This window comes from Mustela nigripes, chromosome 14, assembly GCF_022355385.1.
Source record: "Mustela nigripes isolate SB6536 chromosome 14, MUSNIG.SB6536, whole genome shotgun sequence".
In the NCBI taxonomy this organism is placed as follows: Eukaryota; Metazoa; Chordata; class Mammalia; order Carnivora; family Mustelidae; genus Mustela; species Mustela nigripes.
In genome coordinates, this window is record NC_081570.1 from 85,044,383 (window position 1) to 85,188,561 (window position 144,179).

General features: G+C 39.0%; 2 protein-coding genes across 2 annotated transcripts; one reads left to right on the forward strand and one right to left on the reverse strand.

The window, feature by feature from the left end:
* The first annotated feature begins 11,357 nt into the window (after positions 1 to 11,357).
* On the forward strand, positions 11,358 to 62,786 carry PALMD (palmdelphin). The gene is made up of 8 exons (XM_059377289.1): positions 11,358 to 11,815; positions 29,761 to 29,841; positions 35,845 to 35,969; positions 54,842 to 54,956; positions 55,091 to 55,124; positions 55,242 to 55,355; positions 56,864 to 57,955; positions 62,421 to 62,786. The coding sequence occupies exons 1-8, from the start codon at positions 11,771 to 11,773 to the stop codon at positions 62,462 to 62,464; spliced, it is 1,650 nt and encodes a 549-aa protein (XP_059233272.1). The 5' UTR covers positions 11,358 to 11,770; the 3' UTR covers positions 62,465 to 62,786.
* A 17,528-nt stretch (positions 62,787 to 80,314) lies between these two features.
* Positions 80,315 to 127,646, reverse strand: FRRS1 (ferric chelate reductase 1). Its single transcript, XM_059375492.1, has 16 exons — positions 127,614 to 127,646; positions 116,976 to 117,171; positions 115,934 to 116,070; positions 114,765 to 114,859; positions 113,501 to 113,648; positions 108,600 to 108,782; positions 100,150 to 100,248; positions 98,755 to 98,902; positions 90,255 to 90,368; positions 88,569 to 88,681; positions 86,889 to 86,975; positions 84,419 to 84,516; positions 84,107 to 84,165; positions 82,894 to 83,037; positions 81,065 to 81,126; positions 80,315 to 80,983 (listed from the first exon to the last, which is right to left on the reverse strand). Exons 2-16 carry the CDS (start codon positions 117,169 to 117,171, stop codon positions 80,891 to 80,893), a joined length of 1,776 nt encoding a protein of 591 aa, XP_059231475.1. The 5' UTR covers positions 127,614 to 127,646; the 3' UTR covers positions 80,315 to 80,890.
* Between the last annotated feature and the right edge of the window lie 16,533 nt (positions 127,647 to 144,179).

The following is a 144,179-nucleotide window of genomic DNA, read 5'->3' on the forward strand; positions in this document are numbered from 1 at the left end:
AAATAAGTCACAAAGATGGAAAGTACAGCATTGGGAATATAGTCAGTAACATTTTAATAACGTATGGTAGCAGATGGTGACTACGCTGATCGCTGATCGCAGTGAGCGCTGAGTAATGAATAAAACTGAAGAATCACTATGTTGTACATCTGAAATAATGTAACATTATAGGTCAGCCATACTTCAAAGATAAAATTTTTTAAATTAAAAATAAATTAAAAAGAAGGAAACATTCATTTAAATTGTTTTTAAATTTCTCTCCTGGAAATATTTTTATATTAGATTTGAAATTAGATAACATAAAAAAAATATTTTTGTTACTGAGATTTTTTTTCTAAAGAGGCACAATGGGGAACTGATGTGGGTATAAGGTGGCAGCTATCTATCTCTGTCACTATTTGCACAAGACTCAACCTTCAGATTTTGCAGGAAATAAGGACTCAAGAACCTCCAGCTCTAAGGGAATTCCTACAGATCTGTTTGTGGCAACTGTAATTCTTGGAACTTCGTGTTCTCTCGAATTCCCCCTCCACCCACACCACTGCATGACTGCATAATGCAATTCTTTCAGTCTTCGCCCTGGGCACGCATGAAGCAATCTAACTCCTACAGTTAGAATCTCACCAAAAGGAGAGGCAAGGGGAGACAGGAGGATCCAATGATGAAATAAGATAGATTTTTTTCATACGATGCTAAAATGGAGTCAAACTTCCCAATGGAAAATGTTTGGGTTTTTTGGTTTGGTTTTGTTTAGGTTCCTTCTTAGAGATCTCTCTCAGCCATGCAGTAATCACCAGCCCTTACGAAAGCAGGCATTTCTCCAAAGAGAGACCCATTAAATATTTTAGAAGTAAACTTTGAACCGGCATCTTTCAAAACACTTATTTCCAAAAATCTTCGGGCTGGAATTACAATTGTCTGGAATCCAATCTGTCACCGAACAAAACCTCAGAGCCTTCCTTCATACTGAAGTGGTCTGTGGGCAGACAAACTGACAGCTGGCTCATTTCTTGCTTTTCCATGTAAATCCATTTCCACGTAACTGGCTGGTTCCCTAATTTTCAGAGCGATGGCTCTGCCTAGAAGCCAACCTGATTGGATAAGCTTATAGCATATTTCCATAATGACAAAGAATCAGATCAAGTCTTCTAAGATTTCTAGAGTCAGTAATGGAAAGACTGCTGAACAGAGAATGTTACCATTTGAAGAACTGGATTCCTGCCCAAATCAATCGGGCCATCCTTGCCTCAGTTTCCCATGTCGGAAATGAACACATCCGATAGCTTCTTGGTTCACAGAGAAGAATGAGATCTTGGTCTTTCTCCTAAATAAGTCAATTACGATATTGGGTTATATGTGTAGAAAGACACATTTACAAACATGAAAGCACTGAAAGAATTATTAATGTGCCTACAAGATTTAATAGACTTTCTAAGAACTTGGCTTGCACAATAAGATAATTAAGTAATAATAATAATAATAATAATAATAATAATAATAATTAGTTGCTGTTATTACATAGTTATTATGCTCCATAACCAACTTCACCTAAAGATTCACTTAATCTTAATCAAAAAAATCTTATGGAAGGGCGCCTGGGTGGCTCAGTGGGTTAAGCCGCTGCCTTTGGCTCAGGTCATGATCTCAGGGTCCTGGGATCGAGTCCAACATCGGGCTCTCTGCTCAGCAGGGAGCTTGCTTCCTCCCCTCTCTCTCTCTTCCTGCTTCTCTGCCTACTTGTGATCTCTCTCTCTCTCTCTGTCAAATAAATAAATAAATAAAAATCTTTAAAAAAAAAAAATCTTATGGAAACTATTATTACCAGTTTACACCCAAAGAAACAGACTCTCTGAGATATTAAGTGATTTTTCCAAGTTCCTTCACCTAGTAAGTGGAAAGGCTAGACAATAAGACCATGTCTCTCTGATTCCTAAAGCATTTATTCACTTTCTAATGGCAGAGAATTAAGATTCTGATGTATGTGAATTAGTTAAGGATCATTAATAAATATACACTGACAAATTTATTTATAATACATGTATATATATGAATAAGTACGTATAGTCTTTGGACACCACATACCTTTTATAATAAAGGTACAAGTCTGTATATAGATGATTTGTCAAGTATGTCTCTCCATCATCCATTAAGGAATCTGCATCTGAGGGGTTTATTCAGTTTGTCTTTGACTGTCTAGAAAATCAGGAGATGTGATTGCACAATTTGTCTTTTGCTTCCCCACCCCCTACCCTGGCTTGATCTTTGGGTTCACTACCTCCTAACTGTCCAAATATAAAACACACAGCTCAGCTGGCCCCTCTGCTAGAACGACTTGGCTGAACTCTGGCCTGCCCTCTGCCCTGAATGACTTTGGCGACCTAGCACTTTTCACAGAGTGTTTACTTGTCTTCTGTTTACGTCTTTTCCACCAAAAAGAGTTCATTGTCTTATTCATCTGTCTCTAGCACATAGCACGATGTTGATTGCATAGTTGGTTGATGTTTAACCAGAGTGTGATATATGGATAGATGAACAAACATTAAGAACCCAGAATACCCAAGCCTCCAATTAGTAGGGACACTGCTCTACAACTCCATATCCAATTTCCAAATTGCATTCCTGTGATGACCAAATGGTTCTTTGGAACCTTTTAGGGGATACAGGTATTTGAAATCTAAATATTACAACCAGAAATAGTCATGTCTAAACGTGAGAGCCTAGTTGAACGATGAGTCAATGACTTCTTTCTGGGGCAGAGAGCCCCTCAATGATCAGTTTCAACTTCTCTCTTTGCATTTATGACGCCAATACAGATATAAGGGTATTTATTTTGTTATGCCAACAAAAACTGACACTGAAACTTATGGAGGAAGTAAAAAGTAAATGAAAATTTTCAGTGAACTGAAGGAACTCTACTTAATATTTCTTTGTGCAAATCTAGGGCAAAAATTTCCAAGTACTCAAATACTAGAACTTACAATCAGTTACTCTTTAAACTAAAATCCCAAACTAGAAGAGAAAAAGAAAAAACAATTTTTCAAAACAAAAAGCAAAGAAAGTTCAAACTCTTCAAGTTCAAAAAGCAGCTGAGTACACACAGGAGCACCCTGAACCACTTAGACATCCAGTTTCGTATGTGCTAGCATATATTATGGACACTTTCCAAGGTAATTTTGACTTAAGGAACATTTCTAGGTCCAAATATTTTAAACATTCCATTGAATCCACCGGCTAAAAGTGAAAGCATCAAGGGAAGGTATCACAGTGGAACAGCATTTTTTAAAACACCCCAACCTGAAAACAATGCTGAAGGAAGGGCTGCTTCCTTACGCTGCAAACAAAGGACGGAAAGTGAATAAGGCCAGCGGTCCTCACCAAAGGCTCTGACTCAAAACAACATTTAAAGTTCAACCCAAATGATCCTTTTCATCCCCTCTATGGTACACACTGCACAAAGGCATGCGTACCACAAGGTTTATACAGGGGAGTGGTAAATTGGCAGAGAACTCGTTGTGCTGGGGCATCTACAGGCCTTGATCTTGGTGGGATGATAATTACAGACTCTCTAGTCCCTTGTTTTTCTCCCATTTACAGCGATGCTAATACTTTGCATGATACCCATAATTTTCATGTTCGTTTGTACACTGAGGCAGAGAAAAAGAAAAGATCCCCAATACTTAGCCAAATAAACTTCTCAGGTTATGTGCTCATGAGAGGGGAAATAAATGCCAAAACATTCCTTGTGTTGGATGGGAGGTTGGAGGGATTATTTTGCTACATATGTTTGGTGTGTTGATAGGTTATTTTTTATCTATGGCTATCTTTGATAGGCTATTGGGTAACTTGAGGCCATGTTCAGAAAACAGCTGCCTCCTTCATCCACAAAAGTCTAACAATTGGACAGGTTAAATATTCTTTCCACTAAATCAGTTGTTTGAATTCTAGGAGTCTCAACCTGAAAGAGCTGTGTGCTATTCAAAGAGAAGCCAACATGCTATACCACACACTCTTCTACTGCCTGTTAGTAGAATTTTGTTTGCACTGATGTATGTCTGCAAGACTTCACTTACATAAAAGTCATAGTGCATCTTTAGACAAATTCCCAAGGAAAAATGGCTATAGACTGTCCAGTCTTAAAAAATCAATTCCACAAATCATCAAAATTATCAAATTTTCTTGTCACACAGAATGCATTATTCTAGACATGTAATGATATACATGGTTAAACCTCATGCCCTGGGTCTATGACAACTAAGGAAAAATAGAAGTAGGATAATATTGTGGACTGAGATGAAGCTTTGGACCTGGACACTCTTAGAATTAAATCCTGGTTTCACTTCTCCCTGGATACAGAACCCCTTGGTAGGTTATTTAATCTTCTTGAGGGCTGATTTCCAAACCCATTCAGTGGACCAATAAAGCACCTGACACAAACGAACAATCAAATAGCTCATCAAAATCATCATTCAACAATTATTTGTTGGGTGTTCACTAGGCACCAGGACTGTTGTAAGCACTTCAAATACAGATAGAACTTTCACTATCTGTAAGTTACACTCCAGTGAAAGAATACAGGTAATAAACAAACAAAAAAAGTGCAAAATATAGAATTGCAGAAGATGGGGCGCCTGGGTGGCTCAGTGGGTTAAAGCCTCTGCCTTCGGCTCAGGTCATGATCCCAGAATCCTGGGATGGAGCCCTGCATCGGGTTCTCTGCTCCGCAGTGAGCCTGCTTCCTCCTCTCTCTCTCTGCCTGCCTCTCTGCCTACTTGTGAGCTCTCTCTCTGTCAAATAAATAAATAAAATCTTAAAAAAAAAAAAAAAGAATTGCAGAAGATGATAAGGGCTATGGCAACAAAAAGAACGAAGTGAGGGGCATTGGTAAGATCAGAGAGAGGTATAATGTGAGGGAAGCCTCACTGAGAAGGTAATATCTTGGCAAAGACCTGAAAAAAGGGGAGGCAATGATCCATACAGATACCTTGAGTTCCAGGCGGAGGTAACAGCCTAAGACCCTAGGGCAGAAAAGAAGTCTACACTGGAGATTAAATAAATTTAGAGTTCAGCATTAGGATGAGATTAAATGAGATCCCTGGGGAGTGAGTAGAGATTAATGTAAGACAAAAGGGCACCAACAACTGAGCCCTGATACATTCCAATGTCAAGTGGAAAAGAGAAGGAAGGAGCAAAGTAGGCTGAGAGAGAGACGCTGGTGAGGTGAAAGTAAAATCAAGAGACTGGGGTGTCCCAGAGGCCCAGGGAAGATAGGAGGGGAGGAGCAACTCTGTTCCATGTTGTCGATGGTTCGAGTACAATGAGCATCTGTGCTACAGACTGTCTTGAAGCCTAATGCATTTTCTCCACTTGTCCTCTGAACTGTAGAGCTCACATTACCTAACAGACACCAGTATATTGCCAATCCAACTATACAGAGTACTCTACGATGATAATAACTCATGATCAGGAATCTCTTGTAATGTATGCAGTCACCCTATTCACATACCCGTTTGTTACTTGAGGATAGCAGCTAAATCCCATCCAGAGGTCTACCAGAGAAGGAAAGGATGCAAAAAAGCCCATGTTGTCCAGTCATGTGGAAGAGTAAGTGTCAAAGGTAAGAAGAATTGAGATGGCCTGGGGACACCTAGTTTTGGATCAGGTCATGATCTCAGGGTCGTGAGCTCCCTGCTCGGCTGGGAGTCTGCTTGGGATTCTCTCCCTCTGTGCCTCCTCATCTCTCTCTCAAATAAATAAATAACATTTAAAAAGAAAACAGAAGAGAAAGGAAAAGAGAAAAGAAAAAAAATAAAAAAGGAGATGGCCTCGTTAGTACAAATAAATGTGACGGTAAGGAATTTTTTTTCCTTTACGATTCTTTCAGAGACATAGTAGGAAAAAGGAAATTTCCTGTCTTTAGGTCAGTACTGCTTCTGGACTTCAGAAGTCTGAAAAGTCATAAAGAAAGAAAAGAGAAAGAATCAGAGAGAGAGAGAAAAGAGTCAGGAGTGAACACTTACTTTGTTCAAAAAAGTTCTACATTATATGTCGATAAAAAAATTTGTTTACGTTCTAGAAAAGCCTTTTCACATAGACATCCAAGAAATATTTACTTCCTTATTTAGACTTTGGTTCTCTGTGGTTTTCAATCCAAAATCTCTAATCTAAGCTTCCCTTTTGTACTTAATTTGGAACCTACAAATTCTCATTCTTCTCTCCAATTTTACGCTCACTGAAATGTTTTTTGGCTTCCTCCCTTATAAATCATTCTTATTGCTGTCACTTTGGGGTTTTTAAATATTTAAATTAGCATGTTAAGTACCATTCCGCTTACTCTGTCCTATGCCTTGGCTTCTGGATTCAGACCTTCTAAAAGACAAGCAAAAGCCTAGAGACTTTCCTTCTTCAGAACATTGGCAAATTTTTAGTCTCTTTCCACAAGCACTCACATTTCATATCTCCTACCTTCCTACCTAATCTTTCCCTCTTCCTGTATGTTCTAAAGGGTCAACAGCTTTATTTTCCTAAAATATGAATTGGATCTTTCATCAGCCACTGCCCTAGTCCATTTTTCCTGAACATCAAATTCTAGGTATGGACGTATATTTCCATCAATCTTTCTGTCTCATTTCTCCTCTCTCCCAGGTAAGGACATCTCCTTTCTGATCCTCTATCACATTATGTGATAATCTCACCCTTAGAAATGGCTTTTAGGGGGCAGTTGGGTGGGCTCAGTGAGTTTAGCCTCTGCCTTCAGCTCAGGTCATGATCCCAGGATCCTGGGATCGAGCCCCACATCAGACTCTCTGCTTAGCGGGAAGCCTATTTCCCCCCTCCCTCTGCCTGCCTTTCTCCCTACTTGTGATCTCTCCCTCTCTGTCAAATAAATAAATAAAATCTTTTTTTAAAAATGGCTTTTAGGTTCTGCTTTTCCCCTACAGTGGCTTTTCTGCAACATACATTAATCTTTATCTTCTTCAACTCGTTTCACACTTACTGCTTATGCTCCACACTACCATTATTCTATGCTATACTCTCGTGGTTCCAAATAGTCCAATAGTTAGAACTTTGTTTTATCACAATACAATGACAGCTGGTTTACTATTCTTTGTCCCCTAATTTTTTCTAACATGTGTCTTACCTCTCCAATGAGATAGTGAATTCATTTTAAGAAAGGGCACTGTCGGGGCGCCTGGGTGGCTCAGTGGGTTAAGCCTCTGCCTTCAGTTCAGGTCATGATCCAGGGTCCTGGGATCGAGCCCCACATCGGGCTCTCTGCTCAGCAGTGAGCCTGCTTCCTCCTCTCTCTCTGCCTGCCTCTCTGCCTACTTGTAATCTCTGTCTGTCAAATAAATAAATAAAATCTTTTTAAAAAAAAAAAGAAAAGAAAGAAAGAAAGAAAAGAAAAGGGCACTGTCTCAGAATCTGTTATAACTCTTACTTCCTAACACAAGATTGGGTCATTGATTTTAATTTCTAACTCTTGACATCTTCATTTACATTGCTTGGCAAACACCAAAGTCTTTGGTAAAATTCGTTTAACAAGATATCTAGGAGCAGATAAGTTCTACGGATTATGTGTTTTACAGAGACTGAATTTGGTCGTGAGTATTTAGTTAATGTTTAATGAATGCTAGTTCACTAGATTCTGCTCCATTGTGAATTACAGTTCTAGATATTTTGTGATCCAGCTCACTTTCAGAGATGTGACGCATTTTGTAAATCTAGATGAGGCTTCTTTCCTGAACTCCAAACTCATATATCCAGTTTCTCCTCAACATCTCCATGAGGTAACTAATTAACTTGTCCAAAACTGAGCAGTTGGTATCTGCCCTCTCTGTCAGAAGAAAACTATGTCACCACTTCCCTATCTCAGTTGATGGTCAACTCCATTTGCTCAGTCCAAGAGTCATAGAGTTATCATGAATCTTCTCTTTCTCTCAAACTCTGTATCCAATGTCAAGAAATCCTGTTGTTCTACTTTAAAATATATCCGCAGTTCAACCAATTCCCAATAAATACCCTTATTGCTCTCACCTTGGCTCAAGCTGGCATCATTTCCCAACTGGATTACAGCGATAGTGTCCTACCTACTCTCCCTGCTTCCATCCTTGCAAAACAGCTAGGTCACTCCGTTTCTCTGTAAAAAAAATATCTCAAGGGCTCCTCACTCCACACTGAATAAAAACAAAGTCCTTACAGTGTCGCATAAGACCTACGCAGATTGAGACCTTTTACATTTCCAGCCACCTCTGTTACCATTCCCTGCAGCGCTTCCTGTCACACCACAGTGGCCTTGTTCCTAAAATAAGCCAGAGAAAGTCTACCTTGGGGCCTTTGCACAGACTTCCCCTGATATGTTCTTCCCACTTGAATACTTGTGGCTAACTGTTACCCCTTCTTCAAGCATTTATCCAAATGCTCCCTTTTCATTCTAAATTGCAAATTGCAACCTTCCACCAGTTAGCAATCTTTATTCTCTTCCCTTGCTCTCTTTTCTTTCCAATGCATTTATCACTGTGGCTGTCACAGAAATGTGCTGCCCACATATCCAGCTACAGGAACATAACTGATAAAGAGTGCCAGCTGTTGCACCCTGAAATCTATCCCTGCCTTTGCATCAGGACCCTATCTCTCAGGGTCTACTCCCAGCCAGTGGGTGAGTAGGGCAGAAATGCTATAAGCTCATTCCTGACAGACATGGGCCCTCTCTGGTAGCTGACTTTGGCTCCAGGATTTTTTTTAAGTTTTTTTTTCTTTTTCTTTCTTTCTTTCTTTCTTTCTTTCTTTTTTTTTTTTTTAGGGGCACCTGGGTGGCTCAGTTAGCTAAGCATCTGCCTTCAGCTCAGACCATGATTCTAGAATCCTGGGATCAAGTCCTGCTCCTTGCTCAGCTGGAAATCCGCTTTTCCCCCTGCCTGACACTCTGCCTGCTTATGCACTCTCTCTCTCTCCGACAAATAAATAATTAAAATCTTCTTAAAATTTTATTTATTTACTTATGAGAGAGAGAGAGAGGAGAGCACACATGCCATCAGGGGAAGTGATGGAGAAACTCAAGCAGACTGGGCGCTGAGCACAGAGCCTGACACGGGTCTCCATCTCACAACCCTGAGACCATGACCTGAGCTGAAATCAAGAACTGGCCATTTAACGAACTGAGCCACCCAGATGCCTTGGCCGCAGGACTTTCTGATGGCCTTGCCAGTTTGACGAAGCCTGCACTGCAGCTCAGGCAGTTCCCACAGCACTCTCCTTTCTCTTCCTCTCTCCCTCTTTTGAGCCAGACTTGTGACACGGTCTGACCACTCTTTCAGACTCCAGGCTTCCGCCCTCTTTGCCTACCTCCCCAATCTTCTCTCACAGAGTCATTCTCTTAATAAAATCTAGTACTTTCCACCCATCTTGCCGGTTGTTTACTCAGAAGAGTCCAACAGAACCATCTTCTTACCTACTCTGTTTTGCTTGCTTATAATGTTTATCTTTCATTACCTACCAGAAGAGAAGTTCCAGAGAGCAGGAATTTTACTCATCCTTGTATCCCAGACACCTAGCACAGTGTGTGACACATCACAGGTACTCAATAAGTATGTGCAGAATAAATGCATAACAAATGCCTTTAAAATATTAGCAATTAGGAGTATTATCAACTAAATAAATGAATAAACACAGAATGGTACCAACAGTTGTCACAACTCTGCTCCCTCCTAAATTCCCTGGTCTTATTTTATCCAGTCCTCCCCTACACTAGAAGACCTTTGGGTTTTCCCACAGCAGAAATGATATTTGAGCGGTAAATTGTTTTTAGGAAATATCCAGACTAATAATTGGATAACTGCCCATCTGTTCCGGGCTGCAAATAGCAATTCCGGTTGAGATATTCATCACTACTTCTCCCTTGTATTTAATTTCATCCAGGACCTACACAAACAAAGTAAAAAATTCTGAAGGCTTGATTTTTTTTAAGCACAAGTATCCATCCAATAGTCACCAGACTTGGCCCAGGCCTAATCAATTCTCCACTTCTCTAGTTTCCCAAACCATCTCTTTCGAGTATGTATGAACAAGGTCAGGCTACTCTCAAGGATGATTTCAGACTCTTGACACTGATGGGATTCACTCTGCCATTGGGTAGCTCCACATGACAATATGGAAAAATCTTTTCTCTCTAGGGCCACTAAACTACTGTAGAGATTCCCAAGGAGTTCTCCCTAAGGGGTTTGCTTCCAGATGTAAGTGTTCTGGAAGCTAGATGGAAGAGCAGGCTGGGGGTCCAACTCTTTCTCATGAAGACTGATTCAGCCTTCAACCTGTGTCTTCCCTTGCCCCATTTCTTGGGTAGGCCTTGATGAACGGCTCTCATGAAGTCTGTCAGCCAGTCTTGGGTTTGCCATTATTAGCTAGGCAGCAAATTACGGCTCTGAGCCTCGGTTTCCTTGTTTGTAAAGTAAGGATAATAGCATCTATCTCCCAGCACTCTGTATGATATTTAGTATGTGGAGTATTTCTCTATAGAGAGTATTCAACAAAGATTAGCTATTATTATTACGATCAACAATGTGTAGGAAATTAAACCACATGGTCACTGTCTGGCTTGTCTCTTTAACGTGTTCAGCTGAATGTTGATCTGAAGGTGCTTGATAACATCCAAACACAGAACAACAAGGTAGATGGTAATTATGGTTTACTGCACAAAATTTAATCAAAGAAATCAAAGAGGAAAGAAAACAAGATCAATGGTAAAGCTTCCAGCCTCTGCTAAGTGTTTCACTGGGCTTGGCTTTCTTTTTCTAAAGGTCAGGGGAACACCCATATAATGTCAGACCACACGAGTTACAAAATGTCTGGCCACACTTTCAAAGGCTTGCTCCTTTCTCTTGCAGCACTGGTGAGGTCCGAATGGGCACCTTCCTGAAAGCCCAGAGTGTCATTTCTGAATAAGGTCCGAGGAAGAATGGCACCCCGTGGCAATCCAAGACAAGAAATAACCGAGGGTGGTACTGGATGTTTAAATCACACCCAATACTGTTCAGTGGGCCGAGCGTCACCTTAACCCCTTTGATTTCTCCCTGACCTCAAGACTCCAAAATTTGAAAGCAACTGCTTGAGTGGGAGCAGGAGGGAGACGGAAGGGTGACCTGAGGAAAATTTGCCCCCATACTCAGTTCTGAGATAAACACAGAATTTATTATTATTGCCTGAAGCCGGTCAGAGGAAGAAAGGCAAGTGAGTGGCTTGCCCCAGTCAGTCCAGGCGAGGCTCTGTCTCTGCAAACTCGGGAGGAGGGTGCAGGTAAACTTTGGACACACACACACACACACAGACCCACACACACCCAGAGGTGGCCCTGTGTCGCTAGAGCACAGGCCGATGACACCCTCTGCCTCCGGGCTCCCTGGGCCACTCCTGGAAAATAATGAGTTGGGTAAGGAACAGTTAATGAGAAAATGTGCCTTGCTAACTGTGCACATTACAACAAAGAGCTGGCAGCTCCTGAAGGAAAAGGGCTGGTGCGGCTGCCGCTCAGACTTGTCAGTCAGCTCTCGCCAGCAGCCTCAGGGTCTGCCTCCCCAGCACACTCTCATTACATGTGTCTGTCTGGCCGGCTCTGGACATCTGCTCAGAGACGCTCCTGCTGCCTCGGGGGTTCCTGCCTTCCTCCAAGGGGGCCAAGGGCTTTCTCCCTGTCACCCCTCGCCTCTTCCCCAGGAGGCTCCTGCTTTATGGTAGCTTGGGACTTCCTGCCCCCGTCTGCCTGCCCCTGACTTCCAGCATGGAAGAAGCCGAGCTGGTGAAGGAAAGACTTCAGGCCATCACAGTAAGTCTGCGTCCAGCTATCACTCGGGGAGGTGGTTGCTGAGGGGAAGGGCAGACGCGCTGCTGGTGCCCCGGGCCGCCTGAGCTCCGGCCGCTGAGTGGAAAAACAGAACTGTCATCCTTCGTGGACGCGGCTCGGGCGCTCTCTTAACCCCTGTGACCCTCTGTCATTCTTGGGCTTCAGAACCTGCGGGCAGGGCAGTGGTCTCTGTATTTTCGCCCAACTGTGCCGGCCAGCCGTCTTAAAGAGCAATCTGAAGCTTGGGAGGCAGTTCGGTTCACTGTCATGTACCTTCTCAGTACCTTAAAAAGGCAGTTTGTCCAAAAAAAAAAAAGGCAGTTTCTCCTCCAGTGGGTATTTGCCAGACAGGGGATTAAAAAGCAGATCCTCAACTTGGAGACTTTTTTAAAGCAAGGAATACACCCAAAAGTTAAATTCTTTGAAATGGGGGAAAGAGGAAGAATAAAACAAACAACTTGAAACTTTTTATCTGTTATGAGGTAGTATGTTCCAGAGAGCCTAACAGAATCAGAATGAATGTCATTGTACTTAATTAAACTAAGCATTAAACAAGAGAAAAGTAGGTAAAAGCACGTATCAGATTCATTCTTAGAGATCAGTTTTCAGCAGAGTCACAAACTGAGTAAGATCCTGATAAAGGAATGCAATGCGTGCAATGCTGCGGATTTGGAAAATATCTCCTTAATACCGGGAAGGAAAATAGTGTATTTTTTATGTCTGTTCTGGGAAATAATCGAAGCAAGAAATAAACTACTTTCCTTAAGTGACCTGGCTTTTTTTTTTTTTTTTAATTTTCTGAAATCCTGTATTTGGCAGTAACCTGGAAATCTGTGGCACAGTCAGTTACGATTAGCTACAATTTGTGATATAATTTTCTTAAAACTTGGAAATCCAGATCCCAATTTCTCAGCATTTTCTGCCACTGAAATTAGCTGTCAGAAAGAAATGAGTACTTTTTAAAAACTGATGTTAAATCAGGATGGGTAGGAGGATATTATTCTCTGCTCTTCCAGTTCCCAGAGCATAAATAATAAGGCTAATCCAAATTTAGCATTTTTATTAAATGGATACAATGTCTTAGTGTCACCCAAAAATGATTCAAGAAGTTGAAGCATTTTCTCAGCCAATAGTAAGGAACCAGAAGTCCAGACGTCCACCAATAAGGTTGGCGCTTTTCCATAAGACAATGCTTTTGAAATGTCTAGCTTCTAATTAGTACATTTCCCTTTCTTCAGAAAACTTTGCTTTGGAACTATTGTTTGTTTTGTTTTGTTCTTTTTTGTGTGTGTCTTTAAAGTCAGCCACCGTTTCAGCTGTCAGGCTTTAAGGGACAGGAACTGGGCCCTGCTCTGTTGTTTTTGGCATGGGCTTTTTGCATTACAGCTGTTGTCTAAAGGTTACTTTATTACACTGTGTGAGTTGTGTGGGCACCAGCTCAGCCTTTGCTTCTACCTCCCAAATTACTAAACTATATCATGTAGCTGGCGAAATACACAAGCCCGTTGTTCCCCACTTTCCTTCTGGAACTATAGCACAGCCTTATTGAAGCCCACATTCCCTCCAGAGCACCTTTTAACTCCCACTGAAACAGCACGTGGTCTGAAGTTATGACTGCCTCCAGTTATTCAGGAAAACCAGGAATTTGCACTGAGGGTTCCAAATGAAAATAGAGGTAGAACAAGAGGCATCACGCCTTCCAAGCAGGCAAGAGAGTAAGTAGGTTCCTGAGTATACTGGTGTGTACTTTTTCTGATGATTAACACACACGCATACACACACACACACACACACATACACACACACCTACACTTTGAATTGTTCCATTAGCCTGAACTATTCCATTAGAAGGAATTAAGCAAATCTCCAAAGTAAGATCACAAAGTAATTCTACCTTGGACGTAAATTGTTTATATGAAGGTTACGGAGGTTGCGGGGGGCGATTGGAAAAAAAAGTTTTGGGGAATAAATTCATACTAGCCTTCACCTCACCAGGCAAAACTCAGTCCCATTTGTCACAACCTAGAGGGGAAAATAGAGCAGTGGTGTGTCCATGGAAACAACACATCCACCTCCTGCTAGACACCCCGGGACATGCCAGCTTTCCCCACCCTTGTTTTACCAGGAAGCCACCTCAGCACTGCCCCATCCCCCCTGGGAAAATGAAAACATACAGTATCCAGAAAATTCGCTGGGACTGTTTCACTTTAGAAAGTACTTAAAATTTTCGAAATCTCTGACCTAAACTAAAACTCAGACACAGTCTTCTCATTTTAACTGTTTTCTTCCTATTTCCTTTCACTGAAGCAATATGTGTATGCTTAAGAAACAAAATCATAAGACTTTTCCAATGTACGCAAACACAGCAATTCATAGACTTTCTTAGGGAACGGGGGGAAAAAAAAACCTTTTTACATTCTCAGATCTATTTGATTTTTTTTTTAAAGATTTTATTTATTTATTTGACAGAGAGAGATCACAAGTAGGCAGTAGGCAGAGAGGCAGGCAGAGAGAGAGAGAGGAGGAAGCAGGCTTCCCGCTGAGCAGAGAGCCCAATGGGGAGCTCGATCCCAGGACCCTGGGATCATGACCTGAGCCAAAGGCAGAGGCTTAACCCACTGAGCCACCCAGGTGCCCCTCTATTTGATTTTTATATTAAAACTTGTTCCTCCATTTCCTCACTGTGAAACAAGATGCTCTTTACTGTACAATTATTCCACCTGGTTTTGAGTGTCCAAACAGTCATTATTTCCACTGCAAGGAGTTGAAAAACACAAATGTCTATGCCTAGAACTTGACAGAACCAAGTGCCCGCCCGTCCTCTTATTCCTCTAAAAAATAAATAAATAAATAGATAAAGCACAGTAAGTAGGTGGAATGTGGCAGTTAGGTTCTCAGATTGAAAACTAATACTGTAATTGTGTCCTTCACTTCTATCAGTAAACTGAATTTTAGATTGTCAGAAGTCTTCTCAAAAACTCAAAGAGAATAAAGAAAAAATTATGGAAAGTACACAGAAACAATTGTTTAAAAACCAGTATATCAGACTGGGTATGTCAAATATGGATTCTATTTTATACATGTACTCTCACGTTCTTCCTTCATTACTTTGTCCATGTACCAACCCTTCCTTCACTGAATTAATCATCAAAGTATCTCTTAGCCAAAGAGTTCAGTTTTCAGCTGTAACTCAAAAACAGGACTGCTTCAAAGTGATTAGATGAAAAGTTTCTTAAGGCTTTTTTCAAGTTAGTACATATTTTAACAAATAGCCAGTTTTTATACAAAAGAAGAGCTATTGAAGTAGACTAGTAATTTGAATTTCACTTTTAATATCACTGGGATAGATGACGCTGATATTTCCAGCATCCTCAGGAAGAGTGAGATGAAGGACTGACAGTTATCCCAACAGAACTCCTCTCTGGCAGGAAACTTGGCCCACAGTAAAGCCAGTGAAAGACCTAGACCAATTCCTTCCAGAAAAAGAGAGATCCCCTCCCTTAGGAGTAGTAACATTCCATATGTTCTCGACATCCTACTCTGCAAGGAACGCTTTATCTTATCTCCATTCCTACCATGACCTTAGAAAATACAGTTCCTAAATAACATGGGGACACTCACACTGGAAGACTCCTAGACCTTAAACTGGCTAGAGATCATAAAAATAGCAGTTTGGGGGCTGACCCCGGAAGAATTCTGAGAACGAGAATCGATTTTTCCGAGAACAGACCCAGCTGGGGAGTGAAGAGATAAGAATAAAGCGAACGTTTTAATTCTCATCAAGGTTTATCTGTAATTGTTAGGAATGTGTGCTATCAACCCGTCTCCTCATTCCTTTATTCAATTAATGGTGATCGAGCACCTACTATGAGCCAGGCCTTATGTATTTAAAGGAAAGGAAGGGAAATACTACTACCAGGAGTAGGGAGTGGGCTGTGGATCACAGCGACGTTGACAGGACGGGCCTCACAGAGGGGTGACATGTAAGCATAGATGTGGAGGAGGTGAGCTCTGTCACAATTTAGACAACAGAACTAATCACAACAACAAGCACCTGCCTAGAACTGACTCCATTTGGAAGGGAGCCATATAAAGTCCTGACGCTGGAATTTGAGCAACGGAGCCAGATTTGCCGGCCAAAGCCGCTCGTGACGCAAAATAATAAGGAGCTCTCACATTTCCCCAGATCCACTCCCTATTTCTTTCCACTTCTAAGGAATTTTTTCTAGACTTGTAAACGTGGGAACTTGGGTGGTAGAAATTTCCTTGCATAAAACAGAAATCCACCCAATACAAAGACCAACATTAAAACAAGAACACACACACACAGGTTCTAGTTAATTCATTAGCATGCATAGCCTGTCACCAGACACCACACTTCATCCCATTCCTTTTTTGTCGATATCTGGGATCTTCTAGTGTTTAATAAGACAGCTGATGGCCTCAAAGCAGGACCTGCTACATGATTTATGGGGCCAGCACACAAGGAAAATGTGGGGACCCTTGTTCAAAAAGCACTCAAAATATCAACATGGCAACAGCACAGCGTTAAATGAAGTGCTGGGCCCTTCTCAGCATGGTGCCAAGTTACCCCAGAAACCAGCCCTAATTCTACTTCCTGGGCCCGCCATATATATTTCTCCCCCATTCATTCTGCCTGTCAGATAGGAAAGTAAAAAGGAGAGCAAGCCTCCTGGCTCTTTCCTGAAGATAAACCCTTACGTGTGTTTGGATCATTGCCTCATTTAGAGTTCTAAGGACTTCTTAAAATCATAATGGCTAAAAGAACGCAAGAGGCACCGTTGTTCCGAAGTACCTCGTGGTTAAGACAAAGTTACAGGAAGGTCTTCTCATTTGTCTTGGGCATCTAAAGACAGCCCATATCAATGGTACATGGAGACGCAGGAATCTCTTCAGTAAAGAAGTCCAGTGTGAGAATTAGAACAATCAAGCCTCAGCCCAATTTTCCACAGAGCCATACTGAGATTGCATGTTTCTTCCAGAGAGGGAAAGGTTGCTTCAAACAAAATGTGCTGTACCACATTTCTTTGCCAAACATAATAGCCCACCCACAAAGGAGGGCATGTGACGAGGTATAATAATTTCGATAGTTATTAAGGAAACTGCTTTTTGATAACAGGGTGAGGTTTTTCCAGCGTGCTACAGAATGATAATGCTGCTTTGCCAAGACTTCTCCGAACAAGGATCCCCAGGAACCTTCTGCATAGTACTGGATGGTTAAAAAACAAAAGCTGCTTCTTTACAAAACTCGGACTGAAGTAAATCAGAGTCTGAGCTCTGAAGTCTAACTAGAGTATAAACAAGGGTCGCAGGGCTCTGGCTAAAACTCAAACGGGGCTTCCACTCCCTCATCCCCCGTCTCAAATGGCCTAGCTTCTCTAAAAATAAAATATAAATCTTTTAACTTATGTCAGTGACAATGATGTCATTTGGGGAAGAGACTCCCTTAAAATTCATTGCCTCCACAAGTCCCCTCAACAAGAAGCCTGTGGGATGTCTGCTTTCCTAAGGGACCATAGGAGCAGTTTGAGTGAGATCCAAACTTTTTTTTTTAATGTTTTTTACGGGGTTTTTTTTTTACGTTTTTTAATTTTTTTTTTCCATAAAACCCCCAGCGACTGAGAGGACTCAGTCAAGCCCTTAGAGACATGGAACCAGATAATTCTCTGAAGCTCTGAAAAGAACTCAAAACTGGTTCCTGTCCGAAGCACCATGTTTTCCATGTGTAACTGTGTCTGTGATTGACATAGAGGTATAACGTATTCAAATGAGCTACCACTGTTACTCAAAATCCACCTAGGCTCACAGATCTAAAACATAAAGGACATTTCTTAAGTGAAAGAATTACAAGATTAATAATGATAATAACAGCACCTATTGTCACATAGCACCTAGACCTTAAAATATATATATTCTATATATATATAAAACTTTCACATCTGTATCTCATTTGTCCAAATATCCTATGAGTATTTGTGATAGCAGATGTCATCGTTCCCATTTTGTAGGTGGAAAACCTAACACCATGAAAAGCTAAGGGATTCGTTAAATAGCACAAGTTGGGTCAATTCTTCTGCTTGTCACACTCTCTGGCCGCAACATCACAATAAAATTCTAAGAAACCTCAAAACCACAAACCTCACCCCATTTAGAACTTCCTCTGTGGTTCACTCTTAATAGAGTTTGAAGTGGAAGAGAGAGAAGAATCTGTAGAGGTTCTGCTTCACTTAACCGCATTTTCTAACCCAAACCAGTCCTTCAGCCCTTAGAGTCTCCTCTGCTTTCCACAGTCCACAGGGGAGTAGAGGTGCGAAAAGAGAAAGTGATGCCATTTCAGAAGCATTTGTAATTGCTTCGACAGGGCTGGGCTGGCACCATGTCCCAGAGCATCCCATACTCCGAGACTGTGACCTTCCCATCTCACTTCCATTACACAAGGTCTCTTCCCTCCAGCCGAGATTTGCTAAGGCAGGGACATCACTGCATCTCACACAGCTCCCCAGCACTGAGCTCAGCACTAGCTGGAACACACACACACACACACACACACACACCTTGTGAATGAGTAAATGAATGAAGGCCATCAAGCTGAAAATATTTTTTTCACTAAAGCCAACAACAAAGTTCACCATCACCCTTGAGTTTTGGGGGGTTTACCTTGTGTTTGTTCTTTATCCTTGTTTGTTTTGTCACTATTCGTTAGAACAAACAGGAAAGGACAAAGGAATAAATGAGTAGCCCAACTGAGTTTCATTTCGAGATGTGTCAGAGTTTGTTCTCTGGCTAGGAAAGAAGTCTAAAGTTACTGAATAAAATAAGGTTTAGAAAATGCGTGCTTTTTCATTCACCTCATAAGATGTAGTGATAACCACATCCAATGCCCGTGGATAACTTCAGAATGAGGGTGTTTCAGAACTAGGATGCAGAAATAATCATAGAGCCAGGAGAAAACATAGAGATTTCCTGCTCTAGCTGAAGAAAACTTAGAGAAGGTCCATATCCCCATCTTCACGATGCTATGCTCCAAAGATGCTCACCCAGCTTCTCCTTAAATGCTTCCAAAAGTGTGTCCATACCTCACCCAATACCCTCTCCCATTTGAGAACAGCCCTCTGTGTTAAGTTCAGAATCTCGTTTCCTTAAAATCCCACTCACCCACTCACCATGGCTCCAGTCACTGAAGCCATAGGGCTTCATTTTCTTGATTTCGATCATTGCTCATATCACAGGCTCATTCTAGACACTCTGAAATGTCAGTGTCAGCCTTAAAATTGGGTACTCAAAACACTGACCTGTACAGAGTGCTTAGTGCTATACCATCTTGTTTGGGGAGCTATATTTCTAATGACAGGTTTGAGAAAAGGTGTGGTATAAAGAGCATCATCTGGGGCTCCTGGGTGGCTCATGGATTAAGACTCTGCCTTCGGCTCAGGTCATGATCTCAGGGTCCTGGGATCAAGTCCCATATTGGGCTCTCTGCTCAGCAGGGAGCCTGCTTCCCTCTCTCTCTCTCTGTCTGCCTCCCTCTCTGCCTACTTGGGATCTCTCTACTTTTCTGTCAAATAAATAAATAAAATCTTTCAAAAAAATCATCATCTTTGGAGTTATAGAAATTTAGATTCAATACCAGTTTCAACACTGGACCAACCATACCATTTGGGGAAATTAATACACTCTAGTCCTTAGCTTCAGTGTCTGTAAAGTTAAGAATAACCATTAACTTAAAAGCCAGTAGCCAGATACACAATGAATACACAAAAATCAGTAACTTCCTGAAAAACAATTATTCGTCAGAAAATGAAATACAAAAATATCTCATTCCTAATAGCTATAAAATTAAAAAACAACCATTAAAAGCTGAAAAGAATCTTACTTAAGGAATGTGTAAGATTTATACAAAAAAACTTTTATACTCTTATACCCACTATGACAAGGAAATGTGCAGAATTTATATAATGAAACTATTAAACAATATGTGTTTGGGGAGGCACACCATTCCCTAAGGTGAAGCTCAAATACCAAAAATCCGTCATATTTTTCCAAATTTATTTTATGTTTAATGCAATTCCAATCAAAATCCTCAAAGGAAGCATTCTTTTTTTTATAAGACTATATTTATTTGACAGAGAGAGAGATCACAAGTAGACAGAGAGGCAGGCAGAGAGTGAGGGAGAAGCAGACTCCCCACTAAGCAGAGAGCCCAATGCAGGGCTCGATCCCAGGACCCTAAGACCACGACCTGAGCCGAAGGCAGAAGCTTAACCCACTGAGCCACGCAGGCACCCCAAAGGAGGCATTCTTGTTCACTGCTGGTGGCAGCATGAAATTACTAAACAAGACAGTTTGGCAACTGGTAGAAGAAAAGTCAAAAATAATTTTATCCTCTGACCTAGAATTTTATTAACAAGGATCTTATACTAAAGAAAAATAAGAGATGCACTCACAGATGGAGTCCTAAGGTGCTCACGACATAGCAAAGTCATTTCTTTTATTACAAAAGTAGAAGCAAACTCAATGTCTAAAATAGGAATTTAGCTGAGTAAATAGAATGCATATATGTATGTGTGTATACATATATACTATAATATATATGTGTATATTACATATAATGGAATAATATGAAGCCATTAAAAATAATTTAGAATACTATTTAATGACATGACATATCATTGTGTTCATGATTTATTTAAAAAGTTCAGATTACTAAATATGTAAAATACACCTCCAATTTTATGTGAGCTATAATATATCACACAGATATAAATCATATATAAGAGTATTGATCTCTGATTATCTCTGGATAATGATAGTTACTATTAGGAGTAACTTTTAAAATTCTACCAGAATACATGGTTTTTTGGCTTTTTTTTTTTTTTTTGATGGAAAGTAAGGTGGATAGAGTATTGTTTGGGTTTTCAATTTTATTTCTATAGGAATTTTTAAAAATCACTCCAAGTCCAAGTGGAAAAAACCAAAAAACTATTGCTACTAATTAAGACATTTTAGACAAAAGCAATAAAGCTCAAAAACTTGACCAATAAAATGTTAATTTGTCTCATCAACACATTATCTAAATTATGTACTATTAATACCAAACCCAACTATGCAGGTAACCTGGAACCAGACCCTAATATACATACCAAATTAGTAAATGATAAAAATTAACACTTTTTTTTAAAAGTAAATCAATAGGAAAGAATCCTTTGATAGAGCTATAGATCAGCCAAAAATTTGGAAAAAAGAATATTAGGTCCTTGGCAGTTACCATAAATCAAAATAATTCAAAATAATTCAGCTAGATGCAAGAGGCTTTTAAAAAAAATTCTTTAGGAAACTGGAGGAAAATATAGATGGATAATTACTGTATCTCAGACAATAAAGATATTAAAGACATCAAGATAATAGAGTAACATTTTCAGCACTTTTTTTTTAAGATTTTATTTACTTTTTTGCCAGAGAGAAAGCACACACACAAGCAGGGGGAGTGCAGGCAGAGGGAGAAGCATACTCCTTGCCCAGCAGGGAGCCTGATATGGCACTAGATCCCAGGGCTCTGGGATCAGGACCTTAGCCCAAAGCAGACACTTAACCGACTGAGCTACCCAGGCAACTGAACTTTTAATACTTCTAATAACCCAGAAGTAAAATTTAAATGCAATTTAAAAAATTACTTGCAACTAAAATGACAAACAAAAGGTTATTATCCTTAATTCAAAGAGTTCTTACCCATTGATAAGTAAATAATTAATAGGTTTTACAGAAAAAAGGGTAGACATCACAAACAGGCATTTAAAAAATAATTGATACAGATAGCCAAGAAAATTATGAATATTTCCCCACACCAATCTCAGAAATCTCATTAAGACATCAAAATGAGATACTATTTGACCTATGCAAACTGCTAAAAGAACTTTTACTTGCAATATTCGTAATTAGTAAGGGTGAGGTGAAATATAAGTTAAAACTATTTTTCATTGAAGTCTTTTTAACAATCTGTATTAAGAATTTTTAAAACATCCCTATACCTAGGTAACTAACTTCTAGGGATCTATCTTGAGGAAATATTCAGAGAAAAGTGGTTCAAAATTTACATACAAGGAACTTCATCACACAACTACTCATTATAACAAAAGATACAAAGCAGCCTAAGGGGCAGAAAAAAGAGAGAGACTGAGGTGAACCATGAGAGACTATGGACTCTGAAAAACAATCTGAGGGTTTTGAAGGGGCGGGGGTGGGAGGTTGGGGGAACTAGGTGGTGGGTATTAGAGAGGGCACGGATTGCATGGAGCACTGGGTGTGGTGCAAAAACAATGAATACTGTTATGCTGAAAAGAAATTTTTTAAAAAAAAAGATGATGTAAAGAAGAAAGAAAAATAAAATAAATAATCCACTAAAAAAAAAAAGAGAGAGACTGAGCAAATAATGGTATTCTAAATAAAATTTAATATTTTTATTAGTAAAATGTAGTAACATGAGAGACACTCATGACACAATATTAAGTACAAAAAATGGAACACAAACTGTGTATGGGCCCCCTCACGTGGTTTGCACGTATGTGTATGTAAGGGTGCACATCTGTGGTTTGGGTATCCTGAAGAAAGAATGGAATAAAATGCATCAAAATGTGGACAGCAGTTAGTTCTAAAGCCGTGGGAGTACAAGGGATTCTTATATTTTTCTTTAAAGTTGTCTGGATTTTTTTAATCTTCTACAATTAACATATTGTACAAAGTTCCATAGCTTACATTTGTTAAGAATAAAATTAATCATTAATTTAGGTCCAACATCCCTAATAGACAAGATATTTCAAAATCTTGATTTGGTCCTCTTTTATTTCATTGATTCCTAAAACTAGCTGACCGGGAGCAGTTTCTAACAATAAATCTTCCAGCACCCCCTACTTCACCCTCAAAATTCTGAGTCAGAAAGTTACCTCAATACATTTATGTTTGTTGGTTTATTGGATTTAATTTTAGTGTTCTCTCTTCTTAGAGGCATTGGGGTTTTTTTAATGTTAATATAATCACTTTCAACTATATTTTTTTGTTTGAATTTACACAAATTTCTGGAAGAATAAAATAAGAAACTTTGTCCAAAGCCCTGCTAAAACCAAGGTATTGAATTTCCGTACTCTAGATATCATTTATCAATTTCTTCACCTACCTACTGGGGATAAACATGGTTCCTACTTCAAAACATTTGGGGAAGATAAAATAAATTGATTCATTGAAGAGTTTTAAGTAGCTCCTGTCTCATAAAAAGTTATCTGTAAATGTTAGTTATTGTTGTAACCACCATAATCATCATCGGCCCATCTAGAAAAATTAAGCAAAAGAAAGTTTTAAATGCTTCATTTTTAATAATCAAATGTTATCTCTCAGACATTGCTTGTCTAAATACAGCATTGTTTAATAATTCATTCCATGACTTTGCCAGGGATTAACCAGTAAGTTCACGAATCTTTAAATATTCATAATTCCCCCATTGTCCCTCTTCCAAAAATTAGGACATTTGCTACTTTCAGTCTTTGAGACCTCTTCTCCCAAGATTCCAAGGTTACTTGACAGTAATTTTCTGTTATGTTGGGGCACCTGGGTGGCTCAGTCTGCTGAGTATCAGACTTTTGATTTCAGGTCAGGTCATGTTTACAGGGTCATGAGATCAAGCCCCACACTGGGCTCTGTGCTGGGCGTGGAACGTGTTTAAAATTCTCACTGGCCCTTCCTCTGCCCCCCCCACCCCTGCTTAATCTCTCTTTAAAAATAACAAAAATAATACTAATAATTTTCTGTCATGTCTATAAATTTTCTACTCTCTGAAATGAACCCCATCAGAGTCTGGACAGCTCTGTCTTCAGTGTTCTATTTCTTCTTGTGCTTCAGTTTTCCTTTAAGCTTATTTGCTCTACCCTCTTCAGGGTTAGAATTATTCTCCTTAATTAAAAACATGAAAGCAAAATAGAAACGGAATAGTTCTATTTTCGTCATGTTGCTATTATACTATGTATCTCAGCGATTGTCCAATGATTGCCTTTACCTTTTTGCTCTCAATATGACTTAAGTATACATAATCATTTATACACTTGTGCTTTGTGTGCTCTCAATGTTTTTCACATGATTCTCATCTGCACATCACGTGAGGTTTTTTTTTTTTTTACATTTATTTATACTATTATAAGTAGGTACCACTGGCTAATCTTCATTCTTGGTTTCATGAACTCATTGGAGAGCTCTCCTTGATTCCAAACTATTTGGTTTTGTTTTATAGCAACTCTATTTTCTTCTTACCCAAGATCATTTGTAATTGTGTAGCCATGTTTCCACTTGTAAACTGCCCAGGCTTCATGGTCTACCTTCCCTTTTGAAATGTTTGTCCCTTTTCCAAGAATTTTTTAGGAAATTTTCAAGACTTTTAGAAATCAAAGTTTCAGTGCACTCTAGTGAACCTCTAACTATGCTCAGGATTCTTTTCTGGGAATGTTGTGTTAGCACATCCCTTTCTTTTCATGTTACCATTATCTGCACATTGAAATTATAAGATACTCAGCTTCTAGCAGAATGAATCTGCTAGATTCATTCATTCATTCATTCATTCAAATCTGAAATGACTAATTTAATTAGCCTAATTTGTCAAGTTCTATTATAATTTCTGATTGACTTCGAAATAAAATTCCATATGGATTCCCTTCCTCTTCTACCCCTTCAATGTAGGCGCTTCCTGAAGGATCTGTATTTAGCCCTCCTCTCTTTTCATAAATATGTCTCCAGTCGTGCTCTGACCATCTTCTGACTTCAGCTATCCCTTCTGAAACACTAACATCTCTATCTTTGACCCCCACATCTCTCTCCAACCAATGTTTCAACGGCCCCCCAGATAACTCTATCTGGCTGTCCCAAAGACACCTTGAACTTGGTGTGAATCCATCATCTCCCCTACCAACCCCTCTTCCTTCTCCTGAATATCTTGCCTCTGTTGACAGTTCTGCCCTACCTAAGCATAAAAGACTTTTACTCACATTTGACCCCTTCCTTTCCTGCATCCATATGTCACCAGTTGCCAAGTCCAACCAACTTTAACTCCTTGGTCTCTGACAGACATATGTTCTCCTATCCCTTGCTCAAGTTCTCCTGGCCTAACTGATGATCCCCATTTGCATGGTCCTCCTTCAACACCTACTACCCAATTACACGAGATTAAACTTCTTAAAACATGGTTTTAACTCTATGAATCCTCTCCCTCTGAACACTTTTCATTGCTCTCTATCAGTACATAAGTAAATTCCAAACCTCTTGTCCTACCATTGAATATTTTCTATTAAGGACTTCTCTTCATCCTCGTATCCCTATTTTTTTTTAAAGATTTTATTTATTTATTTGACAGAGAGAGAGAGCACAAGCAGGGGGAAAGGCTGAGGGAGAAGGAGAAGCAGGCTCCCCACAAAGCAGAGGAAGCCCCACGTGGGACTCAATCCCAGGACTCCGGGACCTCGACCCGAGCCAAAGGCAGTGGTTCAACCAGCTGAGCCACCCAGGCACTCCCTCTTATCCCTATTTTATTTCCCACTACCCATATGGCAACTTAGATTCCAGAATTGCTATTCTAGAGAATGTACCAATTTTCTACCTCCAAGCCTTTGCTCACATTGAGCCCTGACTTGAGTGCCCTTTCTCCCCCACTCGCCTGCTCTCCAGCAGCCATCCAACATACTCTTCACAAATGCTACATTAGAGCCTCTTCCAACCACATCATCTAGAAACAACTGCTCTCTATCTCCCCTCAACTCTCATAGAGCCTTCTCTTGTGTCTCAGGAAAGACATTTCTTTAAAGATTTTTTTAAATTTATTTATTTGATAGACAGAGATTACAAGTCGTCAGAGAGGCAGGCAGGGAGAGAGGAGGAAGCAGGCTCCCCACTGAGCAGAGAGTCCAACACGGGGCTCGATCCCAGGACCCTGAGACCATGACCCGAGCCAAAGGCAGAGGCTTTAACCCACTGAGCCACCCAGGTGCCCCAGGAAAGACATTTCTTACCTTTTTTCTTAAATTATATAGTTACTTGGATGAGTGATTTTCTTTTTGTATAAGAATGTAAGTTTGGGGGCACCTGGGTGGTTCAGTGGGTTAAGCCTTTGCCTTAGGCTCGGGTCATGGTCCCAGGGTCCTGGGATCGAGCCCCACATCAGACTCTGCTCAGCAGGAAGACTGCTTCTCCCTCTCTTTCTGCTGCCTCTCTCCCTACTTCTGCCTACTTGTGATTTCTCTGTCAAATAAATAAACAAATAATCTTTAAAAAAAAAAAAAAGAGTGTAAGTTTCTTGATGAAAGAATCTACTTTTTTTTTTTAAGATTTTAGTTATTTACTTGACAGAGAGAGACAGCAAGAGAGGGAACACAAGCAGGGGGAGTGGGAGAGGGGGAAGCGGGCTTCCTGGCAACCAGGGAGCCTGATGTGGGGCTCTATCCTGGGATCATGACCTGAGCAGAAGGCAGATGCTTAATGACTGAGCCATCCAGGAGCCCCAAAAGTATCTACTTCTGAAAAAATTTTAAATACTGCACAACTTCAAAGGTCACCCTGAACAGAGTGTTTGTACATAAGTACCCCAGTATTGGATAAATTAATCATTAAATAACTTGGGATCAGTCTTGTCCTCTTTACAGATTCAGGGATTCTGGAATATTAGCTCCTTGTTAACCTATAATATCTCTAAAATAGTCACACTCCTAAGTACGGTGCTTATTTTTATCAAGTACATGATTGCAATAATACTGGATTATGGGTGTTCACAATAGCTTTCTAGTTGCGCAAGATAAACTAATTTTCAACATAATCAAGAGGTAGGCTTATACGGAATTGGAATTTGTGGGTGTCAACTGCTAAAATATTCTAAGTCAGACAGCTAAAAATCTATCTACGCAACTGTTCATTAAATAGAAGTCTTCCTTAGTTGAACATTTAAAAAGTAAGCATCAATGCAAGTTATTCATAAAAGTTAACATTAATAAATATATGATGTGCCAGGTTATAACGGATGTCTATAGACATGCTCAAGCTCCTGGGGTAATTTTGGGAAGCAGATGGCATCCCACATCTATTTGTTTCACGATAATTTTGGAAGGAATTAGCAGGCTATGGTAACTTTTGGTATACTAGCAATAGAGCTAGATATGTAACTTAAGGTTGACTTATTTATTTTGTCTTAATAAAATTAAATTACTGCCACCTTATTTTTCAGTAATTCTTATAAGCCCCTATGAAATTTGGCAAAAGGATAATAATCTGCTATTGAATATTTTATGAGGAAAATGCACTTCTATCTTAAAAGAGAATCATACCTATAACATTATAAATTATCTTCTTAATTACCTAGACTGACATAAGGGAGGCATCATGTTACCTCTGAGAGAAAAAACACTGGTATTCCTTAGCAACCCTCTATAAGCCTTGTGTTGCCAAAACACTTCAGATGCCCTGCCTCTACCCACACAGCTTTCCTTCCCTTATTACCAACCCAAGATGAAACCAGCCCAAACTGGTTATTGAAAGGGGTGGGGAAGCCTTGCTAGGTTCAACATCATCTCTTATACTTAAGGCACTCTTCTCTATGGGCTACCTGTGGCGTAAGGGAGATGATTAGACACCAACACTAAATATGGAATGAAAAATGGACTCCCTTCTAATGAGAGACCCCACTCCTGTTGCCAGCCAGAACTGGCCACAGTTCTTCATGATAGACAGGACAGTGAGGGAAATTTTAAGAAGTGGGACTGATTTCTCACTAGGGAAAATGGTGTGGTGAGTTGGCTAAGAGTGTGGAGGCTAAACTCAAATTGCCTGGAATCAAACCCTAGGTTAGCCACTTACTAGTTGTGAGATCTCAGACTAATTAGTTACTCAGTTAGTTAAACTTACACTTCTTCTCCTAAGATGAAAATTAACGCAATACCTTTGTTATTATGATGTTCAGTGAAATAGTGCCTGTAAAATACTTACCAAAATGTTTGGCCTAATATATTTAAAATATTACTAATAGCTGCTCAATTTACAACCTCTAGATAGAATGGAGAATTGACTCACAGGTCAATTCTCAAAGAGAGTTTTTGTTCCTAATGACCAGATCTGACCTAAACAAGTAATACTAAAGACCACATTTGTTGCCTAGCTAATTTTTTTTAATTTTTATTTATTCTTTTTAATTTCTTTTCAGTGTTCCAAAAATCATTGTTTATGCACCACACCCAGTGCTCCACGCAATATGTGCCCTCCTTAATACCCACCATGTTGGCACACCCCACACCTCCCTCCCCTCCCCTCCAAAACCCTCAGTTTGTTCCTTGTTGCCTAGCTGATTTTTTTTTTTCAAAATAACTGCTTATAAAATTTACAAAGTAGGTTACTGATGAAGTCATATATTCTTCTAACACACAAAGAAAAACATGACATCAAGTTGGAGAGTAACATGTTGTTTTTCTTCGACAAATGTACCTGAACTTAAACATCAAAAAAGAGTTTTTATCTTCAAAGGGGTCACATCAGGAAGGCTTGCACTTATTTCAACAATGTTGCCAAGCATTTTTGGAACTCTTCCTTCCAAATTACCTTCTGAGCCTGCTTCACATTCTTTCAGTTGTCTTCACTGGCAACAAATTTTTATCCTTTGAGAGTTTTCAATTTTGAAAGCTGATTCAAAATCCCCTCTTATAAAAGAGACGGAGGATAATGTCACCTCTGGTCAAAAAATAAGGAAATAAGAGCCTTTTTGCATAGCTTGTAAAATGCCTCAGAAAATTCCAGAGAGGGACTCTCTAAGATATTTCAGGCTTATGGAAGCATTATCAGAATTAGTGTGCTACTTTCTGTGATTAACAGATTATGCCTTATTTCCTTAACTTTATTAAACAAATACTTACAGAGTGTTATGCGTCAAACACCATCCTAGGAAATTTGACGTATATTTAACGCTCGTATCTTATGAGCTTGATTCCCTTATTATCCCCATTATTTCAGATGAGGTAATTGAGGCACAGAAAACTTAAGAATTTTGTCCAAGAACACAGGTTTAGTAAATGGCAGAGCCAGAAATCAAACCCAGGCTACATAGTAGTAAAGTACATGCTGTATTTTCTAAAAAGTACAACCACCGGGCATTAACAGTTAGGCTTCCTGTACTACATAGTAGTACAGTACATGCTGTATTTTCTAAAAAGTACAACCACTGGGCATTAACAGTTATGCTTCCTGGGTTTTTTGAGGTAATGCAATTTAAACTTGGTGAAAGAAACTCCATCATCCCATGAATTTTTTTTTTAAACTGGAGCTAAAAGCTCTCTTACTGTTAACAAGCATTATCGGAACCCTTTTTTCTCTATCTTCACATAGCGAGTTATACAAGGAGGAAACACTCCCACCTTCTAGCTTCCTAGTTTTCAAACGTTCTGTAGGCTAGCTATCCTGTTTTCCTACATAAGCAGACCTTTTACCCAGCAGTTTCTTCAGTCCTGTGCCAGGAATAGTCTTTCTCCTCACAGGGTTTCCTCAGGCTTATTTCAAAATTCCCTCCTTAAAATTCACTTTTTCCATTGCATCACTCAGTAGCGCAATCTTGCTAGATTAATAGGGAAGATTTTTTTAAAGCGGACGGGAGGAGAGTGGGGAAGGAAAGACATTGAAATATTTTCAAGTTCTCTTTGAAAAAGCACCTTCTATCGTTTTCCATCAGCAAAATGTTTTGAATGTCTCATTTTGCCCCCCTTCCCTTTGAAATATGAGTTTCCAAAGAAGCTTTCTACCAATGCCAGGAGCGTACGACTGGCCAGCCATTTGGTAATGACGACAACCCCAAGGAAACATATTTAAGCAAATTGAAAAAATAGATTACGCTGGAACTCCTTTTATTTCAGGATAAAAGAAAAATACAGGAAGAAATCTCACAGAAGCGTCTGAAAATAGAGGAAGAAAAACTAAAGCACCAGCATTTGAAGGTAATTTCTGATTTTAATTTCATTTCAATGATTTTGTATTCAAATATCCTAATGGCATTCAAAATCTCTATAGTAAAGATGCTTTGGGAAGGAGAAAATTCAGCATAGTTTTACTAACACCCTAATAACTGTAGGGGAGGGCCGAGAAACTAGTAATATTTGCATAGGAGGTTAATATCTTCTGGTAAACATGTAGAAAACAAGTTTTTATTACTTTTATCCTTTATTATTGAATTTCCTCATTTTCTTGGGTAACCTTGAGAATTTAGCCTTGATAATTTGGCCCCCTGAACACAATCTTGCTTAAGATCCCTAGGGACCAATCCAGCTAGGAAGTCCCTTTTGAAATAAACGAAAGGCAAGCTTTCCCCCAGGGGGTGCACAACAGACACTGTCTGGCCTGGTCAAGGATGTTAGTATTGAAAAGCTCAGTGCCATGAATCCAATATTGTTTGAGTATGTTTGGGGGGTTTTGTTTCCTTTTGCTTTGTTTTGTCTTGACAAACCATGAGATCATCACCAGAAATAAACCTCCATTTTTAAAATCAGACTTTACATATTCTTTGGGTGTGGTCATTTTGTAATTAAAGCACACTGGGTTTCAACATTTTATTATGTAGCTTCGCCACAGGATGCAACCAAATGACAAACAGGAGGTCCTTGTGAACAGACCCCAGCAAGGAGCTACCTCTCTGGCAAGGCTGCTACCAACAGATTTAATGAATCCCTCAGTGAAACAATGTCGCACACTCATGGGGTCTACACACTTAGGTAAACATGCCTATTTCAGCTGCTCCTAGCTTTCTGATAGTTCAAGTGACCTCCTCTGAAAAGAAACATCGTTTAAGATTCCAATTAGCCTCCGTTCTCTAAATTCCGTTTGCCTGTTTGCCCCTATATAAATTGACATTTCCAATGTTTGACGGTTAATTTCAAAGTATAGTTAACCTGCTATCCTTGCAGTGGGTCACATTGAATTTACATGACGCATAGATAGAGCCAAGAAATGCAGTGTGCGTAACCAGAATGATCAGTGAGATTAAAGCAAACTTTACCAAGTTATTTTGGTGAAAGTCAAATCAAAAGGCAAGTCCACAGTGATTGTTGAGCTGAGCCGTTTCTAACACCATAACCAGTGCTCGTTCTCTCTCTCCCTCATCTCTCTCTCTCCCTCTCTCTCTCTCTCTAGTACAAACACACCCACAGTTTGAGGCTCTCCATAAACTAATGACTGGTTCTGAGTAAATGGATAGCTCTCTGGCATTCAGCAATTGCTATCCTTGTCGAGCGGGTCGCCAAACAACGGTAGAGCTCACACTAGGAGAAAGGGTTAAATATCCCGAGTTCATTCTAGGAGGCAAGTTAGGCATAAGTACTCTGACTCTGACTCACTGAAAACTCCATTTCCGAGGTGGCACCTCTTTTCAATATTTGCCAAAGTCAGTCTAAAAAGCCATACATGAGGGGCACCTGGGTGGCTCAGTCATTAAGCATCTGCCTTCGGCAGGGTCCTGGGATTGAGCCGTGCATCGGCGGGAAGCCTGCTTCTCCCTCTCACACTCCCCCTGCTTGTGTTCCCTCTCACTCTCTTCTCTCTCTCTCTGTCAAATAAATAAATAAATAAATAAAATCTTTATTTTAAAGAAAAAAGTCCTACATGATCTTCCATATAGGTTTGCTTTCAGGAGATTGTTTAATCCAATCCAAACAGAATATTTATAATGTTTTGGATTGCCGAACACTGTTGTGCAGATTGTGTACGGCATAAAAATACTGAGAAAGGGGTGCTAAAATCCCTGCTTACACTCCCTTGGAACTGGGCACGCTGGCATAGAGCTGGTTCTGGCTGAAGGATAGCATTTCTTTTTCTCTGCACAAAGGTGCCATACATCTTCCCAAGCTGTGCCCTGAGCCAAAGGGGTGGGGTGAGAAACAGCAATTTTTTCTGATTTTCATATTAATACCACAGAGACTAGCAGTGGTCCTGGAGAGCTGTAGCCCTTCTGCCTGCAACCTAGTGGGGAACCCAGGATTAAATAAAGAATTAGGACAAGATAAGAGATGTTTTTTGGCGGGGGAGGGGGGTGCCTGGGTGGCTCTGCTGGTTAAGCAACCGCCTTCGGCTCAGGTCATGATCTGAGTCCCGGGATCGAGTCCCACATCGGGCTCCCTGCTCGGCAGGGAGTTTGCTTCTACCTCTAACCCTCCCCTCATGCTCTCTCACTCTCTCTCTCTCAAATAAATAAAAAAAAAATTTTTTTAAGAGATTTTTTTTTTTTTTTTAATTTAAGTAAGAATATAAGGGAGTAACTCTTTAATCTGAAGTGGTCAAAGCAAGACTATTAAAGGTGTGGGATTTCAGCTGAGTCTTAACCGACTGGTAGGATTTGTATGAGTGTATAGAGAGCCTTTGAGTAAAAAAAAAATTACTAATTACTTATTACATGTCAGGTACTAAAGAGGACAATAAGAACACATAATAAAGTTTGACCTAGGTCTTTACAATGAATAACTGACCCAGAACCTTGAGATAACACAGAAACACCGTGATGAGTCCTGCTGATTGGAGGCACAAACTACAAAGGGAACACAGAGGAAAGAGTGGCTGTTTGCATCATGTTTTACAGAAAATGGTAAGCTGGACCAAACAGGAACGAGGCACCATTATAAATGGGGCTCGGAAATGTGCAGAGGTTTTTTTTTTTTAAGATCCATTTATTTATTTATTTATTTATTCGAGAGAGAGAGAGAGAAAGAGAGAGAAGAGTGGGAGAGAGAGTCTGAAGCAGACTCCCTGCTGAGCATGGAGGCCCCCCACGGGGCTCAATCTCACGACCCTGAGATCACGACCTGAGCCGAAACCAAGAGTCTGATGCTTAACCAACTGTGCCTTCCAGAACCCAGAAATATTTTTTTTAAATTGATTCTACAATACCCTCACCAAGTCAGGAAAGCTCTATCGGCCCCTGTAGTCACCAGGTATTCTTTGATGTTCCTCTTCATCCATCTGTCTCCGGTCCACTGACTATCCTCAGCCCTTTCCTGATTGCCAACTATTTTGTTACACTTCGATGACACACTTTAAACAACACAAACGCAAACATTTACAAAGCTCTGCTCTGTGTCATTAGTACATACGTTGCAAAATAAGAGTAGTAATTCACTCATATTCTTTGGCTCTGGAACTGGGCAATCATACCAATGACATGCCGGAAAGGGAATTTCCAGGGACATGAGGAGTGTTCTAACTTTCAAACATTTCTGAGATTTGTACACTATGGGTCTCCTCACCTAGTAACGTGATCACAGTCTGCCACCCAGAAACACAAACTACACTCAACTTAGAAAACTTTTCTGGAAGTCCATTTGATTCATGGTATGAAAAACTAATTTATTCTTTTTTTTTTTTTTTTACTTTTTTTTCAAGATTTTATTTATTTGAGAGAGAGAGAGAATGAGAAGGGGATGGAGGAGTGGGTCAGAGGGAGAGGCAAACTCTCTGCCAAGCAGGGAGCCTGATGCAGGACTTGATCCCGGGACTCCAGGATCATGACCAGAACTGAGCCTCCCAGGTGTCCCAAAACTAATTTATTCTTCAAGTCCACTCTAAATGCTATATAAAATGCAAAGTTTTTTACAGAAAAACTTTCCATAAAAAAACTGCTCAAAGATCTATTACTGGCATGTCCTTATATTTTTACTTAGTTAATATGGCTTTTGAATATGAATGTCGTTGTGGAACAGATTTTTCATCAACCTCATAGACAAAAGTACAAGTCTAAACAATGACATAAAAACAAAATAACTATGTTTAAGTTGTTACGTGATTGTACCATATCATTTAAATGCACATCAAAATTATGTATTTTATATTCAGAGGCAAAGAGCTAATTCACAAATTCATTTTTTCATTTTACCTCTGGCAAAGTTCTCCGCCAGAGGTAAATGACAATTTGTGAGTTATGGACAAAGTTTTATGAGGCTAAACTTAAAATTATTCTTGTTCCTAACCAGACTTAGAACACTTATATAAGACTATATATCAGACTATATATATAACACTTATATAAGACTACATAGGCCCAAGTTCACATAACACATCACCAGAATTATTCTCTGCTCCCTCTAACTCAGCAATATAAGACCATCCCATCTAAATGTTTCTTATAGTGATATGGATATAAATTACTGAAACTGTCCTCGTAGGTGGTTTGTAAGGACTATAATTTACTTGGATAGGTGTCATCTGTCTTCTTTATTACTCATTAGCTATCATCACATTCCATCAAATAAAAATATATTAAAATTAAGGTAAATTCTTAAAATGATAGTATACTAAGATTTTCTTGGCATCTTTGATCTCAAAGATAAATCTTGACCTTGATTAATAACATTTAACTGTGTCTGTGGGAGAGCATTTCTACAAACAGCCAAAGAGCTATAATTTAGGGTTAAGATAACACTGAAAGAGAGACTCCCTTGCTACAAACTTTTCTTATGGGGTATGTTGTCCACATACCCCATAATTGCTTGAAACTCTGAAAAGGCCAACACAAATACAATGATCTAGGACAAGGTTCCTACTTGATCTAGTGGTTTTCAAACTGTGTTCTGTGCTTCTATAGGCTGCCAAGCCCCCTCATTGCTTCAACTAGAGCAATCCAGGTTGTATCAGTCCTACAAAGTGTAATTCCATATAATATATATTTGTAATCAATGTAATGTTTCTAATTGGTTTGAAAACCATTGCCTTACTTAAAATAGCCATCATCTGGTAATTACCTAGCACAGTCAACATTATTTGAATTTTGTTTAAAATTCAAAGGATTTATATGCTAGTAGTATTAACCCCAGCACCATTCTAAAAAAAGTTCTCTTTACTCACTCTCACTTTAATCATGCATCAGAGAAAGAATTCTCAGGAAATACAAAGTTCCCATTATTCTCTCCTCACCACTTTAGATACAGTGAATCCCAAAAAAGTAATTTTTGAACAAATAATTTACACAGGTAGATTATATAGGGAGAACAGTTTTCTCCAGGAAGAAAAGAAAAAACTCAAACTCTTTGGAAATAGTGTCTAACAGTTCCTATGTAAGACATGGATGGGATGCTAGCTAAGTTCCCTCCAAAATTTATATGTTTCTCATTTGCTTTAAGTCTTCTTGGGTTCAAGGTCCAGCATTGTAATTCTTTCATGCAAATTCAAGGGGACTTTTTTTCCATGTAATAAAACATAAATTTTGTTTTGTTAAAGTTGACAAAAATTTAACTCACCTGTATTTAGACAGATCAGTGAATTTCTGCATCATGTTATTGGAACAAGTCATTTAGGTGAAGCTTAGGTAGCTGGAACCAGGTAGCTTCTCAGAAGAAAGACGGGTATTGGATAGGCAAGGTCATAAATGCTGACCACACCACTTAAGACCAACATTGAATTAGTTTAAGATACAATAGCAATTTCTTGTTTCACCCACCATTTGAAATAATTCCCCCCCCCCAAATTTTTTGGAGCATTCGCCATACACTGTCATTGAGATGAATAAAAAAAATGGCTTCAAGGAACATTTTACTTCAAAGACACAAGATGTACCAACATTAACCAAACAAATAATAGATATCACATGATAAGGTCCCTGTACAACTGCAAGACAGAGTGTCTATACACAGTGCAGCCTGATTCTGAGGAAAGAGAGTTCTCTGAGGGCGAGGATGGGGCTGTGGAAGGTATGGGGCGGGGGAGACCAGAGATTTTCACAGAGATGGAGGGACCTGAACTGGAACTTAAAAGAAAAATGGGATTTAGACACATAAAACTGTCTTTGGAAGGGGGTCACAAAGGGTGCAGTGAAGGAAGACACCAGATTTATTCAGGCAAGACAGTGAGAAAAAATAATTTCTCTTTACTCTGTCCACTATTAAAATTCATGAGATTTCAAAGCAGCCAGAGATTGTGGAAACTACTGACTGATATAAGAACATCTTTATGTTTCCTGATATCAGAAAAAAGCCTTAAGGGAGAAATGGCTTCTAGATGGAGTCAGCACCGGAAAAGAACAGGAAGAGATGAAGAAACAAAATCAACGAGACCAGCACCAGATCCAGGTTCTAGAACAAAGTATCCTCAGGTACGGCCCTCACTGGGCTACTCCACAACTTTTTTTATTTTGGCTTTGCCCATGTTGCATGTATAAGAGCCATTCTTATTTTTAGAGACATAATCAGATCTTCCATCTGGATTTTTAATAAAGACCAAGGCAATACAACACCAAAGGCAATAGAAATTTTACTATAAATATCCCCTATGCATAGCAACACAATATTTATTTTTTAAATACATATTAGTGACTTACCCAAAGTTCTCCAAGCCTATCTCCTCATCTATGAAATGGTAGTAGCAATATCTATCTTTTACAGTTGTTGAGCAAATGAAAAATATATGTATTTTACATATTGTGGCTAAGCTACTGGCACTTACCTGGCATATAACAGGTGATCAAAAACCAGTCCTTGTTCACAGCCCCAACCCCCACTCTCGACAGGTGACAACTCAATGGGTGTGTTTATACTGTTCCTCCGTCACCCCTCTCCCCAGCTGCCCCCAGTCACAACCATACTTTGGAAGAGAAGACACTGTAGGAACACATCACTAGCGTTTTCTCTCTTCTACTTCCCTAATCATTTGGTCACGGGTGTGGACCTCACTTCTCGATGTCCTTCCTTGCCCATCACACAAAATCAGTCCAGAGTCAGCAACTTGCAACATAACACGGAAAGTTTTAAAATTGCCTTGGCTTAAAATGAGGTGATGGGCGTGAAAAAAACCATTGAAACACTGGAATAGAAGATGGGGTTATTAGTATTACCGCAAAATACAGATAGCATGGAAGAAAGAGATGTGGGAAATGTCACAATCATTTTCTAACCTGTGCGTGGAAAAAAGATGGGATTTCTTGTGGTATAATAATGACAATAATTTAAAGCCTATGGATCTTTGAAACATAGGTAGCTTTCAAAATCTCAGTCACTGCAAATTTGTTCTCTTTAGTGAGAACTATAAGAAAGAAAGACCTGGAAGTTGAAAATATCCCGTGGATTGACGACCACATTCTGTCCATCCTCACCACACTCCATAGACAGATCACATTAGGTCTCAAATTGACAACACGGAGAAAAGTTTCCTTTTTAAACTGATTCTCATTTTACTTGCCTCATTTCATACACTCGTATATCTAAGAGCTAACATCACTGATTATGTGTTCTTTTTGAGATGTTTTTTAAATTAACAATTCTTAAAAAGTTATGTTGTAATCATTGAAATGTTCACATTCATGAACCCTCAGTTGCTTGCTTAAAGAGAAATGTTTCTGAAAAGCAGATAACAAATACTCAAAAAATAACTCAATATATCAACTCTCCAGTTTGGAAAACTTGATCCTCGTAAGGCATCCCTTAGCAAGAGTTTCTAACCAAACTCTGGCTCAACTGATGATTCCTTTCTCACCACCAACACGGAACCCTTATCTCTGAAGGACTTCTGAACTTAATCCCTGCACACCCTGCACTTTGCAAACACCTTCATGCTTCCCTTCAGAGCCCCCTGGTTAAGAGTCTTTGCTCCTACTGAACACCTACGACTTTTCTCTGCACTTGGTAATTGAAGTGGCGACATAGACTCAGACTTCATAAAGAAGTTTGGGTGGCATTGCAAGTAATCCCAGACAATTTACTAGGGTTCTCCTGATTGCTTTCAGACCTTGCCTGAATGCTCTGAATGCCTAGTTAGAGTTTTTATCCGACCAAAAAAAAAAAAGGAGGGGGAGGAGCAGGAAGTAGAGAAACCATATTTACCCGCCATATTACCTGTCAGGTACTTTACATATATCATCATTCAATCTTCATAGCCCTGGGACAAAGTGTCATCATCGTCCCTTTTTGCCCAGAGGTTGAAGTATCCACACAATTAGGACATGCTGGATCGGAAACTAGTTCATGTGACTTCCCGATGCTGTCAATAAAGTGACCGCTCACAGCATTCCAGACCACACACTGTGATCTGAGAAGCTATTATCTCTTCTGTGTCTTTATTTATTTTTAAAGATTTTATTTACTTATTTGACACAGAGAGAGAGAGATCACAAGTAGGCAGAGAGGCAGGCAGAGAGAGACGGGGTAGCAGGCTCTCCACTGAGCAGAGAGCCCCACTCGGGACTCGATCCTAGGACTCTGAGATCATGACCTGAGCCGAAGGCAGAGGCTTAACCCACTGAGCCACCCAGGCGCCCCTCTTCTGTGTCTTTAAAGCATGTTCAGTCCCTCGGTTCTCCTTTCTCCAAACAGCTCCTACCACCCTCTGGACCTTCTTCCATGTTGCGCTGATGTCTGTATTAAATTACCGGTTCTATATCTATACTCTACCCAATTTCTGGCATCTCATTATGACTTATTAGACTTTACTTTTTTTTATTTTTTGTTTTAATTTAAATATAGTTGAATATGTTATTATATTAGTTTCAAGTGTACAGCATCGTGATTCAACAATCCTGTATGATACACGCTGCTCACTATGATAAGTATAGTCAACATTGGTCAACCATACAATGCTATTACGCTATTATTGACTGGATTCCCTATGCCTGGCTTTTCATTCCTGTGGCTTCACTGCAACCTTGTTTTAGATCTCCAGGGGGTCATTAACCATCAGGGGATCCTTTATTAATACCAGACGATGTTAAGCCCCAAACATAAATAATAATAACACAAATGGTTCATTTTTAAATGGCAATTTGCAAAGCACTTGACTTACATTACATCATTGAATTCTCACAGCAATCCCAGAAAGAAAGCAGTGATGGCTCCATGGCAGAGAGGTCGAAACAGACTCAGAGAGGATAAGGGGATTAAGGAAGGTCACAGAGTCATTAAAGGGTAAACTTGGGCCTCAAAGCAAGTCAGGCTCTGTGTTCTCCCACTATAGAACTAAAGAAGTATTCTCAAAATGCTAAAACCCCTAACACCCCATAGCAAATTGCTTTGTTTAAGGAATGGTCCTAAAAAGCCGTATTTGCAAAGAGTTAGTAAAGAATATGCATCGCTGTGACCCATGATGGCATGTTTGTCTGGTTGACAATGGGCAGGGAACAGAATGTTCTGAAGCAACAGGGGGAGACACAAAGTATCTGTGCCTTGTCTGTATCACGCAGCCTCCGCAGCCGCCCAGCATTAGAGAAATCACGGTGCCAAAGCCGCTTTATCTGTAACTGAACATTTTCTTCTCAGATCTTTCTAAAGCTGCTAAACTATCAGGTGCGTGTTGTTAAAGTTATTCTTTCCCCAAAACAACTGCCCACAGAGCCTCAGGAGCTTTTCTTAGCAGGTAAATAAAGTACATTTTCCTGTGAGCTCCAAGAAACAACCCAGTCGACGGACAGACCAGGGCGCTGAACCATCCTCCTTCCCCGAGCAGGGAAAGCAGCCCAAAGCCTGAATGTGGTTTATCACTTGACTTGGGTGACTGCTCAAGGGTGACATTTGCCATCTGCCAGGCCTCTCAGCCAGAGGATAAGATTTTAATGGGAACATCAAAATAGAAACGTTGCTATTACCTCAGAGTCTGTAGCAGGGCCAGTCAGCCTCTGGAGATTTCATTCCCCTACTACTTACACGGTCTTGTGAGATGAACTGGAAGAGCGTGGCCTTTGGCTTTCAAATCCCTGTTCTGCCATCCATAAGGTATAGAAGCCTGGAAACGTTCTTCATCTCTTTGGGCCTTAGTTTCCTTGTTAATAATAGTGGGACCATGAGAGCGACTTCACAGGACACTGTGAGTCAAGCAGCTTCCGGAGTGCCTGACATATGGTAGATGTTCAAAAAATATTAGATCCTATTCCTTTTTAGGAGTCAAAATAATTAAAAGTAGGACGGGGATGTTTATCTTTTGACCAAGATCTCTATTTCTTTATGTCAGTACAAAGAATCTTTTTCTTTGAGTAAACTGAGATCCCCGCCCCACAAGGATTCCTCCCATTCAGGCATAATTGATGGGTTTTCTTTACGGCTTGAAGACTGAAATGCTAACAGCAGCAGTTAATTTTTACAGAGTGTGTAGTTATAGACCAGGCACTGCGTTAAGCACTTCATAGGGATTAGTTCTTTGACTCCTCACAACCACCTTATGAGGTAGGTAACATTCAATAAGTGAGAAAGATGACTTTTGTAGATCCTAACTTGTCTTGACTCATGTAACTAAAAAATTAAGACCCAGGATTTAAAATTTAATTAAGTCTTCATTATAAAAATAAGTTATGTCCCAGATCCTGCAGACAAATTTCACATTAGTTCAATCCTGTAAATGCTACCACCCTTTTACAGCACTTTTCATTTCCAATCCATGCTATGATTTCACTCTCCTGCATGCATCATTTCATACAGACATTCAGATGACCCTGCTATATTGAGCACACCCAAAGTTCCCCTGACTCACACCCAACCTTTAAGTAAAGCATGTCTGATTATTCATCCTCTCATCTTTTCTTTCAGAGAGGCAACATTTCAGAAAATAAGTAGGTTTCCATGGTTTTTGTCTCAGAGACACATTCTTAGCTTTGGAACAATGTTAGTGAGTATTTTGCCTGTTGCCCTGATTAACGCCTTAGGAAGAAATGTTCCCAGGAGGAAAATGGTATTGAACATCTCCTTCTGAATCACTTTGCTTAAATAGAGTTTCAATTTGCCTCCCAAATGAGCCCTGTTCTTGCTGTGACCAGTGAACCATTTACTTCTTGATTATAGGCACAGGTGCAAATTCAACACTGACTTCTCCGTCCAGACAGCATGTGCACACATTCGTTGGCCGGCTTAAAAATCCTCTTCTGTCACATCTGTTGCTTTCCTCCATCCAATAGCCTACACCCAAAATTACCGTCCCCCCCCCCCCCCCCGCCACCACTCCGAGCACCCTCAGAAGTATCCAAAGGAGCCATGTCATTCACATTCTAGATTCCTCTTTCCTATACAGCTGCCCAACTGCTCTCCGTGACTCCCTCTGCCAAAATGCCTTGCATCACGCTGCCCTCCAGACACTTGCTACTTTTTGAACTATGTCCAAAGACCTCTGACTTTAATTGGAGCACAAAGAGCGCCTGACAGAAGTGCCATAAGCATAAAATGCAAAAGGTTAACTGCCAAGGAGAATGAGGCAAACGCACTGCCTCCCCTTTGAGAAGGATTATCTACTTATGATTAATGTTCTCTAGTAAGGATTTTTTTTTCATAGTCCAAAGTACCCTTCTGACCCTCCACTTTCCTTTAATGAGCTTTCATTTGTCTCCAAATGGTTAGGAAATGCCTGCCCATATGGTGCTAACAGTAAGTTGCATGAAGGAGTGGATTTCTCTGTGACTCTTTGCCATGAGAAAATCTGAAGCACAGGCCATAACTGCAGCTACCACCACCCCCACGTAAGTTAAGGGAAATTCCTCCACAAATGGAGATGCAGTATTAGGAAATGCATTCTGCTCACTATCATATAAAACAATAATCTACCCAGTTAACTCAAAAAAGTGCAGGCAAGATTCGATTTCAAAATGGATCCCAAAGGCCTGATGTAGAAAAATAAAGGTTAAATGACTTTGTTGCTGGTTATAATTTATCAAAGTTCATCTCGTGATTTCTATCCGTACTGCACCCCTACCTGATGCTCAGATCTACCTGTGAAGGCCAGCTGTACCTTAATGAAACTGATGGTTCATCCAACAAAGCGAGGAAGGCTGCATGAAAAATAATCACATTCTAAATGTTTCTGCCTTCTTGCTCTGACCCAGCCAGCCGAAGCTAACGTCACATTGTGAGAGAGAGGGACACAGTCTGCTCTTCTGTGACAATGCGAGAGAGAAGAGAAAGGGAAAGGAGGAAAAGAGAGAGAGAGAGAAAGAGGACCTAGCATTTGTTTCTTCTTCTTAAATTTGCTGTTGCTTAGAAACACTTAAGAAATGATTCTGAAGCAATTACATGAGTCAAAATCATTCCAAGCATGTTTTTCACTCTCCATATTTGACTAATTGGTTTATCAGGCTTGCGAGAGTTCATCTGTTGTTGTTTTTAATTTCCCAGATATTCTGATAATTTTTAATTCAGGAGATTTTTAAATTTCACAAAAAGAGCAAAATAAATCAAATTTCCAGCATAAATAAATAAATAAATAAAAAGGAAGAAATCTATCCCCAACCCCCAACAGAGAAAGCCTAGTACATAGTAGGGAATACCTGTCACTACATATTTAATAATTAATGGAAAAATATGCATGATGGATGGATGGATGGATGGATGGTTGGCTAAATGGATGGCCAGACTTTAAAATACCAACTATGAAAGGGACCAGCTAAAGACTACACAGTGGGGGCACCTGGTGGCTCAGTGGGTTAAAGCCTCTGCTTTCAGCTCAGGTCATGGTCCCAGGGTCCTGGGATCAAGCCCCATGTCGGGCTCTCTGCTCAGCGGGGAGCCTGCTTCCTCCTCTCTCTCTGCCTGCCTCTCTGCCTACTTGTGATCTATCTGTCAAATAAATAAATAAAATCTTAAAAAAAAAAAAAAAGACTACACAATGACTTAAACACTAAGCAACTAAAAAGGAAAGCCTTGAAAATCTTTAAAAAATAAAGAATAAGATCCAACTATCTTGAGTCAAGGGCAAAATTACATGACAGTCATACTTCTGGTTTTTGAGGTCACTGTTGATAGCTCACCATCACTTCACTTTGTCACCCTTCCCCTCTTTCATATGCTCTTTTATTTCCTTATTCCCCGCCTTCTAGACTTCTCCGTTGTTCACACCTGCCAGTCTCATTCATAGGTTAGTAGCAATAAGGGTTAAATTCACATAGAATAAATACTCTCCCACTGTGGTAGGCCAAAATGTAGATTAGAATAATACCACTCCACTGAAGTTCAATAATAACAGCTGCCCTTTACGAAGCACATATTATGTCCTAAGAATTTTCTGAGAGTGACAATTCTCTGGGGGAAGTCTGATTGGCGTTATGTCACATATAAGGACACTAAACCACAGAAAGCTGTAAACCTGGTAACAGTCAAGCCATGAGTCACACATAGATCTTTCTGACTGTAGATCATTCCATCATGACTCACTCTGCTTGTTCTCTATTCAGTTCAATAAACATCTATAGAGAAGCCCTCACTTTGAACCCATCTTTATCTTCCAGAGGAGATTGAGAATCCTAAGTGCATCAAAGCAACTATTATTTACATTTACCTCTCTTTAGATCTTTGAACTTTTCAAAGTATTTTACATTGATTATTGCATTCAAAACAACATTCAGTCCTCGAAACACAAATTTAAAACCATTAGTATGGATGTCATAAAACTTTGGCCGTGTTGACATGAGTCAAGAAGGAAGAAAGGAGTATATGAACAAAGAAGAAAGTGGGAGGGCAGTTGGTTTCAGTGATCCATACTTCAGGTCATGGTCATAAGGAATGTTCAAAAGCAGAGAGCCTTTTGTATAACGTGCTACCAAAGGGTGTAGCCCTCCCATGGCCCAAGAGTGTCCCCCACCCCAGCTGCAGCCCCTTGGCTAAATTTATCAGCTCAGAAAGCTTCCACACCACGCCCCTTGGAAAGCATCTTTTGTCTACCACGAAGCAAGTGTCATTTAGTCCATTCAGACCACCCCAGGCAAACTGATCATTGTTGGTTATTCTATGTTATATTAAGGTTGGAAATTATATTTATTGGTCTTCAAATAATAGAGTTCTGTTCTTGGTATCAAATATGAACAATTCATACTAAAAGCAAAGCAGAAACGATTATTCGTGGCTGCTCTACAATACTGTGGGAGGCAAAGGCTAAGGGTTGGCAGGCACAAAGCCAGTCATTATTTCTGAGTAGAGAGAGTCAGCGGCTGTATACATCATTGGATATGTTTTGTCATTTCATAATATGGTTACAAGTGGTTTATTCACTAAAAATATTTTCTCCTACAACTTTTTTTTTTTTTAAAGAAGAAAGATTCCCCAAATCATGAATAAGCCTATTTGCAGCTAACTTGCCATGACCTGGTGATAACAGTATTTAAAGGTCACTTGGGAAACTCATGACACCTATGGAGAGGTCAATTTGAATCATTATCATTCAAATTATTTAACTCTTATTAAGTGTTTCTCATGTACAACAAGGCTCTTTCCAGGCTCTAATTAAAAGCCACACATCCGGTTTCTGTCCTACCAGAACATTCAAGAAGCCCATAACTAACCAATCTGCCATACCACACCAACCTCCAGAGCATGCATTTATTTGCATTAATTTGAAAATTATGTTTGTAATCTGCACATGAAAGTGGCTGATTCTCTGAAAACCAGTTTGGTTTCTTATTTTTCGTGGCAAATGAAACCCTTAATTTACAAAATATGATTCTGATTAAGAGGGTTTGCTTTTCTACTGAATTATTATCTTCTAACATTACCTGCCTACATGGCAGTTTCAAATCAGTATCATCTGCCCATGAGATAATTATTAATATTTGCCAAGTTATATTAGGAGATGAGATTCACCCATGCAAAAGCTGCTCGCATGTAACTATAAATTATTCAGCTTTTCTAAACATCTGCTCTCTTCCCAATTACCAGAGCAGACTGATACTTTTTCAGTGTCACTGCTGGGCTAGCTCTCTGCCTCTTGTTATCTTGAAGTTGCTGTGTTGTAGTGCTCCTCCTGTTCTTAAATGCTTGGGATTAGAGGCAACAGATCTGGCTCAGGGCATGCTGGGTGTCGTACGCCAAATGCCCTTTAATTCTCTGGCATGCTTAGCCATAGCATGTGATTGTTTGCACTGGTGGGTTAGCTCTTCCTTATTAGACCCATGCCCTTTGGCAAAGGCAAATTCTTGTCCTATGCCTGTGCAGAGAAGTATTCTTCATCTTTTTTGATATACTTTTATTTCAGTTTGGTGAATAAAACATGCCTGACATGTAGTAAGTGCTTTTAAACAGTGTGTTAAATGTTCAATGAAATTTAACAGACCTCTAGTTTTTAAAAATAAAACAAAGAAGCACACCTTCTACTAGACTACATGTTCTCAATTTTATGAGAAAATATAGTTTGATAATTCTATGAAGCAAACTATCTATCAAGATAAAATATCTTTAACCTCTGATCCATTAGTAATCACTTATTTGTCCATTACATATGACCAACACAGTGCAATCAAGATTACTGGGTTAGGGCATCTGCGTGGCTCAGTGGGTTAAGCCTCTGCCTTTGGCTCAGGTCATGATCTCAGGGTCCTAGGATCAAGTCCCGCATCAGGCTCTCTGCTCAGCAGGGAGCCTGCTTCCCCTTCTCTCTCTCTGCCTGTATCTCTGCCTATTTGTGATCTCTCTGTGTCAATAAATAAATAAAAATCAAAAAAAAATGTTCCTTTAAGATTACCGGGTTAAAGTCATCGTCTACATATACTCAGTAGTATCTTGTCACGATTCCAATGCTATAAATTTAACTGAGTTTTGGTTAAAAAGTAAATAAAAAGATCTTTCTTTTTTTGTTATAAACCTTAGCCATTCAATAATAACTAGCTATAGTCCATATAAACCATGTCAGATTTGATAGATCATCTAGAAACTTATAAATTCCTTAACCGCTTTGCACAAAGCTGATTTATTTTTCTATTTTTACTGGCTAACTACCAGAAATGCAAGGTACTAATGAGTAATTTTGCAAATCAAAGAAAAAATATGGAAAAATCTCATCCAAGTGGTGACTCAAAGATTCATCCCCATAAGGCAATGCAATATTTAGTATACTGGTTTTGATGCTGTAAAAGATTCATTAAAAGCAATGGCTTAAACAAGACTAAAAAGTTCATTTCTCTCACAATCCATAATAATTTTAGCAAGGGAAGAGGAGAAGTAATGTCCTATGAGATGATAAATGATAGAGAGACCCTGTTTCTTTCTGTCCCCTTGTTTTGCTTCCAAACAATGCCCACGATTGGATGGCCAAAGACAGCTCACCATCGCCATGTTCACATTCCATTGTAGGAAGGAGAGTATAAATGCAGGGCAAACAGTTCTATTTTAAAGGTATGACCTGAAAATTGCAGAGGTCACTTCTGCTAATATCCTATTAGCCAGAATTTAGTCACATGGCACCATTTAAATGAAAAAGAGACCGGGAAATGGCAGGATACCTAGGGAAATACATAAAACTCAAGGTCTTCTATTACTACAAAGAACAGGAGAAATGGATTGGGGTGAGGGGGAATTAGCAGGTTGTCAAAACAGACTGACCTATTATCTCATTTATAAAATAGATAACATTTGTTAAATAGACACCATCTCCATAAATATTATGAAAATTCTAATAATGCTGGAGTGTTATGTTGGTTTTCTGTCTAGAACTGTATTTTTAAAGACGGGTGTGTCCCTGAAGCTATAGTAAACCCACACTTGCTCCAAAATCATTGATATTAAAGTTGAAGATCAAATATCCAAATGGACCTGGTAGATTTTCTTTATTGGAGTTGTCCTAGATGGTCCTCCTCTCCCTAGCAGATTAGGAAGAGAAAAGGCTAACTACTACATTACCAGCTAATTCTTCCACGTCGCACCCTGTGCTAGGGGCTTATAAACATGATTCCTTTCCCCTCTCAAAGACAACCTTTTGTGAACTCAATAAATAAGAAATTATGTTTCACTAAATAAGATTCACTAAATAAGAAAACCGGAACTTGGTTGGGCTGAGTAAGTAAGCCAAGTGTGTTAGCTTTGGTTAACTTTGGGTTCACTTTCTTGTTTCCATGGGTAGAAGTGAAAACAAAAAAGTAGACCTTCCCACAAAATAATCACAAATGTAGGTAAGCCACCAGCCACCTCCTGTTCTCCCAAGATTCTGTGGGAAAGAAAGGAAAGAGAATCTACACCCAAGGGAAGAGTCAAAGATTACAACTGCTCACCACTCCAGGAGGCATTCAACATCTGCTGGAAGCAAACACGTTCTGAGAGCCTGTGAGTCCCAAAAGAAACTGGGTCCTTCTTTGTCTAGCTTGGGGTGGGGCTGGTGAGGTGTTGCTAGCACGTCCATCAACTGGTTTCAGAGGTATGACAGAGGTAGCACAACCTGGATGAAGTCCTGCTGATTCACACCATCCCAGAGAAGTGATCATGGGGTGCTCTTTGGGTGCAGTGCTTGCTTTTCATAAGACAGCATGGGCCCCCAAGAGGCAAACAGGTCATCAGTCCTTTCAAAGTATCTGGCTAAAGCCAGTCATAAACTTAATTTCAAGCATAGCATCAGTGATTACCTTCAAACTGCAGCTTTATAATCAAATTACACCAACCAGCTTTTATTTAAGACCTATGACTCTGAACAATAGTTTTGTTCTCGAAAAAAGAAAGGCTCTCTATAAAGTACCAGAGCTGAGTGAAACCTCAGACTCTGGAAGAGACTGTTCTAAGAACTTCTACCAAAATCCAAACTCAAGCAGCCAAAAAAGAAAAGAAAAGAAAGGATAGAGAAGGAAGGAAGGAATGAGGGAAGGAAGGAAGAAGGAAGGAGACAAAGTCTTGACTTTAATCCTGTTCTGGCTGTCCACTAAGCAGAAAAATTCCTAGTATAACACAGTGACCCTAATGAAGGCCAGGACAGAAATATTATCTTTATATGTGATGAGTCAACACTTGAATGTCAATCTTCTCTCTCTTTATTATGAAAGGAAACAAGAAATCCTTTGACACTGCTTTGCAAAATGAATATTGCGTCTAAGTTCACAGGAATCCACTTTTTAAAGTTGTGTTCCCATAGTGGTTAATTAGAAAGTTGTTAAAAGCTCAGACTGTCGGTGGAGATTTGATTTCAAATTCTGCGCTGCAACAAGCCACCTGTAAGCCTCCAGGCCAATTGCCTGTCTAGGTGCTCTGCTTGCTCATCTGTCAAACGGAACTAATAATGGTGCTCCAGGGGGTTGTTGGGAGGACTAATTAGGACAACGTCTGATACAGTGTAGGTACTCAGTACATTTTAGAGGTTGTTATAATTACTAGCAAATAAAAGGATGGAAGGTAGGATGTAAATCTCCCGAGTTCTGGCCTTTTGGGTCCCAGTGGCAAACTTCATTAGGTTATTAGTCCTTGTTAACCACCCCCCAAAACTGAAAGAGATAAATGGACACTTAGCAGCAGAAAAATTGCCTCCTGAAATAGCCCTTCTTGATGCGTCCAGCATTTAGGTGTTGTCCTTTTTCTAAGACAAAAAATTACATGTTGAAATTGGATTGGGGACATTACTTTGTGATGATTAAGGGAGGTTATTACTAGAACAGTGCACGAAATGAAAGCTATCTGCTTTCACCTAGGGAGCTCTTGAAAATAACCCTATTTTTTCCCAGCAAATAGGCAAGGAGAAGAAAGATTCCAATAATGGATAGCATTACAAATCCTTTTCCATGTACTCTGCTTATCTAAATTGGCACACGATGCCTGCCCACCCTCTCTCAGAAATCGTGAGAGGTGCTAACTCATCCATCAGGCCCCGCCTAACAGCCCAGGAGGTACAAAGAAGGATATTTCTCTTTGTCCGCCTGCCTGTTGCTCCTCAAACTGAATCAGCATTTCTGGGAGCTCAATTCCCATTCAGAAAGGTAATACCTTTTAAAGACGGGCATGGTGGCACTTATGGAAATTCTAACCCACCTGCTGAGAGATAAGCAGGTGAAGGTTAGACAATTATCCCCTAGTGACCTCCCCAAAAGCTTTCCATGTACAAAAGAGCTTTACATATATATACATTTCTATTTTTATATCTAAAACTAAAACCTCATATTTACACACATATATATGTTTTTGTATGTGTGTAATATGATGAACTTACAAACACACATATATATACTCATGCACAGATCTATATACACACACAAATTTCCCCAGTACTTCATTTATACTTGCTAAATTTTTGTCTCTACCCAAAACTTTTGGAAAAGGATTAAATATAAGTCCCTTATTTAAGCTCCAAATTCTTTTTGAGCTTTAAATCAAGGTTAAATATTCTCTTCACTACGAATGGTCACGGAGCCAGAAGAAAATCAATAAATGCATAGATAGATATAGATACAGAGAAATTTTTTTTTAAAGATTTTATTTATTTATTTGACAGAGAGAGAAAGATCACAAGTAGGCAGAGAATCAGGCAGAGAGAGAGAGAAGCAGGCTCCCTGCTGAGCAAAGAGCCTGATGCGGGGCTCAATCCCAGGACCCTGAGGTCATGACCTGAGCCGAAGGCAGTGGCTTAATCCGCTGAGCCACCCTGGTGCCCTGAAATTTGAAATGAAAATGAACCCAAATAGTAATTTTAAATGAAAATAAGACTGATTAAATTCTATTCAACAAATACTAGTTTGGATTCCATATTAGCTATATGGAAAAGAGAAATAATGGCAAGAAAGTAAAAATATCAGAGAAATGGATATTTTAAAAATCCCTTATGAAGCATGTATCAAGCACCTACCAGCACCTGTCAAGGGTCTCTCAACCTCAGCACCATTGGCACTTCGGACCAGAGAAGTCTTTGTCATGAAGGATAGTTCTGCGCCTCTTAGGATGTTTAGCAGGGTCGCTGGTGTCCGCCGACCAGATGCCTGTAGCAAGTCTTCAAGATATGAAAACCAACATGTCTCCAGCATTGCCAGATGTCCTTGGTAGGAAGATCAACCCACCGTGCTATATACACAAAAATAGTGCCTACATACCAGCTGCAATTTTTGTGTGTGGGGGGAGTTGTTTTGTTTTGGGAGGTTTTTCTAGGATTTTACTTATTTGTCAGAGAGCGAGAGAGAGCACAATCGGGGGAGCATCAGGCAGAGGGAGAAGTAGGCTCCTTATCCCAGGACTCTGGGACCATGACCTGAGCCAAAGGCAGACGCTTAACCAACTGATCCACCCAGGCCCCCTGCAATTTTTGTTTTAGGTTCTTTAAGAACAGGCAATCCTCAGAAACTTGGTGCATTATCTAGTGTGGAGCTCCTTAGTTCTCCTTTTCTTCCATTGTCAGACTACTATAGTGCCTTCCCTGGGAGAGGGAGGCCAGCAGCAGCCAGGTACCTGCTCTGTTACTCTTTTCTGGGTTTCTCATCACTTCCGCTGGCATGGTGAGCTGTTAGAAAGCTTTTCTGGAGGAACAAATCTCTAATATTTATATTTGGATGTTATTTATTTTGTCCACAAATAATATACAGAAGTAACAAATCAACATATAAAAATGGGATATAGAGTTTTGCATTGACGTGACAATTTTAGGAAATGCTCTGTATCGGTAAGCATTTCCTGTAGAGGTTTGTGATTCTAAGTAATTAGCACCAAGAAGCTTCCTTATTATGCGATTTAACTGACAGTTGGCTGTGAGTAAATGATAAAGAACAGAAAGAGGGTGTTTGTTTGTTTCTGTTTGGTTTTCATGAACAGATGTGTCATCTGACTACAACCTCATATTAATGCGTCTTTCACCCAGTGACTTGAAAAACCTTCAAAAACATTCATTAGCAGATACTTTGATGAGGTTAGCAGGCTTTCAACCTCATACTCCTACCTTTTTAGTCTAAAGACATCCATGAAAATCACATCTCTTTACATTACCCATAGGCCTCTCTACAGTGGAAAACAACTACAAATAACAGTGTCTTTCTAAGTCCCTGAGATGTAATTGGCCAAACAGATCCAGAATCTGTCTCTGTGCTCCACATATGGAAAGGGAAGAAACAGGAAGAAACTAGCATTTGCTGAATACTTGCTATTTCTTTCATTCTTTATTATACCTTGTGAACTAGTATTATTGCCCAGATCTCTAAATGCTTAATTGCTCCAGGATTCAGCCCTTGGTAACCCTGACTTTCTAGGAAATTCCATAAATACCAATTCCCAGATTTATTTCCTTTAAGATTTTACTTATTTGAGAGAGCAAGCACGAGTAGGGGGTCAGAGGTGGAGGAAGAGGGAGAAGCAGACTCCCCACTGGGCAGGAAGCGCCATGCGGGGCTCAATCCCAGGATATAGGATCATGATCTGAGCAGAAGGCAGACACTTAACAGATTGAGCCACCCAGGTGCCCCACTAACTCCCAAATTTAAAATCAAACCCAGACTTCTCTGAGCTCCTGATTTTTTTTTTTAAAGATTTTATTTATTTATTTATTTGACAGACAGAGATCACAAGTAGGCAGAGAGGTAGGCAGAGAGAGGGAGAAGCAGGCTCCCCGCTGAGCAGAGAGTCCCATGTGGGGCTCGATCCCAGGACCCTGGGATCATGACCCGAGCTGAAGGCAGAGGCTTTAACCCACTGAGCCACCCAGGAGCCCCCTGATTTTTATATCTAGCTGTTTTCTCATGTCACCATTGACATAATTAATTAGTTAATTAATTAAAATTAATTATTAAAACTGGGCCCAGGACAAAATTTAGTCATGGCCTAATTAATTGTTAATTAATTTTCATTGACAAAATAGATGCTAAACAAATACTTTTGAATGAATGAATGAATTAATATAATGAGGCTTAGCAAGGTCTGCTGACTTTTCTAGGGTCACACAATAAGATAGAATATGAACCAGTGTTTAAACCCTTGTCCATTGGTTCCACAGGTGAATCCTGCAGTCCAAGAGCTACTTGTAGCAATGATTTGAACAGCCTCATATTCTACTCAAAGGCTCCTCATTAGACTATCTCAAACATGCTATTGTGTAAAGGACCCTGTGAGACAAGATGTAGAAGGAGAAAGAAACACAGCATATGGCAGAAAACTTTTAATAATTACATTAAAATAACACTTAACATCTGATATCAATCATATACATCACCTCTTCCTAGCTTCACCAAATTTCTGTATAAAGTAAGGCAGATACCATTTGCTCATTGTTTATGCTACAAAACCAAGTTTCAAGGAGGTTAAAGGAAATGGTTCTCAAAAGTGGTGAAGAGCAGAAACAAAGTCATCCCGATCTATCACTTTTAGTATGGACTTTTCCATTCTCCCAACCAACATGCATGCCCATAATTTCACTGATGGACAGACATGCTACAATGGATGGAGATAGACTTTTTTATAAAAATTAACTTAAATTCAATCAGTTAACATACAGTGCATCATTAGTTTCTAATATAGAGTTCAGATATCATCATCTATTGCATATAACACCAAATGTTCATTACATCATGTGCCCTCCTTAATGCCTATCATGCAGTTATCCCATCCCTGCAACCCTCACTTTGTTTCCTATAGTTAAGAGTCTCTTATGGTTTGTCTCCCTCTATGACTTCATGTTATTTTATTTTCCTCCCCTTCCCCGATGATCTTCTGCTTTGTTTCTTAAATTCCACATAGAAGTGAAACCATATGATAATTGTCTTTCTCTGATTGACTTATTTCACTTAGCATAATATCCCTCCAGTTCCATCCACATTGATGTAAATGGTGAGATATCAACTTTTTTGATGAATGAATAATATTCCCTTATATAATACACCACATCTTTATCCATCCATCAGTGGAAATCTGGGCTCTTTCCACAGTTTGGCTATTGTAGACATTGCTCCTATAAACACTGAGGTGCAGGTGCCCCTTCAGATCGCTACGTTTGTATCTCTGGGGTAAATACCTAGTAGTGCAATTGCTGGGTCATAGGGTAGCTCTATTTTTAATTTCTCAAGGAAACTTCATCCTGTTTTCTAGAGTGGCTGCACCAGCTTGCATTCCCACAAATAGTACAAGAGGGTTCCCCTTTCTCTGCATCCTCACCAACATTTGTTTTTTCCTGACTTGTTAATTTTAGCCATTCTGACAAGATTGAAATGGTATCTCACTGTGGTTTCCCTGGTGCTGAGTGATGTTGAGATTTTTTTCTTGTGTCTGCTGGTCATTTTTGTATCTTCTTTGAAGAAATGTCTGTTCGTGTCTTCTGCCCATTTCTTGACGAGATCATTTGGGCTTTGGGTGCTGAATTTGATAAGTTCTTTATAGTTCTTGGATACTCGCCCTTTATCTTATAAGACATCTGCAAATACCTTCTCCCATTCAGTAAGTTGTCTTTTGGTTTTGTCAACTATTTCCTTTGCTGTGCAAAAGCTTTTTATCTTGATGAAGTTCCAGTAGTTCATTTTGCTTCTTTTTCTCTTCCTTTTTTTTTTTTTTTTTTTTAGATTTTATTTATTTATTTGACAGACAGAGATTACAAGCAGGCAGAGAGGCAGGCAGAGAGAGGGGAGGAAGCAAGCTCCCTGCTGAGCAGAGAGCCCGATGCGGGGCTCAATCCCAGGACTCTGAGATCATGACCTGAGCCGAAGGCAGCAGCTTAACCCACTGAGCCACCCAGGTGCCCCACTTCCTTTGGAGATATGTCTAGCAAGAAGTTGCTACAGCCAGAGGTCATAGATGTTGCCTGTGTTCTCCTCTAGGATTTTTTATGGATTCCTGTCTCATATTTAGGTCTTTCATCCATTTTGAGTTTATCTTTGTGTATGGTGTAAGAAAGTGGCCCAGTTTCATTCTTCTACATGTGGCTGTCCAATTTTTCCAATATCTTTGAAGAGACTTTTTTCCATTAGATATTCTTTCCTGCTTTGTTGAAGATCAGTTGACCATAAAGTTGAGAGTCCATTTCTGAGTTCTCTGTTCTGTTCCATTGATCTCTAGGATAACAATCACACCTCAGTAACTTCTAAGAAAACAAAAGTACTACATTTTACCTGGAGTTCTATGATATATGATAAATCTTCCTTAGTTACAAATAGCCAATCACCAATGGCCAGAGGCAGCAGGAAAGTCAGAATTTTGAAGCTCAAGCAATGAGTAGGAGAATAGTTAAGCAGACCATATCTTCATCTCTTACTGATGTGACAATAGCACAAGATTTTTGAACTCCCAGATCCATAATCATCTTAAAGAAGGAAGTCAAGAAAACTGACAATTACCATAGCAGATGTGAATACCCCTGGCTCTCACCTCCTGGACTAGTTGCTCTGCCTAATCAGCCATTCCCAGAGGCAGCTGACGTTGGAGTTTAGAGCATTTGGCTGAGAAACTATGCATATGTCGTGGTAGCCAAGGGTCAGCCTTACTAACTTTATGAGTGCCATGCCTGATGTTTTTATACAGGACAGAATTCATGACAACACACCCCGATGTTAACTTGAATCGGATATGCAGCTGCACTCTGGTCAAGATTCCAGCTCAAAATGTTTGTGACAGTCCAATATCAAATATCTGTTTCTTTGTCCTTATAAGTTCCCTTACATTTCATCAGGCTATGTGTGCTTTTTTTTCCCCCCTCCGGAAAATGTAGTCTCTATAAACAGCAGCAACTGAGTCCACTACCCTAGGCTTTGTCCATTTCTCATGTCTCTGTTCCACTCATTATAATATGGCACAATTCTTGGGAAATTATAAAATTAAAAGGAGATGTCATTTCCAGTGATAGGATACACAGGGTTTCGAAGTGATAATTTTGATTATTAAATTAATTCTAAACATTATAGTCTTATGAAGTGTTGATTGGTTAGAAAAAAAAGTAATTATAATGCTTTCTCCAAATAATTTATATAAAGACTTAGGTAAGAAAATTGGTGAGCTACATAATAACTACCAATGAACCATTCCTTTTGGTTCAACTTTAAACTTAAGTCTCTTTATAAAAGAAATTTCTCTAATTATTTGGACATAACATTAGTAATTGCAATAAAGAAAATGAGGCAAGGTTCAAACACTTTACCTAAGAATTCCCTTTGTCAGAAAAATTTTTTGTTTCAACTTGATTTAAAAACTGTTAAATCAAAGTCAGGTGTCATATCCCTTATATGTAATAAATGTGGTGGTTGGTGTGATGCTATGTTCTTAAAAGGTACCCAGATATTTACATGCAGTATTCCAAGGAAAGTGTATATATGGAGAAAATATATTTGGGAACTCTGTAGTGCCTTAAGCAATGAAAAGCATATCTTTCTGTTGTCAGACTTGAGAAAGAAATCCAAGATCTTGAAAAGGCTGAGCTCCAAATCTCAACCAACGAAGAGGCAATTTTAAGGAAACTAAAATCAGTTGAAAGGACAACAGAAGATATAATAAAGGTGAGCATTAACATTTAAACTATGAGCTCCTCCCAGAATGAGTCCACAAATAGTATATAATTCTTTAAACTATATCCACATTTAGAATTTATGTTTTAACTGTATTAATCACGGAGGATTCTTTTTTCTTATAGTCTGTGAAGGTGGAAAAGGAAGAAACATCAGAAGGTATGTTTCCAAACATCCTATTTTATGGCTAACTATGACATTTTTAAATAAACTCACAGAAATCTTTCTCATTATTATATATCCTAAATGTATTTTGAATTAATATTAATTTTACAGAGTCAATTGAAGACATCTATGCTAATATCCCTGACCTTCCAAAATCCTACGTGCCTTCCAGATTAAGGAAGGAAAGAAATGAAGGAATAGAAGATGATGAACAAAACAGAAAAGGTATATGAAAAATCTATATCCAAATGCGGGTTCTCAAATTCAGATTTTACAATGTCAGATATTAGCAACTTGCTAAGACATCTGATGCTTCAGGTGAAGCAATGGTCCATTTTACAAAGTTCCAAGAGTTATCCGAGTCACTTGCATTGGTAGGGATAAAGGGGTTACAGTATTTATGCAAACTAGGTAGAGGCAAAGAAGGTCAAGACTTGAAAGAGACAAACTTAAAAGCAAAGCTCCCCTGTTCAAAAATCTCTCTCCCCAAGTACTCCATCTCGTAGACACTCTCTTGGATTACTAAGGTCCTTTATGAAAATAAAAATATCACCTTGGAAACTTTAGATATGATTTACCCCCATGTGGGAGTGATTTTCATAAAACATACTTCAAAGCCTCCAGACAAAATGAAGGCTTGTCTGGGGGCAGGGTGGGAACCTTTGAAGTTTAGACTAGAAAAAGAAGCCACACTCCACAGGCAGGGAACAGTCATTCCTTTAAATATTCAACAGAATATTTAGTGACCATGTACTACATGGCAAGCTCAGTTCTTGCACTAGGAGTCCAGGAGTGGATAAAACAGCAACAATCTGTGCCCTCGTGGAGGTGGGTTGCAGTTTTAGTTGGGTAGTTAGGGAAGGCCAAGAACCACCAGGCTACTGAGGAGGAGGTATGGAATCTGAGATGGGTCCAGAAAGGGAGGTAGGAGGTCACAACGGAAGTAAGCACTGCCACATTGTCATTTGGCCCAGATTCCTATTGGTTCTTAAAACTCCAGTCATAAGGAATCTGCCTGGGCCATGCAGCAGAGCTCTACTACCCAGTGCTCTCCAGTTCAGTTGTTTTCAGTTCAGCTGATACCGCTCTATTGTCCCCACTACTTGAAATTTGGAGCAAAAGAAACAGAAAAAAAAAAGGCAGAAGGAGAAGCACATGATTCTTACCTCCCTCCTCCCTCTTCAATAGCTGTTCTGCATTTAAACAAGCTTCCTGCTGTGGAAACTTTAGAACACTCCTCTATAATTTCAGTGGGCTACTGGCCCACACAGCAAGGATGTAACTTAACAAAATATACTGTGCTAGGCCTTTTACCTGTTGCAATGCCTAGTGCTACATATTCCTCCTAACTAAAAAAGAGGTCTGATTCCTCCCATTGAATAATGTAAGAGTATAATCTATCTGTCTTGTCAGATTTATTATTTATAAATAAAATACTTTTTGGTATATAATATTTTGAGCCTTACTGTTTGGAATCATCAGCTTCTCTTCTCCAATCAGCTTTTCAATCCCATTTCTCAGTCATCCCACGCATCGTTACGTAAAGACCTATGTCATTACCATGTTGGCCATTATACAACGAATGCAATTAAAAGTTGTAAAAACAGACAACAACATCTCACATAAAAGAATATCAAAGAGTATACTTAGCATAAAAACACACTGTGAAAGCAGGCTATACTTTTGAAGAGAAAATTTTAACTACATCAGAGATCAAATTTCTCTCTCAACAGCTTTGTATGCCATGGAAATTAAAGTTGAAAAAGACTTGAAAACTGGAGAAAGCACAGTCCTGTCTTCAATACCTCTCCCCTCAGATGACTTTAAAGGTACAGGAATAAAAGTTTACGACGATGGGCAAAAGTCAGTATATGCAGTAAGCTCTAATCATAGTGCAGCATACAATGGCACCAATGGCCTGGCCCCAATTGAGGTGGAGGAACTTTTGAGACAAGCCACAGAGAGAAACTCTAAATCCCCAACAGAGTATCATGAGCCTGTCTACGCCAATCCATTCTGCAGGCCTACGACTCCACAGAGGGAGAAGGTAACTCCTGGACCAAACTTTCAAGAAAGGATAAAGATGAAAGCTAATGCACTGGGTAATGATATGAATGAATCCGTAAACAATCTGGACAATGGGTTTTCAGAGGGGAGGGGCAACAGCTTCAATCATGTCAGCCCCGTTCGGCCCATACCTCAACCCCGATCAATGACTCAACGAGTTGAGGAGATGCCCCACACTCTACAAAGGAGGCTGATGACTCCTTGGGAAGAATCCAACACGATCCAGGACAAATATATGGCTTCTCCAGAGGCAAGACTGAGTCCCAGTGAAGCCCTAGCTGGAAAGTCAAAACACCAGGATTCTTCTCCTGCTTGCCAGGAGGATGAGGAAGATATTAGATATAATATCGTTCATTCCCTGCCTTCTGATATGGCTGATTCAGAACCTGTGACAATGATTTTCATGGGGTATCAGCAGGCAGAAGACAATGAAGAAGAAAAGAAGCTTCTGACAGGGTATGACGGGATCATCCATGCCGAGCTGGTTGTGATTGATGATGAGGAGGAGGGTGAAGGGGCCGCTGAGAAACCATCTTACCATCCCGTAGCTCCCTGCAGCCAGGTTTACCAGCCTGCCACACCAACACCACTTCCTAGAAAGAGAGCAGAAGTTAATCCCTACGAAAACACAAACCACAAATCTCCCCACAAAAATTCCATATCCCGGAAAGAGCAAGAAGAAAGCTTGGGCAATCCAGTTCATTCTCCACTTGACGTTCAGATGGCTGGAGATGGGACTGAGGACCCATCCTTAACAGGTAATGAGAATGATAAGGCTTGCCACTGCTGTTTAATCATGTGACAACCTTCCTTTTGCCTTAACAAACCCTTTTGCTTTCAGCTTTTTTGACCATCTCATAGACTAATACAAGCTAAGGATTTGGGGTTTTTTTAAATTCATGATGACCTGAATTATTGTCACTGTAACTAAAGTGATTAAGTCACTTGGAAAGATAGAAATGAAAAAAACAACTGTTGTCTTATTTGGATAGTGCAATAGTAATAGTAATCAATGGATTGACCTTAGAAACTTGAAATTTGTCTTCTGTCACAGTGTGGTACTGTTTGTGAATGTATTTGGATCACTAATATGTTGGATCATCTACATCACGCCTTTTCCCACCAGAAACTGATGCCAGCTAATTGTTTGTACCTTTTTGTTATTTAAACATCTTACCTAAGTTAACAAGTTGCCTTAATTTTGCAAGAAAAAAAAAAAGAAACAAATTCTATTTTCAATGTGATATTTTATTACTTTGCTATATCTTGTTTCTCCCTACTTTCATAGTTTGAACTATGAAAGTAGTTTAAAGTTACTTTAAAAGTAAACTGACTTTATTAAAGTTAAACTAACTTCATTTCCTTAATTTTTCTACATTTTAAAGCAGAATGTCAATTTATTTTAATTATCTGTAACATTTATCTTTCCATAGTCTTCCTGAACTTAGCAATTTTTTCCATTTTCTACATACTCATATTTTTCATTCTCTATAGTTCTATAGCTATCTAGCTTGTTTAGCATTAAATGGAAAATAACACTTTTTCCTACAAAAGTGATAGCTCATTGGTTTAAATTCCTTATTACCACTTGGATATTGTATTCTACTCCTCACTTACAAAAAAAAAAAAAGAAAGAAAGAACATTCTGACAAAATCAATTATAATAGCTGTACTTAACCTTAGCTAAAGACCAACATAAATTATCCAGACATACAGATTCTGGATGAATGGATGGGATGGTAAATTTTAAGTGTATCTAATGGAAGGATTCTTGTTAAATAGCAATAAATATCAAGACTCAGCTAATTCAGCAAGCAGAACTGGATAATTCTGTAGAAGTGTGGAAGTACTTGCACAGTTCAGGAAGGTTTCTTCTGCAACCCATAAGCTCAATTTGGGGCTGCCAATAATATAATTAAATTGACTTCTTCCATTCTTTTGGTTAGTTAAATTAGGCATACACTGAAATAATTACCTGAGGAATTTCTAACCTCTTGGCAAGTACACGGTTATCTTCCTCATAGTTGAGTGATGCATCCCCACAATGAAAACCTGCTAAAACTAAATGTTCCTCTCCGTTTTGAGAATGAATTTTGTTTGCTGATCAAATTTTGCATCTTAAATTCATTTTTAAAACAACAACACAGTAGACTTAGAAAAGAAAATCACACTGATTATGGTCAAGAGCAGTAATATTACCTACTATAAAACCTTCCATTTTTGAACTTGGATGTTAGTCACCTCCCACCGAATGCCCTTATTCCTTCTCCCCTACCCATGTCAACACATTTACCCCATAGAAAAAGACAGGAAGTGACTAACATTTCCAGACAACACTAATCATGCCACTGAACTAAAATAATGAAAACAGGAAGACCTTTTCCAGACCAAGTAACAATACAAAGTTCCGTACTATCAATCAAAGCATATTACAAACAGAATGCTCCAAATTCCTTGCCTTCCATCATGATATTGTTTTACAATCCTGTTTTCAAATTCAGTGCATGGATTACAGAGCTGATATTTTTCTAAGGGGTTTTTAAATAAGCGTATCATATTGACATATGCCCTCAGCCTCAGGAGGCATCCATATACATAGAACAGATAGCCACCTGTGCAGTTCAATTCCACAAGCACCATGTAGGTTAAGCGTCTCCCCCAACACCCCAAAAATGCTTTTTGATACTTGAAAATCCATCATCTCAATAAATTCCTTCATCCAAGCTTTAGGCCCCCTGCTAAAATATTCTTGGTAGGCATAATAAGTCTCTTAGAGTAAATGTTATGAAAGTCTTATATAACAGCAATTTTGAACTTGGAAAAGAGCACAAAAAAGGAAGAAAGAGGTTGAAAAGTGGAGCCTGGAAGTCCATATGTCTTAATCAAAACCTTTGAACAGGTTTAGACATGACAAGAAAATTCAGCAAAGTTATGTCCATCTGCTAATGTAAACGTAACAGGGTCATTTTCTAAAGTATAGGTCAATGCTGGGCACAGCCACCAATGAGTGGTCCCAGTAAGCTTTACTGGGATTTTACTACTATGCCCACCATATAGGCAGCTGGCTTTTTGGTAGTTAGTCCTCACCAACCTACTCTTGTATTCCTTCTAGCTCTATTCCCCCCTCTTAGATACATCTGCAGCATTTCAGGATGATAGAGGCAGGGAACCTCAGCTCTGAGGGATTCCTATGCTACTGGTGTTAAAACTGCGAACCTGTGGCAATCATTGGGAGCCAAGGAATGCTGAGAGTAAGGAGGCAAGCTCTCCTCCACCAAGTTCAACCAGCCAAAACTATGTGTCTGAATTGCTGTCAGGGAAGGAGATGAAGATCAGAAAAGAGCAGAAAGCAGAAATATAAAGAAGAGCTGATGGCCCAGGTTATTTACCTGCCACCCCTTCCTATTGCCAACATGCTCAGGCCCCAAACTTCTACATGAAACTCACACCATCTACCAGCCATAGGCCTAAAGAAAAAAATAGCAGACTCTAACACCCTAGAATTCATTTTCTTCCCTTAAGAAGTTGGACAGTGAGCTACTGCACACCCTCCTCCCAAGGATGTGCACATCTAGGATGTCCTTCAAGAACTTCAACGAATTGTCTATAGCACAAAGGCTGTGCCTGATTTACTGAATCTCAAATTGAGGAATAACTGTAAGGAATAACTGTCTTAAAGGAGACCTTTAAGGGGCGCTAGGGTGGCTCAGTGGGTTAAAGTTTCTCCCTTCAGCTTGGGTCATGATCCCAGGATCCTGGGATCAAGCCCCGCATCGGGCTCTCTGCTCAGCAGGGAGCCTGCTTCCTCCTCTCTCTCTCTGCCTGCTTGTGATCTCTGTCTGTCAAATAAATAAATAAAATCTTTAAAAAAAAGAGAGAGAGAGAGAGACCTTTAAAAAGTCTCTTAAAATGGACTTTCCCCCACTCTCATTTTTGGCATGACCAAGGTGGAGGTCCATAAAATCCAAGAGTAGAAAACGTAAAGCCTTGCCTTTTGCCTTCAGTTCACCTCCTGCTGTGGAAGTATAGTCCTCTCCTCAGGCTCCACCATCCATCATCTCCCAGCAACAGAGACCATCCTCCTGGCTACAGAGTAAAGGACGTTCTCCCAGCTGGTCCTAAGTTCAAGGAAATATTCTTGACCCTGACCTTAGAAATGACCATTCCCCATAAGATTCCAGAGGAAAGAATGCTCCTTGACTTCATTTAAATGAAAATATTTCATATAAGTAGAATAACAACAACAGCAACAAATAATCATAGTCTTGTTACAGTATTGGATCCCCCATCCCTTCTCATATTTATGAAAAAGAGCACCTCAGAGATGAGATCATTTCATTTGTTAATAGACAACTAATTAAATGGCTGGAAAATGAGGGAAAGAGCCTTCCCTTTTTTTAAATTTTTTTTCATTAAATGAAATCTTGCAATCAGTTAAACAGCTGGCTCTTGAGCCATATTTACACATGAATACAATGATCAGTGCCTTGAAAGCATCTTTCAACTTTTGGAACATGACCCAGGCAGCTATACTGATACCCTAAGTATTAAGGGCATGATACCAGAACATTGGAGGAGTATTACAAATTCTAAATCTATGTTTTAAAAAATGGTTTTTACATCATATTTATCATTAGCAGTGGCATATGCTCAAAAGATATATTGTCATTTGAAAGTATACCTGATGAAGACATAATTTTATAATCACTCCAGCTCTTATTAACTGGGTTCACATTTTTTCACTCACAAAGAAAAATGTTTTTATCATTCTGTATCCAAGGTTGGAGCCCCCAGGATAACCAAGTTTGATGACTTAAATTATAACCATGAATTAAAGTTTATGTCAATGACTTTTTTATTTTTAGTAGTGCATAGCTCAGAAATAGGAACAGAACATGGTCATTGATGTATAGGAATGTGTCTAAGGCTAATAGTACAATTGCACACTAATCCTATACTTACTCAACTTACGCTGTGTTTACCCTACTAATTTTTCTAATCTTTATAGAAATAGGTTCCTTCTAGTTCTGAACCTGCTTCAGCCCTAGTTAACCATAGCTTATTATTTCTACTATCTTTTTGTGCTACTAAAACAATGCTCACATTGTTGGATAAAATCATCTGAGGTATGTTTCAAACTTTCCTGCATTCTATGAAATGGTCATTTAGAGTGAAAACTAAAGCTCTCCTTTTATAACTCTCTATTGTTTTTTAAATTTTCAGCTTTAAGGATGAGAATGGCGAAACTGGGGAAAAAAGTTATCTGAGATGTGTATCATCATCTACCTAAACATCCTTTGAAGAAGAAACTAAGAAACGTTTGCCAACTTCTCTTCTCGGTATTTTGTTTCTTTTTTCCTGAGACTCCAAAAATTATAATTATAGCCATATTAAGCCATGTGAATAAGCAGTAGTCATCATTTGTGAAAAAAATCCCCAAAAAACTAGGGAGAACAAATGCTTAACTTTTCCAGTTACTTGACACAATTCAGTGTGGGGGGAGAAACCAGCATATTTTTATTGTATTGATACCAAAGCATTTCTAATAAGAGTGTGTTAAATTTAAGAATAAAGTTATTTAAAACAGCCTGACTATAGTCTCTTAACTGACATGGTAGTTTTGCTAATACAAAGATTGAAAGATCATAGGAAGCCATTGCAACCTCATCACAGAAATATTCATCTTCCACCCTAACAAGTAAACATGGTTTCCCAAATCTACAAGGCATTAAGACAACTGCACCCTCCTGCTAAGGACCAGTTTATTTGCTAGAGACTTCAAACTCTGCATCCATTTCAAAGGTGCATGCAATAATTAACCTCATATTTTGGGCCTAGGTTTGTAGTATCTTGATAGTGTTCATGACTTTTGTCCATAATAACTGACACATTGATTCTTCTTGAAATATTATCTTTTCTTTCATTTGGTTCAGTGTGAACTCCATGGTGCAATGACTGATTATGACCTAAGGCTATTAGATGGAGAACTTCCCATATTCTCAAAGAATACAAATTTAGTCTATGTTTGACCAATCCTTATAAAGATGTTAGAAGCCTAATATTAAAACTTAGTAGGAATGCATACAGCGTCTCATTCCTAAGTGTTCTTGCCAAGATGTTAAATCCCAACTTGAAGAATATTCCCATGCCAGTTCTCTCCTACTCTACCTTATTGTACTGTCCTCCACCCAACGCTCTCAAAATCCATCCTCACACACCTTCCCCTGGATCATGCCAGTGCATATTACACAGAAACCGCAAGTCCTTCAGTGAATAGTCTGTTTCCTCTCAGGGCAGAAACTGAATTTCTCTGGTGAAACTATAATGAGACCTTACCTCAGTTACTGGTGCGAAGGCAATGAGAGGTCAAAGAAGCAGATCCTGATGAGAACAAGCTTAACCCTGCCAAGCATCGACCTCAGGTGAATTGTTTGCATGGGGCAGCTGTTCTCTAGCAGGAGAGAGCTCCTCTCTCTGCTGGCCTGAAATCCGGGAAATCTGGAGGTTCAAATTTCAGAGACACTTTGACACAAATTCCCCTACCCCAGGTCCAGTGGTCCCACTCCTTCCCTTTCATGGCTCTGACTTTAGCATAAGTGACTCATCAAAATTGCAAATTCTTTTGTAGCTCTGCCATCCTGGTGATTAAAGCATTGGCTTTTAGTTTTGATTGTGTGTACACAAATGTTTACTAGAACACTGCCTGGCACCTAGTAAGTGATCGATAAATGAATAAATAAATGAATGGTTCGGGAAGGAAAAGATGTGGTCTGCCCTGGGATGGAAGCGGGGGAAGGCCAGTCAGGGCGGCCGAAGTGAAAGTTGCTTTGTTTTGTTTTGTTTTAAGTTTGGGGGGTTTTTTTTGTTTTTTTTTTTTTTCCCCAGAAAGCTCTTTTTTTTTTTTTTAATTTATTTATTTATTTGACAGATAGAGATCACAAGTAGGAGAGATGCAGGCAGAGAGAGAGAGGAGGAAGCAGGCTTCCCGCCGAAGCAGAGAGCCCGATGCGGGACCCGATCCCAGGACCCTGGGATCACGACCTGAGCCGAAAGCAGAGGCTTTAACCTTGGTTTTGTTTTGTTTTTTAAGATTTTATTTATTTATTTATTTGTCAGAGAGAGAGCACAAGCAGGGGGAGCCGCAGACAGAGCAGGCAGACGGAGAAGCAGGCTCCCCACCCAGCAAGGAGCCCATGCAGGACTCCATCCCAGACCTGAGCCAAAGGCAGCGGCTTAACCGACCAAGCCACCCAGTCTTCCCGAAGTGAAACTGTATTATCCCACACACCAATTCACTGATTCCTGCGCTCAGTGAAGAAAGGAAAACCAGAAAACGGAAGTGAGGTGCCTTCTTGCGGCTCTTGCCTCACAGCGTCCCTCCAGCACCCTCTATCGGCAAAACCTAACGTTGCATCAATAGGCAAAGGAGAGCTGTTTACAGGGTCAAGATCATGAAACAGGGCAAAGGGTGCATTTGGCGATGAAGCATTAAACGATGAAGATAAAGATGAAGCATTAAACTACCATAGTCCACCCATTTTTCTAACCCATCTTCCACATTTATCCTTCCACACACATTTTACTATTCGAGAAACTGAAAAACTCTGCTTCCATCTAATAAGATGCTGCTATCTTTTATACAATGACTTCACCCTCTCCCCAAAAAGAGGAGACACACACTCTCAAGAATCATTGTATCCACAGCTAACTACATTAGACATTACTTTTAAGAACAATTTTGGAGGTTTTTTTTTAGATTAACAGAGAGATTGAGAAGATAATACAGAGTTTCCATATACTGCACACCCAGTTTCCCCTATGACTAATTTCTTTATTAGTGTGGTACACTTGTTATAATCAAGTGAACTAGTAATGATACATTACTAAGTCCCATAGTTTATGCAAATTTCTTTAGTTTTTACCTAATATCCTTTTTTGTTGTTGTCCCAGGATCCCACACAGAAAACATTACTTTTATTTCTCATGTCTACTTATGCTCCTCTTAGATTTTTCCTGTTTTTGATAAGCTTGAAGATTTGAAAATTACTGGTCAGATATTTTATAGGATGTCCCTCTGTTACAAATTGTCAGAGGTAAAGTGACATTTTCATTGCATCATATCAAGGGTACATAATATCAACAACTTATTACTGGTGATGTTGACCTTGGTCTCCTGGCTAATGTGTTTGTCAGGTTGCTCCATTGTAAAATTATTATTTTATCCCCTTCCAACTGTAGGCTTTGGAAGGAAATCACCATATACAGCCTACGCTTAAGGGAGTAGGGAGTTAGGCTCCTTTTCCCTGAAAGCAGAGTACCTATATAAATTATTTCAAATTCCTCTGCACGAGAGATTTGCTTATTTTCCTTATTTATTTTTTCAATCATTAAATCAATATGGACTCATGAATGTTTACTTTACACTTGAGTTATCATCTAAATCAACACAATTTGCTGCTCAAATTTTTTTTTCAGTTTGGGCCATTTAAGGTGACTCCTGTATGCCTTTTATGTATGCCCATAAATGTTTTCAATATGAAGTGTCTTTCCATTTCATCATATCTTTAGTTTCTTTCAACAATGTTTTGCAGATTTCAATTTAACAGTCTTGCATTTACTGGGATTTATTCCTATTGTATTCTTTTTGATACTATTGTAAATGGAATTGTCTCCTTAATGTCATTTTCAGATTGTTCATCACTTGTGTTTGGAAATGCAATTGATTTTTATACATTAACTTGGCATCCTGCAACTGCAACCTTCTTGAATTCATTTGTTCTAGTAGTTACTGGATTCCTTAGAATTTTCTTTCTTTTTTTTTTTCTTAAATATTTTATTTATTTGACAGAGAGAGATCACAAGTAGGCAGAGAGGCAGGCAGAGAGAGAAGGGGAAGCAGGCTCCCTGCTGAGCCTGATGTAAGGCTGGATCCCAGGACCCTGGAATCATGACCTGAGCTGAAGGCAGAGGCTTAACCCACTAAGCCACCCAGGTGCCCCTCCTTAGAATTTTCTATATATGAGATTATTCGTCCATAAAAAGTGATAGTTTTACTTCTTCCTTTACAATCTGGATACCTTTTATATCTTTTTCTTGCCTGATTGCCCTTGCTTAAGCCTCCAATACCATGGAGATGCAAAATGGCTAATGTGTTTGTCTTTTTTTATTCCTGATCTTAGAAGGAAAGTGTTTAGTCATTCACCATTGAGTATGATGTTAGCTATAGTGTTTCTCAGATAACTTTAACATTGAGAAATTCCCTTTTATTTCATATTTTTGTGTGTTTTATATTATGAATGAGTGCTTCTCTTTAATTCTGTCTACTTTTTTTTCATGCATTTTGAAGTCTGCTGGTAGGAACATACATATTTATGACTGCAATGTATTCTTGATAAATGAATGCTTTAGTCATTAAGAAAGGTCTCCTTTTATCTCTGATAATACTCTCGGGCGGGAATGAAGTTATCTACCATAAATACAGACATTGCACCCTTCTTGTGCTTAATATTTCATGGTATACCTTTTTTCATTCGCTTTCAAAGTATCTGACTATATTTAAGTCACATAATGAGTTTTCCCTTTTATTTTAAATCAGTCTGACATTCTCTGACCTTTAATTAGAGTATTTAATCCACTAATGCTTAATGTAATAATAATATGGTTGAGTTTTGGCCTACCATTTAATTATTTGTTCTCTATCCCTTCTGCTTTTCCTCCTTTATTTTTCCTTTCTTGCCTTTCAAAGTTATTTAAATAATTTTAGAATTTTGGCTTTTTTATATAAGTCTTATTTTTTTCTCTAGGAATTACAATATACATTCTTAATTTTTACATTAGAAGTTACTGAGAACTAAGACTGTAACTTTAAATAAAATGCAAACATTTTGCAACTATTTAGGTCCATTATCCCTTCCCATCCTTAATACTAAATTGTTGTATGTAGTACATTCACCTATATTATAAGTCCCATGAAAAAATGTAGGCTTTTTTATTTACTTGTTTTAAACAGACATATTTATTATGAAGAATTGAAATGGGAAAAATCCAAAAAAGATTTTATATTTACAATTGTTTATCATTTTGAGGGCTCCTCATTCCATCCATGCTCCCATTGAGTATCACTTCTCTTTAGACTGCAAAACTTCCTTTTGCATTTCTCTTATAGTTCATATGTGTTAGCAACAAATTCTCTTAGATGTCTTTCACCCAAAAATGTCACCATTTTGCCCTCATTCTTTTTTTAAAAAGATTATTTATTTATTTATTTATTTATTTGAGATAGACAGGTAAAGAGAGAGAGAGCACAAGCACAAGCAGGGTGGGGGGAGGAAGGTTGGGCAGAAGGAGAGGGAAAAGCAGGCTCTCCACTGAGCAGGGAAATCAGTGTTGGGCTCCATACCAGGGCCCTGGGATCATGACCTGAGCTAAAGGCACACACTTAACCACTGAATGAGCCACCCAGACCCCCCCATACTGCCCTCATTCTTGAAGGATTTTTTTTCTTTTCTAGATAGAATTCTTGATGATTCTTTTCAGCACTTTAAAGATGTTATTCCACTTTCTCTGGCCTCTACATATTCCTACAAGAAGTCAGATATTAAATCATTATTTCTCTGTATATAATTCCTCCTTTTTATCATTTTTTTTACTTTCAAAAGCTTGACTATGATTCTTAAAACATGACTGTCTTTATGTGTGTGTGTGTGTGTATGTATATATACATATATATATATATATATATATATATATATATAATTTTGTTGTTTGTTTGCTTGTTTAAGTTGTTTTCCTATTTCATGAGTCAGTAAAGTTAAGCTTTTTAGCAAATTTGGGAATTTTCTGTTCATTTTCTCCTCAGATTTTCCTCTCCTTCTTAAATAACACCTAAATATGTTATTTAACAAGTCACTGAGACTCCTGTTCAATTGTTTTCCAAATTTTTTTCCTTCTTCTCTTAAAAGATTAGACAATATCCATTGATCTGTCTTCAAGTTCATGGGTTCTTTTTTTCTGTCTCCATTCTGATATTAATTCCCTCCAGGGAATTTTTCAAATGATTTTATTTTTTCAGCTCTCCAATTTCTATATGATTCTTTTGTATTGTTTCTATTTATATGCCTCTTTTTTATTTATAGGAAGCATATATTCTTTTACATCATTGAGAATAGTTATAATAGATGCTGAGAAATCTTTATCTCTTTAATCATCTAAGAAATCTCAAAGGTTAGTTTTGATTGATTATTCTTTCTTTAAAGCATGGGTTGAAAAACTATAGCCCATAGGGCAAATCCATCCCACACCCTCTTTTGTGTATGTTTTTGTATGGCCCACGAGCTAAAAATGCTTTCTCAAATTTTTGAAGGATTGGTGAAAAAAAAAAAACCCCACATATGTGTATTCTACAGAGACCATATGTAGTCTACAAAGCCTAAAATATTAGCTATCAAGCCCTTTAGCAAAAAAGTTAGCCAATCTTTACTTTGAAGAATGGGTCAGAATTTCCTGGTTCTTCTTATATTAGGTAATTTTGGATTATCACCTGTACAGCATAAAATATTACATTATGAAAATACCAGATTCTCAGGGCACCTGGGTGGCTCAGTCAGCTAAGCATATGACTCATGGTTTCAGCTCAGGTTGTGATCTCATGGATCATAGGATCGAGCCCCATGTGGGCTCTATGCTGAGAGGTGAGTCTGCTTCTCTCCTTCTCCCTCTCCCTCTGACTCTGCCCCCTCACACACGTTTTCTCTCTCTCTCAAATATATCTTCTTAAAAAAACACTGGATTCTCTTATCTTTCTCCAATGAATGATGTTTCTTTGGAAATGAAGCAGTTAACTTTTCCAATTAACTGGATTAGAAGGCTAACTCTGTTTCTTGTGTTACAGCTCCAATTTCAGGTCAACTTTTTTTCTTTGCTCTAAACTTCTTTGTTTGCTTCACACATGTGAACATATCCAACGGTCAACCAGAGCTTTGGGTAAATAGGAATTGGGATCCCCTCTCTCGTGGGATCCCTTACCTTACCCCACCCCCTGACAATGGGAGTTGTCCCAGCCATCAGTCTTCTGGTTTCCTATGCCAGAAGCACTGTAGGTCCCCCACCACCCAGCACCACACACCATTGATTACAACTCCCCAGAACTTAAAAATTTTGAAAACAGGGCACCCTAAACCATTTGCCTTCTCTGGCTGTTGACTCGTCACCAGCATCCTCCTACTTCTGTTCATTCCTGGGACCTTCAAGTAGATACTCTATTGAAGTTTATACTAGTTTTCTGGAGGAGAGTTCGTTTGGCAGGATCTCACTCAGCCATTATCGGCATTATCAGCCATTATTGGCAGTACATGTTTAAAGTGTATGGGTTCAGGAAATTCTTGTACCAAGAATCTGATTACAAATCAGAAAATGTGTTTAGGTCCTTACAGAAAACCCAGAGTACAGTAACAATTTCTTTTACACACGAGTAAGACATCATATGAAACATATATACTTCTAAAGGTATGTCCTAGGAACTTTTCTCCCCTAAACTAGGGGAATATAACCAGGCATAAAATAAAATTACATTAACTTCTCTGATAATGAAATAATGAAGCTGAAACCAAGTTTAGGGCCAGCAAAACCCCTAGATCTTTCCACCCAAAGGTATAATCCAAAAGCAGTAACATCATAAGTATTTGTTTCACTGAGGTGATAGTCAAACAACATAAAATAACCATTTTATAGTGGACAATTTAGTGGCATTTCTCACATTCACAATGTTGTACAACTATCACCTCTATCTCCAAAACATTTTTGTCACTCCAAAATAAAATATTATTCCCGATATGCAATTACTCATTCCCTCCTCCCCCACCCTCAAGACTATGGCAACCACCATTCTGCTGTCTCTATGAATTTACTTATTTTGGATATTTCATACAAGTGGGATCACGATATGTGACCTTTTACATCTGACTTCTTTCACTTAGTATGATATTTTGAAGGTTTATCCACATTATAGCATGTAGTAGTACCTTATTCCTTTCTATGGCTGATGATATTCTCTTTCTTTTTTTTTTTAACATTCTCTTTTTTTATAGCATTCTCTCCACCATTTGGCTATTGTGACTAGTGCTGCTATGAACACCAAATTTCTTATTTTGTTTTGTTTTTTTTATTGTGTTAAAAATATACATAACACAATGTTTACCATTTTAACCATTTTTAAGTGTACAATTCATTGCATCAAATACATTCAGTATTATGCAAGCATAGCCATGACCAATCTCCAGAACTATTTCAATATCTCAAACAGATACTCTCTTAAACATTCTCTTCTGCTATTCAGCCCCTGGTAATCACCATTCTACTTTCTTCTCCATGAATCTGACAAGTCTTGGTACTTCAAATAATAAAATCACACCCTGGTTGTCCATTTATGCCTGGCATTTCACTGATCATAATGTTTTAAAGGTGAAAATCAAAAGTTTTTATAAAACAAAAATACATGTTTTATATGTAAAAATGACTAAAGTTTAACACTGTAATCAAACAGCACCAACATCATCAAAAACATGAACAAAGCACCTTTTGCTAGAATTACTTCATTCATTCCTCATAACTGCCCTGTGAGGTGGGCTTTATAGATGAAGGAACCATGTTCAGAGAATATATAACTAATTTGCCCAAGGACAGGCAGCTTATAATATAAACATGCATACACAGATCTTCCAATTCCATTCCCAAATTCCTGGTCCTTTTTACTTTTATTTTTTCAAAGATTTTATTTATTTGAGAGAGACAGCACATGAGTTGGAGTGGGGGAGGAGGGCCAAGGGAGAGGGAGAAGCAGAATACCCACTGAGCAGGGAGTCCACCACAGGATCAGTCCCAAGACCTCGAGATCATGACCTGAGCTGAAGGCAGGCTCTTAAGCAACTAAGCCACCCAGGCACCGCACTCCCAATCCTTTTTAATTGAAAGGATCAGCTGCCTCCTAGCCCAATACCACACCACTTATAAGGATGGTCAGGAGAGACCTACATGGAAGGGAGAAACAGAGAGGCCCCAGGGACAAGGAAGATCTTGAGAGAGAACTTGATAAACCAGTTTTTGCTAGAAAGAGAGAAACACAATGGGCATTCCAGGCATCATCATGACCATCCAGGACCTGGGTGCAGACTAGCCTGAGTACTACGCAAGGAAGAAAGAAGCAGGATATGGATAGGAATAGTGTGTATCCTAATCAAATCTGAGAAGAGTGAAAAATCCTAGCTTTCATTCCCATCTATAATGGATTATCTTAAACAAGGACATTTGTTCCTCTTATTTTCTCCTGCTTTACCAGAACATAGAGGTAAATAAAATTTCAGCCAAAAGCTACATGTGCCCCTAGAGCTTCCTAGTTGGCATTGACTGCCAGTCAGCACTGTCTTTTTCCACTGCATCCTGGACTGACGCAGGATGTGGAAGGGATGAATATCACTTCCCACACATTATAGCCAAAATCCTGATTGAAACCAAGTAAGCACTAAAGTGAATTTGATTCATTTATTTGATAACTTATGCCATAGGCTACCTACACCCTTAAGATTCATTTCCACAGAGGAGAAAATAATAAAAGCAAAAAATAACCTCAGCTGTGAATGCTAACCCAACCACTTATTTTTATTTTATAGAGGAAATCATCTTTAGGAAGAAAACTTATGATTTTGATCACTGAGGGCAACACTGCTGAAAATCTAAAGACATTTCATTTTATAATCACTCCTACTAAGGGAAGTTTTTAAAAAACTGTTTATTACAAAAACAAAAATCATGATAAGAGTGAAAAATAAACACTTTTCAATCTGTGGATATCAACCATTCATAAGCAGAAAAATCATAATTTGGTATTAATAAAATGGTGTCTCTATCAAGACTAAATAAGAAAGACTTTTTAACAACTCTGTATATCAACTGATGATACAGCAAAATAGTGCCAACAGTGAATCAGGGAAAAGAAAAAGTTAAAATATCTTGGCCTCAGCACTAGAAATCCCATAACTTCATGTATTTGAAAACCAAACATACCAAGGTTCATTTTCCCCTTAAAAGGAAGTTTTCTTTGAGGGAGGAGCAAGATGGCAAGATGGCAGAGTAGGAAATCTAAATATAGTTGGGAGTTCAGCTAGATAGAATCGAACCATTCTGAACAGCTACAAACATAACAGGAGATCAAAGAGAATTAGAGCAGCAATTCTAGGAACAAAAAAGCAACCACTTTCTGGGAGGTAGGATGTGTGGAGAAGTGAATCTGAGGAGACCTATGGGAAAATAGACTGCGGGTGGAGGGGCTGGCTCCACGCAAGCAGTAGAGCAACAGAGCACAAAATCAGAACTTTTAGAAATCTGCTTCACTGAGGGACATCACTCCAGAGGCTAAGCAGGTGGGTGGAGCCCTCATGGGGACAGTGTGGTCTCAGGTCCCTTGGGGTCACAGAAAGACCGGGGGGTGTCTGAGGGTGGCAGAGCTCCCAAGTATCGGAACCAGGAAGCCAGCTGCAAAGATGGAGCTGAGGAATGGGCTCTCAGCTCAGGGTTATTTTAGACTGTGATCCACAGTACAGTTGGGCCACTGCTCTTCAAGCAGGGACCCCACAAGTGGGGAGACTTATCTTTCCTCTCTGGAGGCAGGAATCTGCTGGGTTTGGACACTCCAAATGGGACTGTGCACCAGAGACAGAAACGCTCAGTCACAGGCTGGGTAAGCTTGGAGCACAGCCGGAGACCAGGGAGTTGGGAGGGACTGACTTCTTTTCTCCAAGGGCGCACTGAGGAGTGCAGTGCCAACCTCTTGGCTCCTCCATGTGGAGATTAGGAGGCTGCCATTGTCATTTCCAACCTCCAAAGCGTAAGGAAAGCATTCAGGGAACAAAAAGCCACAGAGAGCTATCATGAGCAGATTACTTAGCCTAGACCCTGGGAAGAGAGTGCAATTCCGCCTCAGGCCAACAAGTGTGGTGCAACTCCAGGGAAGACATTTGAGAATCATGGCAGTAGGCCCCTCCCCCCAAAAGATTAGCAAGAACATCTATCTAAGACCAATCACTGAGAAATACAATCACTGATTGTATGAGAAATAATCAATTTCTGAGAAATAGATCACTCAGAAATATGGAACTTCAGAACTAGGGGAAAGCAACACATAGAATTCATGGCTATTTTCCCATGATTCCTTAGTCTTTCAAAGTTAAATTTTTTTAATTTTATTTTTTCTTATTCTATTTTTAAACGTTGTCCTCTTTCTTATTTTAATGTTTTTCACCTATTTTATCTTATCAATACCTGTTTTAAAAAGTCTTTTTTTAAGATTTTATTAATTTATTTGACAGATAGTGATCACAAGTAGGCAGAGAGGCAGGCATAGAGAGAGGGGGAAGCAGGCTCCCTGCTGAGCAGAGAGTCCAATGTGGAACTTGATCCAAGGACCCTGGGATTGTGACCTGAGTCAAAGGCAGAGGCATTAACCCACTCAGCCACCCAGGTGCCCCTAAAAGTCTTTTTAAATTTTCATTGTTATAGTCATATTCTATCCCTTCATTGTATTTAACCCTATTTTGTGTATACGTATAGGTTTTTCTTTCTTTAAAATTTTGGGATACAGTTTCTTCTAACAGATCAAAATATACCCTAAATCTAGTGCATGGCTTTGTTCTAGTCTCTAGCCTGATCACATTCTTTCCTCTTTTTCTTTTTTTCAACCAACTTCTTATCAATTCCATTTTTAGAATCTTTTTTAATTTTCATCTTTACAATCATATTCCATCCCTTTATCATGTTTACCCTTATTTCTGGATATATATAAGATATTCTTTCTTTAAAATTTTAAGAAGAAGTTTTTTCTAACAGACCAAAATACAACCAAAATCAAGTGTGTGGTGCTATTTCATTCACCAGTCTAAGAGAATTCCCCCCTCAAAATCAATAAAAATATGTACACACCTTGTCATCTAATAGTAAAACTTACAAGTCTCAGTAACAAAGAGAAAATCCTGAAAGCAGCTCTGGACAAGAGGTCTGTAACCTATGGTGGTAGAAAGATTGGCAGCAGACCTATCCACAGAGACCTGGCAGGGCAGAAAGGACTGGCATGATATATTCCAAGCACTAAACAAAAAAATATGCAGCCAAGAATACTATATCCAGCTACGCAGTCACTGAAAATACAAGGAGAGATAAAATGCTTCCAGGACAAACAAAAACTAAAAGAATTTGCAAACACCAAACCAGCCCTACAGGAAATATTGAAAGGGGTCCTCTAAGCAAAGAGAGAGCCTAAAAGTAGCAGACCAGAAAGGAACTGAGACAATATACAGTAACGGTCACCTCACAGGCAATACAACGGCACTAAATTCGTATCTTTCAAGTTACTCTGAATGTAAATGGGCTAGATGCCCCAATCAAAAGAAACAGGGTTTCAGAATGGATTAAAAAACAAGACCCATCAATATGCTGTCTGCAAGAAACTCATTTTAGACCCAAAGGAACCTCCAGATTTAAAGTGAGGGAGTATAAAACAATTTACCATGCTAATGGACATCAAAAGAAAGCCAGGGTAGCAATCCCTATATCAGATAAATTAGATTATTTAACCCAAAGACTCTACTAGTTGATGAAGAAGGACACTAAATCACATATGCCCCTAACATGGGAGAAGCCACTTATATAAAGCAATTAATAACAAAAATCAGGGGCGCCTGGGTGGTTCTGTGGGTTAAGACCTCTGCCTTCAGCTCAGGTCATGATCCCAGGGCTCCACATCAGGGATTGAGCCCCACATCAGGCTCTCTGCTCAGCAGGGAGCCTGCTTCCTCCTCTCTCACTCTCTGCCTTCCTCTCCGCCTACTTGTGATCTCTGTCAAATAAATAAATAAAATCTTTAAAAAACAAACAAAAAGGGACGCCTGGGTGGCTCAGTTGGTTGGACGACTGCCTTCGGCTCAGGTCATGATCCTGGAGTCCCGGGATCGAGTCCCACATCGGGCTCCCAGCTCCACGGGGAGTCTGCTTCTCTCTGACCTTCTCCTCACTCATGATCTCTCTCACTATCTCTCTCTCAAATAAATAAAAAATCTTAAAAAAACAAACAAACAAACAAAAAAATAACAAAAATCAAAGAAATACATCAACAATAATACAATAATAGTAGGAGACTTTAACACCTCCCTCACTGAAATGGACAGATCATCTAAACAAAAGATCAACAAGGAAATAAAGGCTTTAAATGACACATTGGACCAGATGGACATCATAGATGTATTCAGAACATTCCATCCCAAAGCAACAGAATACACCTTCTTCTCTAGTGCACATGGAACATTGTCCAGAATAGATCACACCCAGGATAACGAATCAAGTCTCAACCAGTACTTGGGATCATTCCCTACATATTTTCAGACCACAGTGCTCTGAAACTAGAACTCAATCACAAGAGGAAAAATGGAAAGAACTCAAAAACCTAGGGTTAAAAAGCATCCGACTAAAGAATGAATGGGTCAACCAGGAAATTAAAGAAGAATTGAAAAAATTCATGGAAACAAATGAAAATGAAAACACAACTGTTCAAAATCTTTGGGATGCAGCAAAGGCAGTCCTGAGAGGAACCTGTATAGCAATACAGCCTTTCTCAAGAAACAAGAAAGGTCTCAAGTATACAACCTAACCCTGTACCTAAAAGACCTAGAGAAAGAGCAAAGAAAGCCTAAACCCAGGAAGAGAAGATAAATAATAAAGATTGGACCAGAAATCAATGAAATAGAAACCAAAAGAACAATGGAACAAATCAACGAAACTAGGAGCTAGTTCTTTGAAAGAATTAGTAAGATTGATAAACCCCTGCCCAGATTTATCAAAAAGAAAAGAGAAAGGACCCAAACAAATAAAAATCATGAAAGAAAGAGGAGAGATCACAACCAACACCAAAGAAATACAATTATAAGAACATATTATGAGCAACTATATGCCAGCAAATATGACTGGAAGAAATGGATCCATTCCTAGAGACATATAAACTACCAAAACTGAACCAGGAAGAAATAGAAAACATAAACAGACCCATAATCAGTAAGAAGATTGAAGCAGTCATCAAAAATCTCCCAACAAACAAGAGCCCAGGGCCAGACGGCTTCCCAGGGGAATTTTACCAAATGTATAAAGAAGAATTAACTCCTATTCTCCTGAAACTGTTCCAAAACATAGAAATGGAAGGAAAACTTCCAAACTCATTTTATGAGCTTGATCCCAAAACCAGAATTACCTTGATCCCAAAACCAGACAAAGATCCCACCAAAAAGGAGAATTACAGATCAATATCCTTGATGAACAAGAATACAGATATTCTCATCAAAATACTAGCCAATAGGATCCAACAGTACATCCCATGACCAAGTGTGATTTATTCCAGGGCTGCAAAGTTGGTTCAACATCCACAAATCAATGTGATACAATACATTAATAAAAGAAAGAACAAGAACCATATGATATTCTCAATAGATGCTGAAAAAGCATTTGACACAGTACAGCATCCTTTATTGATCAAAGATCCAACTCAAACTTGATCAAAACTCTTCAAAGTGTAGGATTAGAAGATACATACCTCAATATCATCAAACCCATCTATGAAAAACCCACAGTGAATATCATTCTCAATGGGGGAAAAACTGAGAGCTTTTCCTCTAAGGTCAGGAACACAGCAGGGATGTCCACTATCAGCACTGCTATTCAACATAGTACCAGAACTCCTAGCTTTAGCAATCAGGCAACAAAAAGAAAAAAGTCATCTAAATCGGCAAAGAAGTCAAACTCTCAGTCTTTGCAGATGATATGATACTTTATGAGGAAAACCCAAAAGACTTCACTCTAAAACTGCTAGAACTCATACAGGAATTCAGTAAAGTGTCAGGATGTAAAATCAATGCACAGAAATCAGTTGCAGGTCTATACATCAAGAGCAAGACAGAAGAAAGGGAAATTAAAGAGACGATCCCATTTACAATTGCACCAAAACCATACGATACCTAGGATTAAACCTAACCAAAGAGGCAAAGAATCTGTACTCAGAAAACTATAAAGTACTCATGAAAAAAATTGAGTAAGACACAAAGAAATGGAAAAACTTTACATGCTCATGGACTGGAAGAACAAATGTTGTAAAAATATCTATGCTACCAAAAGCAATCTATACATTTAATGAAATCCTTATCAAAATATCATCAATATTTTTCAAAGAAATGGAACAAATAATCCTAAAATCTATATGGAACCAGAAAAGATCCTGAATAGCCAGAGGAATGTTGAAAAGGAAAAGCAAAGTATCACAATTCCAGCATCACAGCATCACAATTCCAGATTTCAAAAGCAAAGTAGGCAGCATCACAATTCCTCTATTACAAAGCTGTAATCATCAAGACAGTGTGGTACTGGCACAAAAACAGACACATAGATCAATGGAACAGAATAGAGAGCCTAGAAATGGACCCTTAATTCTATGGTCAACTAATCTTCGACAAAGCAAGAAAGAATGTCCAATGAAAAAAAGACAGTCTCTTTAGCAAATGGTGATGGAAAAATTATACAGCCACATGCAGAAGAATGAAACTGGACCATTTCCTTACACCACACACAAAAATAAACTCAAAATGCATGAAAGACCTCAGTGTGGGACAGGAATCCATTAAAATCTTTGAGAACATAGGCCGCAACCTCTTTGACTCACCCACAGCAACTTCTTCCTAGTAACATTGCCAAAGATAAAGGAAGCAAGGGCAAAAATGAACTATTGTTGTGACTTCATCAAGATCAAAGCTTTTGCACAGCAAAGGAAACAGTCAACAAAACCAAAAGACAACTGACAGAATGGGAGAAGATACTTGCAAATGTCATATCAGATAAATGGCTAGGATCCAAAATCTCTAAAGAATTTATCAAACTCAACACCCGAAGAACAAATAATCCAATGAAGAAATGGGAGAAGACATGAACAGACATTTCTGCAAAGAAGACATCTAGATGGCCAACAGACACATGAAAAAGTGCTCAATACCACTTGGCATCAGGGAAATACAAATCAAAACCACAGTGAGATACTACCTCACACCAGTCAGAATGGCTCAAATAAACCAGTCAAGAAAGGACAGATGTTGGCGAGGATCCTATACTGTTGATGGGAATGCAAGTTGGTAAAGCCACTCTGAAAAACAGTACAGAGACTCCTCAAAAAGTTGAAATTAGAGCGACCCTACAACCCAGAAATCACACTACTGGGTATTTACCCTAAAGATACAAATGTAGTGATCTGAAAAGGCATGTGTACCTGAATGTTTATATCAGCAATAACCACACTAGCCAAACTATGGAAAGAACCTAGATGGCCATCAACAGATGAATGGATAAAGAAGATGCGGCATACTATGCAGCCATCAAAAAACGAAATCTTGCCACTTGCAACCATATGGATGAACTAGAAGGTATTATGCTAAGTGAAATAAGTCAATCAGAGAAAGACAATTATCATATGATCTCTCTGATATGAGGAATTTGAGGGGCAGGGAGAGGGGGGAGGGGTCATGGGCAGAAGGGAGGGAAAAAATGAAAAAAGACGAGACCAGGGAGGGAGACAAACCATAAGAGACTCTTAATCTCAGGAAACAAACTGAGGGTTGGGGGGGTGGGGCAGGGAGGGATGGGGTGGCTATGTTATGGACACTGGGGAGGATATGTACTATGGTGAGTGCTGTGAACTGTACAAGACTGATGATTCACAGACCTGTACCCCTGAAGCAAATACTGCATTATACGTTGGTTTTTTTTTAAAGGCAATAAATAAATAACTAAATAAATAAATAAATAAAAATGAAAAGGAAAGAAGAAACAAAGGAAGTCTTCTTTGCATATACAGACTATAATTTATTTAAAAGAAGTTTATTTGCTGGCTAATAATTTAAAAGGTAATTTATTAACCTTTAAGCCCCTTATAATTAAAACCTAGAGGAAAATATTTTAATACACATTTAATTTTCTATATTAAAAAAATGGTTTTAATGAAACTACTTAAAAGGAAAGTTTAAGCTGTAAATAATAGCCTGCCACTCACAGAACATGAATACAGAAGATTCACATCTCAACCCTAAGCTATGTACGATAAACACTTATATAAGGAACAAAACTGAAACTTCACATTGTTTTACCCCATTAAAGATGTAGAATACACAGACAAGGATATTATTCACGCCAAATGTAAAATAGGTACTTGGACCAAGCAGAAACTGTAAGACAATCAGACAGAACACCTAAAACATAAAATATGCCCTCCTAAATATTTTTTTAGTTATGTCCAGTTTTGCTTGCTTCCTCTGCTTAAGATATAGTCATTTGTCACAACATCAGATGAACGTAAATGGAACAACCAAGCAACTGTTACAAATAATCATGGGTAGAAAACAAATGGAAATGTAAACAGAAAAATAGTAACAGTCCCTAATTTCAGTTTCTAACTCACACCTCCAACCCCCTCACACTTCCCAAAAAGGCAGAAACTTTTCAAGTAAAGATTGGTGAATTTAAGGGAAATGCCACACCATGGTATTACTTATCTAAGTACTAAAAATGAGTAACAACACAATGAAACAGGACCAAAGCATTACTTTGATACTATGGCGCCACCCACTGGCTAAGAAGTCCCCAGAGCAAATATGAAACCCAGCGGTTAAAAAAAGATTATTGAAATAGGAAGCAGAATAACACTGATATTCTAATTCATTACAGCACCAGGAACTTCTGAAAAAAAAAGAACCATCCATATTATTTATTATTACAAAGAAAGAAGAGTAACTGCTAAATATATTCACAAGGGTAAATTTTATTACTTTTGAAATGCAATTCTACAGTCTCCAAAAGCTAGGACGTAAATCCTAAGAGTCAAAAAAAATTAATATATAAAATGTCCTTTCAGCCCTGTAACTGTATATAAAAATACAGTCTTAAGCAGAAGATGCACACTTGTATTTCACTGCTAAGAAAGAAATTATAATATTCATAATATATTTAAATGTTATATATTTAAATATAATTTAATATATAAGGTATATAATATATTTAAATATATTTAAATGTTAATAAAATGGAGTTAGCCCCATTTCCACCTTTACCAAAGAAGTGACAGAATACACAGAAAAAAGGACATGTTCAAAAAACTGGACTGAAAAACACAGTGTGCCCCCAAAAAAGTCTTAAGAAAGACCATTCAGATAAACTAGCATAAATTTTTCTTTAAAACAGCACCTTTATAGTCCAAAATATATTCAACTTAATACAATCTCCATTTCCTCCAAATGACATCATTTCTGTCTTTCCAAATAGTTCTTCTCTTAAATGCCAGCATTCTAGAAATCTCATCATGGAAAATACCTGAGAGTCATTTCTCCTCAAGGACAACCTCCTTGGTAACGCTCAGAATCACACATAAAGACTTTACGTCCTTTTTAGAGTCCGTAGAACCCTGCTGACAGAGGATTTCTAAAGACCACACCTCAGAATTCCTCTGCAGATGTGAGCTGCTCTTCCAATTCAGAACTCATGCTACGCTGCGCAGGCAGTCAGTACAGGCTTCAAGTTTCTTTGGCTTAATGATCATTATCATCTGGTCTGCAAAAGCCAAGGTCTTTGCTTGCTCAGAGTCGGTTGATTGCAGATAAGAAGATGATGAGAAAAATCACATTCCCACAGACATAAACTGCAAACACCACCTTTTTAAAAGCATGACCCTGGAAGAAAAATTGAGACGTGAAAGAAAGAAACAACTCTCATCAAGGTTTGTGTCAATAAATAAGAAAAGGGGGACTTACTTCTGCTTCAGCTACAGTAAATGACTGAAGGATCTGAATTCTGGCATCATCCAATATTTCAACTGTCAAAAACAACAATATAAGTTTGTAAGGCCCGTGAGTATGCCAGTAAACTAACTCAAAAAAAAAAAAAAAAGTCCATGTGTAGCATTTGTTGATTTCCAGGTATATATATTCTCCCATGTCAAGCTACCAAACATTGCAAACTTCCTGAATATGTAAGGTTCTCACAAATTGGGACAAGCTGGCTACAGAACATACTTGTCAAGGAACTTAAAATATGCCCCTTCTCCTGGTCAGTAAACATCATATCAAAGTTTTAACAAACAACATTTTAAGTACATATATATTTTAAATAGCAAGCCATAATTCAGTGGGCATCAGAAACCCTATGGATGTGACTCTACTGTGAATCAAAAATGGCAGGATAGATATTTAGTACTAGCCTCCTAAAAGTTGTCCAGGCTCCTAGATTGAAAACTAAAAGGTCCTGGGGCACCTGGGTGGCTCAGTGGGTTAAAGCCTCTGCCTTCGGCTCAGGTCATGATCCCAGGGTCCTGGGATGGAGCCCCACATCGGGCTCTCTGCTCAGCAGGGAGCCTGCTTCCTCCTCTCTCTGCCTGCCTCTCTGCCTACCTGTGATCTGTCTGTCAAATAAATTAAAAAAAAAAAAAAAAAACCCTAAAAGGTCCTATTTTCAGAAGTCCCCCTTAACTTATCATTTAGGAGGCTGGAACCAAAGACACAAAGGACACAGCTCAGAAGCCCAGCTAGTTTAAAGTGACACGCAGCCTCTACTAATGTCTCCATTCCTAATAGCTGTAGGTATCTTGACCCTGTCTAAGGTCCATTTGGCACTAAGATCGATACAGACTTGCCATTAGAAAGTCTGGGTAAGGGGCACCTGGGTGGCTCAGTGGGTTAAGCCTCTTCCTTTGGCTCAGGTTATGGTCCTAGGGTCCTGGGATCGAACCCCGCGTTGGGCTCTCTGCTCAGCAGGGAGCCTGCTTCCCCCTCTCTCTCTGCCTGCCTCTCTGCCTACTTGTGATCTCTCTCTGTCAAATAAATAAATAAAATCTTCTAAAAAAATAGTTAAGGGTGCCTGGGTGGTTCAGTGGGTTAAAGCCTCTGCCTTCAGCTCAGGTCATGGTCCCAGGGTCCTGGGATCGAGGCCCACATCAGGCTCTCTGCTCTGCAGGGAGCCTGCTTCCTCTTCTCTCTCTGCCTGCCTCTCTGCCTACTTGTGATCTCTCTCTCTCTGTCAAATAAATAAGTAAAATCTTTTTTAAAAATAAATAAATAAAAATTTAAAAATAGTTAAAAAGAAAAAAGAAAAGAAAACGCTGGGCAAAAGAAGTTTTCCCTATCCCACTTGCCTAGTTAGCTAGCTATATATGATGTAGATGGCAACCGAATTGTTAGCACATGGCAAGTTTATCAAATAGGCAAAGTCAGCCTGCAGCTCTGCCCTGTGCTGACTTTGGACATCTCTTCTTCCTCTACTTCTGGGTTCTCTTAGCTCCACGCATTCAGGATTCTCGGTGTGGACGGGCTCCAAGTCAGACCGGGATGCAACATAATAAGTATTTATAACAAAAGACTTCTTCCCTAAAACCTAAGATCATTACCTTTTTTCCCCTCACAAATTCAAATGAGTATCAAAACCACAAGAGCAGAATATTTCCATGAGTTCTAACACTGACTAATCACCACAGACATTTTCAGTGAGCTACCCTGTAAGAGTCAACCATCAGTATCTACAAATTAATTACATTCCTGGAGTTTGTATAAAGGTGATTCTACATAACATAGCTGTTTGAGCAGGTTACCTTTTCGAGAGAGTCGGTAGGCATGCATCTCCAGAACAATCTCTGTCCCAACATGCCAGGCTACAAATCCAATCATTGCATAGGTTTTCCACGGGCCAGGAAGATCTAGTCCTGGTAAATCCATTCCCAGGAACATTGCTGCCACTACATGTATAAGAAAAATGTATCTATTCAAATGTAGTCCCCCTCAAGAGAGGTAATTATGTGAGTACATGGGTGTGTATTATATCAAGTAAAACACAACAAAAGAGTTTATGAGATGAATTAGACTAATGTTTAAGACCAAATAATAAACTCAGTCTTTTTTTTTATTGTAAGACGAGAAACGGTAAGATGGGAAATTATACTTATGATCTATAAATTGTTTAAAAAGATACACTCAAGGGGCCCCTGGGTGGCTCAGTGGGTTAAGCCTCTGCCTTCGGCTCAGGTCATGATCCCAGGGTCCTGGGATTGAGCCCCGCATTGGGCTCTCTGCTCAGCAGGGAGCCTGCTTCCTCCTCTATCTCTGCCTGCCTCTCTGCCTACATGTGATCTCTGTCAAATAAATAAATAAAATATTAAAAAAAAAAAAAAAAGAGAGAGAGAGAGAGAGAGACGCTCAAACTTTCCAAAAAGTTTTTTAAGTCTGCAGTGTAGGAAAGGGAGAAACGTATGGAAATCATTGCTGACTATCCTCCTCCTTCCACGAAGAACCCCCAAAGACTATCAAAATGTAAGCGTAGGAGGTATCAGTTTAGGTATTTATTATACAAAGCATCAAAAAATACTGGATAACCATACTTGACTTCTGAAAATCACCCTTCCCTGGAAGGCACCATCCCCATGGAGAGGACCTGCAGACAGAAGGCTGGGACACCCCCAGCCCACCTCAGCCCAACTCACAAATGACCTTCAACTTGAGCATTTGGCCATTAACATAGCTTGTTCTGTGGGCAAAGGCAAATGCTAAAAAAAAAAAAAAAAAAAAAAACCACGAGCCTTTGAAGAAAAAGTTTTAAAGCCATTTCAAAAACCTTAAACTTAACACTGAAATAATGACTTAGTCACCTCTAGAAATTACTTTCTAGATTTCAACGTTTAAGGCTGATCTCTCCTCAACAACCAATTACTCCAATTACTAATACATCCAAAAATCATTTAAGCCAAATTACCACCTGCAATATAAACCACCAGCAATTATATATGAGTAAGTGGCATCACAATCACTTACCTGCTATTATTCTAGCAGCTGTGCCCACACTCCAGTGAGTCCAGTTAAACATTTGCCTTCTACCAAATAAAGAACCAGTCAGCATTCTCAGAAGTGACAGAACTACAATTAATTCCCAAGAGAATAAAAAGCAAGCAATTCCTCCTATTGCCTAGGAATTAGGTATCTGAAATATGTTTTAAAATCCTTTAAAGTAAACATAGTTTATCACTGAATTTTACAAAATGCAAAGTGTTTTTACTTAAAAAGGAATTAGTTCACCAAGTAATGATATCCACATTAAGACCACTTATACAGAAAAGCTGTAAGTACCTTGGGTCATGTAAAGGAGGCCTGAAGGCTGCCAAAAGAGGCTGAAGAACTGCTAAAATCGTCACTATGCAACCAAGGTACGGATGATAACCTGCATACTGAACAAAGTTACATCATTTTAATGGTCTCGATCTCGCCCAGCAAATTAAATCCTCAAGTTAAAAATAAGATGCACAAATGATGTATTCTTAGCGTTTTTCTGTCGCTTAAAACATTTGCTAATAGAACAGGACCATTCACTGAGCACCTACTATATACCAGGCATGTACTTCATATACATTATTACTGATGCTCACTACAATGCTTGACACTTATTATTACCCCACTCCTGGGGAACTGAGGCTTAGAGATATCAAATAGTGTGTCCAATGTGTAAATGGTTGTGGTGCAGTCCACGCAGAGTGCTGCCTCACCCCCATCAGGATGTTAGATGATTACCAACACCCGTACAGCCCACCTACGACTAGTTAGTATCCCCATGCCAAGAGCAATCACCCCGATGTACAGTAATTTTGTTTAGAACTCTGTGTTTCCCTGAGCTGAAGGTTCTAGATGATCCTTTGTAACTCAACTGCTTAACAGAGCCTTAGTCACTCAATAAACATTGAATGAATGAATAACCCAGGTAGCCACTGCATGAAAATCTCAGGTCCTTGGTTCAGAATGGAGGGATAACTTGAGAAAAAACATCAGCAAAGTATCTCAACACTGTCAGCTCCACTCCTCCCTTAGAGATGCCACATGCCTGCTTAAAACAGCAGATGGTTGGGTCAGACCACTTGGCACAATTATTCCACTTAAAAACTTAGAGAGGGACTAAGGACATGCTCTAACCTGTGACATGTTTAGATGGGGGAACATTACAGTCTGTTGTCACTGACTGCCATGCATGGGTAGGCTCTAAAATCTGTGATCTAGAACAAGGGTGTTTCTACTCAATGATGTTTCTACTCATGATGGGAAGCTTTGGTCAACAGGATAAGCTGACAAAAGAACATTATAAAAACACGCTCAAGTTATGGCCTCGGTTATATGTGGATAAAATTATAACCAGGACCATGGAGAGGGAAAGTGTCTCTATTTCATAAAACCACAGTAACAAGAGCAATAAAATTCCGGTATGTGCTTAGAATGTGCAGGGAACAATCCTAAGTTCTTTCAGCTAATTAATTCTCAATTCTCAAAAAGCCTGTGAGGTAGTTATTATAATTTCCCCTTTATACGATCCGATTCACTAACTGCAAAGACTGCAAACTACAAAACTTACAAAATAAGCAATACCCTTGTCCCAAATACCTGCATAAAGTAAGTTTCTGCTGTCTAGGCTCATATCAGAAAATCATCACCATTTCCTTTTAAAAAAAAAAAAAAACAGGTTGACCAATTCAGAAACTACCTAAAAAGCAGGAGGGAGGCTTCCTAGTAACCCATGATTTATCAATCTTGCCCTTATAACAACAGTCCAAACTGAAATACTAAAGTTTGAGATCGCATTCAGGCCAGCTATAAAATTGGAAAACTGTCATGGAAGCACAGATCTGACCTTAGGTATATCACTTATTCTCAGTAAGCCTTCCTCATTCATTCATTCTTTACTGAGGACTTAACTATATACCAGAAGCTGCTCTGGGTGCTTAAGATACACCAGTGAGCATACCAGTAAATATCATTGCTCTGTCATTAGCTTACTGGCAATCATAGTATTAGAGAAAAACACTTACAGTGTTCATGTTCCTTAGATATCACACTGTGAATTTTCACTGCTCCATAGTGAGAAAATTCACCCAAGCTATGTGGAGTCTTCATAACATTGGATGCAGCCTATGGGCACCTGCGTGGCTCAGTGGGTCATGATGTCTGGTCTCTGCCTTCGGCTCAGGTCATGATCTCTGGGCCCTGGAATTGAGCCCCGCATGGGGCTCTCTGCTCAGCGGGGAGCCTGCTTCCCCCTCCCCCTCTGCCTGCCCCTCTGCCTACTTGTGATCTCTCTCTCTGTGTCAAATAAATAAAATCTTAAATGTATATATATATATACATATATATATATATATTTCATTACCAAGTAATCTGCAATGACAACGTCGATCTCCCCCAGACCCCCCAGCCATATGGAACAGTCGCCAGATGATTAAAAAAAGAAAGAGAGATGCATGCAGAAATATCTTTTAAGCTCTCATCGGAGAATGAAACAGCAACATCAAAATGAATTTCTATAGAAACATCCTGTTTAAGAGGCACCTGGGTGGCTCAGTGGTTTAAGCCTCTGCCTTCAGCTCAGATCATGATCTCAGGGTCCTGGGATCGAGCCCCACATTGGGCTCTTTTCTCAGCAGGGAGCCTTCTTCCCCCTCTCTCTCTCTGCCTGCCTCTCTGCCTACTTGCCCCCCCCCCCCCCGGCAAAAAAAAAAAAAAATTAAAAAAAAAAAAAAAAAACAGAAAGAAAGAAACATCCTGTTTAAGAGATACCTACCGAGCTCCAGCCTCCTCTGTAAACAAAAGGCAGAACAAAAGCAATGCAGGTAAGTGTGGTGGTCGTGAACATGAGCGCCCGATGCACCTGCAAGGGTGAAATGGCACCAGGAGAATTCAATTAACTAGGAAAGAGGACGAGGACGGTGTTGGCATTACCGTGGGGTGGCATTCACAGAAGGCACGCATTCGATGAACATCTAGTCACCATTTACATTGAGCTTAAAAAAAAAAAAGTTTGGTAAATGACTGAACTTAAACTCTGAGCTGCCATCTTCGTCATTCAAAAGCATTCGCCATGATTTCATCTGCACAGAGCAGCAGGAACGACTGCTTCACACGTGGAGCACGCCTACTTGCCAAAAGTCCTTCATTTCCTTCCTTTGTTAAGTTCCACCGCCAAGGACAGTGCTGTACCAGATACTCTGGGACAGCAAGGAAACAGAAAATACTGTCTCCTGAGGAGCTTAGCACACAGTGAGCAGATGAGAGAAACGTACATGCAATGTCAATTCCTTGTCTAAATTATACGAGTGGAAGGACACTGTCAACTGAGTATGTCAGGATAAATGGTGCAAACAGAAACCGTCTCCGGGAAAGGAGGACTCGTAATCGCTCTATGTATCACACTACACATAGACACATCCGGGTTTGAAAGGCAGTAGAGAACTGAACTGATAAAGTGGAGACACAAAGATTTTTCCAACTGGGAATATCCATACGAGCAGATGAGACAGAAAGAGGCAGAGGGAGAAATCAAAGCCAGAGACAGAGATGAGCAAGGCACATAGCAGTAGAAGAACATATAAAACAGATGGACCCCACCAGCCAATAGTGAGAAACCAGGCTAGGATACGGTAAGTCTTAAAGGCTACCAACATATATCAACATTAAGTTTCAAGAATACCCTTACAAAGTTCAAACTGTTTCAATAAGCAGCATTTTCTCAAAAGCAGACTTGTACCTTCATCTCAGCACAGACGCACTGATCTTCCACTAGACGTGCCACATCTATAGTCCACGACATGCGAAAGGGAAGGTTTGCTTTGCTCTGTTTTGAAGCAGGCTTATTGACTCTTGTCTTTCTATTATGAAACTGCCTCTTCATCTCATACAAAGGGGCAGCATGAAAAGAAACACTTCTAGCTCCTCTTCCCACCCACAGAGGAGATAGATGATCTTGATTAGTGAGTGAGGGACAGTCTAACATTTGCAGGCACCAACCACAGGACAGGCCCCTGTTTGGAAATGCATTAACCCCTGCTACTTCGGTCTTCGGCTTTCCCATCCTCCCTGACCTAACTGCACTCAGGGAGGGCAGTGCACGAATGCTCCTGCAGGCTCTACCTCGGCCAATAGACATTCAAGTCAGATCTTTGGGTCCCAAAGTTTATGTTACAAAGGGATGCACATGGCCCTGAGACCTTCTCCAATCCGGCCTGACCCTCATAAAGCTGTCTCTATTTTGACCACCACCAAGCATCTTACGTCTCTTCTCAACTGGTTAGGAAACCAAAGGGCAAACTGAAGGAATTATTAAGATTCCATAACTACAACTAGAATCATACACACACACACACACACACACACACAGGGGAAAAAAACCCACATACTGCGTATGTCTTCATATCACAATGTTCAAATAATATGGAAATTTCATTCAACTTTTTCTCCCGCCTACCTGAAACCAAGCTGCTTGACCAAAGAAAGCCTTTGACCAAACAGATTTGAAGAACCGAGCAGTGAGCACACCTATGCTCACGGTAGTCATCCATGCCACAAACATTAAGGCACCTGCAGGTGGAAAGACAGAATGGTTGACATCACAACCCAAGCTGTTTCTTAAAGACCACACCAAATGTTCAGAACATAGAAAACAACTAAGGAAATAGATTCAATGAACATTAAGTATAACCTAAAAATACCCTGCATATCCTAGCTTCTACCACCACCACTACTACTACTTCTCATAGCTAACACTTCCATCACTCCTACCCTGTGCCAGGCACTGAGTGCTTCACATGTATTACTCTAATTGATCTTTAAAACAATCCCATTCAGTAGTTATAATGATTATTCTACTTTTGCTGGATGGGGAAACTGAGGAAGAAAGAAGTTAAGTAACTCGCCTAAGGTTAGAAAGTTGGGAATCAAACCCAGTCTGGCTTCAGCAACTGTACCCTTAACCAGGACAATAATACAGCCCTTCTGCAGGTCTACGAGCATCTTCTCACTTCTCATTCCAAAATAGTGAAAAACAAATAGGCAGATTATGTGCAGAATCCAATTACTGTCCCCCTGGAGCTACTTGTAGAAGCAAATTGCCAATTATAAAATTATTTTCAAGCTTAACTATGATGGCATTTATTAAAACTCTACTGGACAGAATAACTCTGGAGAATATAAAGGAAATAAATATATCAAATAAGGACATCCCGTCCCCATACAAGTATACACTTCACTATTCCCCTACTTTTGAATCCCATCTTTTCAACAATAAACCAGGCTACTTTTCAAATGGAATCAACTTTCATCTGCAGAACCAGAGCATGTTAGAGTTTTGTTTTAGGCTACTGCTCTTCCAACATGGTTAATTTCATTATTTTAATCATTTAATCATTTCATGTTTAAAATCATCATATGTGTAGCATTGAGTAATTTGTATACCCTTGGGACGCCTGGGTGGCTCAGTTGGTTGGGCGGCTGCCTTCGGCTCAGGTCATGATCCCAGCGTCCTGGGATCGAGTCCCACATCGGGCTCCTTGCTCGGCAGGGAGCCTGCTTCTCCCTCTGCCTCTGCCTGCCTCTCTGTCTGCCTGTGCTTGCTCGCTTTCTCTCCCTCTATCACTGGCAAATAAATAAATAAATAATCTTTAAAAAAAAAAAATTTGTATACCCTTAATTACTTATATGCTGGTCAGTTCTTCAACCAAACTGTATCTTTGAAGCCAAACTACTGTTAGACAATCAAAATCACAAAGCACTCTTCTATTACAAGCCTTCATTTTAATAAATGGCCTAATTAAGGTGCTACAAAAATTAAATTGATTAACCCAGATACTCAACTCTGGCTAAGGTTAGAAATAACTAGGGCACTCTTGAAAAATTATGGATGTCTTAAAAGCTCCATTAGTGATTTTAATGTACAGCCAGGGTTAAAACCACTAATTATCTCTACTTTCCATTTTTAATAAAAAGTTGCAAACATTAAGACAGATATGGCTACTTGCAAATATTAATATTTAAACATGGAAGACTGATAAACATTTGGTAAATTATACCCACCGCCATTCCTAATCCAGCCAGCACTGGGTCATCAGGTAAATTTCCTGCACAAAGTAGTAAAAATACTTCCCATGTAACTTACCATGAGCCTTCAGAAGGAATAAAGAATGGGATCCTCCCACGCTCTTCGGATCATCTGTCACATTATGTTTTTCATATGTAATCAAAGGTTGCTGAGAGTGCTTGTAAATTCGACCTGAAATTTCAAAGATAGGAAATGAAGAATTACTTCCTCAAGAGAGAAGGAATGGAAAAACAGTGGCGTGGCACAAAAACAGTCTTTCTTAAGGTGAGAAGAAATAAATAAATATCATCAGGGATGACACTCATATGCAAAAGCCATGTAAATGTATATCACAGTACACACGATCATCTTGAAACATGTTAAAGAAATAACTGAGCCAATCAACAGCTGAATCACCATGAGGACGAAGAATGGAGAAGTTATGCTGGAATAGCTGGTGGTAGGCAAGAAACCAGTCAAACACTGTGAAGTCAAAATGATCACTGACAATATAAAAAACACTGAAAATGTCAAATATAATTCTTCAAAAATACTAATACTTTTAAAAATCTGGAATCTTAGACCAAACTAACAGAAACTGGACCTGGACAAAGTGGGTGGGTAGAAGACAAACAAAAGCATTTTGGTTTGGGGTTTTTTTTTTTAAAGATTTTATTTATTTATTTATTTGACAGAGATCACAAGTAGGCAGAGAGGCAGGCAGAGAGAGAGAGGAGGAAGCAGGCTCCCCGCAGAGCAGAGAGCCCGATGTGGGGCTCTATCCCATGACCCTGGGATCATGACCTGAGCCGAAGGCAGAGGCTTTAACCCACTGAGCCACCCAGGCGCCCCTAACAAAAGCATTTTGATGCAATATTGTATTACATGGCATATGGTCAATTTGGACTGGCTTTGACTAACAAATCAAAATCCCAAATAATGGTGATGTAAACAAACTGAGGATGTGTTATTATTTATTATACATGAGATTAAGTCTGTGAATGTGTAGAATTACTTTGGTATGTGAGTATGCATGTGCGGTTGTTCATTCTGGGAATCTATCCTACAGAAATACTCCCCTTTTACCCACAGATATATACACAAGAATGTCGATAAAAAGCTGTGGGTTTTTTGTGCTGGACAAAAAAAAAAAAAATTAATCAAGTTAAATGTCCATCATTAAGACAATAAATATAAATGATGGAACACACATTGTTTTTAGAATATAACACCAAGTGTCAAAAAGAATAAAAAGAATTAAGAAATCTGATAAAACTGATATACAGGAATCTTTTCTCAATGAAATAAGTACTAGACTACTGGTTACATCTCAGTAATTTCCAAAAAGAAATAATTATACAAGATACAAGTTATATTATATCCAAAATGCAACAAAACAAAAAATGAACAAAAAGCTAGAAAAAAAAAATCTACCTAGATATTTATACAACTGCTCTTTAAAATAATCCTGGAGCTAAATAGGAAATCAAAATTTAAATCACAAGTCTTCTTTAAAATGAGTTAACAATGAAGATACTTCCTATCAAAACAAATGTGAGGGGCACCTGGGTGGCTCAGTGGGTTAAAGCCTCTGCCTTCAGCTCAGGTCATGATCCCAGGGTCCTGGGATAGAGTCCCGCATTGGGCTCTCTGCTCAGCAGGGAGCCTGCTTCCCTTCCTCTCTCTCTGCCTGCCTCTCTGCCTACTTGTGATCTCTGTCAAATAAATAAATAAAATCCTTTTTTTAAAAATGTGATACAATCAAGGTACATTCAAAAGAAGTTTTTATCATTTAAAAAGCATTTATTAAAAAAAAAAAAACACTTAAAGTATTGAAGTCATCATTTAATTCAAGAGGTGTTTACACCAACAAAATATAACCCAGGAAACCAGAAAGGAAGATGGATTAAAAATAAAGGTAGAAATTAACAAACTAGTAAGTTAAAAAATGAAGTCTATGAAAAGCCAGTGAAATCGACTGAGTTTTTGGCAAGTCCAACCACAAGATAAAAAGAAAGAGCACAAACAGTATTAGAAATAAAAAGGGTAGCACACCTGCTGATACAGAAGATACTCTAAAATTATATAAAAATGCTACACACTACTTTAATTAAGCCAAAAATATTCTAAAATCTAAATGAAATGGATGAATTTCTGGAAAAATCTTAAATTAGAAGACTTCCCCAAAGAAGTAGTAGTAACTGGAGAGTACTAATGATAGAAGAATTTTTTAAATTAATCCCTAAAGGTTCAGACAGTTATTATGTGGATGAGTTCTAACACACAATTAAAAAAATTTTTTTAACTTTAAAAATTCTTATTTATTTAATAAGCTCTTCTAGAGTTCATTCTATGAGATTAGCATAATACTGAAACCAAAACTAGACATGCATGTGCACACACATACACATTCCCACAACCATAGACCAAAATCAATTACAAATATAGATACAGAAAGCTTAAATAAAATATTAGGGATTTAAATCAACTGTGCATTAAGAGAGCTATAAAACATAGCCAAACAAAGTTTACCCTGAGAGAGGACTGTCTGCAATTCTGAAGTCTATAAAAATAATGGTAAAATATTATCTCAATTGCTGCCTGAATGATATCAGATGAAATTCAGCACATGTTCATGTCAAGAACTCTGTAAAGTTAGGAAAAGATAATATTCTAAGCACCATAAAGACATCCACCAAAAAAATACAACAAACATGACACAACACTGAATATCAGAAGCATTCCCATCAAAACCAGGAACAAGACAAGAATGTTTGCCACATCACCACTACTGATCCACGTTTTTCTGGGAGAAGTTGAAGAGGAGAATTACCAAGTAGGCCCAGGCCAGATGGCCCCAGAAGATGTAAAGTTACTAACAATAAGCTAGAGATAACCAGAAGCCCTTTTGGGTGCAAGAGATAACCAGCTGCTTCTGCTTCTGTAAACAGGTTTCCCACCACAGGCTCCTCGCACTACTGCTCCCAACTAAGGCAGTGCCCCCACCCCTGCTCCCATGGTTTAAACCCACCTACCAGCAGGCAGCTTAGCCCTTGGAACCTGACTGCCTGCAGTCCCCTTTAAAACTCTATAACTCCATTGTCCGTGGCCCAGAATTTTGAGCACAAGCTCATCGGGGTCTGTGGGTGTAAAATAAATGAGTTCTCCTACTTCTCCAAGTGTCAACTGATCTCTCCCTGGTCTGATTTTTCCTTTTCCACAACAAAGTAAACAATGCAATGAAACAAGAAAAAAAAAAAAATAAGGACGGCTGAACCTTGTCATTATTTGCATAGGATAAGACTTTATCTAGAAAAACAAAAAAAAAAAATCAATTGGCAAAATAGATGACTAAATTCAAGACAAATATTCAAAAATCAGTAACTTTCCTATACACCAACAAATTTAGAAAGTGTAAGAAAAATAACCACACAAGAGCTTGTATTAGAAATCTATAAAATACATAGAAACAAAGTAACAAAAAATATATAACCTATATGAAGACCTGAAGAAAACCATCAGATTTTATCCAATATATTCCTGGATAGAAAAGACTCACTATTGCAAAGATGTCGATTATTCCCAAAATTAACCTAAAATTTCATTGCAGTTCTAACCCTAACCGAATACGATTTTCAATGGAATCTGACACGTGTTTCTAAAGTTTATCTAGTAGAACAGATACACAACAAAGAGGCAAGAATTGCTGAAAAGGAGGCCAGGAGAGGAATCATGCTCTACCACAATTCATAACCTTTTATAAAGCTACTGTAATTTCAACTGCTACAGTAATAAATTAAGGGAAGAATAAGCTAGAAATAGTTTGATTTACTGATAGATGTTTGGCATATAATAGAGAGGGTTTTGGGGGCGCCTGGGTGGCTCAGTGGGTTAAGCCTCTGCCTGCGGTTCAGGTCATGATCTCAGGGTCCTGGAATCGAGTCCCGCATAGGGCTCTCTGCTCAGCAGGGAGCCTGCTTCTCCCCTCTCTCTCTGCCTGCCTCTTTGCCTGCTTGTAATCTCTCTCTCTCTCTCTGGCAAATAAATAAATAAATAAATAAATAAATAATCTTTAAAAAAAAAATAGAGAGGATTTTTGAAGTAGCAGAGATAAAGTGAACTATTCAAAAAATGGTTTCAGGACAACTGGTTATTTGTTTCACAAATACTATTATATCATGGCTTGTTTATAACAGAGAAGATCAGAGAGAAAGCAGAAAATGAAAAAAGCTTTATGTAATGAATACCTAGAGAAGAGAGTCAAGAAGAAAAAGACAATAACTATTGAGAATTATATTGAATTAGCAGAGTTGTGGTGATGAAAACCAGACCACAGTCCAAATAGCCTAAGAGGCAAGTTGGAAGAAAGTATTTTTAAACTCTGATTCACTGCAGACCCACAGGCTAACCAAGAACTTAACCTTCATTAAGGCAGAAGTCCATTATAACTCTGGGATTCCTTTGTATGGCTCCATCATAATCTTGGATTTCTACTCTAAGGCAGATGGAGTTCGTGTTTAGTACAAGACTCTATGATATTAAGTGATGTAATTGTTAAACCAGTCATTTTGTTAAACTATTAAATTTTTAAATTTGTTAAATTGTTAAAATAACCAGTCATGTGATGACAGGGTCTCCAATTCCTGAATTATTTAAATTGGTAGATTTCCTAATTGTGAATTACTTATGCACCCAAGTGAGTTCTATCATTTCCCATGACTCCTTATTTCATGATAGGACAATGTCAGCATTCTGGGGGAGGGAGGGTGAAGATAGCATTAGAAAAAGGTTTTAAATGGATTTTACTGCAATTGTGTACCTTTTACATTTATATGGGTTACAGAGTTTTATGATTGCTTTGAAAAATGGTTTCAACCTCACAAAGTCTCACTGCTTTTAAGCAGAGTGCAATTTATACCTGGTTCACATACACATAACTAGATAACAGAAGAGACAATGATTTATGTGGCAATACTTTATTCCCCAACACAAGGGTAATGGAAAGTTTATTCCCTAAAGCAGTAATATCTAGGTTTGGGTTTTGGGTTTTTTTTTTTTTTTTTTTTAAGGTTTTGTTTTGCTTTTTTTGCTCTGCACACCAGTTATTTAAAAAAAAAAAAAAAAAAAAAAAAAGTCCAGGGGCGCCTGGGCGGCTCAGTCAGTTCAGCATCTACCCTTGGCTCAGGACACAATCCTGGGTCCTGGAATTGGGCTGCCATGAGGCTCCCTGCTTGGCAAGGAGTCTGCCTCTCCCTCTCCCTCTTCTCCTCCCCTCTGCCCCTGCTCTCTTTTTAAAAATCTTTTTTAATCTTTTTAAAAATATTTTTATTTTTTACTTTTTTTTCGATCTTATTTATTTAGGAGAAAGAGAGAGTGAGAAAGGGAACACAAGTAGGGGGAGCTGGAGAGGGAGAAGCAGGCTTCCCACTGGGCAGGGAGCCCAATATGAGGTTTGATCCCAGGACATTGGGATCATGACCGGAGCCTAGGCAGATGCTTAATGACTGAGCACCCCAGGTGCCCTAAAGTCTTAAAAAAAATTTTTTTAATTAAAAAAAAATGAGTCTATGCTCCTGATATACATATACTTTAGTTAATAAACATATTGATGTACTATTGTCTTAATGCATTATGAGCACTGTAAAATATATTAAAATAGAAATTTTTGAGATGAGATCAAATCAATCTAAATAGAAGGTTCTAGCGTTACTCCTTGTATCCTCTAGACTCTCCTACAATGTATATACCTTATTTGGGAGAACCCTGTCCTGGCGTAGTAAGTTATCAAACTACAGTACATAAAACAATCACCTGGAATGTTTGTTAAAAATGCAGATTCCAATCACCAATGACAAGAGATTCAGTGAGTCTAAAAGCTGGAGTTTGGGAATCTACATTTCAAGCAGTTCCTCCAACTGGTTAGGATATAGGTTGTTTGAGGCCACACTTTGGGAAACACCACAAAAGAGAGAGATTCTCCCCACCATAACATCAGCATAGCAACACCAGCTGGAAAGGGAGATACAATACTCCATTCTACACCTACATTATCCATGAACTAGAGTTTTCTAGGCAAATATTGGAACTATCACTTAAAATATTGTTTCTATCAAAATGTATTCCAATTTCTACAGTGCTACCCTAAGAAGAAATTTTTGGCTTTGTCACACATCCCCCTCCCACACACACATAATTTATTATGTAAAAGAATTCATCCACTTAAATGAAACTGCTTTTCCTTTAAGATGTAAATTTTTTAAGTATCAAGATTTTTTTTTTAAGATTTTGTTTATTTATTTGGGAGAAAGAGCGAGCAAGAGCAGGGAGGAAGGGGAGAGGGAGAGGGAGAAGCAGACTCCTCACTGAGCAAGGAGCCCAATGTGGGGCTCAATCTCAGGACCCCAAGAGATTATGACCTGACCCAAAGGCAGCCACTTAACCAACTGAGCCACTCAGGCACCCCTAAGTGTCGAGTTTTTTTAAGTATAAATACAAACTGCTAAATCCCCTAGCAATGGAAGGTATCCATTTGCATCCGTAGTCATACATGAAGCACCTGTACCATACTGGGCACCAAAGGAAGCAGTTTGGTATCATGGAAAGAGCACAGCTTCTGTAAGTGGAACAGTCTGGGGCGTAATTTCTGAATCTGCTACTTGTTTAATTTGGAACAAGTTACTTAGCCTTTCTAGGTTCCATTCCAGTTTCCTTCTCTTAAATGGGTACTATAATGTCTACTGACAAAGCCTCTGTGAAGCCCGAGATATATGTAACACACAGTAAGTGACCGCTATGATAACAACAAACACAATTACCTCTACTTAAGTGGTATCCTTTTAAAAACACAAAAGGTTGACCCTTTTCCTCATTAAAAATTCAATTCCTATATTTTCCACATTCAAAAGTGTTGACTGGGCACCTGAGTGGCTCAGTGGGTTAAAGCCTCTACTTCGGCTCAGGTCATGATCCCGGGGTCCTGGGATCGAGCCCCTCATCGGGCTCTCTGCTCAGCGGGGAGCCTGCTTCCCTTCCTCTCTCTGCCTGCCTCTCTGTCTGCTTGTGCTCTCTGAACATATCTAATATAATCTTTATTAAGATTAAAATGAAGGATCTAACTACAGTGCTTAGCCAGTCACTGGCACTCATGAAGCACTGAGTAGTTTTTCTTCATTAATATCACTTACCAAGAAATGACTTTAAAGCTATATTTGCTATTGCTGGTGCAAACAAGACTACATGATTTGACTAAGATAACTACACATATCACCTACAACTAAATCTACAAATATTCCTAAATTCTCTCCTAACACTGAGTGGACAGTTTATCCTGCTTCAAAACCATCATCTCCCCTTTACCTAGAGTATCAAATCAAAACCCAGGGGCACCTCGGGGTGGCTCAATGGGTTAAGCCTCTGCCTTCAGCTCAGGCAGGGTCCTGGGATCGAGCCCTGCACCAGGCTCTCTGCTCAGCAGGTAGCCTGCTTGTTCCTCTCTCTCTATCTGCCTGCCTCTCTGCCTACTTGTGATCTCTATCTGTCAAATAAATAAATAAAAATCTTAAAAAAAAAAAAAGAATCAAAAACCACATGATAGAAAATGCAAAGGCTTTTCACAATTTTACCTACACCATATTTTTGCTCTTCCTCTTCCTTTACCTCAGCCCCTAACCTTCCGTTCCATCCGCCCAGCTTCTCGCCATTTTCAAAGAAAGGTATATCCTCAAAGTTTGGGGACGGTATTATCTCCCCAGAGACGAGTCACTACATACTACCTTGGCATTTCCTGTACTTCTTCAAAACATCATCAGCCAAGACCTTAAACAAAATCTAATAATCCTTATTAATAGGTATTGCAATACCCACCAGGCAGTCTTCTTAAGAATAAAGGAAAAATTCTTTAAAAAAAAAAAAAAGGATAAAGTAAACATTCAAACTCATAGAACTACCGTGGGCTGCACTTGACATCAGATTCACTTAGATGTGGTACAGAGACTAGCACAGCTGCAGGGCATTGAAAGGCATTTTGCTTTGATGAGAGATCTTGTAGCACCTTATTCAGTTGGTTAGAAGCTATTTTCCCTACCCCTCCTCCACCTCCGTAGAGAAAGCTCAGGTTCAAGGAGATGAATTTCACATTAGACAGGTTATCCTGCAAAAGCAGTATCTCTTGCAACACTCCTACAGCCACTGCTAACAGGATCCCTGCCAGGGATCTGCCAATGTCACAACACTTAGGGAAACCCAAAGATATGGCTTCTTGCTAGGTATTTATAGTTCTTCCTGGTCCCAGTGCACTTTGCCAGTCAGAAGTCATTTTTATCATAAGCATGTCACCTTACAACATAGTTGACACTACTTTTATCTAGTTCCCTGGGAAACAAAATGAGAATGTCATCCAAAGTCAAACTGTCAGGCAAAAATGAAAAGGGGTTTTGATAATTCTTTACCCACAAATATATATATATATATATATATATCTTAAGAAAATGAGCAATTATAGCAGTCTCTCCAGGAAAGGTAGAAAAGGAAAGAAGAGAGAGGAAAAACTTGAAAAGATAGTTTTCATCAGTATACGTACCATCGTCAGCTGCACCATCTGCTAGAAATATGTAGTAGCTTGTGTTTAGATCAAATCTATTCTTAGCCCCAGGAAGGGTAATGTTTCTTCTGAAAGAACACTGCATAACACCATCCGCCAGCCTCCAAGCCAGATCCTCAAGAGTGTCCTACAAACATACACAATGGGTCTTCTCAGCACTTCCCACAGATTTGCTAAAACTAAAATATGATCGACCTGACCTGCTGGATATCCTTTCCCTAAGATCCTTTGTGCATGTTTTGTCTGCTGTATTGTTGTTCTCCTACTTCCTCTCTGAGGAGTATAAGAAACATTTTCTCCTAGTTTGTCTTTATCCCCAACTTGGCAAAAATATTTTTTACATTGAATTGGAACCCCACAAGTCCTCTACCCAGGTTAGAAACTTTGGCAGATGCACTAACCCCGTCTGGCCACAGACACAAAATCAAAACACTGAAGAAACAATTAGGAAGTAATACACTCATGGCCAAAATGTAATATGCAACAAGGGAGAAGTCCCAAGCCCTGGGGAAGGCTCTACAGAGAGTGTGAAGTCATTAGGCGACAGCTACTGCTCTGTCAGAGCTCATGTGCTTGCCAACCACCACGTGGAAAGGGACACTTCTCTACCAGAAATACCGGTGGCACAGATGCCAAGAAGAGGCACAGAAGACAACTGACCAAGGCACTGAACCGGTCCCTGCCCTACACGCTTTTCTTTCTCACTGGACGAGAAATATACTCTTTTCTAAGATGTGAAAAAAGGATTTAGGTGACATAGGCAAGAATTCATCTTTTGCTACAAGAGAAACTTATCTGGTGCTTTTCCAAAGTGTAGAAAAGGGGAGATACTGGTCAAAGGGAACAAAGTTGCAGTTACATAGGATGAATAAGTCTAGAGATCTAACGTACAGCATGATGACTGTATTTAGTAATACTGTATTGTATACTGGAAAGTTGCTAAGTGAATAAATTTCAGGTGCTCTCACCACAAAAAAGAGTTAAGTCTGTGAGGACACAACTGTGGTAATCATTTTGCTCTGTATATGTGTATCAAAACATCATGTTGTATACCTAAAATATAATTTTATTAATTTAGAGAAAAATAAGATATATACTTTAATATATGATGTTAAATATAAATGATATGATATTAATAATACATTAAACCTATAACTATAATAATACAATTTATATTTTTACATACTATTTTTAAAATAAAATAAAGCATAGAAAAGTTTCTCCCAGAGTATTATAAGAAAGGAAGCCTGCTGCCAGACTCCTTCTCTGGCTCTCTGCTAACTGAGCTATCTTGCAGCACAGTTCTGCCACTGTTGGCCACCTAGCCAAAAGGCAGACAAACCAGGTGGAGGGTCCCAGAATTTTCACACCTACCCTGGAGTCCATCACAGGGTGACTTCGCCCCATCACATGGGAAGGTTGTATGTGTACAGTCTGATCTTCACGAATACACAAATAAGCATCATCATCACCCTGAAAACGTTTGCACAGGAGAAAAATTCAAAGGAATGTCAACATTTTGTTTTTAAAAAGCACCCCTAATGAAATCAAATCAAATGGTGTTGGATGCTTTTAAAACATCATTTACAGATTCAGTCTTAAATGATACTATGAATTCCAAGAACTGGCTGTCCAGTTTATAACTTTAAAATAATTTTGCTATGATGAATAAACAAACAAAGAACAGAAACAGACTGATAAATACAGGGAACAACCCTGATGGTTGCCAGAGGGGAGGAGGGTGACAGATGGGCAAATGGGCGAGAGGCTGTGGGAGATGGAGGCTTTCAGCTATGGAATGAGTAAAGTCGTGGGAATAAAAGGTAGAGCACAGGGATACAGTCAATTGTATTATAACAGTGTTGTATGGTAACAGATAGTAGCTATACTTGTGATGCGCATAACATGATGTTTAAAAATGTCCAATCGCTCAGTGGGTTAAGCCTCTGCCTTCAGCTCAGGTTATGTTCTCAGGGCCCTGCGATCGAGCCCCACATCAGACTCTGTGCTCAGCGGGGAGCCTGCTTCCCTCTCTCTCTCTGCCTGCCTCTCTGCATACTTGTGATCTCTCTCTCTGTCAAATAAATAGATGAGTAAAATCTTAAAAAAAAAAAAAAAAAACTGTCCAGTCGCTACATTGTACACCTGAAACTAATGTAACATCGTGTGTCAATTACATATTATTCAAATAAAAAAAATTGTTATAATTCAAAAGCAACATAATTTCAATGTAAAAATAGATTAAAATAACATGTTTATATGCCCATAAACTCAAACAGGACTGTCAAAGCTTTCATGTACATTCATCCAAACCTATTTGTAATTATACCCATCTTTTCACCCCAAATAGAAAAATACTCAGTTCTATTACCCTTTTTCACTGAATTTATTATGAACATTGTTTGTAAATAAGTATCTGTGTTTACAAATTTTCATAACTATAAATACACTGCACGACATTGGGTTTGGGGCAGTAACTTTTTTTTTTTTTAAGATTTTATTTATTTATTCGGCAGAGAGAGATGACAAGCAGGCAGAGAGGCAGGCAGAGAAGAGGAAGCAGGCTCCCCGCGGAGCAGAGAGCCCGATGCGGGGCTCTATCCCAGGACCCTGAGATCATGACCCGAGCCGAAGGCAGCGGCTTAACCCACTGAGCCACCCAGGCGCCCCCAAGGGGGCAGTAACTTTTAAGATGAAGACACTGTAATCAGATACTGCTAATACTGTCCACACTCAAGAGATTTACTACTACATATTAAAACCAACTTGTCTGAATTCAAGGAGCACTTTTTTGTCAGTCTAATTCTTATCTACCCTTTAGTCTCCAATATTCCTTAGCTCTAAATTTAGAGCTTAAAGTGACTATCAGAGGACAGACTGAATCTTTAAAATACATTTAAATGATGGTACAAAGAAATAATCTGCACTTTACTGTGTATGGTTCTGGTTCTTTCACCTATTCTAAACCATTCTCTGTAAACTATATAACAAGATCTTTCATATGTTGCAGTAGTCACTAAACTCCTTAAACAAAGCCACGACTGACAACTTAAAATAAACTTTGCTGTGAATCCCAATGATATTCTAACATATTTTAATTTTTTTTTAAAGTTCCACTTTTGAGAACTCCCAAGTTCATAACCTTAACAAACCAATTATTCACTGTTACACACCTTCTATTCAAATCAGAATTAGCCCATCTCAAAGAGTCATGGTGATCTAAACCAGCAATCAACAAACTATGGCATACAGACCAGATTCAGTCTGAAGCCTGTTCTGGTAGACCCCACAGGCTAAGAAGGATGTTTACATATCTAAACCATTTGTTAAATAGAAGAATATATCATGATGAGCCAAAATACATGAAATCCAAATTTCAGTGTCCAAAAATGAAGTTTTTTGTTTTGTTTTATTTTGTTTTGTTTTGACAGAGAGAGAGAGAGAGATCACAAGTGGGCAGAGAGGCAGGGAGAGAGCGAGGGGAAAGCAGGCTCTCCATTGAGCAGAGAGCCTGATGCGGGGCCCGATCCCAGGACCCTGAGATCATGACCTGAGCCAAAGGCAGAGGCTCAACCCACTGAGCCACCCAGGCGCCCCCACAAATGAAGTTTTATTGGAACACAGCCACACCTATTAATTTATGGATTGTCTTTTGCTGTTTCAGTGCTACCACACAGAGATGAGTATTTAAAACACAGACCAGATGCCCACAAATTCTAAAGTAGTTACTACCTGGACCTCTACAGGAAAAGTTCACAGATCTCTAATTTAAACAAACAATGGCGTATTTTCTAGACTATCATCTCTGAGGTATACAAACTCTTCTTTTATTTAAAACAAATTTTGCTTTTAACAAAATGGTTGATTTTGAGGCAAAATGATGATGGGCCAACTGCCATACTAACTCACTGCAGAGAGTACTCTCCAATACTGGAGAGAATGTTGGGGAAGGAGAAGTACTCTCAGTTCTCTCTACTCTACAACAGCGAAGAGTATGAAAAGGTGCTTTTGTAACCCTGGGCTCCAGGCAATTCTAAAAACCCCAAGTTTGGAGCAGGAAAGCACACATGGAAGAAGTTCCACCAAGTTTCTGAATCAGACAGATCCTCTTTCTCCCATTTATTCCTCTTGAACCAAGCATTTAGAACGTATTCTGTTCAGAAAATAATTGTGTGGATATTGTGGGAAAAATAAAGATGACTACATTGTTCTTATAACCAAAGACTACATTTTAATGGAAGAGATAGTTACAATAGTATGTGAATTATGATAAAACAGGTTTAGACAAAGTACCACGGAAGCACAAATCATGTAGAGCCAAAAGACTGGAAAAAAAGTTATCAGAAAAGATTATAATTATGTAGGCCTTAGAGAATAAAAAATACACGTGGATAAGGTAGAGCTGAGATTAAAGGAAAAGTTTTCTAAACGGAGGAACTTCCAGAACCAAATACATAGAAACAAAAAAATATGTGAAACTTTTAGGAAACAGGTAATTACGTTAGCCAAAAAGATATACATGGTAAGCCTGGAAATTCCAACATGGACCTTGAAGAGTTTTGAAAGCCAAGCTAATGAAAAAAAGAACAAAACAAAAAAATTTTTCCTATAACTACTAAAGGCTCACCAAAGTTTCTGGGGATAGGATTGAGATGATCTCCATGGAAGCTCAGGAAGAAAACAACAGTGACTGTTAAAAGATGACATGTGAAGGAAAAAAAAAAAGATGACATGGAATAAAACTGCTAAAAACTAGTGAGAGGCCACTGTGATGGTCTGGAAATGACAATAAAAGTGTAAGCCAAGTCAGAGATAGTGACAATGCAAAAAAGAGAATGAAGAAGTATGTCAAAGACAGAATCAAAAGTATCTGGAAGGTTAAAAGCAATGAACACACTAGCACCCAAATCTTGACTTCTAAACATTATTCCTATAACAGAGAACAGACCTCCTTTGAGAAATGAAAATGCATAACAGCGTAAGATGAATGGACGTTTTGTTACACCAAAAAACAAACCCACACCAAAAAACTAATGGAGACACATCAAAGGGCATTTAAAAAAAACAAAAAACAGCAACACACACACAGCTTGAAGGAGCCACATTTGGGTCAATATAAGCATCTAAAAAAAGAATGATGATGATAAACCATAACACAACAGACCGAAGGAATTCATCAGTCCATACTGTTTCACAAAAAGTGAAGGGTGGATGCCAAGAATGCTCTTCTTTTTAGAAGAATGCCAGCTAATAAATAAATTAGAAAATCACCATTTTGCAACCACAAATGTAAAACCTGTTTCAGGAAAGGAACATCAATAGATGCTAAAATCATTTGGTAAAATGTTATTGAGGAACAGAATATTCACCATCAAAGTATCACCTCACAGATGACTTACTAATTAAAAAGAGAAAATACGCCTTCACAATGGAAATATCTGACAGAGAGGAGTGATGAAACACAGAATCACCAATAATGGAATAATCAGACATTACACATCTCTTGATATGATGCACTGAGATAGAAACAACCCCCTTAGGTAGTACTGTGCCAAAAACCTGAACCTGAATCTACTGTACAAACTGTGGGACATTCTACAGAATTAGACTAAAAAAAAATCTAGAAAACAGTCAGGATAACAGATGAAAGAGATGTAACAATTAAAGGTATTGAGTGATAAATGACTGGCTCTTGGGTCAGAATTTGTTTTTAAAAAACAGCTTTATAGCTGTGAATAAAAGGAAAGACTCTAAGTCACAACCAAATTCCCTGAACACAAAGACAACGGCGGCAGCAATGAATGAGAGTCTATAAAGTGCCCAGGACGGTATCTGAAAAGAAGCAAGGAATCAATAATGGTAACTGCTTTTTTACTACTAGTTTTGATCACCAAGAATGGGGGACACAAGAAATATGAGGAGGGAATATATTAAGTTCAGTTTTACAGATGACAGTTAGTGTCATCCAGGAACATTCATCAGGACAAGATCAGCTGGCCACTGGAAATTCCAATCTGAAGTACAATAGAGGCCAGAATTGGGAACATTCTAGAACTGAACATTAAGAAATTATGTACAGGGGCGCCTGGGTGGCTCAGTGGGGTAAAGCCTCTGCCTTCGGCTCAGGTCATGATCCCAGAGTCCTGGGATGGAGCCCCACATTAGGCTCTCTGCTCAGTGGGGAGCCTGCTTCCTCCTCTCTCTCTGCCTACTTGGGATCTCTGTCTGTCAAATAAATAAATAAAATCTAAAAAAAAAAGAAAAGAAAGAAATTATGTACAGAGCAAGGTGACACTGGGCAGGAGAAGGAAGGCAAAAGAAGCTAATATATAGTATTATATATTGGATCTTGGGTCAGAAATTTTTTTTTAATAGCTATAAATGGGCACCTGGATAGCTCAGTGGGTTAAAGCCTCTGCCTTCAGCTCAGGTCATGATCCCAGGGTCCTGGGATCGAGCCCCGCATCGGGCTCTCTGCTCAGCAGGGAGCCTGCTTCCTCCTCTCTCTGTCTCTGCCTGCCTTTCTGCCTGCTTGTCTGTCAAATAAATAAAAATATTTTTAAAAAATAGCTATAAAGGACTATATGGGGACAACTGAAGCATTTGGAATATAGACTATATTGCATATAATTATTATATCATTGTTAAGTTTTCTCAATGTGATCAAGATATGGTAATTATAGGAGCACATCCTTGTTCTTAGGAGATACTTGCTAAAAATTCCAAAGATAAAATGTCATGATATATCTATAACTCAACTTTCAAATAGTTTGGGAAAAATATATCAAGAATATACAGTATTATTTATGTACGTTATATCATTTAATAAAGTATCTGAGATAGGGAATATGTGTGTGCTTTGAAATGTAGTTAAAATTCAGACATTATCAAGTCATTGTTAGCAAAAATATGGAAAATTATACTCTTCATCAATTTTAATGGCAAAGCCTAATACCAAAACAATTGTTATCATTAATTTACAAGTAAAACTGAAAAAGGTAACATTGAGCTAATATTCATAGCATCAGATACCTTTGTATTTAAATTTATATTAGGTACTGAAAAGAAAGAGCAGATCATAAAAATATCCTAAAATTTTCGAAATAGCCAAAAATAGAAATAACTACTTTAAAAATATTTTCTGAGGATGATTTATTTCACTCAATTTAGGCAAACAGGTGTACAGATGATTTTAATCATTAAGTAAGATTGCTCTGTAAATCAACGGCACCTGCATAATTAAGTCTTTTTTATAAACATTTTTTGATGAGTACTATACTAGAAACATAAGATTTCTAAGTAAGATAAATATATCTTGAATTAAAGACAAATGCTTTTGTGCCATCTATGCCTACAACTTAGAAAAGAAACAACTGGTCTACTTATGGGCTCCTCATCACCACGCCCAGAGGAGCAGTAGTGTCTTTTCCTCTCGCTGACAGATTTTCTGTGACCAGAGAAAGAAAAATATGAATATACTGCTGCATAAAGTTTGGGTCTAAAGTGACTGTTTTTTAGTTAAGGGACTGGAGCACATATCTAAATGAGCACTGATGTTAGAGATGAAGCCAGACACTAATTTCCAACAAGACCACCATTGTTAATCAATCCTTGGGGGGCCCATCTTCAGAATTTCCATCATAACCAGTTCCATCCCATTCACACAACAAGCACTACCACCTTCTTTTCTTATTGCTGTGTAGTTCCATTTTATTTTTAATCCAGTCTCGTCATCTACCTTAGGTGCCAAACCTGGTTCATTTTGGCCAGAACTGCAAATACCCAAAAGAATATGCTATAGCTCTGGGGCACCTGGGTGGCTCAGTGGGTTAAAGCCTCTGCCTTCGGCTCAGGTCATGATCTCAGGGTCCTGGGACTGAGCACCACATCGGGCTCTCTGCTCAGCAGTGAGCCTGCTTCCCCCCACCTCCGTCCCTCTCTCTACTTGTAATCTCTGTCTGTCAAATAAATAAATAAACTCTTTAAAAAAAAAATGCTATAGGTCTGATGACAGTTACACAGGGAAATGGGGAAAATGTTTTGGAACTATTGTAACATCATTCAATCAAGTATAAAACTTCCCAAAAAACAAGGTTTTTTGGTTTTTTTTTTATTTGACAGAGAGAGAGGTCACAAGTAGGCAGAGAGGCAGGCAGAGAGAGGGGGAAGCAGGCTCCCTACCAAGCAGAAAGCCCAACGCGGGGCTCGATCCCAGGACCCTGAGATCATGACCTGAGCTGAAGGCAGAGGCTTTAACCCACTGAGCCACCCAGGCGCCCGCCAACAAACAACTTTAAAAAAGAAAGAGTTTTAATTTCTTATATGTTATTTTTAAAAGCCACCTGGGTGGCTCAGACGTTTAAGCGCCCGACTCTTGATTTCAGCTCAGTCATGATCTCGGGGTCATAAGATAGAGCCTCGCTTCGGGCTCTGTACTAGGCATGGAGCTACTTAAGATTCTCTCTTTCCCTATCCCACTGTCCCTCCCCTCTCGAAAAAAATAATAAAAAACAAAAGCATATGACAGATCTTATCTCTCCTAAGTTTAAGGTATACATTTTGCCTAATGAAAGAGAATAATGGGAGCATTCAAGGACTATATAGTAAAACATCTAGGTCATATGCAGACACATATAGTAAAATACCTTGGCGTAATTTTTTACCCCTGGCTTCCTGCAAAACTTCCAAGCGACCTACAAGGACCAATATGATCAGAGTACACTTTTAGGGAAATATTAGTTCTTCTAGTACAGAATCTCAGCATTCCTTTCTTTTTTTGAAATAGGATTTCCTAAAGAAGTGATGTTAAGTTTAAAACCGGACAGGAAAGACCCTGTTGACTTTGCTAACATGGAAGTAAAAGGCTTTCTCCATTTGTAGTCATCCCTAACCTCCTGCCAACTCTGCTTTGAACAGGACTCGAACGTGTCCTGGCCCACACTTTCTGGCCTTCCCTTGGGGAGATCAGGATGCCTTGGCAGCACTCTGCTCTTCCACACCGTGGCACAAGGCTGCCATCTACAGAACTATTCCATCCAGCCAGCACTAACAGGGGAGAGGGAGAATCAGCTCAAAACAAATGCTGCCCGGATGCCTGGGTGGTTCAGTGGGTTAAAGCTTCTGCCTTTGGCTCAGGTCAAGATCCCAGGGTCCTGAGATGGAGCCCTGCGTCGGACTCTCTGCTCGGCAGGGAGTCTGTTTCCTCCTCTCTCTCTCTGCCTGCCTCTCTGCCTTGTGATCTGTCTGTGAAATAAATGAATAAAATCTTAAAAAAAAAAAAAAAAAAACACAAATGCTGCCTTCCCTAGATCTGACAAAGGAGCCTCCAGTGAAGGTGTATTTATGCCTGGACACAGCAGGTGTCATTCTCCGGGATATGTACCGATCGATGACTACCAAAATGGAGACACTGAGGCAGCAACTCACGCTGTGGTTGCTGGCCATTGGAGAAGACAATGAGTGTTGGAAAAGCATCACAAACAACGTAAGACTTTTATGCACAGCAACTTTTCTTAACTGCACTTCCTGCTTTTATCACAGAGACAGACAGAAAGATACAGGGGCAAGTCCACCGGCTATAGAGCAATTTTCTGAACTCTCCGTAGGATGGACTGTTCTTAGAGCTATATAATTGCACAACTGTTATAAACACGATATACCTTAAAAAGTGTTTAAGTCAGCATCTCCTCTAAGTTACTGTGTCTTGCCCTCCCCCTCCCCCTCCCCATTTTAAGTATGATCATTTGACCATGGAACAAACAAGTCCACCGCCGTTGATTAGCCTCCCTCTTTCGTGATCACTTACGTAAGTGAGGGATACAAACCATCCATCTGTCCTGAGAAAGCGCAAAGGATAAATAGCCTTTACTGGGCCCACTCATTTCAACCACCACTGACTGGTCATCTCGTGTGAAGGACAGGAAGAAACAGGCGTGCTCCTTCTCTGGGTCACAGTTCACAGGACTCCTAACACAGAACTTCTTGTTCCCACAATCTGAGGCACTGAACTAGAAAAATGACAGGGAGAAAAAGTCTTAATTACTGACAAGGCAGTTCATTTCACCATGATAAAAGAGCCACTACTTGAAGCACAAATTTTCACAAAAGTATCTTTTCATAATAGAGATTCAAAGTAGGAGACAAAAGACACAATCCAAATTAGAAATGATCAGAGCAGTAGTTAGGTTGTGAACTTTTAAACTTAATTAATTTTAATTGAAACCTGGAAGACACAACATTAGTTGGACTATAATGTGAAGAGTACTAAAAGGACTTTAATACACAAAATATTTCACATTAATTAAGTTCTGGAGTGAAGTTTTTAGCAAATTTTGAAAAACATTTTAAAGAATATTTAGGTTCACACTGACTCTTGCCTAAAGTGTATCCTTGAGTTTTTAGAATGCACTTCTAAAAAGCAAACAGACAAACTCTTAGCAAGTTTTTATATTTAGATCCTGGACTCTGCTTCTAGAATTCAGGTTCAAATTGGATATTAAAAAAGTATTAGAAAAAATGGTTACTCCTATATATACCACCATTCAAATTGGATATTAAAACAGTATTAGAAAAAATGGTTACTCCTATATATACCACCACTCTAAATAATAGTAATAACAATTAAGTGGAGAAGAAGCATGAACAACCTACAATGACTTAATTTAGAGCTCCTTGTTATAGCAAAAAAGAGAAATATTATGAAAAAATGTCAGCTGTACAATCTGACAGAGCAAATGTACAGTCATCTTGTGAAAAGGTGCTGTGAGGGTATATTTCAGAAGAGTTTTTTTTTTCTTTAATTTTTTCAGTGTTCCAAGATTCAGTTTATCGACCACACCCAGTGCACTATACAATACATGCCCTCCTTTTTTTTTTAAAAGATTTTATTTATTTATTTGACAGAGAGAGCTCACAAGTAGACAGAGAGGCAGGCAGAGAGAGAGAGGGAAACAGGCTCCCCGCTGAGCAGAGAGCCCGATACGGGACTCGATCCCAGGACCCTGAGATCATGACCTGAGCTGAAGGCAGCGGCTTAACCCACTGAGCCACCCAGGTGCCCCAATACATGCCCTCCTTAATACCCATCACCAGGCTAACCCATCTCCCCTCCATTCGAAAACCCTCAGTTTGTTTCTCAGAGTCCATAGTTTCTCATGGTTCATCTCCCCCTCCGATTTACCCCAATTCACTTTTCCTTTCCTTCTCATAATGGAGGACATTACATACAAATAAGTGAAATCACATGATAATTTACTTTCTCTGCTTGACTTATTTCACTCAGCATAATCTCCTTCAGTCCCATCCACGTTGATACAAAAGTTGGATATTCATCCTTTCTGATGGAGGCATAATACTTCACTGTGTAAGGACCATATATCTTCTTTATGCATTCATCTGTTGAAGGGCATCTTAGCTCTTTCCACAGTTTGACGACTGTGGCCATGGCTGCTATGAACACTGGGGTACAGAAGGCCCTTCTTTTCACTGTGTCTCTGGGATAAATACCCAGCTGTGCAATCACAGGGCCATAGGGAAGCTCTAATTTTAATTTCTTAAGGAATCTCCACAGTTTTCCAAAGTGGCTGCACCAACTTGCATTCCCACCAATAGTGTAAGAGGGTTCCCCTTTCTCCACATCCTCTCCAACACATGTTGTTTACTCTCTTGTTTATTTTGGCCATTCTAACTGGTATAAGGTGGTATCTCAATGAGGTTTTGATTTGATTTTCCCTGATGACTAATGATATGAACACTTTTTCATGTGTCTGTTAGCCATTTGTTTTGTCTTCTTTGGAGCACTGTTTGTTCATGTCTTCTGCCCATTCTTTGACGTGATTATCTGGTTTTTTAGGTGTTAAATTTGAAGAGTTCTTTATAGATCTTGGATATCAGCCCTTTGTCTATAGTGTCATTTGCAAATATCTTCTCCCATTCTGTGGGTTAAACACTGTGTAACTAGATCTAATGGGAACTGTATCAAAAAAAAACTTCTCATTTCTTCTACTCTACCAATACTTCTGGCCACCAAATGTGTAGCGGGTTTTCCCACATTAACCAATTCTGCAATTCTCTGTGGACACTAATCGTGGTCCCACATTGCAATTCCATTCTGACACAATCTACCTGAAGTTAGTGTTCAATCCTACAAGTTGGGGGCTCAGTCCCAGAAGATTACTCACTTCAGAGGCCAATCACAAGTTCCAGGTTCCCACTGGAGAGGACTGGAGGTTCCCATGACCCACTCCTCGAGTCTGATAATGTACTAGGATAGCTCACAGAACTCAGGAACACAGCTTTCCTACTAGATTACCAGTGTGATATTTCTTTTTTAAGATTTTATTTATTTATTTAGAAACAGAGTGAAAGAGAGACAGAACACACATAAGCAGGAAAAGGGGCTGAGGGAGGGGCTCAAGCAGGCTGCTTGCTGAGTACAAAGCCCATGTGGGGCTGGATCAACCTAAGATCATGACCTGCACCAGAATCAAGGGTCTGATGCTTAACAAGTGAGCCACCCAGGTGCATCAAGTGTATTATTAAAGGATGAAACCCCAGGAACAGTCAGATGGAAAAGGCACACAGGGCAAGGAATGTGGAAAGGGGCATGGAGCTTCCACACCCTCTCCAAGGTACCACCCTTACAGCACTTCCATGTGTTCAGCAACCTGGGAGCTCTCTGAACCCCATACTTTTGGGATTTTTATACAGGCTTCATCATGGAGGCATGATGGATTGTTGACTCAATTTTCAGCCCACCTCTCAACTCTGGAAAATAAGGAGTGGGGTAGAAAGGCATGGGCTGGTCTTTCTGGAGACCTGCCCCCATCCAGGAGCCCACCCAGAGTTACCTCATTAGAACAAAAGGTATCCCTATCACTCAGCAAATTACAAGGGATTAGGAGCTCTGTATCAGGTACTGGGGTCAATGGCCAAATATTAGCAGGAAACACAGCAGAGACCAATATATATATTTCTTATTATTTCACAGGAACTTAAAGAAAAGTCACTGAGTGGAAAGAGCAAGCCACTACCAAACTTGGGTTTTGATCACTGCTCTCCCCTTCAATTCATCACATTTGCTAAAGAACTTACTGCCTGTCTCTCTTGCATCCTCCAACTACACAACAGAGACTGAACCCTGAGGTCTCTTCTAGCTCTACAAATGCTATAATCTCGTGACTCTGCCTTTCTAAAATCAGGATTACAAACCTGGTGCAGAGATACCATAAAGGCTCCGAGAACAAATGCCTTTTATGTGAATATATGGAAAGATAATTCTATCAGTAGATTCTTACCAGGAAGCTCAGGTCCAAAATGGCCATTTACTACCCTAAAGCAGCTTTGAAACTAAACATTAAGATTAATTAAACTGAGGGGTGCCTGGCTGGTTCAATCAATGGAGTGTGCAGTGCAACTCTTGGTCTCAGGGTTGTAAGTTCAATACCCACACTGGTCATGGAGATTACTTAAAAATAAAATCTTAAAAAAAAAAAAAAAAAAAGGCTAAGTAAACAGAACTAGTGCAAATAAAAGATCTAATTGTATGGTCAAAAGTGTAAAATTCAGGGCACCTGGGTGGCTCAGTGGGTTAGGCCTCTGCCTTCGGCTCAGGTCATGGTCCCAGGGTCCTGGGATCGAGCCCCACATTGGGCTCTCTGCTCGGTGGGAGCCTGCTTTTCCCCCTTTCTCTCTGCCTCCCTCTCTATTTGTGAGCTCTCTCTGTCAAATAAATAAATAAAATCTTTTTTTAAAAGGTGTAAAATTCATAATAATGTAGTCAAATAAAATCATCATATACTGCAAAATGTAGAAGGGAAACAAAGTGAGACATTACACAGGAGCACAAGTGCTTTACTCAGTCTTCTCTACAAGAACAAAGAGCTATAAAAAGATTTTTAAAAAGAGAAGGAAAAGAAAAAAGGAACTAATATTTACAGAATTTCTATTAAGTGCAAATCAGTTAGAAATCTTACATTCATTACTTTAATTCTCATAATGATACTAAGAGCTAGATATTATGATTTCTCATTTCTTAGGTAAAGAAACTGACCTCTTGAGAATTAAATAGCTTGTCCAAAGTCACACATAAAGTAGACAAGTTGGGAATCAGCCCAAGCTTTTTCTTTCAACAGTAATCACCAGCTCTAAGACATTTTTCATTTAACGGACTTCTGAATTAGTAAGTCTAACATCAGAATTTCTTTCAGTGAAACTTTCCTAATGTTTCCCATATGCATTATCCTTTACCAAATATGTTTTCTTCCGTCATCATTCTTCTGAACCAGGGGGCCTGAATGGAATTCTGCCTGAGGGGTTTGTGAAGAGTTTCTGTAGCTCAGCACAGAGAATCCCCCAGTACTCATTGGCCTTCATGAAATCGGATCCAAGAGTTCCATCGCTATTTCAAGATTCTCCTCCAAATCCTGTCTAAATTTAGCCCAAGCTTTAATCTTCCTCTCCACATTTGCTATTTGGCAGAAGAGACTCTGAGTGATATCAGATCCATACCTCGAACATGCAGGGTCTGGCACTGTCTTTATTCTGACCTCCAAGTCATAATGTTACCATGAAGATATCCTGCAGATGTCCTGCGGAAGTCCCAAAAACTTGCTACCACAACCCAGTACAGCTACTTCTCTATACGCTTCGCCAACCAAGAACCACAGTCCCTAATGATACCATTATTACAGACTGCATTTGTCGAAACCATAAAAAGGTCACTTACTGATTTGGTTAGATGGGAGACCGGAGGTAATGTCGACAAAGGGGCTACTGTAGCTTCCGGTGTGGTAAAAGGCAGTGCGTTAGGTTGTGAAATTACAGGACCAGGAATCTTCACCCAGTAGATTTTATACTTCTCAACAACTGTGACTCTGAAATGCAGTACAAATGAGATCAAACAGAACCCTGATTGTGGCCCATCATAATCAAACTGAAAAAAAAAAATAGGGAAAAAAAAAGGAGTAAAGTAGGGACACCCAACTTAATACTACCTAATAGTACTACTAGTTTAGTGTGAAACTCTATGACTCTTCCACCTTATCACTAAGTGAACTTTTACTGCCCTTGGTCTCTTGCTCGCTCTTGAGCTTTCTTTTCTTCTCTTCTCCTCTCTCCCTTGTCTGTTCTTTGGACATACAGCAGTCCTGAATGCAGAACTAAGAACTAAACTGCACAGATTTCTACTCCCTGACACATAAAGAACATACTACTGTCACTACCTATTTCAGAGTGCACTATTCAAACTATTCCACAGAGCAGGTGTAGCAGGGAAATACAGGGAGAATGCTACATAGGTGACCATCAGCTCTTACTGGAGTCACAGTCCCTTTCCACATTCCACACAACAGACAGGGGCAAAGCTGTGTTACTGTGTGCTGGGACCTGTGTACCAAGTAGAACAAAAAACAGAGACATGCCAGGAGAGAAATTCTCCTTAAAATATATGTCTCTAACACCACTAAGGAATCATTACACTGCTTTATGACATTCCACTTACCCTTGCAGATAGAAGGGGGAAGGACTTCTAATTCTACTGAATTTCATTATTCTGAGGGCATGCACCATCTTACTTTTCTGACAATCTAATCTGCAAGTTGTAACACTAAAAAAAAGTCACCCAAACTTCAGGATTTTTTTTTCATATTCTCATATTAAGACAAGAGAAAATCAAAAAAAATGTAATAGTCTGTACACTATACATAGACTCAAGTAGTAATTGATGCCTCTTAGTGTTAAGGCATTGCAATACTTCACTCATTCAACAAATGTCTATTAAGTGCCTATTAGGTTCCAGGTCCTGTGCTAGGAAAAAAAAAAAAAAAAAAAAAACAAGCAAAAAAGTAAAAGACTACTTGTCTTGTTAAGGTGGTGTCATTACTACAGCAAACCTCTCCTGTACAGGTAAATGTCCAAAAGGTATCAAAAATGATCCAGACCATTACTGTTTCAATTTTACTAGTTGCACATTTGTAAGCCCTCCTACTCACAGAAACTTTACGTGATTCGGAGCATTGCTTGGAGCATTCCAATAGACTTTAATTTTTGTTTTCTTGGATGAACTTGTGTGACTCACAGCATATCCCTGAAGTAAAATAGAAAAGAAAGACCATTCAGCCACTCAATATTTGAGCATGGCTGGAACTACTATCATTTTGCAAAGTAATCTATCACTGTGTGATGCTAACACCCTGGTAAAGACAGTTTCATTCAGAAGAGGGACTCAGGAACTCAACAAATACATGTCGGCTAATGGACACCAGATTGGTAGCCAGCTCTGGGAATAAAGTAGAGTCGATGGAAATTTAAGAACTGCAGAGGGTTATGAACACTGGGTACACTAACGTTATATAGAGCCTGCTCCTTATTTCATTTATACTATAAATTTATATTCCTTCCATTAATTAATACAAAGAGAATGCAGAAAAGTCATCAAAGGAAAAAAGTCCTGCCTCCACATACATATATTATATTTTAGGGATTCCTTTCCCTTGAACAATCTCATTTCCCACTTTCATTCACCTGGAAAATTCCTACTCATTCTTTGAGGCCGGGTGTGGAGACTACCTCCTCCCAAGGAGCTCTCTCTCAATTTCCTGCAGCCTGTGTGTGACTTTCCCTGCCTCGCTTCCTACCTATCCTGTGCATTTCTAAGCTAAGTCTTACGTGTTCTCCTTGCGTATCTGTCCTATACCCTTACGTTCTACTTTTGTATCATACATCCTATGTTCGTATGTTCTCCCTATGTGTAATGCTCTGAGCTCTTCAAAGAACAAGAATAAGTCTTGCTCATCCCCATATCTCTTTGCACCAGAACAGTTCCTGGCATAATAAATGCTTATTAAATGAAGGAATGAATGACAAAAATTAGACCTCTGTTCCACTCTAGAATTCCATCTTCAATACTAACACCCTTTATAACCAATATAGTAAGAGTCAATACTACATAAAATATCAAAACTCTTCAAGCTAATGCCTTTTCTAGGACGCTGATGTGTAAAAATATATTGCAGATAGGAAAATGAGAGAGAAAGCTTGATCAGTGTGAATCTGTTTAGATGTCTGCAATACATGGGTAATGTCATTGTGTGTCTTACAACCACCATGCTGTAGTGAAAAGGACCTCAGAAAACCGACAGATTTCAAACATAACACAAACCTGTACATCTTCACAGGTCAGAAGCTGTGACACTTGACTGTCAATCAATGTGAAGGAGCCAATAGGAGGGCCACTCAAATCCTCAGCAGCCCGTGCTTCTAAAAGAAAGCCTCTAAAAGGTTGTCCTGACAAGGTAACTGAGAAACAAATGAAAAGATAGTTCAAGAGTCTTAGCAACATCCCCACAAGGAAACTGTTCAGAGGAGGCACTCACAGTTTGAATCTGGCGTACATATACAAAACTGCACCAGGTGAGAAAATGGTAGAAACTATCCTACAGACGAAGAAGTTCTAAACTGTGTTCCACTGGACATCCACTCTGTGAGATGTCAATAGCCACTCTACAGGCAGGGGAAGGAGTGGTAGGTGACGGTCAGGGAGTGGTCCACGGGGCCAAACTGGTTTGAAAAATGCTGACTGAAAGTAAATACTTGTCTCTTTACTGAAAACTTGCAAAGCCTTTCACATCCTACGTGTAAGACAAAACTCTCCAAAGTACATGATATATAATACATAGGGTTCCAAACTTATTTTTCCATACACTCTTTTTGTCAGAGTTTGTTAATATTTCGCATTTCTAGAATTGCAGAAAATAGTTTGTAAAACACTGCTATAGACACACCTTTAAGTCAGCCTACATTTATTTCACCAGAATAATTAGAAAAACAGAAGAGTTTACACTGTACCAAGAAGAGTAAGGGTTTATTACACCTTAAACCAGACAAAAGAAAATTTATTTTCCTCTTCTTCTGAGTCAATAGCACTGTTAAAAAAGATCTATTAACCTATGATAAAAGCGTACTTAAAATCTTCTCTGACTGGGGAGGAGATATACCACTTAGATAATTTAGTCATCAGTAGTAGTTAAATGCAAAATGAGTATGAGACAGTGGTATCTTATAGAAAGTATGAGACGGTGGCATCTTACAGAAAACAGGTGAACAGATTTAAATGAAACTGTATAAATCCCTCAGTAATACAGATTTGATGTACAGGAAAAGAGTGAAACTCAAAACGCAAATAGTTCATCCCAGCACAGTACCTTCAATCTGATCTCCTGGTCTGAATGTCACTTGACTCACTGAAATGTTGTGAATAGGATCGGGGCGTGCCGTGTGGCCGTGTTCAGGAACCATTCCATGGCATGACCTTCCTACTTTTCCAGTGGGATAATTAGCCACAGAACTAATGAGCAGCACAAACACGAAGGTACCAAGGGTAAATCCAAGAACTGCCATCTCAAAAAGAAGATTAAAAGCACATTATTTTCATACATAATTAAAATATAAAGCTTTCATACCACAGAATAGTAATTGTAGATGGCTGCTTGCTTTCAACAGACAGCTAACCATATTTTAAGAAGTATGTAATAAAAAGAATGATATGTGAAGTGTGACTGGATTTGCATCTTGGCTCTACCAATGACCAGTTATGAGACCTTAACCAAATCACGTTTATGCCTCCACTTGCTTACCTGAAAAATTAGGAAACTAATACCCTCCTCTCAAGTTGATTTAATAAAATGAAGATACAAAGAAATAAAGACACAACCCAAAGTCTGACAAAGATAATTAATGTTAGCTTTGGTTAGCATGATTTGTAATAATAAACCAGTCTACTAAAAGCAAAAGGTTCTATCCTACTTTATCCTAGGAAGCTTGAAGAATAAGTAAGAAATGTTTCTTCAGATTTAAATACCATCACCTAAATAGGTCTCTGATATGACTTCTCCCAATTTCCCATTAAATTAATCATGACAGGGTGGATGATTTAATTTGCTATACTGAAAACTGAGGATAACAGAGAACCAACTGCAAGAAACAGTATTTCTATTACCCACAGCCCGGGTACTTCTGAATTAAGAAACACAATGGTCAGTCCAAGCAATATTCTTCTCCGCCTCTTACCATCTACCTAAACAGAAAACCAGCTACTTTATGTCAGTCCCACCCTCTTGTGGCCTACAGCAATCACTTTACTTCGTTCATATATTCAGAACCTTCTAATCACTGCACATAACAAGGCTAGAGAAAGATGGCAGGGACATGTTACATAGCCGTCAAGAAAAGTCAACTGTGGAGAGGCTACAAATGGGCAGAATCCACGAAGCAGCTCATTCTCCTCCACAAAGATGGAAAGGGACAAAATAAAAGCACCCTTAGAATCACTAGAGTACATTACTCTTTCGTCATCACATAAATTACAAACCCCATACTGAACCAGCACTAAACTAAGGAATTCCTGCTGGACACCAGAAATTACCGTGGGGCCTACATATTTCAACCAGCCCTGCACTTTCCACCAGTTGCTATCAAGCAGATAGCATAGGATCCAATGGTACCACATACTCCTCTATCTTTTCTCAAACATCAAATCTAGGTAGAGTTTTTCCCATTTAAGGATGAACAAAAAGAACAAATAAATCAAAAGCATCTGAAAAAAAAAATGTATAACATAAGAGAAGCACAAAATTTCTCTAGGGTCATAAGAAAAAGGTAAATTTGGAAATGGTTAATTACTATAGGAAACAATATTTTGGAATTAACTGTCTTAAACATATACAAAAGAATGGAGCGGTACGGGAATTTTTCTATTCAAAGATGACTTTCGTGTGCTTTTGTCAGGGGCAGACCTAATTTGAGGACCAGGCAAGATCTGCTGGAGAGAATCAAGGTCACAGTTTTAACCAAGTGAACTTAGCCAAATTATCATGAAGATTAAATGCAGTAATGCGCCACTCAACTAAAGGATGGTATAGGGGAAAAGTCAGCCCAGTTTAGCAAATAATTACTTGGCACTGACTTCCTGTCCGGTGAAAGCAGAAACAAGACATGATTTCCAGTCTCTGCTATGCACTGTGCAGCTGAATGACGTCAATACAGTTACTTAATCTCTGTCTCAGCGTCTTCATTTGTGAAATATAACAAATGAACCAGAATAAATTCAGGATCATCTTCATGCCTAACATTATGGTTTTAAGAAAGTCAAGGGTGGGGGCGTGTCTGGATGGCTCAATCGGTTAAAGGTCTGCTTTTGGCTCAGGTCCTGATCGCGGGGTGCTGGGATGGAGCCCTGCCTCTCTGCTCTGTAGGAAGTCGCTTCTCCCTCTCCCTCTCTGTGATCTCTCTCACTCTCACTTTCTCTCAAATAAATAACACATTTTAAAAAATAATAAAAATTTTAAAAATTAAAAAAATAATAAAAAAAAGAAAGAGAGCCAATTAGGAAAGGCTATCAGGAATGATCAAAGCAAGATGTGTAAACTGGGAAAGGGAAGTGACCAAGGCCCACCACCTGTCAATCATGAGGAAAATGTAACAAACAAGGTGAGGGAGGGAAGTAAACCAGCAATTTCTCTGTCCTTGGTTAGATGCTGACCCTTTAGGGTGAAGCTCTATTTGCATTACAATGGTTACTGATGATTTTCCAGTTAATGATTTAAGAAACAGCCTTTTTTCAAATACTTTCATTAGCCAACTTATGCCAACTGACTGCACAGTTATGAAAGAGAATAAGGAGTTATTCATGAGACATTTAAGTTAAAATTATGTAATATGGATAATGAACTGTATTATATTCATTTATGAGGTCTTCAAGCACTGAAAAACTCACACCAATTTTGTATGATTCTTTAAAGTTTTTATATTCACATTTGACAGTGGATTCGGTGGTGAGTACAATATAGAAAATAAAAGTATCATAATTTGCATTTTGTCATCCCAGGACAAAGATAGACTGATTAGTTTAAAAAATTAAAAGAGAATCTATTCTGATTCTCTAACTGAAATATTCCCAAACGTGATATTTACATAGTTTTCCTTCCTGCCAGAAAAACAGGCATTTAGTAATAAAGGATGCTAACGGCTTATACCATGTTCTACACACATCCCACACAAAGATAAAACTTCAAAACAAATGTACCCTTTTTTATTTAAATACCAAATTCTTGCACTTGCATGAATATTTAATTAGTATTGTGATTGTGGACCACAGAGGCAAGTGATATGAATCAAGACAGTATATTTAATTAAAGCAAAGATAAAATTCAGACAAAATAAGAAGAATCCAATTGGAAAACATTTAGGTTAAGAAATTCATTAGAATAAGGAGTCTGTTAAGAATTTCTTTTAAATTAGTAATTTAATGTCTTTTTATTGTGTCAATCCAAGAACATTTGAGGAAAAGAAGAAGTGGAGGAAAGCACATCTTTTAAAAACATGTCAGATGATGAAGCTAGCAAATAACTAATCAAGTCTAGTTATACTGCAATCAAGCTCTAGCTCTCATTGTTAGTCATTCATTTTAAATTAAGGCATCAAAAAGTTCAAAAATTAACATGCACACAAAAATTGCAGGAACTCAGCCCAGTAACACCCAGTCTACATTACCAAGATATGAATACAAGCACACAGTGAGAGTCTTTTTTTTTTTTTTTAAGATTTCATTTATTTATTTGACAGAGATCACGAGTAGGCAGAGAGGCAGACAGAGAGGGAGGGCCAGAGAAGCAGGCTCCCTGCTGAGTGGAAAGTATCGGCATTAACCCACTGAGCCACCCAGGTGCCCACACAGTGAGAGTCTTAAAGCATAGCTATGAGGTAACAAGGTTTTCTTAATTATGGGAAATGAGTTGTTTAAAAACAAAAAACAAAACAAGACAAAAAAAAAAAAACTTAACCAGAAGGGTTCACTATAAAATATTTAAATAATTTAGAAAAGGTTGGTTTGAGGTTTATTTGTTTTTGGGGTTTTTGTTTTTGTTTTTGCTACATGCAGTGAATTTATGTAATTTTCTACCATACTCGGGTAAGAAAAATAAGAAATATTTTTACATTATGACCCAACAAACATTTCAAGAGACATTATTTACCTTTACCTCTTGGGATAAATTCCTACATTTTCTATTCCTTACTTTGTTTTTGTTTTTTTTTTTTTAAATGTTGATTTTATCTATCCTACTGAATCATTATTGTACAACCTATCAATGGGTCTTAACCTGCAGTTTGAAAAATGCTACTTTAGAGCATATACAGACCATTAAGTTTCAGCCTTGAATCAAGCTCTAAATTAGGAGTATTGAGAATTTCAGTAGGAGAGTTCTTAGAACCGAAGAAAAATAAGCCAAGCAACAGGGAGGACTTTGGAGATGGGAGATGTATTTATTCGATAAAAATGTCTTATTCTCTCTTATTCCATTTGTGAACCTAAACAGAAACTAATAAATAAGCATTCTCACAGTGACCTTCTGCATGAGAAAAAAAAAATATTTTTAATTAATCACAACAAAAACACGGCAATCCCTGAAACACCTAAACACTTTCAGAATTTCCATCAACTGCATTCCACAGTGTTCAAAGAAAATAACTTCTCACTCAATATAGTTTTCATTTTATTTTATTACTAGAATTACAGTGGCATTATTTTCTTTTCCTTTGTTGTAAGAGAAAAATATCTCAATTAATTTCTAAGTTAAACATGCTTTCACTTTTAGGCTTTGGGCCTAGAAACAGAACCACCATTTATAATATTCCTTCTCTTGGAAAATGGAATTAAAATTCCAAGCTGAATTGGAAATTAATTTGGGACTCAGCACACTTGTAACATCAGCATTTTGTGCAGGATCTAGGGTAAACCAGATAGGCCTGTGACCAAAAACCTAGAGGGCCTAGGGCTAGAGGTGGAAAGAGGTAGAAATAGAGTGGCAGAGTTAGGTGGAAAAGAATTTCAGAAAAATAGGTCAAGGGGCACCTGGGTGGCTCAGTGGGTTAAAGCCTCTGCCTTCAGTTCAGGTCACGATCTCAGGGTCCTGGGATTGAGCCTCTCATTGGGCTCTCTGCTCAGCAGGGAGCGTGCTTTCCTCTCTCTCTGCCTGCTTCTCTGCCTACTTGTGATCTCTGTCAAATAAATAAATAAAATCTTTAAAAGAAATAAAATTTAGGGGCACCTGAGTGGCTCAGTGGGTTAAAACCTCTGCCTTCAGCTCAGGTCATGATCTCTGAGTCCTGGGATCAAGCCCCACATCCGGCTCTCTGCTCAGCAGGAAGCCTGCTTCCTCCTCTCTCTCTCTGCCTGCCTCTCTGCCTACTTGTAATCTGTCTGTCAAATAAATAAATAAAATCTTTAAAAAATTAAAAAAAAAAGAAATAAATAAAATTTAAAAAATAAAAAACAAACACAAAAACAAAGAACAAAACATTGAGTCTAGGAGTCTAAAAAGCAATGTAGAGATCTGTCATACAACTAAAGCTCCTGAGAGAATGGACATTAAAACAACTAGTTTGATGCCTAAAAACATCAAGATGTCAATAAATGGTAACTGCCATTATTTATTATCACTATTAAAGTTCCTTATCACCAGTATGTGCTAATTTCCTCCAAACACTGTTGTGGTTAGACAAGTGAGATTTTCATATATTTCTTTCATCTGCATTTAATTTGTTCAAGCCTTCTGAAATATTTCAGAAAATGTGCTCCCCTTCTTTCCAGCAATTTGCTTTATCTTCACAGAAAGTTCTACATCAAAAATTGGCTTTGAAAGTAGAATCTCAAATTATAGAGAAAATGAAAAATAGGTCAAGTATTGCCACTTCCTCAGATAAAAATGTTTCAGACTCCATTTGCACAGCAGGAGCAAAGAGAAAAAAAGATTTTTTTTTTAATTAACAATTGGAGTTATGACATTTTCAGAAATGGTTCTAAAAAACAGAGAGGCACCAAAATTGGCACACTGAACACCAATCTGAGATCTGTCAGGTCTCACAACTTAACATGGTTGAAAAGAATTCTGAAAAAGAATTTCGAGTTTAAGTAAAAGCAAGAAAAAGTAAAGGAAAGGTAGAGGAAAACCACTAAAGAAAAAGTAGTGGGGAACTCTACAATCTAATCCTGATTCCCCTAATCACAGCATCCTCAGCAAGCAATGTTTTCATCTTCTTTATTCATCTCTGAAAAAAAGGCTGGAAGCAAAAATCTTATTACATGATAGAGAGCTTTCATCTGGATCGTTCCACATGGCCCTCTCAATAACCCTCAAAACAAAATTAGGTACAATTTTGGTGGAATGGCACCTTCTCTAAAGATGCAAAACTAAAAGATGAAACAAAAGCAAATGCCATTAATCTATCATTTAAATAATACTATTTAGGGCACCTGGGTGGCTCAGCAGGTTAAGCCTCTGCCTTCGGCTCAGGTCATGATCTCAGGGTACTGGGATTGAGTCCCGAGTCAGGCTCTCTGTTCAGCAGGGAGACTGCTTCCCTCTTTCTCTCTCTCTGCCTGCCTCTCTGTCTACTTGTGATCTCTCTCTATCAAATAAATAAATAAAATCTTTAAAAGTAATAATAATAATAAATAAATGATACTATTTATTGAATTCATTCTACTCATCACAGTAGGTGCTTCACAGAAATGAACTCTAATCCTTGGAAAAAAACAAACAAAGGTTTTTTTGGGTTTTGGGGGGAGGAGTCTGGTTGGTTTGTTTGCTTTTTTGCTATGTGGACACTGAAGCTCATGTAGTTTATAGAAACTATGGTCTAAGATCACACAGGAGCAGAATAGGAAAAAATTGTATTTCATTGTAGATATCTAGAGGTACAAGGGGAAAATAAGAAGAGCTAACAATTACCAAGGGCTTACAACATGTCAGACATCATGTCAACGATTTGGCATGTACTCCTCAAAACAATCCAGGAAAGTGTGAGGGGTGTAACTGTTGCCACTGTAAACCAGGGCACTGATTAAGACATTTATCAGAAGCACAGCAAATGAATGGTGAAAAATATGGTCTCTGATCTGACTTCAGAGGTTTTAACCAATAAGCCATCCATAACTTCAGATCAGACCTTAACGTTGACATAGTAATTGTAAACAAGGCATTATGGAGGAAAAGGGGCTCCGAGGGTACACAATTTGAACAGGAACAATAAAAGAACCAAAGGTGGAAAAAAAAAAAGTGGGCATGGACTTTTGGGGGCTGTTAAAGGATAGTCTACCTAGATCTGAGGTCAAATGTTAGAAATAGTTATTGTAAAAATATTGTAATTAAGTCTGGTTCCTCTTTATGCCTCATACATGAACATATCCATTTCCAAGACTTTTAACCTTTCCCCTATGTTTCTCTGCCAGCTCATCATCACTTCCCTAGCCTCAGTTTTCATCCGTAGAATATCTCCCAATTCTCCAAATGCCCCACCCCACATCTCCATAATGCTTTCATTCAAATTTCCAGTTCTATACAGATTTCTGTTTGGATGACAATAAGCTTAATTTGTCTGCAATGAAATTCATCATTTTTCCCTCCAGACTAGCTCTTACAACTGACTTCCCTATTCTAATGGTGGCCTGTCAACACATTACTGGTCAGCAATACTCGAAACCCTGTATTCTCAAGACTTGAGCCCAAACACTCTTTAAGACCCCAGTTTCCAAACCAGTTCTGCAGATTCTTCCACTAGCCTTCTACCTATCCCTTTTGCATCTCTCTTCTGCTCTCCATTCTATTACATCTGTTACTTTCCATTCCATCATCACTCCAAGCACAAAGCCTTCATAACTTGTCACCAAAATTAATGAAACACTCTCAACTGGCCTCTATTTCGTTATATCCATTCTAATCTGTCCTACACACCAGCACAAGATCATTTTCCTAAAATATAATTCTCATCATATCACTTTTCTCCCCAGAAACCTTCATCTGCCCCCCAGGAATAATTAAATTCAGGACAAAAACTTTAGACATTTAATGTTCTGTACTATTCAGCCCAATCCCATTTTAAGGATTTTTTTTTCTCCCATGCTCTAATGACAACATACCATTTGTACTAACTTCCAGAATAAGCACCACTCTTTCTTTCTACCCATGTTCTGCCTTCTAACTGGGACCTCCATTATTTCATGCATCAAATTCCTATCTACGTAAAAACAGACTTAGGGTAAATGGGAAAAAACAAGATACAAAAATCTCTGTACACTATGCTTTTTATGTAAAAAAAAAAATTATTCCCTGTCATTTCATGGAAAATGCAAAAGACTGCTAATATCCAGAATAAGCAAGAATGTAGAAAAATGAGCACACTCATACACAGTGAAGAGTGTTAAGTGGCACAGTATTTTGGAAGAAATTTGACAGAATCCTACTAAACTAAAATATGTTTAACCTCTGACTTAAGAATTTCACTTCTAGGAATTTATCCTACAGAAAAATTTGCAGTTACACAAAAATTATATTTGTAATAACAAAAATCTAAGACAATTTGGGTGGTTACAAAATAAACTAGAATACTGTATACTCACTCACTTAGAAGAATGAAATAGAATAGTCAATGTCAGGGGCACCTAGGTAGCTCACTCAGTTAAGTGTCAGCCTTAGGCTAAGGTCATGGGATCCAGCCCCATATGGGGCTCCTTGCTCAGCAGGAAGCCTGCTTTTCCCTCTCCCTCTGCCTGCCACTCCCCCTATTTGTGCTCTCTCTTTCTCTGTCAAATAAATAAATAAAAATAAAAATAAATAAAAGGAAAAACATTAAAAAAAAAAGAATAGTCAATGATAACAGCTAATAATTACTGAGTGCTTTACAGGAGTGAGGTATTCTTTTAGGTGCTCTGCAAGTATCAACTTGTTTCACAAAAACTCTAAAACAGGAGTCTACAGATACTTAAGTGGAAACATGCTCATGCCACACTGAGGAATGAAAATAGGCAGATTATGAAATGATACCTAGTATACTGAAAGAAATATTACTTAAAAGCTAAAGGGAAAAGGAAAAAAAAACAACTTTACTCCACACTTTCAACAGTTGTCAAGAGTGGTTACCCCCAGGAGAGTGTTTTCAATAGGGGAAGAGGAGTGGACTTCCTCTTTTTAATCCTCATTGTATTGAACCTATTTTTGAAAAGTATGTACTGTTTATAATATAAAAATGATTTAAAAATTTTAAAGCATGTAGTGCTTTATAATATAATAAAAGAATTTATAACCACAAAATATGCATATATAAAGACTGTAAAGAAATGATAAAACTGTTTAGCTTTTTTTCTTTTATCTATTTTCAAACATTCTATATTACTTTCACGGCTTTTGTTTGTTTTCATTTTAGTAAGTAAAACCTCCGCCCCTCTTTCACAGTTTATTTCAAATGTCATCTACTACTATATCCCATGGAACAGTGAACGTTTTGGACATCAAAATCACATAGTTCAAATCCAGCAGGATTGGAATCCAGCGGCACCACCTTAGTGACTGTGGGTAAATTATTTAAACTCACCAGGTCTTAGTTTTCTCATTTTGTTAGAGAAAATACAACCAATACCAAGGTGCTTTGTGAAGATTAAGTAAGGCAATACGTATGAAACATCTAGCACAGTGCCCACCATAAACCAGGTTTTCCGTTGAACTCTCCTTCTTCATAGGAAACAAACTGAGGGTTGCTGGAAGGGAGAGGGATGGGGAATGGGGTAACCGGGTGATGGATATTAAGGAGGGGATGTGATGTAATGAGCCCTGGGGTGGTATAGAAGACTGATGAATCACTGACCTCTATCTGAAACCAATAAAACATTGTATATTAAATGAATTTAAGTAAAAATAAATTAAAAGAAAAAATAAATAAGGTTTTCGTTCCACGGAGTCTTGCCTAATTCTGTCCACCTTCTGTAACTGCTCTTTCTTCGGAACCTCCCGAAGCTTTGGTTTTGCTAATAAAAAACATTATCACACTTTCCCCAGCTGGTGACTTGTCTTATGGTCGGCTTGAGGATCCCCTTTCACACTGACTAGCAGACAACCCTGAAAACAGCTCTTGTACAGTGGGATTTCCAGAGAATCTGATATTACCCTAATGGAGAGCTGTGAAATAGAAGCTACGGTTGGCTAAAAGAGTCAGCATGTTGGCTTACTAAAGAACCTACCAGAACTCATCCCCTTAAACAAAACTGTGATCTAAAATGTCTAGCTCATTATTTTCAACAAATCAATAAACCAAAATTTAGCCTCCACTTCTATATAGCACTCAAATCTTTCCACTTTAATTCAGAAGAAAAAGAATATATCTGAACTTAAAAGTTTAGCTTTGTAAAGAAATATCCCTGATAACACATTTACAAACTGAAAAATCTCCTTTGTCCCAAGGTAAGCACTGACAAGATTTAAAAAAAAAAAAAAAAAAAAAGGAGGGGGCGGCAAAGGTCTTACCAGAGCCTTTCTGAAATTCCAAAGGCACACCAGGGGTGTGAGGGGAGCTAAAGCTTCTAGATTAAAACGTACTTTAAAAAACAACAAAGCTCTAAGTAATCTGCATACAGGTAATTATGCCATTAGGTTTCATTATAAAAGAGAGCTCCCACAGTTTCCAATTTTTTTAAAAAAGGAGAAACACACGTGCATGAATAAAGTCCATGCTTTTCAGGATCCCAAGCATGATTCTACTTATAATCACCCTTTTCTCGGGATTAAAGCTCGTTAGTCAAAGTCATGGGACATATTATTAACCTAACTCGTTTGTGAAAACTCATTAGCTCAATACAAGCTTCAGAACGCACTTTGTTAAAGCATTCATTCTGCATCGCCTACCGCCCCCATCATCACAGGGGCCTGCTCTCACTACTGCTGCCTTAGCTGGCTTCAATTTTTAAACGCTTTGCAAAGAGCTCTGACTTAAAGAGAACAGAAGGAGACGCTTACCTTGAGAGGCGAAGGCAGCCCAGCCAACTTCCGGTTTTGTTACAATTTGTATCTCCTTCCAGCAGCTGGGTGGAGCCAGTTTACCCAGTAACCAGAAGGCAACGTTTCCCAAGCTAAGCAGCAAAACTTGATTTGCAAGACCAGTACTAGTTTTTGGACTCCATTTCTGAGAATTAAGTATTCTGTTTTATACATTAGAGCACTTTGCCAAGTAATTGTTTCATTGAGAAAACTGTGTTTTTGCTTTTAACTACAAAACCACTCAGAAATAATATATCTTTTCTAAATATTCTAAATAAAGACAAACAAAGGAAACTAGCTGTGCTTAGGTAGGATAGGGTTGCCAAATTTGGCAAATTAAAATATTGGGCACCTGCTTAAACTCAATTTCAGATAGACAACCAATATAAATATTGTTTTTGCAGTATTTGAAATATAATTATACTAAAAAAATAATTGTTTTTTCTAGCAACTCAAAGGCAGAACAGTAATTAGCAAACTATTTCAATTAACTACAAAAGGTGCAAAAGAATCAGACTGCATAGAACCGAAACCTTGGGAAATAAATGATACCATGCAAAAAAATTTACTTAGAAACTTAGGAATTCGCTTTTTATTTCTTTTTAAGCCTTTAATCTCTGTTTTGCACAAGATTTTTTTTTTTGCAAAAGAAAATGTTTAGGGCTAGGAAAAAACAATGTATCTGAAAATATTAAACATTCCACTGCGGCCTATGATTCACAGGTGCACACTGGAAAATAAATGATGTCATATACATTCTGGCCTGTGATCCTTGGTTAGCAATCACCACTAAATTCTCTAAAACCATTTTAAAAGGAGAGAAGAGAGAGGAAAGAACACCATCCGTTCAATAATTCTCCTTAAGAACTAATCACAATTAACAAAAACTCCTCTATAGGATTTTAGAGAGAGGCTTTACAAAAAGATGCCAGAGAGCTGGTTTTCTCTCCTAAAGCTGTGTGAAATGTGAGCGGATTGAAACTAAATCAGTAGAGCTTCGGTCTTTCTGTATAAAGCCTCAGGTGATGATAGAGCTTTCTGCAGTTATAATTAAACCTTTTCCAGAAATGGTCCCCAGTGGACACTTGGCATGCCAAAAGCATGATTTTAAAAAAAAAACCTATAAGACAAATAATTCTTAGAATATATTACTGTAATTTTTCATCCTAAAGCACTCTTAACAGCTTAAATGGATGAACATGTGGGCAGGGGGTGTGGAAGAGAGGCAAATCAGGAAAGACGCTTAACTGTAGAGAACTAAAGGATTACTAGAGGGGAGGGAGATGGGCAAGGGGATGGGAGAAATAGGTGATGGGTAGTACTGAGGGCACTTGTGATAAGCACTTGGTCCTGTATGGAAGTGCTGAATCACTAAATCCTACACCTGAAATTAGTTTTACGCTGTATGTTAACTAACTGCAATTTAAATAAAAACTTGAAAGAAAAAATAAATAAATAGATAGATAGAGGAAAGGGGCCCGGTGGAAAGAACTGAGTGGAGTGGCTTAGCTCCATCTAAAAGCACCCTTCTCCAGGCCTACCGTTTCCCCTGAAATCCCCAGCTGAAACTCCCCTTATCACTCCCTGCAAGATGTTCACCTCTACTGGGCTCTTCTTCATCAGCTACTTGTCAGCTGTCACTCAAGGAACCAAATTTAGTTAAGATGTTCAATGGAGCTTGGACTCTGAGAAGTTGATCCCATTCTCATGCCTCTAAATTTTCAGTTGTCAAATTTATCAGTCCAGACTCCTTTGCAACTTTTAAAAATTACTCTGGACCCCAAAGATATATTTGTTTATGTGGATGATATCTATCATTGAATGTATTAAAAATTAAAAGTGAGAAATATTTCAATACTTACAAATTCATTTTTAAGTGATAAAAATAAACCCATTACTCGTTAACATAATATTTTTTTTCGCTACTGCTGTTATGATTGTTTGCCAAAAATAAGAATTTAGTGAGAGGAGTGTTGTTAAATTTTTGCAAATCTCTTTAGTGCCTGGCTTAACAGAGGACAGCTGGATTCTCACATCTTTTTCTATATTTGATCTGTTGCTGTATCATATGACATATCACAGAGCCACTGGAAAACTCCAGTGTATATTCATGAGAGAATAAAAATGAATAAGGCAAATAAAGTATAGCAAGAATAAGAATTAGCATTTACTGAGCACTCATTCTGACCAAGGCACATGCACTATCCTAACTCTCACAAGAACCCTAAGTGAAAGGTACTATACTATTATAGATATTCTCCCACTGAGTGGTGAGGGCATGCAGAGCTAAGAAAATTGCCCAATATCAGGCAAAGAAAAGAGGTAAGATAGAGTCCTAAGCCACAGCTATTAACTTTCTACCCTGAACCTCGTTCTCAAAACTGAATGATGTCTGATGGACCAAACATAAACTTGCCTTTTCTATGTTACTCAGCATTTCATAAAACATGGGATTCAAGTAGAACATCTCCAACTGATTGGACCCTGCCTTGACTCAGTAAGTCTCACACCCACCATCTAAAAAGAACCCATTGTCAAATTTGTTGCCTCTTTAGCTCCACTGCCATCACTTGTCCTTGGTTTTTGTTACCTCAAGAGTAAAAATGAGGGGTTACAACCAGAACCTTATGTTCTCTAAGGTCTCCTACCAAATTGTGAAAGCAGGTTTCTGTTGGCCAAAGAGAGACACATAATGGGCCAGAAAAAAGACTAGATTGTTTTAGAGTGACAGGTTGCTTAAAAAAAAAAAAAGAAAGAAACATCACAATCATTCAACAGCTATTTTATCAAGCACCTACTATATGGCAGATACTGTGCTAGGCACTACCCTATATTTGTACAAAGTGGCTCTATGTCTAATATATTGTGATTTCTCAGGTGGATACAAAAGAAAGAACAAAAAAAAAAAAAAGAGGGGCAGCGGGGAGGAGAGGAAGGAAGGAAGGAAAGATGGAAGAAAGGGAGGAACTAAGGAAGGGAGGGAGGAAAAGGAAAGGAAATGAAGGAATCCAGGGGCATAATTACCTGATAAACCCATGTTCCTATAGATATGCCGTTCTCATTGTTTTCCAGATGTCTTTGGCTTAAGAATCTTGAGACAGACAGATTATCCTGAATTATCTATGTATGCTCTAACTGCAATCATGAGTGTCCTTAAAAGAAGAGGCGGAAGGGGTGCCTGGGTGGCTCAGTCTTTTGAGCATCTATCGGTTTGGGCTCAGATCATGATCTCATGGGTCTTGGGATCAGGCTCTGCGCTCAGCAGGGAGTTTGCTTGAAGATTCTCTCCCTCTTCTCCTCCCCCCCACTCCCATGTTCATTTTGTCTCTAAAATAAATAAATAACATCTTAAATAAATAAAAAAATACAGAAAGGAAGGAAGGAAGGAGAAAAGAAAGAAAGAGGGAGGCTGAGGGAGATTACACACAAAAGAAGACAGTGTGACCATGGAGGTAAGCACGGGGGTAATGCAGCCACAATAACGCCACCAGCCGCTGGACACTGCAGAGACAAGGGAGATTCTCCCCTAGAGCCTCTGTAGGAAGTGGTTCTGCCAGCGCCTTGGCTTTGGCCCAGTGCTAGTGATTTTGAACTTCTGGTCCCCAGAACTATAAGAGAATAAATATCAGTTGTTTTAGCCACCAAGTTTGTGGTCATTTGTTACAGAGCTGCAGGAAACTTCATCAATCGCCTTTATGCTCAAGAAAAACCTAGAGATGACTTTCAGCTTTTTGTCTCTTTCATATTTTATAGTTCAGAGTTTTCTAGTTTGGAGACACAACCCATCTGTTAGTCAAATATAAAATCTTTAGTGGGAGGGGCGCCAGCTGGCTCAGTGGGAAGAGCACGTGACTCGATCTCAGGGTCATGAGACTGAGGCCCACATTGGGGGTAGAGATTACTTAACATAAACAAACTTTTTTTTTTAGGATTTTATTTATTTATTTGACAGGCAGAGCTTACAAGTAGGCAGAGAGGCAGTCAGAGAGAGGAGGAAGCAGGCTCCCTGCTGAGCAGAGAGCCGGATGTGGGGCTCGATCCTAGGACCCTGGGATCATGACCTGAGCAGAAGGCAGAGGCTTTAACCCACTGAGCCACCCAGGCGTCCCAACATAAACAAACTTTTTAAAAACCTATGTAAAGTCTTTAGGGAGTAACAATCAGAAAAAATGTTAATAAAATAACAGAAAAACATTAGAGCACATTGTAAGGCTAAATAAATGCGTTTCATGGATCCATTCAGATTATATCTATGAGTAGATATGTCCTGGTTTGTGCATTTCCTATTTCTTCCTGTGGGCAGCAGCCCAAATGTTGAAACCAACTGCTTTTAATATCTCCTCAAGTCAATTATCCAGTTCCTCCTTTCTCAGCACTCACATACAGGCCTTCCTACTTACTAATTCTGAGCAGGGAAACATGGGGCTCTGGAACTGGATTACCCAGGACTGAAGATCAGCTCCATCAATGAACTTTGTGATCTAGACCTCTCCAGACCTATCTTCTCACCATGAAATGAAGATCACAATACACTACATTGTTGTGAGGATTAAAGATAACATATGTCAAGTGCTTAGTTCAATGTCTAAACATAAAATTGTTCAATAAAATGGGCACACTATGATTACCTATGCTCGAATTCTCTGGAACTAATCTCTCCCACTTGTTCTCGCATAACCCCCATGAAGCCTGCTGACAACAGTCCAACATTACATTCATCTTCCTAAAATACCGCTTTTATCAATAATGTTCTGTGACTTACCAGGGCTTGTGGAGTTAAAGCCATACTCTTCCTGACATTTAAAGCTCCACCCTGTGGCCACACGTACTACATTCTCCTTGCTTTCCCACCAGGTATTTCTGACTCAATCATTCCGTGAAACACAAAGTCCCATTCTCATTTTTCCACATTTGCTAATGCTGTTCTCTTACCACCTATCTTTCCACATATTAAACGACGTACATTCTTCAAGGGTTAGCAAAAGTCCCACTTCATCTATGAAACCTTTCTGATAATCAGAACTAATATTGGTTCTTCCATTATAAACTGACTATAAGGCCAAGTAAAATGATTCTCTGGGTCAAGTAAATATTCTCTGGGTCTGACCCACTTGGGTTGAAACATCAGTTCTGCTGTTTAATAACTGTTGACTTCAGGCAAGTAACTTATTAACCCCCCTACTCTCACTTTCTTCATTTGCATAAAGAAGATAAGGGTACCGAGGTAGGGTTATTGTTATGTTTTCATGAGATAATATCTCACTACCTATAATGTCTTGGATTAGAGTGAGGAAAAACATATTATATAAAAAATGCTATTCCCACACGCAAGCAGTCATCATCAATTGTACTACTTTTTACTACTAAGCTGGACATAATTTCAGATCCTTCTCAATACACTATATTAAGTACTCAGTACCAATGGATGAAAACTATACTATAAGCAATCGCTGGGATAGGGACTAGGCCAATACTTTTAATAACTCAAAAAATCGATGTTAAATATAAGATCTCACTTTAATTGAAGTAACAGAAAGATAAGATACTAGAAAGTCCCTGCTTCCGTTTTACCCCTTTTCAAACTTGACTTGAATTTTAGTTCCTTTTTTTTTTTTTTTTTTAAGATTCTTTGTATTTATTTGAGAGACAGAGCACGAGCAGTGGGCAGATTGAGGAGAAAGGGAGAAGCAGACTCCACTTAGCAGGGAGCCCGGTGCAGGGCTTGATCCCAGGACCCTGAGATCATGATCTAAACTGAAGGAAGACACTTAACCAACTGAGCCACAGGCACCCCTTGAATTTCAGTTCATTTTAAGACCAATTTATTGATGATAATGAAAGCATGGCAGACATTCTTTGTCCTCTTTAATTACTTTATCTTCTTTTGTAACATTTTAATTTAGTACAAGACAATACTAATACTCTGTAATTACATGCCAGAGATGGCAACACTGATCAAAGTAAAATGTTAAAAGTTTGATTCAGCTTTACCAAATCATTAATAAAATCTCTGTTGATCATGTAGAGACATGATATAAAGTTAAAAGTCTTGGTAATTATAATCAGTGGCTTCTTTTTTTTTTTATTAGGATTTTATTTATTTACTTGACAGACAGAGATCACAAATAGGCAGAGAGGCAGGCAGAGAGCAGAGAACCCAATGCGGGGCTCCATCCCAGGATGTGGGATCATGACCTGAGCCTAAGGCAGAGGCTTTAACCCACTGAGCCACCCAGGTGCCCCATAATCAGTGGCTTCTAATATTTTCTCTCTCTTTCTTTTTAAGAATTTTACTTATTTATATGACAGAGGGAGAGAGATCACAAGTAAGTAGAGCAGCAGGCAGAGGAGGGGAAGCAGGCTCCCCACTGAGCAGAGAGCCCGATGTGGGGCTCAATCCCAGGACCCTGAGATCATGACCTGGACTTAGGCAGAACTTAACCCACTGAGCCACCCAGGCATCCCTGCTTCTAATATTTTCTATGAGTTAGAAGTTATACTACATTCAAATTTTTACCATATCTGTTATTAAATCAGTTAAAGCAAATTAGAAAAGAAACTAAAAAAGAATCAAGAAAAGGAAGAATATAATATTTATTTAGTAACAATCTGGTTCTACGCAGTAATAACCTAGGTTTGTTTTTTTTTTTTAATTTCCCAAGTTTGAACAATGAACTAATAGTATGATTTACTGCAGAATTTTGTTGTAGCAACTCTTGGGCTATAGGACTTTTTAAAATGCCATTCATTTATAAGATGGGTTAAGTTTTATTGTGTTAAGTCAGTGTCTTTAACATATACAAATGTAATGTAGTTTAGGGGCATCTGGGTAGCTTAGTTGGTTAAGCAGCCGACTCTTGATTTCAGTTCGGGTCACCATCTCAGAGTCCTGGGACTGAGCCCCAAGTCCAGCTAGGTGCTCAGTGCAGAGTCAGCTTGAGGATTCTGCTTCTCCCTCTGCCACTCCTCCTGCTCACACTCATGCATGAGCACGCGCTCTCTCTCTCAAATAAATAAAATCTTTTTTTAAATAAACAAACAAATAATAAATAAATAAATATTCTTGGGGATTATTAATAAATAATAAATGGATTCTTGGGGCCCTCTCAGACCTACCAGATCAGACCCTGGAGAAAAGCCCAGAATTCTGCTCTTAAACGAGCACCTGATGATTCTCAAGAACCCAAGAGTTGCTGTCTTGGAGTCTTTATTGGTGGAATTATATCTTTGCTCTAGGCCAGTGGTTCTTGGGTTTTAGTGTTCATCAGCATCACCTGGTAAATTCCTTAAACACAGATTACTAAGTCCCACCTCCAGAGTTTCCGATTCAGGAAGACAGGTGAGCCTGAAAAATGCTGATGTTGTTGTCTGTGGATTACACTTCGATAACCCTTGCAACAAACTTTTTTTAAACAGGCTCCTTAAAAGTAGAATATAAGCACATCTGATTAAAAAATGTGGCCCCTTCCTTGGTTAGTAAAATTCTAAGATAACATGGTTAACTCATTTAAGATAACACATTTTCTCTCGAGTTTTCTATCTCCCAACACAGCTGGAATTTCCCCTTCAGGGAAGCATCTCTTTCTAACGATTTTCTGCTGAGCAAATCAGGTCCACCCTCCCTTGCTGAAGGTCAACCGATTTTGGATTTGAATCATGTCTACGAAATATCTTCCCAGCAACACCCAGACTAATATTTAGTTGAACAACTGGGGATTACAGCTTAGCAAAGCTGACGTACAGAACTGACCACCACACTACTGTATCTGAAATAGAGTTCCTGGGGAACCTGGGTGGCTCAGTCGGTTAAGCACCCAACTCTTGGTTGGCTCGGGTCATGCTCTCAGGGTCAGGCATTGGGCTTTGCATCCAGTGAGGAGTCCGCTCCAGATTCTCTCTCTCCCTCTCCCTTTGGCCCTCTCTCCCACCCACTCTCTCTCTCTCTAAAACTAAATAAATAAATCTTTAAAATAAGAATTCCTTTAATTCCCTATCCCCCTTATTCTGTTTTATGTTCTTCACAGAACTTATCACGACCTGACATTTTATATATATAAAAAGATATATAAATATACACATTTTTCACTATAATATATATATATATATATATTTATGCTTCTCTATTTATATAATGGCTGTCTCATCTGCTAAAATGTAAGGTCCATCAGGGAAAGAATCTTGTTTCTGGGGAGGGTAACTCTTATGCTCAAAGAATCTAATATTGGGACACAGTGTTTTCTTCTGCTGTGTTGTTATTATGATCAATGTTAATATACATACATACATCTTGGGTCACTTTTCTAATTTTTAATTTTTAAAAGTAAATTTTTTAATCTAGTTTTTCTGTTAATATATTCAAGTCAGGTTCCTAGAGGTATAATTCTACAAGGAATAATATTTTCCCTTTTTAGCATGGAGTTCTGTGATTTCTGACAAACACATTCCATCAATCATGTAACCATCACAATCAAGACATAGAGCATTTCCATCACCTCAAAAAGTTCCTTTGTGACCCACTGTAGTTAACCCTTGCCTCACCTCCTACCCTGAAAACCACTTATATTAGTTTTGTAGGACTGCCAAACAAAGTACCCGAAACTGGGTGGCTTAAATGACAGAAAGTCATTGTTTGGAGGCTAGAGATTTGAAATCAAGGTGTTAGCATAGGTTTCTTCTAAGGGCTGTGAGGGAAGGATCTGTTCCGTATATCCCTCCTTGACGTGTAGGTGGCTATCTTCTCCCTGTATCTCATTTATATGACACCCTCTGTGTATGTCTCTGTACCTAGATTTCCCCATTTTATAAAGACACTGGTCATACTGAAGTATGCGTATACCCCCCTGAACCTCTCCCTGTAGAACTTAAGGTGTCCATCTGGAAGGCAAAAAAGTTGATTATTAAGGCTTGAGCCTGCCACCTGCCCAGGCTGCCAGCACCTGAAATAAATTTCTCCCTTTCTCTTTTCTAAACCCCAGCCTCTCGAGTGATCAGCTTCTCTGGTGACCAGTTAGTTTATTCAAGTTTTTCAGCAAGAGTGTTGGCAATCCCAGCCAGGAGCTAAGCTTTCCAGCCCCCAGGGGATTCGCTGGGACTGAGGGGCTGTCACAGCAGCTGGCCAGGGCTTCCCTATTCATGTTCTAGGTTAGCAGCTATGATAGATCAGTAACAGTAAGTTGTGGGAGATCTGTACATACTTTCTGTTATCTCCTAGCTCTGAGTGACAGGACCGCGCTTATTATCAGACTAGCTTTGCATTAAAGCGGGTGACCTGTTGGAGAATCAACCCAGTCATCCTGCTCGTTACCAAATACTGCCAAGTTAATCAATAGATCTAAATATGCAGCTGCACATGAACTTTGAGTATCTGAAGGCACAAAGTAAACACGTAGAAATTTCCGGTAGAGCCACTAGACCAGGCAGAAGAATATAAGCAGGAGGTGAGGCCAGATGCTTGGTTCCTAGACCTGTTTTCAAAGCATGAGTACAACTCTAGTTGTATTAGTTGCATTATTCACTTCGCTCCACGTTCTGTTTTTTCCCTACTTAATTACAGTTTTATGCACATCTTATTAATCATTAACTTTGCTTTTTCCACTCCAACTTCCTGCAACTTCCTGCTCACCCACTGATTGTAGAAACCTAAAGGGGACCAAACAGTAACATTTGTCTTGAATTATCTGACATACCTAATGGTACCAGGTCCCAAATGGCTCCTCATTGTCTGAAAGAATGCACACCTCCAAACTGCTTCAAGCCACCCTCCCTGAAGGTTTCAAGAAACACTGCACCCTCCTCTCACGAACTCATTTCCTTCCCCAAACATATATAATCTGTCCCTAGGCTCAACGTAAGCAAGGCAGCTTTGGGAATAATCCCCTGCCTTCTTCCTGGGCTGCCTTTCTTTTTTCTTTTTCTTTTTTTTTAAGATTTTTTTATTTATTTACTTGAGAGAGAGAGCAGCAGAGGGAGAGGGAGAAGCAGACTCCCCACCGAGCAGGGAGCCTGATGCAGGGCTCTATCTGTAAGGTTTTACAGGTGAGATAAACACAACACCAGGCGAAGTGGGTGCAAGGCAAGATTTATTAAAGACACTCTCCCATGAAGTTTCAGGGCTCAGGAGAAGGGGAGCCAGGAAAGTTGCTCTGGGAGGAGGTGGGCACCCCCAGGCGAGGTTCCCCAGACTCTGGAAAGCAGAGTGGGGGAAGTCGCACTGGGAGGGAGTTGGCGGGAGTCTTTTATCTGTTTCCTGCATAGGTATCGGGTTACCTATGGAGGTGTGACCTGGGCATACATCCTTTTGGCGGGAGAGTCAAGGGTGAAGGAAAGCAGGGGAGGAGGCTGGAAGATGGCGGGACCGGCGGTCATTTCTATTGTTCCTCCTGCACTCCCAGAGCCCGCCGACCTAACATTATCCCAGGACCCTGAGACCATGACCTCAGAGGAAGGCAGACACTTAACTGACTGAGCCACCAAGGCTCCTAGGGCTGCTTCTTTTGTTTCAAAACCGGTGTCTCAGACACAGGCTTACTGAGCGTCGGGTAACAACACGGTGCTTCAATTAAAATGTAAGCCTTCTCCACCTCAAAAGATAATTTTCTCTCATCTTGATTTTCTTGTGGCACTGGATACCGTTGGTCACTCCCGAGTTTCTTGATATTATTTTCTTAGCATCTGTGACTCCACCTTCTCCTAGTTTCTTCCAATGGCTCTGGTACTGTATACTCAGCCTCCTGTGTGGACTATTTAACCTGAAAATAAATGAGGGAGCAGAGGGCAAGCTGCGGACAAAACACAAGCTGACACCCCACAAACATCCCGCCCCTTCCAAGGTGGGATATATGTGACATTCCTCAGGCACTCCTGCTTACCCTAAAACTAAGGGAAGGAAAAAACAAATGTAGAAATTACAGTCCTGCTGGACAAGAGCCTCCCTCAGTTTACAAATGCCTTAGTGATTTACAAGGAAAAAAAGCAATCTTTTTTTTTTCTTACTATGCTTATTATTTTTTATTATGTTACATAGGTCACCATATAGTACATCATTAGTTTTTGATGTAGTTTTCCATGATTCATGGTTTGTGTATAACACCCAACGCTCTAAATACCCATTCTTTTCAATAACCTAACTTCCAGAGGGAAGCTCCCCAATGTCTTAATGTTAATGCCTTACTAGAGGGAAAAACAACCTTAACTTGATGCTGGCAAGGCCTCTGGTATCTTGAAGGTTCTCTTTAGCATATGAAAGTTCTTTTGAAAACCTCCATTTTTCCTTACCTCCCCCAAACCGATCTTTTATAATCAGTCACCCCTCACAACCACAGAGCAGCAGCTCTTTCTGCCCCGCAGGTCCTGTCCTCGTGCTTTAATAAACCACCATTTTGCACCAAAGATGTCTCAAGAACTCTTCCTTGGTCGTCGGCTCCAGACCTCACCCCACCGACCCTCACCTACATTCAAAAACTGCATCCTAAAGAGACACCATGAGGCAAACAAGTGTTTTATTTGCAGTCAGAGTATCGCAATTTAGGGAGCCCAGATACAGGGAGTAATCCAAGTTGTATCCCACTTGCAGGGTGAAAAGTGAGGGTTTTTTATGAGGAAAGGAAGGGTGGAAATATTTCCTGTCCCCTTCAAGGCCCTTCTAGCTGGACTAAGAATCAAATTGACATGAGACAGAGTAGTAGGAGAAAATCACATTTCATTTAGTATGTACAAGGAATCCACCACGGACAGGAAAGTCCAAAGGCAGTGAAGCAATAGGAAGCTTATGTGAGCCTAGGAGAAGGGTAAGGGGTTTGAGGATGCAGAAGGGAGAAGGACCATTGCCAGGAAGGTCAGAGGAGATGTGTAGAAAACAAAGGTTCCCCTATTATGCAGATAAATTTCTCAGGTGAAGAGATTCAAGAGGAATCTCTGTTAATAGCTCTCTTCTTGGTACAAGCAGGCAGTTGAGGAGGATAATAAAGAGCTTTTCCTGAATCTTCTGGCTTTTGACTCAAACTAATATTCATGCTGGGGCACCTGGGTGGTTCAGTGGGTTAAAGCCTCTGCCTTTGGCTCAGGTCATGATCCCAGAGTCCAAGGATCGAGCCCCGCATCGGGCTCTTTGCTCAGCAGGGAGCCTGCTTCCTCCTCTCTCTGCTTGCTTCTCTGCCTACTTATGATCTCTGTCTGTCAAATAAATAAATAAAATCTTAAAAAAAATAATATTCATGCTGATGTGGAAAACAGAGGCAGAAGAAAAGTTATTAAGTTTCCTTACTACCTAGAGCCCACTGACAAGTCCTTGAAACAGGCAGAGTGACATTCCCCTAGGGATTCCACTGCCTCCACCTTTATAGTTTGCTAAAGGCAAAAGGCAATCCTAGCCTGACCGCCTCTCCCACCACAATCAGGATCCTGTAAGTCTACTTTAACGTATAAAAATTCCTTTGGAAACTTCCTATATCTCTCCACTGCCCAGGATCTGTTTTGGCAATCATCCCCAATCATATGGCCCACCGATATACATCTGAAGGGACTCATGACTGAGGCTTATTAGAGGGTAATAAGTGACCTTTCCCAACAACAGCTAGCCCCCCAAGGGCCTGGAAACCTTGCTTCCAAAATTCCTTAGAGACTTACGCTATCCCTGACCCCTCCCAACTTGCAAGTATATAAGTGACCGCTCCTCACAAGCCCAGAGCAGCAACTCTTTCTGCCCACGGGTCCTGCCCAGTGCTTTAATAAAATCACCTTTTGCACCAGAGAGGTCTTAAGAATTTGTTCTTGGTAGTCAGCTCCGGACCTCACCTACATTCTAAAACGTCATCGATGCCACCAAAGTGACCCATCGTGGGGTGGCCTGCCCTTGGGGTGCCCCTACATAACCAATTGTGAACTCTCACACCAGAATTCTTTGGGTTGGCAAGTTTATGAATATATTTCATACTTTCTAGAAATGTGCTTTTTCATAATATGATCTTTTTTTTTTTAAATATTTTATTTATTTATTTGACAGAGAGAGAGATCACAAGTAGGCAGAGAGGCAGGCAGAGAGAGAGAGAGAGGAGGAAGCAGGCTCCCTGCTGAGCAGAGAGCCCGATGTGGGACTCGATCCCAGGACCCTGAGATCATGACCTGAGCCGAAGGCAGCGGCTTAACCCACTGAGCCACCCAGGCGCCCCATAATATGATCTTTTTATAAGCATTAAGACATGTTTACTAAAAGACATAAATTTATCTTTAACTTCTCTGTAATAAAAGTAGATAAACCATGTTCAGTACCTAATGTTTCATTACTTTCTTATTTGAAAATGATCAAGATATTTAATGAATATAACTTTACTCATCACTTACGTCAGCACAACTTTAAAGTGTCAGGTTACCAAAGATTTTGGGAACCATTTAAAGGTTTGCCTACTCAAAAAAAAAAAAAAAAAAAAAAAAAAGTTTTGCCTGCAAATCTTCTTATTAAATGTCTATTTTATTTACAATAATGTTTATTTAGACTACCCATAAAGCTTCATGAGACATTAGACAATGTCAATCATTATTCTTTCTTTCTGACAAATTTTACAACAGAAACAACATAAACTTATTTGACTTTTATAATATAAGCAGAATAAAAGTTTTATATTTAATGCTGATAACTATAAAGACATATCTCTTTCAATTAAACCAACAATCTTAAATTAGCTTCAATACTGAATATTTTCCCTTGATCATGGGAACTTGGAAAACATTTAGGTTAGTTTTAGAATACCAAATTCTTACAAGTGCTTGTCTTTAATCAAGCAGAACTCTTTTACAAATTAATTTTAGCAATGCCAGATGTAGAGAAAATATTTCACATCTACAACATATCTGGACACACATACAAATACACAACGAAGATGCAACCAAAATCTTATACTGGTTTTACTAATATTTGTGAAGAGGGTAGTAAAGGTCCAATTTCCAAAGACACTTTTTTTCCCCCTCAATGAAACAGCTCTCCCTAAAATTTGGGTTTCAAAGAATGGCTCTTAGGTACTAGCAAAGCTAGGGTAGAAAATTTACATGATAAAAACACAGATGGAGTGTCTAAGTTTTCTCCAAGGTGGATATTTAGAGCATGTCTGTCTTTTGGAGGTGCTAGAGTCTGGGCAATTTGTATTTTTAAAAGGTTTCTCCACCCCACCCCTTCCCTCCGCCACCACCCCCATCTCCTTTTTTTCCCCCCTTCAGTTTCAGGAGATTATGGACTATGCTTACATTTTAAAGACAAGATAAGATTTATAATTTCAAGGGATAGAAGAATAATGTAAAATCTTTCTTTTTTTTGCAAGTATTGGACAATTTTATTCCAATATCACGATCTTTTATAATATCCACAAACATTTTGAGAAGAACAGGCAAGGTTTGGGGATTGGTAAAAATAGATGGGCTTTGACTTGTTTCTAGAGCTGCATTTTTGGTTTTGTAGAACTTTGTAAGGCAAAAACAGTTGTTTCTAATTCCCCAAATAACTGAAACTACAGCCGTAATAGTTCCTTTTTAAACTAAATTCACTCTTCTTTTGTATATGAGAGAGTTTTTAACTAAAGTGAGAATCAAAAGATTTATCTTTGTAAAATCTGTATAAAGCATTTTAACAAAAGCCTTTGTTCCGGGTGCACTATTTTAACCTTGGTTTCTATTAGCCCCTGAATATTAGCCTTTTGCAGATCATTTGTAGGAAGTCCTAAAAGAAATTTTGGTCATCTTTTTCCTATATGAAGGGGAAGTTGTGAATACAGTCAAATAATCTTTTGCATTGCTCTCTAAATTTGGTAAGATCTTTTGAAAATAGAGGTAAAAGGCCTTATAATTTAAAAGACCTGTTACTCTCCAGGAGATACAGTGGGGGAGCTACAATACACCAGCAAAGGACATTGCATAGGAATGCCTTGATCACAGAGCCCTGGAAGATAGGAGTAAAGTGAGCCTTAATGCCAGTCTCAGATGATTTTGTTAAATTCATTTCCTAGCATCCAACATCTATATGAACAACCTGTATTCTTCAAACATAGAGATTAGGCTGGAGTGCCCCCTGTAAATCTTGTAGGGGAAGAAAAGTTAAAACTGGTAGATAAGGCTGGATTTTAAGAAGAGGAATTTACATGAGATGCAAACATTTATATTCATATCTTAAGTCTGATTTTTATTGTTCTTTTCATTCGTCAAGGGAGTCCCTGAGGCTAGCTATTATACTAATAAGACAATTGAAAGCTCTCCATAAAATATGTAATTCTTTAAAAACATAACCAATTTAAAGGATCCATCACTTAGTCATCGATGAGTAGGATTAATAGCAACTCAAACCAATCAGCCTTTTAATGGCTTAACCAAAGATGCAAAGGCATTCAGAGAGAGCAGAGATGATGTAGTCCCCATGATCCAAAAGTTTACTCCCAAAATTAATCTAAGTAAGCAAAAGCCCTTTGCTGTACAATAAGTGAGGATGCCATGGTGAAAACAGTGTCTCCTCCAGTCTCCCATGAAATCCTGAGACCCCTCCACTCACAGACCCCCTGACCTCTGACACTGGGCAGAAGTTTCTGGAATGAGACTTTCCAGCACTAACAAGCAACAAACATTCAGACAACAAAGGCCCCTCTGGGCTAGAATCTCTTGTGGCAAACACTCCTGTGAGATGGCACAACTGGAGAGAGAAAGAAACTCAGATCCCCAGTCTATGCAAGTGGCCACCCCGGGGCATCCCACTAAGTACACGCTCCAGATAGTAGAGACCAAAGAGGATATTCTCACTAGTCACAAAGCCAAGCCCTTAGGACACAGAACAAGACCAAAGGAAAAATAGATGCACTTTAACAACTTTAGTTAAGTCTTTGGTCTCTTGGTGCCAAACTCATACTTCAGAGGGATGTGTCATAGGGTTGTGTGTTGTTTTACAGTGTTCCTCTTTGCAAGGAAGTTTTCGTGAGTTTGGCAGGTGACCTAGTGTCAGTCTAACCCATTCCCAACCCATGGGAGTCCCAGCTCATCTAACCCATGACCAACTTATCCTAACAGGGGAGTCTTCTTGCGGTGGCAAGTGTTCTAACAGCTATTAAGTGTTCAATCTATGCCCACCAATTTTGCAGCTTTGGCTCCCAAGTTGTCCCTCAGCAACAAACTGTAAGCCATAGCAAAGTTTGTCTAAGCAGACTCTGGTCTGATGAGAACTGTGAATTTACCAGTCTGTGGGGTCAGCTCCAACAGCAGGATTATAAGGCTGTGCCCGAGTTCTGTCCTTTTTATGACATAAGACATAAAAGACACGAAGAGATACAAAGACCATCCCTAGGAGGAAATGGATCAAAAACGAGAATACTCTACTAATTTCAAACAAAGAATCACTGAGACCAAGGAACTGATTCCAAAAGCATTTTCTCCTGCTAATCTAAATTTAGAAAGAGAGAAAGAAGATACCACCTCTCTCCTTCAGATTCCACAGACAGCGATTCCCGGAAACTGACATGGTAAGAAATCTTACCTTCTGCCAACTATTTGCCATGTATCTCTCAGCTACAGCAGTGTCTG

Coding starts and splice junctions, on each gene's coding strand:
- PALMD (XM_059377289.1), top strand. CDS start 11,771: ATGGAAGAAGCCGAGCTGGTGAAGGAAAGACTTCAGGCCATCACA. Junction 11,816..29,760: donor AAAGACTTCAGGCCATCACA/GTAAGTCTGCGT, acceptor CTTTTATTTCAG/GATAAAAGAAAAATACAGGA. Junction 55,356..56,863: donor TGATGAACAAAACAGAAAAG/GTATATGAAAAA, acceptor CTCTCTCAACAG/CTTTGTATGCCATGGAAATT.
- FRRS1 (XM_059375492.1), bottom strand. CDS start 117,171: ATGGCAGTTCTTGGATTTACCCTTGGTACCTTCGTGTTTGTGCTGCTC. Junction 84,517..86,888: donor ACAGAGGAGGCTGGAGCTCG/GTAGGTATCTCT, acceptor AACTTTGTTCAG/TATGCAGGTTATCATCCGTA. Junction 80,984..81,064: donor TTACTGTAGCTGAAGCAGAA/GTAAGTCCCCCT, acceptor TTTTTCTTCCAG/GGTCATGCTTTTAAAAAGGT.